The sequence below is a fragment of the Thamnophis sirtalis genome, unplaced genomic scaffold (genome assembly GCF_051295495.1).
Source record: "Thamnophis sirtalis isolate CommonGarterSnake01/CBP01778 unplaced genomic scaffold, rThaSir2_p1.2 scaffold_1, whole genome shotgun sequence".
In the NCBI taxonomy this organism is placed as follows: Eukaryota; Metazoa; Chordata; class Lepidosauria; order Squamata; family Natricidae; genus Thamnophis; species Thamnophis sirtalis.
The window spans coordinates 155,298,685-155,442,863 of record NW_028261381.1 but is presented as its reverse complement, the minus strand read 5'-3'; the positions used below and the strand labels follow the sequence as shown (position 1 = coordinate 155,442,863).

At 42.0% G+C, this 144,179-nt stretch overlaps 3 protein-coding genes across 12 annotated transcripts in view; 1 reads left to right on the top strand and 2 right to left on the bottom strand.

Moving 5' to 3' along the window:
- Positions 1 to 15,007, top strand: part of ABHD12B (abhydrolase domain containing 12B) — a 33,451-nt gene extending 18,444 nt beyond the window's left edge. Inside the window, exons 8-13 of one of the 2 annotated variants that reach the window (XM_087728657.1) lie at positions 254 to 291; positions 3,548 to 3,627; positions 5,581 to 5,663; positions 9,417 to 9,495; positions 13,159 to 13,283; positions 14,716 to 15,007. In XM_087728657.1, coding sequence (XP_087584783.1) covers positions 254 to 291; positions 3,548 to 3,627; positions 5,581 to 5,663; positions 9,417 to 9,495; positions 13,159 to 13,283; positions 14,716 to 14,764 — 454 coding nt within the window. In that variant the 3' untranslated portion in view covers positions 14,765 to 15,007. Of the gene's footprint in view, positions 1 to 253; positions 292 to 3,544; positions 3,628 to 5,580; positions 5,664 to 9,416; positions 9,496 to 13,158; positions 13,284 to 14,715 lie in introns of both variants that reach the window. The other variant, XM_087728652.1, reaches the window with a different exon arrangement.
- On the bottom strand, positions 14,824 to 56,366 carry PYGL (glycogen phosphorylase L). 2 transcript variants are annotated; one of them, XM_087728632.1, is made up of 21 exons: positions 56,157 to 56,366; positions 51,871 to 52,131; positions 48,483 to 48,584; positions 44,933 to 45,011; positions 43,862 to 43,965; positions 41,727 to 41,858; positions 40,075 to 40,186; positions 37,740 to 37,822; positions 33,674 to 33,817; positions 31,949 to 32,041; positions 30,759 to 30,905; positions 30,275 to 30,438; positions 29,163 to 29,277; positions 26,843 to 26,944; positions 25,580 to 25,727; positions 24,756 to 24,814; positions 22,973 to 23,114; positions 22,111 to 22,318; positions 20,297 to 20,431; positions 19,452 to 19,518; positions 14,824 to 16,010 (listed from the first exon to the last, which is right to left on the bottom strand). In XM_087728632.1, the coding sequence occupies exons 2-21, from the start codon at positions 52,111 to 52,113 to the stop codon at positions 15,810 to 15,812; spliced, it is 2,580 nt and encodes an 859-aa protein (XP_087584758.1). In that variant the 5' UTR covers positions 52,114 to 52,131; positions 56,157 to 56,366; the 3' UTR covers positions 14,824 to 15,809. The 2 variants fall into 2 exon arrangements, with proteins under 2 accessions (XP_087584758.1, XP_087584764.1); XM_087728638.1 differs by lacking the exon at positions 56,157 to 56,366 and adding an exon at positions 55,792 to 55,814.
- A 6,435-nt stretch (positions 56,367 to 62,801) lies between these two features.
- TRIM9 (tripartite motif containing 9) lies at positions 62,802 to 135,022 on the bottom strand. 8 transcript variants are annotated; one of them, XM_087728574.1, is made up of 13 exons: positions 134,143 to 135,022; positions 112,952 to 113,047; positions 105,266 to 105,388; positions 93,517 to 93,627; positions 89,174 to 89,327; positions 86,527 to 86,684; positions 86,027 to 86,165; positions 82,278 to 82,466; positions 74,905 to 74,940; positions 73,325 to 73,348; positions 71,345 to 71,648; positions 69,160 to 69,322; positions 62,802 to 66,826 (listed from the first exon to the last, which is right to left on the bottom strand). In XM_087728574.1, exons 1-13 carry the CDS (start codon positions 134,980 to 134,982, stop codon positions 66,764 to 66,766), a joined length of 2,400 nt encoding a protein of 799 aa, XP_087584700.1. In that variant the 5' UTR covers positions 134,983 to 135,022; the 3' UTR covers positions 62,802 to 66,763. The 8 variants fall into 8 exon arrangements, with proteins under 8 accessions (XP_087584700.1, XP_087584707.1, XP_087584714.1 ...); XM_087728581.1 differs by having other exon boundaries at positions 86,527 to 86,672; XM_087728588.1 differs by lacking the exon at positions 74,905 to 74,940.
- Between the last annotated feature and the right edge of the window lie 9,157 nt (positions 135,023 to 144,179).

Sequence of the window (144,179 nt, the reverse complement as noted above, 5' to 3'; positions counted from 1 at the left end):
TGGGAGGTGGCAAATTGCTCATTTCTGCCCTCCCCAGCCCCCAGGAGCTCTCTGAAAGCCTCCTACAAGCAATGCATGGCCATTTTGGTGAAGGGGAGGGGTTTGGGGAGGCAAAAATGCTATATTTAGTGTATAAAACACACCCAGATTTTCAGCCTCTTTTTTGAGGGAAAAGGTGCGACTTATACTCTGAAAAATATGGTAGATCATCTTAAGACATTTCCTATCTTCACTATTTCTTCTTTCCTTGTAGAATTGCTACCAATACTGCCAGAAAGCTGAAAGAACAAGGTAATTATTATATGAATGGACAAAGTAACATTTCTCACTAAATTGTTGTGGAAGATTCTGTCTCTTTTTTGCATTGTCTGTATGACCTAGAACATGGGTGTCAAACTTGCAGCGTCACATTGCTGTCACGTGATGTATTGTGATGTTTTTCCCCTTTGGGGAGCTGGGATGGACATGGCCTATGTGTGACGTATCCGGCCGGACATGGCCTGCGCGTAATGTATCCAGTTTGACACCCCTAGAACTTGACAATTTTCAAATATATGGATTTCCAACGCCCTTCAACTTCTGGTGTCCACAAGTGTTTGAAAGCCACTGGTTTACACAATGTGGCAATGTGATAAAAGCTGGTAATAAAAGTAGATGCAGAGGGAAGGATGAACACATTTAGTATTAAATATCTGGAACATTGGTCCTAACAGGCATGCACTCACCGTCTGGAGAATTCTGAGAATTGTAGCCCACACATCTTAAAATTGACAAGTCCCATAGGTGCTTTTTCAAGAGGTAGTTGGGCTTTCTGGTTTTCGGTTGAAGATGTTCGACTTCTCATCCAAGAAGTTTCTTCAGCTCTGTTATGATTGAGTTACCAACAATCTGTTATGACTCTGTAAAACATAATATTCCTTCCTACTTTAATGTTCACTTTCCAGGTCCTTGTAGCTTCTTCTTCAATCTGTTTTAGCCAAGTGAAAATGGTACAATTATGTAAGTTATCTATATAATTGTAGATAACATATACCTCTCCTCCAGTTTTAACAGATTTAACAGATTAACAGAGTTGGAAGGGACCTTATAGGTCATCTAATCCAACCCCTCTGCTCAAGCAGGAGACCCTATATCATTTCTGACAAATGGCAGTCCAATCTCTTCTTGAAAGTGATGAAGCCTCCACAACTTCCGAAGGCAAATTCTGTTCCATTGGTTGATTGTTCTCACAGAAAGTTCCTCCTTATTTCTAGGTTGAATCTCTCCTTGTTCTGTTTCCATCCATTATTCCTTGTTGGGCCTTTAGGTGCTTTGGAAAATAGCTTGACCCCCTCCTCTCTATGGCAGCCCCTCAAATATTGGAACACTGCTATCATGTCTCCCCTGGTTCTTCACTAGATTAGCCATGCCCAGTTCCTGTAACTGTTCTTCATACAGTATAAGATGCACCTTAGTTTTGAGGGAGGAAAATAAGAAAAAAAATCTGCCTCTGCCTACCAGCATCCATGGTATTCAGCTGACACATGGTAACAAGGTCAGCCAATGAATAGGCATAGCAACTAAGTCAGCCAATGAGGGCTATTGGGATTCTGAAATTTGCCTTGTGAGCAACAAGGAGACAGGAAGGAGCCTGGCTTAGCCAAGAATGAAAGTGAAACTGCTTGTGTTTTGCTTGTATTTACTGCTACTTTGAAAAACCTGCTTTTGGTAATATATTGTATATTATTATTATTTTGAATCCTGCTGAATCGTTACTCTTGTGTGCTTTCTAAATGTGATTACTGCTGCAAACTCTGACCAGCCAGGTCAGCTTTAGCATTTATTGCAGCCTGATTCAGCACAGCTGATTGGCGGGTGGATTGGACTGCTGGAATATTCCCAGTCAGCTCTTCCAGTCTGCAGGGATTGCCACATACAATCGCTGCCTCCATGCCTTGCGTTTTTGGCCTCTGGTGGGGGGGGGTACATTCTGTGTATAAGACGCACCCAAATTTTCACCCTCTTTTTTGAGAGGGGGAAAGGTGTGTCTTATACTCCAAAAAATACGGTAATCCAAATATCCACAAAGAGCAAAAAAGAAAAATCTGAAAAATTAATGCATCATCAGCTTCACTCATTTTGCATTGTTGCCCATTCCTGCAAACGGCCCTCCCCAACACCATTACCATACACCGAAAGATTGTCCACTTGTGTGTGTGTCTTTGTATGTGTGTTGCCCTAGCGGCCGATGTACCTTTTTGTTATCTGCATTATAGTTTGGGTCATTCACTTCAGCAATTTGTAAGTGCTTAGGGGGCAAGGTTTTTATTGTGTGATAATGGCTGCCTTCTTGACTTTTTTGACACTCCCAGCAGTCACCTTTGCCTGTGAGGAATGGGGACAACCAGTTCTTACCTGTATCACTTACTTCTGCTTTTTGAGCATATAAACACTGTTGCGATGCATTTTTCTCACTGGCTTTAACAATGTTGAATGGAAAAAAATGGGAAAGGGTACCAGGCATGTTTTCCATCGCCAAATTGTTTGCAAATTGCCCCAATGTTTCAAGCAAAAGTGTACAATATGTTTCTTTTGGGTAAACCCAATCCTCCTCTTGTTCTAGCATCTTGTAGCAATTTGAGTTTTATTCTTGCTTTTTTCCCTTGCCAAATAAACTTCAAAACTATTTTGTTTAGATCTTCAAAAAAGTCCTTGCCCAATCTAATTGAGAGTGTCTGGAACAGGTATAAGAGTCTGGGTAAAATGTTCATTTTAATTGTAGAGATTCTTCCTATCATTGATAGTTGTAGATTTTCCCATTTCATCAAGTCAGTCGCAATTTGTTGTTTTAATCTAGTATAATTGTTCTCCTTAAGAATGCTGCATCTAGCTGATATATCCCCAAGTATTTAACCATGTTTGTGGCTTGAATCTGCAAAGCTTCTGCCAACTCTTCCTTTTGTCTTAATGGTATGTTCTTTGTCAAAATATTTCTTTTGTCTTTGTTTATTTTCAAGCCTGCTACTTTTCCGTACTCCTCTATTCTTTCTAACAATTTGAGTGCTGTCTCTAGTGGATCTTCAAGGATAAAATCCAAATCATCTGTAAATGCTTGTAGCTTGTATTCTTCTTTTTTAATTTTCATTCCTTTTATTTCTTCTACTTCTCTAATCTTTCTGTTTAAAACTTCTAATGTTAAGACAAAAAGTAACGGTGATAGTGGGCAACCTTGTCTCGTACCTCTCTTTATTTCAATAGAGTCTGTCATGAACTGTCTGATTGACAAGCTCAGTGTCTTATCCCTGTGAGAATAGCTTGCAATAAAACTCAGTGCCTGATGGATTGTTTTGGATGGCTAATTGAGCCTTCTCCCTGAATCCTGTTAATTTAATCTGATGTTGGGAATTGTGGATTATATATTCAGCCTTGTCTCTGCTAGACCAGTGTATCTTGTTTCTCTGGTTTTTCAGGATGAGGGCCTTAGTCGCAGAAAACAACCTGCCTCTTTTTTGTTCCTTTCCATTGATTTTTGTTTTCATAATATAATCCTCTTTTTTTCCTCTAGAAGGTATCATAGTGGATGCAGTCATCCTGGAGGCTCCTTATACTACCATCCGGGATGCAGCTGCCACCATCCCAATAACACTAGTAAGTCTTGGCACTCTTAGTTTTAGTTCCACATGTACTTTTGCCATTCTTTATGTAGCATCCTGCCAAGCTGTTGTGAAAATATGTGCCTGGCTCATATGAAATCCTAGAACAACTGCAGTTGGATCCACCTAGGGGACAACCTGGACTTACGTGTTTATGTAGAAGAGAAAATAGATAGCAGAACACAACTAGAAGGAAAAAACATCGAGTCCTTCCAGATGTTGCTGAACAAAAAGTCTGTCTTGCCATAGACTCGTATAGCAATGAAGAATGCTGGGAATTGTAGTTCAGCTGCAATTAGAAGGTCACATTTATATTCCAAGGATCTTCCATGTTGTATGAAACACAGTTAGCAAAAGAAAAAAAGATTCTGATAGGAAGAATAATGTACATTTCTCCGTTAATATTCTTACCTTTATTATTAAGAACAAAATAAGTACTAGGTTTTCAGCATATGTGATAACAACGTATCTTTGAATGAGGGAGAATTGCATCTTGTCCTGAAGAAACCATTGCTCAATTGAGCCATTGCTTAACCAATGGCTCAATCCAGATTTTTATCAATTAATATCCTAACTTTTATTGCTTTGGGGGAAATTGTTGAGAAAACACTGGAAGTTGCAACCACAGAGAGCCCTGGAAGAAACAGGTTATACAGACCTATTTCAGTCAGGTTTCAAATCTGGGTATATGGCACGGAGACCACATTGATCACACTTGGTAGTTGATTTCTGGAAAAACTGGCATGGGGGAAATCAGACTATTCCATGTTATTTCAGCTGGGTGAGGTCATCTACTGATATGATATCAACCTTATTTCTTTACTTCTCAAGTTGGCCAAGTGATGCTGTTGATGTGGCAGAGGTTATTAGGGTCTGGTTGAGGAAGAACAGGTGGAGGCTTAAATTTATCAAAATAGAATGATCCTGCATTCATAAACCAGTTCAATCTGTAGAGATTCCATCTTTAGTTGTGAATGAGACTGCGTTCCCTACGTAAACCTGGACCATAATTTGAAGATCCTCTTATACTCACAGCTGCTGATTGAGGAGGTAGCAGCACTGGCCAAGAAGCTGTTTACATAGCTCCACCTTCTGTTCCACTTATAGTGCCCCTTGGAGTGGTAGACTTTACAATATCCCTTGGGAGATTAAAACTTATGTCTTAATAACCTCTTGTTGAAATGCACTTTACATGGTCTTGCAATTGAAGGACATTGGGAAGATATAGCTACTCCAGAACACAGCAATTCAAGTAATTACGTGAATGCTTTGATATGCCCATATATGACAAAGCATCCTAGGGGTGGAAAGGACATCAGAGGTCTTCTAGCCCAAAACCCTGCCTAAGGCAGTAAATCTTATACCATCCTGCTCAAAAGGTTGTCCAGTCAGTGGTGGGATTCAGCAGCTTGGTGAACTGGTTGTTGGAAGAAATCAATAGGGCAGAGAACTGGTTGGTAAATTATTTGAATCCTACCAATGGCCCCCATCCGTCCTGATATATATATATATATATATATATATATATATATATATATATATATATATATATATATATATATATATATATATATATATATATATATATATATATATATATATATATATATATTTCATTAAAATAGTCATTAGAGATTCTCAGTCATCCACGTCCATTAAAACAAGCTTTTGATGAGGAATGATGGTTTAGTTGCTACTCCATTCAGCATGGTGCTTCCAAGTTTTACATTCCTTTTTTTTTGTTCAATGATATTATGTTTAATTTTGCTTTTCATTTGAATCTATGAAGATGGGAATTGCATGCTGCTCAGAGTTAGTTTGACTGAAGTAGTACATACAGTAAGTAGCAATAATTGTAAATGAACAACTAAATTAAGATATTTCTTATAGCAGTTGACAAAGGAGTTTTCGGGAATGGAAAATATATTTTCTTTTTTTCTTTAACCAGATCTACCGCAAGTTTCCTGGCTTTGAATCTTTAATTTTGGACACCATGGCCCGAGCTGACATGTTCTTTCTGAATGATGAAAAGTAAGTTCAGAGTTACACAATCCCAAATTATATGGAAGATACCAGGTTCTGGTATAAGTTGTCCTTTACTGTTCTGAGAATTAACTTTATATTGCAATCAAATGATAGGCTTGGTTTACTTCTTTCAAAATGGTAGATTCAATGGCATTTGCATAGAGGGAGAGATTGACAAATGTTATTATGCAGTATGCCAGCCCTGCCCCTTTTCTATTTGTGCAGAGATATTACACACTTGTCAGAAAGAGGAAGACGTTGTGATAGGATGCCATCTCAGTGCTTTCATCAGTGTGACAAAAGCAACAAGGCTCTGCAGACATTCTTGGTTCAATATGGCAGCATCTGAAGCCTTGGATTCCACCATTTGTCTGCTGGCCCTGTTAATTCGATGTACGACATTTGTGATGTTCTGGCGAGGAGGAATAGAAAAGAATCAGATTTTGATGAACTCAGAGGAGAGATAGGTGACTATTGATTTCAAATCCACTGTCTGGAGAAGGAAAAGTATTCAGGAAAGATGGGAAATTCAGGGTAATGGGATACTGAAGGCACAACTGCAAATAAGTTACACTGTTGTTGAAAGAAAAACGAGTGACTTTTTAAACATTTCTGAAGTGTTTTCTTAAGATCTCCTCTTCCAAGGGTGAGCGAGGAATCCTTGGTACTCTCTGAGCTTGTTTTCTTCTTTCTTTATTGTATTTTTTTTCTGAGTAATATTTTTTATTTTTTCATTTTCATTTTCATACACTCACATGTATACTGTGCATATCCAACACCATACAGTATTAAACAATAATTGCATCAATTCCTCTTGTCAACAATACCCCAGAAAATAGAAACCCAATATACTTCTTCCACTCTCCATATACCTCTTTCTTCCACCACCCTCCAACTTTCTATCTCCTTCCATCATCCCCCTCTACCCTACTTCCCCTCCCCCTCTACCACTCCTCTCTCCAAATCCACTCCCCCCTTCCTTCTCCCCTTCCCTCCCATCCTCTCTCCCATCCCTCTCTGCCCATCTTTCTTCTTTCCCACTCCTCCTCCCCTTGGTGTATTTCCACTATATGTTAATGTACTTGGCTTATCCTATTTTTAAAGAGAGATTAAAGAAAAACAGTATACATATGAAGTCACATTACATTGAGATCTAACAAATCGTGTCTAACCTAATATATATCCCTCCCCCCCTCCCCCCACCTCCTCCGCCCGACTTCCCAGAGCCCGTACACGGTATAGATTTTTAACAAACACAGTCTAAAATCTATTGCGAAAAAAAAGAACTAAAAAAAGGGTTATTGACACTGTTCCCTCTAAGGTGCGCGGCCGCGCACGTGGAAAGAAACCCCCGCGCAGCAGTTTCTAACTGCCGCGCAGAGATTTCTGTAAAGTAAATGTGGGGAAGTCCTTTGCAGGCGGCTACAACTGGCTGCCTGCAAAGGACCTCCCCAGACTTGTTTTGAAGAGCACGGCTCTTCAAAGGGGGATTCCTTCCTGCGAGACCCCGTCCAGAAAATGCGGGGAGCGGCAGCAGAGCCCCGGGGCTGCTTCTGCTGCGTCCACTGGACTGTGGGGCTGGGAAGGGGGCGGGAAGAGCGGCGGGGCTGGCGGTGGCCGGTGGTGGCAGGCTGGTTTGCCTCCTCCTCCTCCAACAGCACTGCCGGATTTCCGCCCAGTGCTGCGGGGGCGCCAGCGGGAGCTTTGGCGGCTTCACCTCAGCCGCAGCGCTGGGCAGCAAATGTGTTGGTGCTGTTGGAGGAGGAGGAGGAGGAGGCGGCAGCAATAGCACCATAGGACAAGAAGCAATGGAAACTTGTCAGAAGGAGACTCAAGCTGGAAATAAGGAGAAATCTGACAGAAAGAACAATTAAAATCAATGGAATCTTAATTCATTTGCTACAGGTTTTCAAAAGACTTGACAGCGATTTGTCTCAGATGATATAAAGACTCCTGCCTTGGACAAGGGGCTGGACTAGAAGACCTCCAGTATCCCTTCTGATTCTATGATTTTAAAAACCACAAGCTTTTTACAGCTCGCTTGCAACTTTACCAAATTTAATTCAGCCATTTCCTTTTGTTATTAAATGGGTATTGCTAGTTCAATGCACATGCGCTTCACTTTTAAGATGCTGAAAAAATCCCCATGACCTGCAACAAAATTCATTTTTCCACTCTTATCTTGCCCTAACTTCTGATAGGTTCCTGAAATATAGATCTATAAAATTTAGTGAAAATGTTTCTATCTATTTTAATACACACTCGTAAAACAGATTGGGACAAATGACATTAGTGCTCTGGGATAATAGCAGGTTTACTCTATTTGGATTTTCAGATAAAAGGTATCTTTTGTGCTAAGTTCTAACAATGTAGTTCTCTAATGTAACTATGAAACAGTCCAAATATATAATTCCCCTCAGGGAGGAATTCCACAAGTTGAAGTCCACAAGTCTTAAAGCTGTCACGTTTGAAGACCCCTGGGGTTTTTTCCCCCTAAAGGGTTAGGGGTGCAAGGGTCTTGTAACAACAGCTTTAAGACTTGCGTGCTTCAAATGCCAGACTTTCTGAGCCAACATTTTGGTTGCTAAGCAGGAGCGTTGTTAAGTGATACTGATATTAGATAACACTTTTAATTAAGCGGGTACCTTGAATAAACATAACTTTGAGTTTCAAATAATACTGATTTTGTTGTTGTCTTAGGTGACATCTGTGAAAAAAATTCAGGTGCTCAGGCATGAAAATATGCTGCTCAAACACTATACTTTTCTGCTCACACTGAAAAAAAATTAGAGGGAACATTGGTTATTGATCTTAGCTTCTTCTTGCTAAGCTAACTTTGAACAATTTAAATCATTCCTGATCTTAAGCATAAGAAAACAAGCATGAGCTTGTTTTCTTGAAGATGTTTCATTACGCAAACTAGGTAACTAGTAGCACTGATGATGCTACTTAGTTTGGATGACGAAATGTCAGCAAGAAAACAACCAAACTCAGAGAGCACCAAGGATCCCTCATTTCAACCCCGAGCTACAAATATTCTCCTTTATTGCTCCTAAAAAGGTGGATCTCTCCCCATCTTTGGAGTGGGAGAGCTACATATGTAGGTGTATGACTTATTTATTTATTTTATTTATTTGTACAATTTATTTTATTTTATTTTACATGTACTAGATAACAGGTATAAGCATAAACATGGACAAGAACAAGAAATGAATGCAAGTAAATGGGGACAGTAGGACAGGGACGGTAGGCACGATGGTGCACTTATGCATGCCCCCTTTTATGGACCTCTTATGAATGGGGTGAGGTCCCTGGTAGACAGTTTAAGGTTGAAGCTGTGAGGGTTTGAGGATGTTACAACAGAGACAGGTAGAGCATCCCAGCCGTTGACCACTCTGTTGCTAAGTCGTATTTTCTGCAATCCAGTTTGGAGCAGTTTGCCTTGAGTTTGTATCTATTGTTTGCCCGTGTATTATTGAGATTGAAGCTCAAGAAGTCATTGACAGGAACGACATTGTAGCAGACAATTTTGTGTACTACACTTAGGTTAGATCGTAGGCGGCGTAGTTCTAGGTTGTCCAAACGTCATGGGATATTTTGCCAGGAATCAAAGGATGACAGCGCACAATGACTTAAGGTTTCATTAATGGTTAGAAATGTTACTCAACTACTTGAAAGACAATTTTTGTTTGAAAAGCAGGGGTAAAGATATGAAAAATCAGTTAAATTGAACTAAAACATTGTGCTTCTTGTCCGTAGTGTCAAAGTGTTATCTAGTCCTATTTTGATCTTGCATTCAGAAGATGACGGGATGATACCTGTACAACATGGAAAAACGGTAACTAAACAGTAACTGTAGTCCATTACTCTTTTAAAAGGGTTCTTTGTACATATAAACAGATAATATGCAAAAGCGCAGAGATCACTCTTTCTATAGATATAAGCTATAGAAGTGGAAAGTCACTCCATATATTAACAGGTTTTGTTTTTCTGCTAATTGTGAATTGTACTTTTTACAACATACATCACCAATATAGTTTTATGTTTCCATAGCAGACCAAAAAACCAAAACAAAAGAAAAAGCAATGCCGCCACACAAAAAGCCGCGCTGCCACCAGCGCAGACGCCGGCCTTTCAATCAATAACCTCGTCGCTCCTTGCCTGGGCATGTGATGGATGAGCACTGGGATGGCTTAGTAAGGTCTGGCTGGCGGTCTGGAGGAGGAAGGCGCTGAGCTCAAACTATGAAAGCCCTGCAGCGCAGAAGCTTTCGAACCGGCTTGTGGGTGCCTGAAAGTAGGGGTCATCTTATACGCCCAATCGCCTTATACAGCGGATTATACGGTATATACTGCCCCATAGTGCTTTCCAGCATTCTCTGGGTAGTTTACAGCATCAGCATATTGCCCCCCGCAATTAAGGTCCTCATTTTACTCACTTCGGAAGGATGGAAGGCTGAATCAATCTTGAGCCGGTCAGGATCGAACTCTTGGCTATGGGCAGAGTCAGTCTGCAATACTGTATTCTAACCAAGGTGCCGCCATGGCTTATCAGGGTTTTCTCTTAATATCTCCCTTTAAACCATTTTTCCTAAATCCTTGATAACATAGCCACATCCTGAACAAACAGCAACCCATCTTTTATTTCAAGAGACAATCCAGCTTCCAATGGGAGGGACTCCTGCAAACATTATTTATTTGGTCATTAAACGTATTGGCCATCCATCTCACCACAAGGTTACTCAGGGTGACTTACATTGTTATAATTATAAATTAGCCAGGAATAAGCAGTAGGATTTCAACAGTAGAAATGAGTCTATGGCCTCTGGTTATTTAAGTACTGTTGCCCCATAAGCCTTCAGGGGAATTGCCTAGAGAAAAAATGCCTTCACTTAGTAATCTGTTCAGATTTGGGAGGTTCTGAGCTGGATAGCAGTTTGAGTTACACCCAGGTGTGAGCTTCAAAAATGTTAGCAAGAGGTTCTCTGCCTGGTTGCTGAGTGGGTGTGACCTAGTCAGCTTGTTGCACCACAGTGCGGGGGCATTTTTGCCTTCCCTGGGGTTTCCTTGAGCCTCCAGGAGGATGAAAACATCCTCCTCATGTTCTGGAGGCCTTCTGGAGGATGGAAATAAGTCCATTTCCAGCCTTCCCAAACAGGTAGGCCTGTTTTTCACCCTCCCTGAGCCTCCATGCATGCCCTGCACTTATCTGCATCCAAAATGGGCCATGTGGGGACTCCTGGGAGGGGTGGGTGGGGCCAGCCAGGAGTGGGATTTGGGGGTTCTCCGAACTGCACAGAATCTTAGCTAGAGGTTCTCCTGAACCCCTGGGAATCCCCAGCAGCCCAGCCCTGGTTTCACCATTGAACTACGTCTACAGGTACTCTTTGACCTTCAGTCATGTGTTTAGTGACTGTTCAAAGTTACATGGGCACTGAAAAAAGTGGCAACTGGTCCTCAGACTTAAAATTGTCATAGCATCCTCCGTGTGATCAAAATTTGTCCACTTGGCCATCGGCATGTAGTTACAATGGTTGGAGCATCCTGGGGGATCATGTGATTGCTATTTGTGACCGTCCCAGCTGGCTTTCAACAAGCAAACCTAAGGGGGGGGGGGAAAGTCAGATTCACTTAATGACTGTGATTCATTTAACAACTGCAGTGATTCACTTAACACCCATGGCAAAAAAAGCCCATAAAAATCAGCCACAATGTAATTACGAAGCGCCTTGTTAGCACTGGAAATTTTGGTCCCAGTTGTCCTTTGAAGACTACTTGTACATAGAGTCTAGATTTCTGAATGATGTTGGCAAATCGCTCTCTCAAAGCTACCTCACTAAATAGGATTAGGTCACAATTTCAGGTAGCAAGACCTCCACCAAGGAGAACTAAGATTTTGTGAGATTTCTGCCATTTATGATTTAAAATAAATACTTTTGCTAGCCCATAACAGTGGTGGGTTGCAGGTGGTCCGTCCCGGTATGGGCGTACTGGAGCCTGCCCGGAGCACCGGATACCGTTCTGGTACGGTGCTCTGGAAGGCCCAGCTCCTTCCGGTCTTTAAGTCTTTGGCACTTCCCCGCATGGGCACAGCGCGTATAGCGACTGTGCGATGCTCCACTGAGCAGCTGGAATGTCATGGAGGCTCACGGAAGAGGTAAGATGAATGCATGCGCTGCGCACGTCCATGTGGACGCCGCCGGGCCCGTTCCAACCTGTTTTGCTCAGGAAGCTTTTTGCAAAGATAAAATTTGAAGCAAGGGTGGGACAATCTTGTGAACTCTTCTCCCAGTTCATGGAACAAAAGTGGATGATGTAGTTTTAAATGTGATCATTTTCTTTGGAGGTAATTTCAGCTGTAATTTCAGCACTCAGGTTTTTTCTCTGAGTGATGCTGTGTACTTGCCATTGATGGTGTGAGACAGTAGAGTTATTATGTTGGGGGCTTATTGAGCCTACTAAACCACCATAATTAGTAGGTCCCAGAAACTTGGCTAAGGGTAAGAAAAGCTCAGAGTTTAGTAAGCAATGGAGCCCAATCATCATACAGGTCGTCTTTGATTTACAACTATTCATTTAGTGACTGTTCAATGTTACAATGCACGGAAAAAAGTGACTTATGACTGTTTTTCATGCTTGTGATTGTTGACCACGATCAAGTGATCAAAATTTGGACACTTGGCAACTGGCATCCCTTTATGACAGTTGCAATGTCCCAGGTCATGTAATCACATTTTTCAACCTTCTGACACACAAAGTAATGGGGATAAGTAAGATTCACTTAACAATCGTCTTACTAAGTTAACTGCAGTGATTCACTTAACAACTGTGTCAAATAAGGTGGTAAAGTGAATCAAAACTCACCAACTGTCTTGCTTAGCAGCAGAAATTTCAATCTCAATTGTGGTCATAAATCAAGGATTACCTGTATTTAATTCCCATATTTTTCGGACTATAAGATACATCGGCGTATAAGACGCAACAAGATTTCGAAGAGGTAAGTAACAAAAAGTTTTTGCCTTCCCTCAGTCCCCAGCAGCACTCTGGAGGCTTCAGCAGGGCTGGGGGAAGGCAAAAACGGGGGCATTTTTGCCTTGCCCCAGCCCTGCTGAAGCCTGCAGAGGCCTACTGGGGGCTGAGGGAAGGCAAAAAAGCATCCATTTTTCACCTGTTTTTTTATGAAAACGGGGCATTTTTGCCTTGCCCCAGCCCTGCTGAAGCCTGCAGAGACCTACTGGGGGCTGAGAGAAGGCAAAAAAGTCTCTGTGTGAAAAATGGCCCATTTTTCACAAAAATGCGATGCGGGGGCAGGGCTTCCAGAGGCCAAAAATGGCTGTATTCGGTGTATAAGATGCACCAACATTTCCACACTCTTTTATGGGGGGGGAAGGAAGGTGTGTCTCATGTCGAAAAATATGCTACATTCTTGAGGGGGAAAAAATAAGTTGTGTAGCAATACTTAACAGTCCACTTGGAGATTCACACTCACTCTTTTTCTACAGCTTTTTGAGATCACATACGGTGCCTCTGAGAAGAAAGACAACATCAGGTTTCTTTCCTTCCCCTCTTCCATGGGTTTGGGGCACGATCACATCTCCTCTCATCCTGAGCTCGCTTCCATTGTCAGGTAAGCACACTGAGCCAAGTTTATGCTACTGCTAAGACTTCTATGAAAATAGTTTTCTCTTTTGATGCTTCAGTGGCTTTAGATCGGGAAGGACACAGAATACACACTAGAAGTTTGATTGTATTTATATTACGCCATGATTTGCTTTACTGAATAAGCCCAAAGGAGAGAATTCATGGAATACATTAAGTGAAAAATCCAAGCAACCACATTTAGGATTTCATTATATGTTATATTTCAGGTTTATATTATATAAACTAGGCCATAGTACAGAAAATCCATTTTTACTGGCAAAATGTAGATTTCTTCTTACTTAAGAATAGCTTAATCAAGAAGGTGAGATAGTGCTTCTGAGATTTCAAAAGAGAGCTCACTTTGGAGCAGTAGTGGCTGAATATCTATAATGCAACAGTTCTGTTCCATGCATTCTCAAATTGGCTGGTTGTTATTGCTACATATTGTATTGATGTGATGGGGTTGGGGATGAACCTCAATGAATGGGAAAGTCCAGATGACCATCACTGAGTGGTCAGTGGGCTATTTATTTTTCTAGCTCTCGTTTAAAAAGCAAGAGTGATAGCACCTATGTACTGTCCCATAATGCTTTACAGCACTCTCTATGCAAAGTGGAAGCATTATTGGCATATTGCCCCCAACAATCTGGGTCATTTTACTGACCTCGGAAGTCAACCTTGAGCCCCCTGTCAGGATCAAACTCCAGGATGTGGTCAGAGTTTGACTGCAGTGCTGCATTTTAACCACTGCTGTCCCAGGGCTTAAAATAGTACATTCAGATGTATCAGAGGTAACAAACTCGTGGCCCTCTGGCCCGATGTATCACACGCTGGCCATGCCCACCCTGATATAGCAAAGGGGTGGGAAAGTCACAATACATCATTTGATGACATGATATCGTGAGTTTGATACCCCTGAGATCAGTGGTGAAATTCATTTTTTTTACTACCGGTGCTGTGGGTGAGGCTTGGTGGGTGTGGCAGGGGAAAGATACTGCAAAATCCCCATTCCCTCCTCACTCCTGGGGTAAGGACATTGCAAAATTTCCGTTCCCACCCCAATTTGGGACCAGCCAGAGGTGGTATTTGCCGATTCTCCAAACTACTCAAAATTTCTGCTACCGGTTCTCCAGAACCTGTCAGAACCAGCTGAATTTCACCCATGCCTGAGATATATTGTTGTTTTTATAGGTTCTAATTACTTAATATTTCATTCTTAACTTTTAGGCAGGATATTATGTTGAAGGATGTGTGTGTAAAGTTTCTTCTGCTACACTTTGTAGATAGTTTCATACTTTTTCTGTATAAAATAGCCTGCACAACCCTGGCCAAATGAACTAGACAATTTGAACAGGATGTTGATTTTATATGGCACCAAATCCAAGGAACATAATTTTTTTCTGTGTATCCTGTAACAGAGACTTCCTCAAGAGCCTTACATGGGATGAGCAATCAAGTGGACAGTGACTTAACAGGAACCTCAAGGAGACATTGGTTCTTGCCATGGATATTAAAACAACAAACAGTTGGAAGATAAAAAAGTGGATTTTACTTTATTTTATCATGTGAATTTGCAGGTGTACATTACAGGACATTACAGGACAACATTACAGGGCAAAAATACAGGAGTTTTTGAGCCTACCAAAGGTTTCTTCTTTTCAATGCACCTCATCTTGGCTACTATAAGCCTTATTTCAGCAAAACATCCTTTCTGTGACAGCGTGTCTTCTGGCTCACAGCTGAATCAATTTGATTTATAGTGCACTACAAAGGGCAACTTCCTCAAAGGCTCAGTGCTGTATTTAATACTTGCTGAAAAGTATAAGATATTTCTTCAGAACACTTTAAACAATTATCATTATTTGAATTATCATTGCGAAGTAGGTGAGCACATGATCACCCCTTGAAGGAAGAACAGATACTCCAGATTCTATATAAAACTACGAATTCTGCGTCGACACCTTCCTCTCTTTAAAATGTATTCTTTCTGCTAATAGTTCACTTTATGAATACACATCATGGACAAGCCCTTTCATTTTAATTAAAAGACAACAATCGAGTGAACAGATTATTTGGTTTGCTAATGGTATTTTTTATAACACCCACTATAAATTAGTAAAAAATGGGCCCTTTGAACCGTTTGGGTGGCCTTCCTCAAGCTGGTACTCTCTAGTGGTGCTGGGACTGGTACCTAGCATGTCCAGTGAGAATATCAGCTAGCATGAGAAATAAATGGTCTGGCACAACTTAGGATCCATTAGATGAAATAGAATGTACTAGAGCAAAAGCTTTGGGAACAATTCCCAGAGTTCCCTAAGAAGGGAAGGGAGAGCGCAGATAAATGTAGACAATGCCTAAGATTCCCCAACTGCTCCCAGTGCTTGTAAGCAAAAGAGAGAAGAAGAGGCCACTTGATTACCGTTATTTTCTAAAGAAATCTACGCATGCTTTCCCCAGTGTAGGGTACTGTGCGTTATCCATGCGGAGTTAAGCCTTGCAGGACTTCTCAGATTCACACGCGCAACTTTTCAGCTGAATCATTGGCCAGCATCTCATCAGCAACATCGCGAGGTACATTGGGTGGTGGGATCTTGAGATCAGAAGGTTCCACATTCCAGATATCACGAGCATATTCTTTGATGGTCCTGTCACTGGAAAACTTCCCAGACGCTGCGATGTTCCTGATGACCATTTTGGTCCATTCTTTGGAGTTCTGTAACAAAGAGCTTGTGTGAACTTGGCTCTTGATGACAATCAGATTCAGGATTACTACTGAACATGGTACAGTCCCGTGTAACACTATAATTCATCTCAAATTCCTAACAAGCAATACATGTTACGGTTCACCGACAAATGCGCGATAGACATAGGCGTGATGACAAAACCGCGACGTCAAAATCGCTAATTGGTTTTTGACAATAGCGTGATGACAAATGCGCGATGACAAATACGTATGTTCTAACCCTAACCCTAAAATATTTTCGATTTTATTGTCCTTGTCATCGCGTTTTTGTCCGCGCGATTTTGACGTCCCAAATTTGTGGGCGCGATTTTGACGTGGCGGTTTTGTCAGCGCGCATATGTCTATCGCGCAATTGTCGGGTCACACATGTTACATTAGGAGTAGGCAAATAGGCAAGTAACAGCCTGTATGTAGGTAATGCTATCCCATTTTTGCAGTCCTTCAAGAGGGGGCTGGGGTGGCTCATGTGGTAAGACTCTGACCCTGCGCTCTGCCGAGGTCGGCAGTTCAGCAGCTCGATTCCCGCAAGCAAATAAACCACGCATGGACAGGAAAGGAGCCTCCCCGATTGCCTACTGGCTTTCAGGCATCCTAAGGTAATGCCGCCTGAAAAATTCCTTTCACAGATGCAGCCAGCCACCTCGGTGATGCCTGGCTAACACATGCCATATGCTTAAAAAAGAAGAAAGTCCTTCAAGAATGCATTAAAAATATGGCCAGTTATTAGTTTTGGATGGAAAAAGAAGGTAAAATCAGTTTTCCCCAAGGCTCAATGGTGTCTATTCTGCATTACCAAAAATAACAGATAACTTATTTTTAACTTCCTCTGATGACACAGGTCATGATCCCAAGTCCCCTGCATCCTATAGTGGGGACAAGAAAGCAATTGTCCCTTTCTTCTTGCTGGTAAATGCATGAATAGCCTTGGGGGGCTTGCAGAGTGCTTCTCAGGGGAGGGGGGAAAACGAGCAAAAAACGGCCTGTTTTTCGCAAAAATGGTCTCTGTTTTTGCCCCCAAAATTGCATGCATAGCCTTATGGAGACATAGAGTGCTGTGGGCGCGGGGGGGGGGGAAATGGCCCATTTTTACTCATTTCTGCCCTCTTCAGCCTCCAGAAGCACTCTGGAAGCCTCCATAAAGGTACGCGTGGCCATTTTGGTGAAGGGGGTGTGGCTTCAGGAGGCAAAAAAACGCTGTATTTGATGTATAAGACACACCCAGATTTTCAGCCTCTTTTTTGAGGAAAAAAGGTGCGTTTTATACTCTGAAAAATACGGTACTTGCAGTTAAACAACTTGCTAGATAGCTACAGGTTTGGAATTCCAGCTGCCCTATTTATATTCCTGAATAGCCATGGTCCTTTTATAGCTTAGCTAGATATTTAAATCACATAACTTTGAAAAGCCCAATTATTAGCATATTCCAATGTCCGTTCAAAAACCTGGGAGCTAAATACAAACCATCCCAGATCATACTCTCATGGAGAAGAAACTACCAAAACTATCAAATCCATAGCTCACGTCCTGCCAGGCCAAAGGAACCAAGAACAATAGGAGTACTTTATTGTTTGCTTATAGACAGACAACTTGCCAAACAGCGAAACACTTATCTGTATAACTACCTATGTATAATATACCCTGTGCACTGCTGGTGAGGGGAGCAGTGTCCCACCAGACTAAAGATTTCAAGCTATGTTGTCTCTTTGCTTCCCGAGAAACAGTCCTTTCCTCCTGCAACTCGAGGCTACATTCCACGTATGTCTTGCTACACTGTACCTTCCTAAAAAGACTTAAAGGCCCATTTTGTAATTCCTATCTAGTGATAGGAATTATATTAAGGGATGCAGTGGCTCAATGGCTAAGACGCTGAGCTTGTCGATCAGAAAGGTCAGCAGTTCAGTGGTTCGAATCCCTAGTGCCGCATAATGGAGTGAGCTCCCATTGCGTGTCCCAGCTTCTGCCAACCTAGCAGTTCGAAAGCATGTAAAAATGCAAGTAGAAAAATAGGAACCACCTTTGGTGGGAAGGTTAACAGCGTTCTGTGCGCCTTCGGCGATTAGTCATGCTGGCCACATGACCACGGAGACGTCTTCGGACAGTGCTGGCTCTTCGGCTTCAAAATGAAGATGACCAGCACCTCCTAGAGTTGGGAATGACTAGCACATATGTGCGGGGGAACCTTTACCTTTAGTGAGAGGAATTATAAAACGTCTTCAAAGAAAAAACTATGTCTTCAAAGAAAAAGTGAGCAAGTCCTGTTGCCTCCTGAAAAAAAGCACCTTTGGGACAACCATGACCCGGATGACTGAGAATCTCTACAGACTTTTAACTATACAATTTGGGATGAACACCCTTTGAATGGTGTGGGAGTAGGAATGGATTTCCAGAGAGAAAAGACTGCAGACTACAGGAACCAGGAGCACCACTCAGGTGACCCTGAGGACACAGATAAACCTCCAAGTGCTTCAATGACCCTCTAAAAGGATGCAAATGACCAGATGTATGCAAGGAATATAAATCCTTCCATTCCCCACTATCCTGTCAGTGTTGAAGAAGCTTCTTGGATGAGAAGCAAAATGTCTTCAAAGAAAAAAAACAAGAAAGTCCTCTTGCCTCCTGAAAAAGCTCCTTTGGGACAACCATGACCTGGATGACTGGGAATCTCTACAGACTCCTATCTAGTGAAGTACCCAAACAATTCATTTATTTTATGCATGGTTGCTTTTATCAGATCAGTAATGCTTTCATTTTCTTGAATATGCTATGCTACTGTCCATAAAATTAGACATACTCTGATCATCTTAATGCCCTAGCTAAAATTCAAAGCTGCCTTATTTTAAGTAAAATAGCATTAGCATTTTAGGCTTATATATTCTTCTATAGCACTTCACAGCACTCTGTGTGCTGTAAAAAGCTGCTTAATTATTTTACTTATTTGTTTGCTTGTAGAATCCGGGTCACTAATTATAGAGTAATAGAATTTGAGTTATAGAAAGACTTAAAAGCACACTAATTTAGTCACTGTAATGAATAAAATTGGTCAGCCAACTTCATGGCAACAAAGTGAATTATTTTCAAATCACGGATACTAAGCCGATGCATTGCATAAAGCATTCAAAAAAATTAAGTTTGAATAGTTTGGCATGATTCATGAATCATTTCTACTCTAGTTTTTGTTAATCCATTAAATTTAGTTAGTGGTTAATCCAGTAAATCATGAAAACTCAAAAGATTTAGTCCAGTAAACATGGGTTAATTTAACTGAGTATATGTGTTGTACAAATTCATTGTAGAACAGATAGTTAATTTGTGTGGTCAGGGATACACAGGACAGAACACATGATGGATTAGCACTTTGACTATTCGTTTGAATACAATAAACATTGTAAATATTCTCCACACCCAGCTTACCATATAGAGTTGACTGACACTGTCTTGGCACTTGACGTAAGCTTCGTAGTCTGCAAAAACTTTAAATCTATCCAAAAGAAAAAAACCAAAAAGTGTGAAATGCTTTGAAGGCAATTTGGGTTTTAGATTGCTAGACCTAGGCCACTGGTTAGTCTTGAAATTCATTATTCCAGAACACTATCTCTTTGGAACATCACAAAATAATTTTTGTTCCGAGGATTGGCTTTTGGGAAACTGCCAGACCACGTAAGATCAGAATGGTTCAGAATAAAAACAAATACTGTGTTCCAGAAGTGTCCAGAACAATAAATTTTAACATCTTGTAAGAAGCATCCATGAAAGCAAGAGAGAATGGTGGGGAACAACTATGCCAGTCTGTTTCTGATAATTGGGCACTCTATGATAACAAATCACTCCCCCATATCATCTAATTTGTGAGTAAAGCAAAAGAATGTCCCCAAAATTTAGAATTAGTCCACTGGCCCATAAGAGCATTTCATTTTAATGCAGTCCAAAACCTTATCTAAGAATAGAGGATACTGCAAAACTCTCTTGACAAGTCACCACTTGGGTGGGGAGTAACACATTTTCTTTAACAAGTGGTGATCCTAAGCATTAAAACTATGATTTTGTGCATATACCACTACCCTGCAAGTCTATCCTGAATTTCATTGGCATGACAAAACGAGTTAAGAGAAGAACTTCATACTGGATCTCTGTTTCTTGGTGCTTTTTAATTACACGGACCAAAGAAAACTGACCTTATTTGGACTCAAATGTCTCTCTGACAAATGATAAGGACACAAATGGCCATTAAAAAAAATACGTAAGGCATCTTTACTTACCGGTCATGGTAGAACAACATGTTGACCAAATCTTTGAACAGGTCAGGTTGTTGTGGTGAAAAGAAACCACTCTTGATCTGATCCATAGCTTGCTTCAATTCAGGAAGCTTGTCATAATATTCCTGAGCATTGTACCTGGTGGAAGAAGGCGGAGCCATCAGAATATTCGTCTTGAGAGCAGTGCAGGAAAGGTGCATACAGAGAACAGAGGAGAGACCCAGAATGGCATCATAGAAAAGGGTTTATTTTGGAGGCACTGAATCCAAAAGATGCTTTATGTTACAGATCGATCAAATTTGCATGGTTGCCCATCTCACAAAAAAACAAAAAAACAAAAAAAAAAACCCAGGCAACATTGGATGGCATGCAACATTTAATTAAAAATGATACACATATAAAAACATTCATTTCTAAAATATATTAAAAGCACAAGAATAAGAGAAGATAATGTTAACTGCAGTAAGGGAGCCACCACAAGCTCTCACAAGTCCCCTGTGTTAGGGTTCTGAAGGATGCCCTAATTAAATCATGAGCCTCGAGCCAAGCTTCAAAAGAAATCCAGTCATTTATTAAGACCTTCATGTCGGCACATACCAAAGTGAAGCCAACTCTGACCCCACAAAATTTACGGCCCCAAGCATAACCCTGTTTCCCCCCTCCCCCCCAGGTGTGTCATCAATCACATTTGCCAATGGGGAAACTTTGCGGGTTGTAGAGAGCACTCCCCTCCGGTCACTGTAAGTAACCCTGGGATACAGTCTTGAGAGAGGCGAGTCTGGAATGTACATCTGTCTTGTGCTGCAGTGCGGTTTCATCGGTTTCCCATCCCCCCCTTTCCTATGACAACTCAAGAGCAGGCCAGGAATGCTTTGTGAATTGACACCCTGGCACTCAAGCAGATGAGAACCAGTTCTTGTGGGACTAGTGGGATGTTAACAGGAATGGAGCTAACTTCGCTCCCAGGGAGAGAAGATTCCAGAAGTTGGCCACTCGGGCAGAAAAGACCCGCCTCTTGAAACCCCGCCAAGTATAGTACCCTAACAGCTGGGATCCACAGCATGAGGTTTTATTATCTGAAATGCTCAAATGTTTTTTTTTCATTCAAAGCAATTAATCCATGAAAACATAACCCAATAACTATTTCAGCATTTTGACTGATTCCACCCATTCCCTCTTTTTAATGTAGCATTGACACCTGAACAAAAAAATACGACTGTAGGAAGACGGACGTTCAAGAGAACATTCTATCTCCAGGCCTGTCTTATTAAGGCATAGAATAGAACCCCATGGGACGTGGTGGTTCAGTGGCTAAGATGCTGAGCTTTGTCGATCTGAAGGTTCGACTCCCTAGCGCCACCTAATGGAGTGAGTGTCCGTTACTTGTCCCAGCTTCTGCCAACCTAGCAATTTGAATGTAAAAATGCAAGTAGAAAAATAGGAACCACTTTAGTGGGAAGGTAACAGAGTTCCATGCACCTTGGGTATTTAGTCATGACCTTGGAGATGTTTTCGGACAGCGCTCTTCGGCTTTGAAACGGAGATGAGCACTGCCCCCTAGAGTCAGGAAAGACTAGTGCATACATGCGAGGGGAACCTTTACCTTTACCTTAGAACCCCATACATGTTTCATTCCAATAATATAAATTCCTAGTGCTAAATCTTTATGCCATTAAAATGTGAGGTCACATAAACACCATTAGTCTACTCTGTGTCTCCCTCCTCCATTCAAGTTTTGGAAGTCCATTTCACTCCAGACAATTGAGAATTTTTCCTACAACCACTTGCGCCCCAGTTGAGCTGTTAACCAGACTTACCCTCTCTGGTCCAACTCTTCCACATCTGGCACTCTCATGCCAAATATGAAGAGATTCTCTTCTCCAGCTTCTTCTGCCATTTCTACATTGGCACCATCCATGGTCCCGATGGTCAGAGCCCCATTGAGCATGAATTTCATGTTGCCAGTGCCTGAGGCTTCGGTGCCAGCTGTTGAAATCTGCTCCGATAAATCTGTAGCAGGGATCACTGCCAAGAAAATATTATTTTAGCATCTGGGCATTTCTTTTTCTCTCATTTGCATTTTAATCTTCTTATTTTTTAAAGCATGGAGATAGGCAAGAAACTCACACGCTCCTAAATAGTCCCCAGCAGAATAAATCATGCACTGACAAGAGCAGAATTTGCAACAAAAATGTAACACAGCAGAATACTTGAGATAACCAGCCAGCATTTATTTATTCATTTATTTAAAACACTAGTCGGTTGGATATCCGTGCTTCACTACTCAACTATATGATCGGGCTTGATAAATTGAGAGTTAAAGCTTGAACATTAATGAGTAGTTGTGATCAGCCTCTCTTCTCCCCTTCTCTCCATCAGGCTTGCCCCACAGAGGTCTCTCCTATTATCCCCTTCTCTCCCTTTCAGGTGGTGAGGGGGAGTAGAATGTCTAACTCCTTAGCATCAGAGCGTGTTAATAATAATATAAGAAATACTAATGATCATTTCGAAAAATCTTTTCTTAGCAAGCACCTAGAAGCCAAGAGGAACATACATGCCAAATCAAATCTGAAATTCTGGTCAGCCCTATTCATTAGTTTCTTAGGCAAAACATGACTATTGTTCATTAAAGGGCTCTCTTTCCTATATATTCCAATCTGGTACCTCAAGATGTATTACCTTTTTCAGCCAGTGAGACTCTGTAATTCTCCAAAAAAATGACCCTCAGCTTGTTTCCAACCCCAGGATCATTGTTTACCACATGGCCCACAGCAGTGATCAGCTTTATTATCATTTTAGCCATATGATACCCAGGAGCAGCCTGGAAGGAAGGAAGCAATGCGGCAGTTAGGAGTTGAGATTACGATAATAATCATGACTACCAATTCTACTTCCAAGCTGAATAAAACCTGCAGAAGCTGCAGAACACCAACATAATCAAGGAAGCATCTTCTGACTAGCATCGAAGAAATTGTTAGAGCAGCCTTAGGCCAACCTGCTATGCTTTCAAATGAAATGGGACTACAACTCCCAGAACTGTTTAGAATTCAATTGAAGAATTGAAGCTGACTTCTTCAGCTTCAACCTCAATAATACACGGGCAAACAGTTGATACAAACTCAAGGTAAACCGCTCCAAACTCGATTGCAGAAAATACACTTCAACAACAGAGTGGTCAATACGTGACTCCATTGTTACATCCTCAAACCCCCACAGCTTTAAATTGTCTACCATGGACCTCACTCCATTCCTAAGAGGTCCGTAAAGGGGGTGTGCATAAGACCACCAGCGTGCCTACCGTCCCTGTCCTACTGTTCCCATTCATTTGTATTCATTTATTTCGTTCATATCCATGTTTATAATTATACCTGCTTTCTTGTACATGATTTGACAAACTAATAAATACAAACACAAAGAGAATTTCCAAAGAGGCCCGAAAGAATTTGGAGAGTTGCATAACTGTATCCACCATTTGGAAAAAAGTGAGCTAGAATGCATGGGATTTTTCATGGGGGGGGGGAGTGGTGGCAGGGGAAAATGAGATATAAAAACTGCATATATTTAAGGAATAACTTTCACTGAATTAAAGACATGGAGAGAAAGAGTGTGTGAGAGCAGACAGATGACAGACAGGTAGACATAGAGATAGCTAGATAACTGAATATTCTTCACAGCTCTTTAAATATTAAATGGATGTGAATCTAATTAGTAGTTCAAGGAAAAAAATCAGGAAAATTTCAAGGCTGTAGGCTCAACGGGGATTTTTTTTTAATCCTAGAAGACAATGGCAGACATTTCCATAAGAAGCAAGCTAAAGAAGGAAACAGAAGAGAGCGAAAGAGTAGAAGAGAGAGAAGGAGTGGAAAGAGGAGAGAGGAGAAGGAGAGAGGAAGGGGAAGTAGAGAAGAGAGGGATGATAGAGGGAAGAAAGGATGTAGGGAAGAGGAGAGAGGGAGAGGAGATAGGGCGGAGGTGAAATAGGATATAATATGGTGTATGGAAAGCAGAAGAGCAAACAACAGTTGTTGTGGTTTGATGGTAAGAGGAATTGATATAATATTGGATAATATGAAATAGTGATTGTTAAGATGCAATGGTATACTTGTGGTTACATGTATGAAAATAAAAAAAAGGGCCATAATTCTGAAGGCGCCTGGATATTCTACTTTTTATGATACATCCATATCTACTCAAGACTATTTATATATACATACATACATACATACATACATACATACATACATACACACACACACAAATGTGCACACATGTGGGTGCGTGCGCACACACAATTTAACCTGGTGAGAAAACAAGAAAGACTCTCTTAATGCTACCTATATGAGTAATTAGAAATGGATTAGTAATGAGAGTTCAGGATAGAAAATGGCATTTCCAGGAATGTTGCAATTTGCTTTGCAGAACACCCAAAAGATGAATCTTGACCCTCAAATCCATCACTCACTTTTCCTCCAATTATCACAGTCCGGGGCACAAATGGCTTTGTTGGATCTCGTTTAATGCCTGCAATGGAGAAAGAGCAGAGAACCTAAGCTTGACTTCTGTCCAGGCATAAAGTAGTCATATTTGCCTCTTCCAGCCCCCATCTCTCTTTGCTTCCCTTGAGTTGCTTTCTTTGAGGCCCATCATGTCAGCTCAGCTCTTTCTTGAACAACTGCAGCCAATTTGGCTTCCTTTGCCCTTTCTTGCCATGACGTTCCCAACTTTGAAGGTGCTGATGGATACCTCTGGAATTCTCAGACAATCTTATGAACATTTTCTTCAAGTATCGTGGCTGCCATTCTGCTAACCACGTATCACAAGCTGATAGCCTGACATTACTAATGAGGGAGGGGAGATTGGAATATAGGGCGGAATCAGGGTGGGGGGAATGGGAACCAAGCTGTGCCAGCCCGTGGTGTGTCAACCCAAGGTCAACCATCAGAAGACAGAGCTGGAAAACCATAAATGTAGGGTCCATTACCCAAACAATATGAAGTCACCCAACTGGACATTGACTGATGGTGTTTTGTTCAGCAGATGCATTCTCAGTGTGCCGAGAGAGAGAAATACCTGCCTCTACCTAGGATCGAACTCACAGGCTCCTGATTGGGAGACTAGGCCACCGCACCACTGTTTTGTTTCAGATTGTAATTCTTTAAACATTATTAGGCATTTTTGTTTACCATTTGATTCTATTTTAAAGCAGTGTTGTTGCATTTATGCAAGCAGAGAAACCTAAAAAACAGACAACTCTGTTTGCTGTGTGCCAGGCTCAACTTTACTCACGGTTGTACATGGTGATCACATGCAGGCAATTCATGAGCTGCCGCTTGTATTCATGAATTCTCTTGACTTGCACGTCAAACATGGAAGCTGGGTTGATCTTCACTTTATATTCCTGCTCCAGTTGCTGGGCAAATTTGACTTTGTTTTCCTGTGAAGAGAAAGGGAGGTATGACCACTTGTTTGGTTTCGTAACCAAGTGAAAAGAAGACAGAACCAGCCAAAAATCTTTTTTGCTCGAGGTGTTACTTTCAATTCTATTTGCAAAGATTGACTAGGTTGGCAATGGAACAAGTTCTTCTAGTCAGCTTTCTTGCATCCCCAATAAAAATTGACTTATTTTCTTTTAGCTAAGGACATGTCTTTGAAACACTACTTCCATTTTGTAGTAGCCCACCATTGAGGGAAGATGAAGTAGTCCAAGGTACTACAGCTTGAGCATAACATTTTCTCCAGGAAAATGGAGGAAAACCTCCTATATGGACATTCTAGGTTGCATGCAGGAAACATTTTTGGAGTTTGAGTTGGCTTTCAATTTGGTCTATTGCAGGCTACTTCCTCCCATCTAGTCACTGGGCTGTGAGCCCCATAGCCACTTGTACTTCACCTATAGAGAATGTAGAAACTTACCCAACAATTATTTTCCTGTTTGCATATATGCATGTTGTTGTAACCTGCTCACACCAACATACTTTGGTAAAAAGTGTATTGTACTTTGTGAAAGACCAAATTTGAGTCTTCCCTGAGGTTTGTATTCCCTCTGGTAAGCAGAAATATGACAAGATTTGCTCAAAAGTGCCTCTTACGATGGCCCTTATCAGTTCACTCCAAAGCTTTTCTGAAAGTCTTATTGTATTGCAGTCTTCCAAAACCTGGTACTCTCCAGATTGACTGCCAAGGAACTGTCAACGTATTGTATTTTTTGGAGTATAAGATGCGCCTGAGTATAAGACGCACCAATGCAAATTTTAAAAAAAGTTTTTGCACTCTGCAGACCTCCCCAAAACAGCCCATTTTCCGCGAAAATGGGCCATTTTTTTGTCAAAAAAAGGGCATGCATACATCACAAATTATCTGTTTTAGCCTAATGCTAAAACAGCCTCATGCTAAAGCATGATAAAAATGCTGTTCTATATTTGTCACTTGAATGTTCTTGAATTTGCCATATATAAACAAAATGCAATGAAAGATGATCTGTAAAGCACTTTGGAGATAGAAAATTCTTTGAAAAGGGGAAATTCCCACTCTCCCTTTCATTCCCCTTACCTGCTTGACTTTGGCCACCTCTCTGATGAAAACATCATCATTCACAAACCGATGCAGCTTTGTTAGCTGACTCAAATCTTTCACGTATTCCTCCCCTATTTTCTGTAGAAAGAAGAAAGAGATTTCACACATTCATCATCTCAAAAGATGGAAATCTTGAAGAATCCAGAGCCATCCCATTGTCATCGCCCACGGATACTCATTGTGGCACCTACTGCTTCTGAGTCTATTGATCTCTCAAAGATACTTTAGGCTCAATATATGTGGCTCAGGGTTGAACTGGGAAGTCCTTCATTCTCTCTGAGGTTACTTTCATTACCCAACAGCAGAGGTGGGTTCCTACCGGTTCGGACCGGTTTGGCTGAATAGGTAGTAACTCGGCCGAACACAAGACCATACCGGTTCTATCCTGGGTGCCGCCATCTTTATTTTCTGTTCTGCGCATGCACAGGACAATATTCAGTGAAAAAATGTAATTTACCCCCTTTTTAAATGGTGTGTGCATGCCAGTCCCAAAGATGGGCCGTTTTTCATAAAAACGGAGGTGATTTTGCCTTTCTCCAGCCTCCAGAAGCACTCTTAGAGCCAAGGTGGCGCAGTGGTTAAATGCAGCACTGCAGGCTACTTCAGCTGACTGTAGTTCTACAGTTCAGCTGTTCAAATCTCACCGGCTCAGGGTTGACTCAGCCTTCCATCCTTCCGAGGTGGGTAAAATGAGGACCCGGATTGTTGGGGGCGATATGCTGACTCTGTAAACCGCTTAGAGAGGGCTGAAAGCCCTATGAAGCGGTATATAAGTCTAACTGCTATTGCTATTGCTACTCTGCAGGCTTCAGCAATGCTGGGGTAAGGCAAAAATGCCTCCGTTTTTGTGAAAAACTGCCCATTTTCCACCCCTTCCCAACAAGTAACGTTATCAATGCCTGGATGATGGAGGATGATGTTACCTAATTGGGTAATGAAATGTCTGCAAAAAAGCAACCAAACTCGGAGAGTGCTAACCATCTTTCCTTTTATTATTCAACAGGTTCTGCAGGTTGCGAAATCGTATCAAGACCTACATAGGCTGTCCCAAAGGTGCTTCTTCGCTCAAAGATAAAAGACAGAGATAATTCTTTCGAAGACAGCAAAGTCCACATTCTGGACAGATAGGACCACTGGTTTGAAAGAGGGATCAAAGAGGCCATCTACATTAAGATTGAACAGCCCTCTCTCAACAGAGGGGGAGGGATAGGACTACCTATCTCCTGCTTATAACCACAGTCCCTTCAGCAGTTCCAAGAAGGTTCCACACCCATTTGCACCATTCAGGGGACCCTGAGGGCACAGATAAACCTCCAAGTGGCTTCAACGGCTCTCAGAGTGCGAACAATCAGATCACTGCAATCCTTCCATCCTCCACCATTGAGTCAAAATTGAAGAAGCTTCTTGGATGAGAAACGAAACTTCTTCAAGGAAAAATAAAGTCCAGTTGCCTTTTGAAAAAGCACCTTTGGGACAACCATGACTTGTATGACTGAGAATCTCCATAGACGCCTGTTGTGGCCCAGCAGGAGCCATTGGAGCTGTCACCAGACTCCGGCAGCGAGGGGCCCTATGAGTCGGCTCTGGAGGATGTGGAGGACCCTGGACAGGGTTCCGACTCCGAGCAGGGCACAGAGAGGCTGGTTGGCCACCAGGAGGCGCCTGAGCCTTGGACCAGTGTGGAGGAGACAAGGGAGTGTGATCCGGACGCCAGTAGTGAATTGTTCCTGGATGCCCGGCACCGAAGAGCTAATAGGTGTCAGGAACAGTTGTGCAAGTACAGGAAGTAATTGTACTCAGCTGGTGGTCATTAGGCTCCTCTCCAGACTATAAAAAGACTGCTTGTGCACACGCCCCTCTTGCAGAAGTCAACGCAGGAACTAATGTCAGAGAACATTATTGTGAGCTTGGTAGACTGGATTGCTGCCACGGCTTATCTGTATTGGATTGCTGCCAAGGCTTATCTGTACCGGTTTGCTGCCAAGGACCTGTCTGTCTGTTAATTAAATGCCATAACTTATCTTTGGCTCGGAGTGTGTGTTGGTATGGGACGAGGGGGGTCAGAACAGACGCCTACAAAGACTATTTAACCAGAATGAGAGCAGATGAGTAGAAGAAGCAGAAGCCAATATCCTGCTTACAAAGTGTTTTCAGAGCTTTGAAAGGAGATGGAAACTGCCTGATTATACATCAGGAATTTTTTTTAAAAAAAACCCAATGATTTAAAAAGCACATACAAATTATTACAATAATTATTTTCGCTACACAGAAAACTGAATGTTTTTGGTTTTTTTACCTCCGCAATTAATTCTGCCAGTCCTGGGTTGCAAAGCAGGAGCCAACGCCGAGGGGTGATCCCATTTGTTTTATTCTGAAATTTTTCTGGCTCCACCTCTGCAAAGTCCTTGAACCTGAAAGAAAAACAAGGAAGTTGTTCATGGAAAACCCTCAAGATAGAGTAGTTAAACATATTGTTGACAAAAAACATGGGCCATCCAATCTTTTAAATTTTCAATTAATACCAGTTGCATAATTACTCTGCACTTTTATTTATAAACTTATTTTTTGCATAAATAAATTGAAAGGTGACAGCAAGGCTGGAAGCAATATCATCAGGTTTTTTAAAATGTATTTATGTTATACGTAGTACAAAATTATTTCACAAACCATTACTGTATTGATGATTTATTTGCTCCCATAAGATTTACATTCACATGATCTGCTTGATTAGGTCATTTAAAACAGTGGTCTCCAACCTTGGCAACTTTAAGACCTGTGAACAAAGCTGGCTGAGGAACTCTGGGAGTTGAAGTCCACAAGTCTTAAAGTTGCCAAGGTTGGAGACCACCGATTTAAAGAACTGGCAGATTTAATGGAAGTACTTGCACAGAGTCTTAGTTTTTAACCTTGAATAGAATACGATTCAGCATGTTGTAGTTACTCTGAAAATGGGTTAATTCAGTAACTATGTAAAATATGTTGAATATCCTGTTCATTACAGAAGAACAAAAGAGGCCCACATCTGAATCATAATATTTAGCATAAATGCTTAAAATTAAAATTATTCATGCGGGCGTTTAATTGTGGCACTCCCTGCAAGCTTGAAAATGAAGGTGTCAAAACACTAGAGATGAGGTAACTTTGGGGAAATTTGTCCTGCAATCTGTCACCAAAGAATGCATATGGCAACACGAAGTTTGGGAGGGCAGAAAATTATCGAAGCAACAGACAAAATTATATATTAGCACAAACTCAGGGGCACCCAGAGTTCAGCTCTAAACCTCAAAATTGATCCCAAAGTAGAAACATTCAGAAGTCTAAATCAAATCAAAAACTTTTCTGTTGGCAAAAGTAAAAGGAAATTGTCCCAGGTTGCTGTACACAAACAAAATACACACCACTACTCACACTTGAGATTTGACGATATCGGAATGAATCTTTGCGACTCCATTCACAGCGTGAGAGCCAACAATGCAAAGGTGGGCCATGTTAATACGCTTGACCCCTTCCTCTTCAATCAAGGACATCCTCCTGAGGCGGTCAACATCCGTTGGAAACAGGGCTCTGATTTTCTGAGTATGTGTGAAGGTGAAAAGCAACATCAATTAATCCCATTCAAGTGCATTCCCAACTATCCAGTTCAGTCTGGATTTTAGCAAGAGAGCATGCTTGGACTAACCACATTTTAAAAGCAAATGCTGTACAATTGGCATAACTTTTTTTCCCAGTTCAATATGGCTACCTGAACAGAGACTTCTTGACTGAATCAAAAGCTCAACAGCTTTTCCAACTTGAAACGGATCAGTTTTCACAAAACCGTTCCTTTATATTTTCTTAAATTCATCCAGAAAATTAAGAGCCATCAGAGAAGGTTTAATGAAACCCTACTTACATCCAAATGTCTTTGATTGATTTCATAGATAATCTGCAAGTGCCTTGGAAGCAGCTTCTCCACCAGCTCGACTGGCCAACGTTCAAGAGCTTCAGGGAGAACGGTGTGGTTTGTATAAGCAAAGGTCTTTGTAGTGATATCCCAGGCCTTGTATTTTTGAAGAGAAAGACAATAAGGCAAACTGAGAAAAACAATTTGTGTGATCATTCTTGTGCATCCTCTCCCAACTCCTCCTCCTAAGCCATGTACTTTGTATCTGAGGATATAGTTTTCTTACCAGAATGCAGAAATCTTACATTACATTTGTTACTATTGAGAATTGTGCATATTATTAGTTATCAAGATTCTTCTCAACCCACAGCCTATTTTCTGGAGTGTCAGCCCCACCCTCCCAGCTTTTTGTTCTTTGCAAATGTGATAAGCATCACTTCTATCTTCTTGTTTAAATCATATTGATAATGTTGAACATAACTAAATCCAGGGCAGAATCTTGGAATACCTTACTACACACTTCCTTGAATATAGACATATAGATCCATATAGTTCGATCAACTAAATCTATATTGGAACAAGACCATCCATTCCACATTATTCCATTTTATCATGAAGGTGGCTTTATCAATTGCCTTATTTATTTATTCATTCTATTTCTATAGCCGCCCATCTCAGCCAAGTGACTCTGGATGACTTACAATTCTGAAACTATAAAACAGTCCAAACTATTGAAAACAACCACAATGAAAACACCCAAACAGTACATCCACGGCATTCCCCATTTCAGGTGAGAGTAATGCTGGAAGCTGGGAGTTAACTAGAACAGGTATCTGAGGGTATTAGTACAGCGAATTAGTACCCCTATTCCCCAAATTTTGAGATCTAAGACAATGACTGCATGATTCAGTTTACACAATATGCTAGACTAGGTCAAAATGAGGTTTAACCTGTTGCATGAACCATGCCATCAAATTAAGCATTTTATTTGTTTGGGCATTGCACAGCACCTTATTTTTTTAGATTTAGGGTTCAGCATATTTTGTAAACCAACTTGTGTTTGTCTGAAAACTGGAAATAGGAAGCAAAAGAAGACTTGGAGCCATGGCACAGAAACTACAGAATCAGGGGCCTGGAAAACAGAGTGAAGGTCTTGCAAACCCTAGAAGCACAGCTGACAACAGAAAAGTGGTCCCAACCTTGGACCAGGGCAGCTTCTCTATATCCAAGAAGACGCGCATCAACTCAGGAATAGCCATGGAAGGATGTGTATCATTCAGCTGGATTGCAACCTATTGAAAACCAAGAAATGAAATATGTTTAAAAAACGCAGAGAGAAAAGTTTAAGCAGGAACATGGAATCGAATCTATCAGCTAAAAGTTAAGTCAAGCTAGAGAAAGCAATGCATTTTACCTGGTTACATGCCACCATTATTACTATCCCACATCTCCCAGAGCAGGGTTGTCAAACTCAAGGCCTGGGGGCCAAATCCGGCCCATGAAGTGCTTCGATCTGGCCTGTGGGGATATCTTGGAAACAGCAAAGGATTGACCCGCAGTTCCTGCCAGCAAAACGGGGCTTGGGTGGCTGTGATAGCCTCCTGCAATCCTCTGCCAGCGCTTGGGCCACCACAGGCCAATGTTCCCTCTATTTTTTGTGTGTGTATGTGTGTGTGCGGAAAAGTATAGTGTTTGAGCGGCACATTTTCATGCCTGAGCACCTGAATTTTTTTTAGCCATAATTTCCATCAGAGCAGATGTTGGGGAGGGGGGCAAGGAGGAAAAGGGAGGGGGAGGGAAAGAAAAGGAAATGGGAAAGAAGAAAAGGAAAGGAAAAAGGAAAGGAAAAGAGAAAGGAAAGGAAAAAGGAAAGGAAATGGAAAAGAAGGAAAGGAAAAAGGAAAGGAAATGGGAAAGAAGAAAGGAAAGGATGAAGAAGGGAGGGAAAGGGAAGGGAAAAGAAAAAGGGGAAAAGGAAATAAGGAACGGAAAAGAGAAAGGAAAGGAAAAGAGAAAGGAAAGGAGAAAGGAAAGGAAATGGAAAAGAAGGAAAGGACAAAGGAAAGGAAATTGGAAAGAAGAAAGGAAAGGATGAAGAAGGGAGGGAAAGGGAAGGGAAAAGAAAAAGGGGAAAAGGAAATAAGGAACGGAAAAGAGAAAGGAAAGGAAAAGAGAAAGGAAAGGAGAAAGGAAAGGAAATGGAAAAGAAGGAAAGGAAAAAGGAAAGGAAAAGGAAAGGAAGATAGAATAAAGACAGAAAGGGAAAGGAAAGAGTGGAAAGGATTGGTACTGCTCAAAAATCAAGTCTCAAGATCCCATGGACCCCTTTGACTCAGGCAGTCCAATTCCACGCTGGTTCCTGCTCTGCGCAAAGCGAAGGGATCACAGAAAGAATGCCCAGTCCAGAACGGGACTTCAGACAACGCAATGCCTGAGAAACTCCAGATGTGCAGAGAAATGGCCCTCTATGAAATCGAGTTTGATACCCCTGTCCCAGAGGAACATCTTAATAAAAAGGTTATTGGGCAAAAGCCCCGATTAAACTTCATAAGTAATCAAACTATTCTCAGTTTACTTTTGTTTTATTTGTTAGATTCAAAATTCCCTTTCCTCTAGGACTTAAGGTGGCCCACTTAACACTCCCATCTCCAATATTATCCCCAGAACAAACCTGTGAGATTGAGTAGAGCGACAGTATCTGGTCAACATCACCCAAAGAGCTTCTAAAGCTGAGTGAGTCTAGATAGGATCATGGGTCTTCCTGGTCCTAGCTTAATACTTTCTGACTTCATCCCACTGGTTTTCTACACCCAAGATAGTATCCCACTTCACTACCAAGTTCTGCCTGCCAGATCATGACATGCCTCAACCCAATCCCCCCCCCACCCCCCCACCCCCAGATATATCACTCCAAATGCAATGACCTGGTCTGGGAAGGAATCAAAAGCAGTCCGGACACTTTCAGTAGTCCCAAACTTGGAGGCTTTGTACCGTCGGATAATGTCTTGTAAGGTGGCAGCTACCACAAAGTATTCCTGCTTCAGACGCAGCTCCTTGCCTTCAAAAAACTATCAGATGAAGAAAGAATATCAGGATGGTAAGAAAAATGCAAAGTGAGTCTGAGGAGGATCAGACCATTAACTGTATTTATGACTATCACAACAAAGAAATGCCTGACTGCATGCTACATTTTCTTAAATTGCCATTGCCCTTCTTGGTTCCTATGACATTTATCAGCAGATAAGAAAAGCAGTTTGAGCATAGTCAAAACCCTCAAATTTAGTTTTAGCTACAAGGAGAAGGAGAGGCTTGAAGAAAAGGTGACATTATCTTTTTGATTTCAGTAATTTCCCTCTCCCTTGCAGTGAGCCAGCATGAGGTTGCCTCCTTCATCCAATGATGAGCCTGTGCGCAGCTATAAGCAAATCAAATCTTTATTACAATCACAGATCGGCATACAGCTGCAGACAAAAACTGGGAGGGGTTGATTCAGAGGTGGGTTCCTACCAGTTCAGCTGAACCAGTAGTGGTTTTGCGGCCTGGGTCGCTGGAACCGGCAGCCACCCAGGCCTGCCACCCTCCCGAACCATTTCTCCTACGGGGCCGCCATCTTGATTTTTGGTTCTGCGCATGTGCAGAAAAATTGTAATTGCACAAAATTATTATTTTTTCTTTTTTAAACATTTTCTGCATGCACAGACCTATTTTGGGGCAAATGTGCACAAAATGCGAGCAAAGCGAGCATGTGTGTACAGCTTTTTTGCACGCACCGAATTGGTAGTAATGCCGGGAGCAACCCACCCCTGGATTGATTGGGGTACTTGTCCCTCTAATGTGTCCTGACCTATGGACCAGACAATAGATGCCAACTCTGATATCTCATCAGTACCATTTCATTTCTCTAAGTCTTTCAATTTTCAAAAGGAGGTACAGGTAGTCCTTAACTTACAACTGTTCATTTAACATCAATTCAAAGTTACAACAACCTCAGAAAAAAATATTTACAACCTGTCCTCGTCCTTAGGATGTTTGTGCAACCCAATAGTCACGTGATGCAGGTGCTCACATTATGACTAGTTGAGGCATCCTACAATCATTTGTAATCTTCCCAGCCAGTTTTTGATGGTCAGTTGGGGAACTGGGATTCACTTAACTGTGTGATTCATTTAATGACTGCAGTAAAAATGATCATGAAATTGGGTCTGGTCACATGATGACTTGCTTAACAATCACATCGCTTAGCAATTGAAAATCTTGTCCCAATTGTCATTGAGGACAAAGTCGAGAATAATAACTTAAGAAGAGAGTTAGATAAATTACGGTGGGAAAGGGGGTCAATCAATGGCTCTTTGTTATTACGGGAACAATAGAAATATTGTAAATCTTTAAATGCCAGGGCTAAAAGGCAACTGCCTGAGTCTGCATCTTCCTGGAGACCTTTGATTAGTCCTTAGGAAGGGATTGGAAGGTTGGCATGGACAGCCCATTGGTTGGATCCATCCATGCCGTTACAGTTGTAGTAACTTCATTTAATGTTGCAATGACTTCATTTAATGAAGAGCCATGGTGGCGCAGTGGTTAGAATGCAGTACTGCAGGCTACTTCTGCTGACTGCGGATTGCCAGAAGTTCGGCAGTTCGATTCTCACCGGCTCAAGGTTGACTTGGCCTTCCATCCTCCCGAGGTCGATAAAATGAGGACCCAGATTGTTGGGGGCAATATGCTGACTCTGTAAAACCACTTAAAGTGGGCTGTAAGGCCCCGTAAAGTGGTATATAAGTCTAAGTACAATTGCTATTAACCCTCTCAACCTGAAATACTGCACAGACTGGGAGTATGCAGCAACCCATCATACAGCATCTAGAAACCTTGTTGTTTAACCAGTTGTTTGAGTCTTGATGATTTTATAGGCAACTGCTCTCTGTTCTATCCTGTCAAGCACAGCTTCTTTCAGTTGTTGGATGTTCATCTGTGTATCAGTTTTGATGTTGTCTAGCCAGCATGTTCTTCGCTTGCCCCTTCTTGTTGAGTTATTGCTATAAAGCGTTTTGGTGGGATTATTTTTTTACAGGTCAGTTCACCATGGCTTTCTCTAACCCTCCCCATATATCCAAGCTTGAAGCCGGCATGTGGTTGATGAAGGGTCGAAACATTACTTTTGGTTACTTTTATCTGATTAGATTATTTTAATTTAAGTTCTCAGTGTTGGAAAAAGCCTGGTTAATAATCACAGAAATCAGCATATTTTCTAGTGGTTAGCAGCAGAGTCTGTGTGCAAAATAGGCTAATAAGTAGAAAAATTCACACAGTTAACATATGCCAGAGATTTCAGCTTTGCTTTGCAAGGAATTGTATGCTTTTTTAGTATAAATTGTTGTAGACGCCTTATGAATGTAACTGGTAATTTTGCATAACTCCCGCTGTGTTTCAACTTCCTCTTTATACAGTGAGATAAACTGTGGTTCTGTTGTGGGCTTGTTAGGGGAAGTGTTTCAACACTTCCTCTAACAAGTGTTCAACTTCTACATGAAAACTGTTGATCCATCAGTTTGGAGTCAGAGATCATCTATAGGCTGATGAATACCCAGTTGTACAACTTGATTCTAGGGTCACCAACGATGCTGTCAAAGTCCAGACCCAATGCCTGGAGCTGGTGGCAGGTCTGGATGGGGAGGGACAGACTCAGGCTTAATCCTAAGAAGACCAGATGTCTTCGTTTGTCCTCTGGATCTTCTATATTTCATTATCAACAGAGTAGCATTACTCCATGTGAGACTGATGCACAATCTGAGGGGTTCCCTTGGATCAAAACACAGATGGCAGCTGTGGCCAGGAGGGTCTTTTGTGCGGCTTTATCAAGTGTTTGATAGGTGACCATTCCTGGACTGGGAGGATCTTCAGACCATCACTCATGCCTTGGCTACCTCTTAATTGGGTTACCTTAAGGGCTGCCCTTGAAGACCACTCAGAAGCTACAGCTGAGCCAAAATGCAGTGGGGTGGGCTCTGATGGGTGTGTCACATGACACCATTGTTTCACAAGTACATGATTTCCTAGTTGGCTTCTGGGGTAATTCAAGGTGTGGAATATCATCTAAAACCCCCCACAAGTGTGCATTTTAACTTAGTTACTTGATGGAGCACTTGTTTCCATATGTTTCTGCTCATCGGGTCAGGGTCGGTAGAGCATGTATGCTTCCTGTCCCACCTATCAATCAATGTCATCTGGTGGGACCTAGGAAGCATTTCTTTACAGGGGTGGTTTCTGGTCTCTGAAATGATCTCCCCCTGGATATTCATACCTCTCCCAACCTTCTGACCAGGGGTGGGATTCAGCCGGTTCGGACCAGTTCGGGTGAACTGGATGCTAATTTTGCATTCAGTTTGCCTAACCGGTTGTTGCAAGAACTGGCTGGCCCTGCCCTACCGCTCCCAGGAGTCTCCACGCAGCCCATTCATGCCAGTTAAGTACAGTATCCACACAGATGCTCTGGGAGGGTGAAAAACGAGCCTACCAGAAGTTCTGAAAACGAGTCCATTTGTGGCCTCCGGAGGGTCTCTGGAGCCTGGGGGAGCCGTTTTCGCCCTCCTGGAGGCTCAAAGAAAGCCTTTGGAGTCTTCGGATGGTGAAAACTCCCCCCCTGTCGTGAGAAGGCCAGGTAGCCCCCCCCCATGGCCATGCCCCCCCAGCAACCAGGTAGAGAACTGGTTGCTAAAAATTTTCAATCCCACTTTTCCTAGACTGTTTAAGTCCTGGTTGATTTCCCAGGCCCTGTGTTAGAAGGAGGATAGACCGTGTTTAGTTGGTTATGGGCTTGATGACTTAAGACAATCAGCTCTGCAACACATGCAAAAAAGGCAACTTGCTACCATGTTTGGTTCTGAATGATTAGCACGGTGCCCACATAAAAAGTAAACGGGTCACCGCCCCCATTTCTTTCGCTCCCTCCCACCCACCAGCAGATAACACTTCACAGGGCTTGGAACTTACGTTATCGTTTGGATAGAGGACGCGGGAAATGTTCTCCGCCAAGTTTCTGTCCAACACCGCTTGAATGTAATCACCAACATTAACTGCACAGGGAAATTGAAATAAAACATGCATGGCTGTTCAGTATCAGTGGGGGTGGAGAATGGAGAGTTGAAAAAAAAAACTATTTTTCCCCTATCTACTTAGCACAGAATTATTTTAGGAATGTTCAGGGCTGCTTCTTCCCAAAATGAGGCGTATGCTTAACTTTTAAAAGTAAACTTGCTATGTGAACTATCAAGCTTCCTTTCAGCTCTTCAAAAGGAGCCCTGTATCCCAGATCTCCTCAACCTGGTGATCTTGAGTTATGTGGGGACTATGACTTCCAAAACTTTCAGGCATTAGTCATACAGATTGGAAATTTGAATGTCCAGGTTGGGAAAACCTGCTCTATTTTTTTTTCAGTCTTCCCTTACCAGAAGTGTTAATCCATCAGAGGAAGGAAATGGAAGGGACTGTCTCTTCCTCCTCTCTTCCTTTCCTCTCTTCCTGAGGCTATTAAGATTAGTGCAGTGATGGCAAACCTATGGCACATGTGCCACAGGTGGCACATGGAGCCATTTGTCAGGGCACGCAAGGCCCTGTCAGCTGGCCAGCGTGCATGCGCGCACTGGCCAGCTGAGTTCAGCCTTTTTTAAAGCCATTTTTTGCCCTTCCCAGGCTCCAGAGGCTTTATAGGAGCCTGGGAAGAATGAAAAGAGCACCCCCAGAGGCCCTCTGGAGGCTTCTGAAGCCCCCGGAGTGCAAAAAAACGGCCCTATGGGTAAACCGGAAGTTTGGGAGCGGACTTCCGGTTTGCTCGGACGTTCGTTTTGACTTCTCCGAAGGCTTCAGGGAAGCCTCCTGAAGGTCCCTGAAGCCTCCAGAGGGCTTCCAGGGGGGGGGGCAGAGGAGGCTGTTTTTGCCCTCCCCCTCTGGAGTCTGGGGAGGGTGAAAAAAAGCATGCAAAAATGGGGGGGGGAGTGCCTGTAGTGCGCACATGCGCACTGGGTGTGTGTCGTGCATTGCATTATGAGTGTGGCACGCCTGCACATGACCCCCCCTATGTTCCCCCCACTTATGGCACGCGAGCCAAAAAAAGGTTCGCCATCGCTGGACTAGTGTTTCCCAACTTCAGCCATTTTAAGATGCGTGAACTTGCACTCCCAGAATACCCTAGCCAGCATTCCTGGCTAGGGTATTCTGGGAGTTGAAGTCCACATATCTTAAAATGGCTACGATTGGGAAACACTTTATTAGACCTTCCTTTGTCTTCAGCTTTCTCATGAATCCCTAGACCTCAAGATAATGCTTTGGAGATGTTTCCTAAGGGCGCTTTGCAAGGAGCAGCTACTCTACTGCATTTCAGGCAAGGCGGAGAGAGCTGTGGCCCTCCAACTGTTATTAAAAACCAATTCCCAGCATCTTTGACACTGTGCAGTGGCTGCTGGGAACTGTAGTTCAGCTGCATGAGGACCACAGGTTTCCTATCCCTGGTTCCAGGGATGTTTTCTTCTCTCCTATGCATCCATGTATCTAATTGTTTCATAATTACTTTCTTAGCAACATTGCTAAAGGCAGAAAATAGCCACATCTTGGGAAAAGAAAAAAACACTGACAAGAGGATTAGGAGGGAGAAAAATAAACCTCTTTCCCCATTATTAGTCTTTACACTTGTTTGCAAAAGAGGAACTCAGAATTCTGTTTTTCACAACTATCAGCAGTTTAGAAAAATGTTATATCCTTCCCCAAATCCCTGACACTCTCCAATCTGTATTTGAGTTTGAGAACTGCTGATCACACTAAGATAGGGGAGTCCAAACTTGGGAACTTTAAGACTTGTGGACTTCTGGGAGTTGAAGTCCACAAATCTTAAAATTCCCAAGTTTGGACACCCCTGTACTAGGAACTGCAGCCACACACTTCAGTGACTAGGTAAAGAAAGCCCTATTTCTTTATGGTAGATTATTATGGGCTATAATAATCTTCAGTTCTATCAATGCCAAGGTTCAATCTGTAATGAAGGCCACCATGGATGGGCCCATAATGACAGCACAAAGAAAATCCCTTCAAAATATAAAGCAATCATCTAAAGTATTTGTTTTTATAAAAATGCTGTAGACATGAGCTCTTCCATTCCTCCATCATTGTTTTCCAGAGGGGAAACTACCTTCAAACTTTGGGAGTGTGATCAAAGTGGGCCTTGGTGCCTTGCAAAACTAGGTCTGCCTACGCAGAGAGAGAGAACAATTTTCCTAACAATTCCTCCAAAAGCAAAGAATGAAGAAGAAATAATCCCACCATTGACAACACTTACAGTCACGGAGATTAAAGTCATTGGGCGCTCGAGCAGACCAGAGTCTCATTGTGTTAACCGTGTTGTTCATATAACCAGGAATAGGAGTATCATAGGGCAAAGCCAAAACAACCTAAAGACAGAGATTGCCCCAATTAGGTTAAAAATGGAATGTTATTCTAGAGAAACCCATTATAGTATTCGATGGTTTCTGTCAGGTGCGAAAAATAGGATCACACGTCAGTTCAGAAGATTTATTGCTCAAGCCTATACACAAGAATCTAGTCAACTAATAGTCAACACTAAATTGGAACCAGATAAGTGTTAACAGAATTCAAGGGGTGGAAGGAACTGGGCTTAGAATGTTTGCGGACACATAATGATTCTAGGCTGAGTCCTCTCTCTTTTCCTACAGTTCCTTCCAGTTATGTGTTGTGGCCCGCCAGCATAGCTGGCAGCAGATTTGGACAGTGAGGATGTTGGGGAAGAACATGGGCCAGTCCTGGAGTCTGGGAAAAGCTCTGATGAGGGCTGTGCGTCGGAGACAGAGATGAGGCCAGGGCCATCTGACAGTTATCAGCTGCCTTTGGAGTCAGACATCAGTGAGGCAGATGAACAGCTGGAGTATGTTCCCAGTGTGTGGATGCACAGCGTTACGAGACAAAGGGAACAGCTAAGGAACAAGGGTCAATTTAGGAGTAAGGCCACAGGTGAATGGCCCCTCCCATAGGGAATAAAAAAGGAGCAAAAGGGGAGGGGTGTTTGCAGGAGACAATTAGTTTATTCCTGCATTCTTGCCAAGTATTGCAGTGTCTGAAAGATATCGGCCTGGCACTCTCCAAGCCTGATAAAGGTCAGTAATTGTGAACTATCTTGAAAGACTGTGAGCTGGGAATTTGCTGGAGAGGAACTCACTGTAAATTAAATAAAAGGGTTTATCAGGACGAGGACTTGCTTTTGTACTGCTGGGGAAGCCTAGGTCAGAACATTATGGTTGCCTTGTGACTTCTGTGGTTGTGAGAATCACTATCTTACAGGATGCTCCTATGCTACAAAATATAATTGTCATTTCAATCTATATTTACCACCACAGCAAAAAAAAGCCAAAAAACAAAACAGGCACAGTTTATTTTAAGCCAGGGATCCCCACGTCCCTATTAGGAACCGGATTGCACAGCTAGAGGTGAGCGGTGGGCAAGCAACAAAGCTTCATCTGTATTTGCAGCCACTCCCCAGCGCTGGCATTACCACCTAAACTCCACCTCAGATCATCAGGCACTAGATTTGGAGTGCAAACCCTACTGTGTAAATTGGGCACGCGAGGGATCTAGGCTGCGTGCTCTTCCTTCCCCCCACTTGTCCATGGAAAAATTGTCTTCCAAAAAATTGGTCCCCCGTGGCAAAAAGAATGGAGACCACTGTTCTAAGATATGGATTTTAAACTGAAACTTAGGTTTTGTGATGCATTTAGATATTAATCTTATTTACACAAATAATTTGGGCCACCAGGCATGATTCTCCTCTATAATCTGGCTGCACAGTAGACTTGCTTGGTAGGAATTATCTGCTTAAGCTCGCACAAGTAAGCTTGATGATTGCAGAGAACATTTGAAATTCTCCCATCCCACAATTATCATGACTGCAATGTGCTTCTCTTCTCCAAGAGAAGTTACCTGAGTATCAACCCATCTCACACCCGTCTGTGTATTCTCCACTCTTCCGTAGAAATGAATAGGGAGCATGTACTCCGGACGAGCCTTCTCCCAGGGGTTTCCATGTCTTAGCCAATCATCAGCTTCTTCCACCTGCAATGAGAAAAGGCCAAGCATTAGTAAGATACTTCAAGCTAGGCAGGACAAGAAGAAATGAGCTCATTGGTCTTTATTTGTCTTCTAGATAATTTGCAGCCACATCATTTCATTGACATGATCAGGGATGGAACTTGTATATGGAAAGCACAAATTTCCCATGTCAATCACTGGCTCTTTTTAACTCTCTTCAACAGCTCGTCATTCTCATTCTCATTGCTCATTATCATAATTGGCACTCATGAGTTGAATATCGATGTATAAAGTTTAGAAAACAGAATTCTCCTCTCCTTGCTCAAGAACAGATAATTTCATTTTTTCTTTGCACTGAGAAACTCATTACTGTACATCAATGATTCAACAGAACTTCCTGTCTGTCACCTGAAGAAAGTTGTCTCGTTGAATCAAGAATTGGCCAATGTATGCCATGTTGTAATCCTTTCATTTAAACCCCAGTGATCTACTTGTCAACTTATTGTCTATTTATTTTTTGTTAATCATTATCTTAACCCGCTCCCTCAAAACCTTTGAAAGAAGGACAGAGCACAAATCTGTTTACATTTTTCCCTCTCTTATTTGCACAATTCACAATCCAGACTTTAGTGTAAAAGTTCATTCTTTTCTATATATAGAAATAATTGAATAAATATATTCCTTAAAAGAACAAAAATAGAGCAGGAAATGAATTTGGCTGCAATATTATGGCATCTGGCATTTTTAACCCAAATATATACAACAATTTACCAATCCATCTTACAATACAAAGCTAAGATAAATTCCACCTTAAAAAGAATCTTAAAAAATCCCATACAACCAAATACAGCACCGGATAATAAAAATATTGTGCCAACAAAGGCCACGTAGATAAAAATTTCAACTTCATCCCATCATGTTGACATTTTATAACTACTTCCAGTGACAAAATGAATGTATGTTTAACATCCCTGAAAGTACTTAGATACTGGACTGGATATTCTAGGATCTTAACTATTTATTCGATAGGAGGTTTATTAACCTGCAGTTCTTAATTAGATCTTTGATCTAATTAGAACCCCTAGATCTTAATTAGAACCCCTAGATCAGGGGTTACCGACCTTTCTGATCTCAGGGACCACCAAATTAATAATTTTAAATCCCGCAGACCACTAATATGATTTTTTTAAAAAGATAAATAGTATTTAGTGCAATATAAAAAATGCAATTAACTTTTCTGCAGCCCACCAAAATTTTCTCGTGGCCCACCAGTGGTCTATGGCCCACCAATTGGTGACCACTGGTCTAGATGGCTGCAATTATATTCATTCCCCCTTGTTTCTGTTCATATAGGCATCTTGAATTCTTTGATTTCGGAAACTCCTAAATCTTAAGAATATAACATATAGAATACTTCATGCAACAGAATAAACCGAATGATTTCACTCACTTATGTGTAAAGCCCTTGCACATATTTTGAAGCTTTTAAGCCCAAATCTTGCTTAAGATTTTACCATTGTTGAGATGGCCATTTTTTATCCTTCCTTCATCTAAGATTTCCATCTTACGTTTTTATGATTAATATGGATTTTTATATTTTATATATGGTTTTACATTTGTTTTTTATCTAATAGTTATGTGCCACCCCGAGTCACTTTTGATGAGATTGGCATCTATATACATTTCATTAATAAAAAAAATATGTAAAATCATCTTGGAGACCCAGTCCTGAATTAGGCATGAAAGCTGAATGGTGACTTTGGGCCAGTCCTTCTCTCTCTCTCTCAGCCCCACCCACCTAACAGGGTTGTTGCTATGGGAAAAATAAAAGGAGGAAGGAGTATCAGGTATGTTTGCTGCCTTGAGTTCTTCATAAAAATAATAAAGGTGAGATAAAGTAAATAAACATAAAAAGACCCAGGAAAATATGCATTTCTGTAATCTTCATGTGTCATAAGATAGTCTTCTTGTCCACCAATTGGAATGATAATGTTGGATAGGAAGCACCTCCAATTGTTCGTACTTACCTGCCATCCTTCTCTGATCTTCTGATTGAAAATGCCATACTCGTAGCGTATTCCGTAACCATAGGCTGCAAGCCCAAGGGTGGCCATTGAATCAAGGAAGCAAGCTATGGAAGGGAAAAAATATTGGATTCAGCTCCTTGAGCAGCATCCACCACACCTCAACACAGTTTTAGGGGAGAAAATGGTTCTAGGCAGGGGTGGGTTCCTACCAGTTCGGACCGGTTCGGCCAAATCAGTAGTGGTTTGGCAGCCTGGGTCACTGGAACCAGCAGCGACCCAGGCCTGCCACGCTCCCAAACTGGTTCTCCAGGCAGCGCCATCTTGTTTTTCGGTTCTGTGCATGCACAGAACAATTTTAGTTGTACTGTGCATGCGTGCACGGCGCACCCAAGGGCAAACCGGCAGTAGTGCCTGCCGGAACCCACCCCTGGTTTTAGGGAGATCTAATTGGAGTGGGGAGAAGTTAAGAAGCTATATAGGGGGATGTAGAATTTTCAGCGCTGAGTTGAACCCCTGGAGAAATGTCTCCAGCATAAGCTGAAGGGCAAGAAGTTCAAATCTTCCACCATTACACACTCTTCACTGCTTTGTTAAAAACTTAAAGCCAGGGCCCAGGGAAGGCATATCTGGAGCGCAACATTTTGCCTAAGAGGCATGCTAGGTGCTACTTGAAAAGTGGGCAGGGCTAAAACAAGGAAAATGGGCAGGGCCAAGACAAATCTGAGACAGAGAGAGAGAGAGAGGGGGAGGGAGGGAGAGAGGGAGGGAAAGAGGGGGGAAGGGAAGGAGAGGGGGGGAGAGAGCGCATTACACATTTTAGCCCTTCTTTCCAAAAGCATTACAGTCACTCAAATGGAATACTATTTCCAAATTTGGATGACAAGTAGAAAAAGCCATCATAAATGCATCATGAGAGTCATGGAACCCACAAATTGCCTTGTCCATCACTTCTGCCATCTTAATTTGACTTTAAAGGAAGAGCAAAAGTAGGGACAGACTTTCAATAGGCCATTGCCACCTCCTAACACTGATGTGTATGCCATGTATGCAATTTATGCAATGACTGCTTACCTGCCAGCCTGCCAAGACCTCCATTGCCCAGACCAGCATCTTCTTCAATCTCTTCTAGCTCTTCTATGTCAAGTCCTAGCTAAAAAAGCCCACAAAGAGACAAATGAATTCCAATCAAAATTAAAGTCAGAGAGGGCTGAAAGAGGTACTATAAATATAATATATACTATACACTGTACTCAGGGGTGGGTTCCTGCCAGTTCTAACCTCTTCTACAGAAGAGGTTCCACAAATCTACCGTGCCGTTTAGAACTGGTTCCAGCTCCCTCCCCCCGCCCATCTGCCCATCATCAAGATGAAGAGCGAGAGGAGGAATTCTGGGAGTTGAAGTTGACAAGTCTTAAAGCTGTCAAGTTTGAACACCTCTGGGGTATTTTTTTCTAAAGTGTTAGGGGTGCAAGGGTCTTGTAACTTGACAGCTTTAAGACTTGCACACTTGAATGCCAGAGTTCCAGAGCCAACATTTTGGTTGCTAAGCAAGAGCGTTGTTAAGTGAGTTTCACCACATTTTACAAGTTGGCCACACCCACCCAGTCACATGGCTGGCAAGCCACTCCCACCTGGTTACATGTCCAGCAAGCCACTCCCACCTGGTTACATGGCCGGCAAGCCACTGCCACAAAGCAGGTCACACCTACAGAAGTGGTTCTAAAAAATTTGAAACCCACCACTGACTGTACTACTATAAATACAGTTTCAAAATTTGATAAATAAAAATAAAAAAATATGAGAAAGGCTTTTGCCATTAAGGTTGTCTAAGCTGGCTCAATTTTTCAGAGCATCAGATTCAGAAATCTGCACAGTGGTTCTGAAGGAATTCACCAGAGTTGGCTAGGATTAAAATGGGAAAATGCTAAGAGAAGTCCAATTGTATTGTGGATTAGTCAAATTTCTGCAAGACAATATCTCTTAAATGCATGTGTCACTTGCATATTTCCAAAGTTTCCTTTTGAACATTGCTTCACATAGTGGGTTCTTTACAAATAACGGAATCACTCCAGTGTGCATTCAAACAGAAAAAGAAAAAAAAAGGAAATATAGACTGGATTTAATTCTTCAACAGAACTACAACTTGGTACACAGATGATTTACTCTCTGGGAAAAATACTGTGGAGGTAAGACACCCCTTTGGGGTGTGTGTTCTGTTAAGATAAAGCCTGTTGTGCCTTAAAATGGCTTCCACCATACTGCCGTAAAATAGCTTCTACTGTACAGCACAGTGGAGTTGCCATGGTAATGGCTTCACAGTACTCCAAAAGGGGGGTCACTCTGGTAAGGGGGAAAATCCAACATCAGAAATTACATTTGGTCTGGGATTATTTCTGAGACAAATGTATGGATTAGAATAAATAAATACCAGGGCAACGCCGGGTTATCAGCTGGTACTCTATAAACCACAGTATCATCTTTGGCTATTTGGTAACCAAGAGAAGTTCTCATAACTGACTTGCTGTGAATATGGGGGCATATCTTTTTCTTCTGGCTACCCTGAAGGCGGGAAGAAAAAGCCTGCAAGCCTGCATAGATTTATTTTGCATGGAATGTTAGATTCTATACAGCAAGCATTCAAACAACGCTGTTATTAAAAAACACTCACACACATAAGTTCACAGAACTTGGTGGTGTCTGAGGGCCCCAAAAAAAGAATTTAAAAGCCACATGCTGAGGAAATAGGATGCCCAACCCTGTCTTGGAGTTGTTAAGAGAGGCGCCAAGGTACATAAAGTGATACAAATGGAAAATAACATCTCCAAAATCAGAGAAACATTTGCTCTGATATAAACTTCAATGTCCACACATGATTGCATTCCTGCGACTAGCAGAAGCCAGCTTTGGTAGAAATTTTTGAAGAGGAAACAGTTCCAGCATAGGAAAGATTAGATCTTAAGTGGGGGAACTATGGAGAAGACATCATTGAATCTCAACTGAAATCAGTCCTAGCTAGCAAGCTCACTAGCAAGAGATGATGGCGGATCCATCATCAACTGAAAATGTCACATCTGAGTTGGCAAGAATCTCATAGACACTCATCACGGGTTCTTTTTTAAATCATAGCCAATTATATTAACTCAGAATCAAGAGATACATAAAAGCACTGGATCGGTGGCTTCTTTATATGTCCTTGGACTTGGTGGCTTCTTTATATCTCCTGTAAGGGCTAGGAAGATTTATTTTGCTTTATAAATATATAAAAGTGAGATGTGAAACCTAACTAATCTATTTGTGAGTACATCCTATTACTTTTATCCTATATTCTTTTCTTTGCTATCATTTCTATACCATTACTGTCTGAACTGTGATGGCGCAGTGGTTAGAATGCAGTACTGCAGGCTAATCCTGCTGTCTGCCAACTGCTGATTGTGGCAGTTCGAATCTCACCGGCTCAAGGATGACTCAGACTTCCATCCTTCCCAGGTCAGTAAAATGAGGACCCATATTTTTGAGGACAATATGCTGACTCTGTACACCACTTAGAGAGGACTGTAAACCAGAGGTTGTATTCAGCAAGTTCCGACAGGTTCTGGAGAACCGATAGCGGAAATTTGGAGTAGTTCGAAGAACCAGCAAAACCAGTTTCCCTGAACAGGAAAACAGAGCTGGAAAACAAATTAGTGGGGTGGGGAGGGAATGGGGATTTTGCAGTATCCTTCCCCTGCTACACCCACAAAGTCATGCTCACAAAGCCAAACCACACCCACAAAGCCAAGCCATGCCCACAAAACCATGCCCACAGAACCGGTAGTAAAAATGTTTGAATCCCACCACTGCTGTAAACACTATGAAGTGGCATATAAGTCTAAGTGCTATTGCCATTGCTATTACTATAACAATTTCTATACTCTGTATTCTATTCCTGCCTGGAATTAAGGGAGATTAAGATCAAATACATCTGGAGAGTGTTGATCAACAGTACTCAAGAAAACTTTACTTCACCAAGTCCTCCAGCTAGACTGTAGTCTAGTGCAACTGTAAGAGCCATGGTGGCGCAGTGGTTAGAATGCACTCTTGCAGGTTAACTCACTGCTCACTCCAGGAGTTAGATTCGGAGCGGCTCAAAGTTGACTCAGCCTTCTATCCTTCCAAGGTTGGTAAAATGAAGACCCAGATTATTGTGGGTGTTATACTGACTCTGTAAAGCCGCTTAAAGGAGGCTGTAGCAATAGCAATAGTTAGACTTATATACCGCTTCATAGGGCTTTCAGCCCTCTCTAAGCGGTTTACAGAGTCAGCATATTTCCCCCAACAACAATCCGGGTCCTCATTTTACCCACCTCGGAAGGATGGAAGGCTGAGTCAACCTTGAGCCTGGTGGGATTTGAACAGCCGAACTGCAGTCAGCTGAAGTAGCCTGCAGTGCTGCATTTAACCACTGCGCCACCTTGGCTGTAAAGCACTGTGAAGCGGTATATAAGTCTAAGTGCTGTTGCTATTGCAAACTGGAACAACCATATCACCATTTCAGCTAGACAGGTGTCAGAATAGATAGTTTATCAGAGAGAATGTAACTTGCACCTTCAGGAGGACACGACTGGCAGCTTTCTTTCTTTACCTGATAAATTGCCTCATCACAGGCATTCTGTAGTCCTAGGTTGATCATGGTATTTTGCAAAGTCCGGCCCATGTAAAATTCCAAGGAAAGGTAGTAGATTCTCTGGAACAAAAAAAGCAGAGCATATAATAAAATCTCACTCAGCCTGGGACTCCTGACTCTGTGACTGCAACCCGTCCACATTTGGAGGAACCGAAAGAGAAGCTCCTCCAACAAGCAAAACAAACAAGCAAACAAACCCACCAATGGAACAATGCCTTGGAATGGTCTCAATCAATGGAATCCCAAAGAGTTTAAGTCAAAGGAATGCAGAGCATCTCTGGGCCCATATTAGGGTGCAAAACCTCTTCAGAGACAAGTTTCTAAGGTTCATTTGGCTAATGAGTGCCATGCTGGTGGTCTTCTCTAAAAACAATAGTCTATATGGCTGAGACAATACACGTGTTTGCCCAAAAATAAGACCGGGCCTTATTTTCTTTTGATACCCCCCCCCCAATGGTTAGGGCTTCTTTTCAGTTGGGTGTAATTGTTGACTTACCTCACGGCAGTGGTACCAACTGCCCCGCCCATTGGGAGCCTGTTGCTGGCCCACTTCTTCTGTGGCCGCTGGCCGCTGCTTCCACGCCTCCATTTTGCCTTCTGGAAAGCTCTCTGCAGCTGAAAAATGGGCTCCAGATTGATACACAGGGTGCCCCATGGCTTCAGTTTTGTCTTCAGATGCCTTCCGGAAAGCCCTCTGCAGTCAGTAACAGAGCTGCAGAGCTCTTCAGAGGGCTTTCCGGAAGGCAAATGAAGGCAAAACTGAAGCCAGGGGGCATCCTACGTATCAATCCGGAGCCCGTTTCTCAACTGCAGAGGGATTTACGGAAGGCTCTAATGGTGGCAACGCATGTGAGTGGCAGCAAGCAGCCGCAGAAGAAGTGGGCCGCAGAAGCAGCAGCCGCAGAAGAAATGGGCTGTAGAAGCCGAAGCAGGTGTCGGAGTGTGCGAGACCTGGTAAGTAGGGCAGTTCCACCCCCCATCCCCACCCTAGCTTAATTTTTATCTTGCCCCACCCTCTGCACCCCGGGGTGGATGGGGTCTTAATTAGAGCTAATTTTGGGGTAGGGCTTAATTTGCGTGCATGCATTCAAGAACATGATAGGGCTTGTTTTCAGGGTGGGTCTTATTTTAGGGAAGACACGATATTTGAATTGTAATTTAATGTAATCAATATGCAATCTAGTTAATATGATTACAGCTATGATTTCCTCCTTTGTTGTATTAACTATCACATGCAATGTAATACATGTATTACATGCAATTATCTAATAAGCTCTGGAGTCTCTAAGGGTTGCAGCTTTCAAGATCTGTAAGAAATCTGGAAAGGTTCCGGTAGCAGATTAAGGGGAATAGACTTCTCATCCAGAAGCTCTGCAGAACCATTGATATTGGAGCACAGTAACTAGTCCAGTAGCTAGCTAGCAGTAGTTAGATTAGTAAGATAGTACAGGATGGCTTTTTATGCTCCTGGATGTATTTCAGAATTTTTATGGTCCACTTGTGGACTTGCTTTTTCTTTTTCTTTCTAGGATGGGTACAAAGAACGCTGAACTCGGTGGACCTTATCTAGAAAGGACACAGATTCACTTGATGGACTATTACCAGATTGTGAAATCAGATCAAACTCACTTTTGGCCCAGACGATTCTACTCACTTTCAAGGATTAGCTTAGCAAAACCGAATGCAATTCATTCATAGCCAGCCCTGTGCGTAGGACTCCAAAAGTATTTCCCCTGTTAGCTTTGCTTTTTGATTGTTTAGTAAGCAAACACTTTTTTTAAAAATCATCTCAGGAGCCAAACACCTAATAGTAATCTTGCTGTTATAGATTTGGCAGGCCTAACTGAAGTAAATAAAGGAGTCAGGCCAGGCCAGGCCCTTTAACAAACACAGGGTTTGATTAAACTTAATTTACTCAAATGTGTGCTTTTTTTCTTGATGTCCTGAAGATTCAGTTCAAAGATGACCGATGAAGGACAAGGATGAGCATCCCCCTGCATCCCTCAATATAGATTTGGAAATAAAATAAGGAAGTTTTCCCCAGAAAAGAAAAGTTGAACTCTCCTCCCAAAAATCTTACCGCAGTTCCACACAGTATGTCACATAATCTCACCCTTTATTGTCTTAACAATTGTTAACTTCAGTCCTCCCAGAACCTATTGATTGACTCCATCAGTATATTGTTCGTCTCTATATTAGGAACTAGGAGAGTACAGAATCAATTCAAAATCTGCATTTTAATTTGGAGGATGTTGGCTAAAGGTAATTTTAAATATAGACGTTCTCTGATTCACTGGGTTTGTTATTTATGCATACCTGCTATATTGTACCATATGTACATTGGCTCTCCTTGAATTCACTAATTATAGAAAAAGTGACATCGACACTTAAATCTGATGCAAAAGGAGCAGCTCTGCTGCTTGATACAGAACTATTTCCTTTTCTGGCATATTTATAAATAAATTATGGAAGGATACATTTCTGCCTTTTTTTTTTGTAATCCTTCCAGGTATGCCAGGATTTATTGTTTGATGAAATTGCATTTTTTTTTAAAATACAAGTAATAACATATTATTTGTTTAGACTAATGAATTCCTTTCATTATTTAGGTAAGAAAGGGAAAAACAATGTTAAGAATAATTGTGTTCTCTATATAGCAGTTGAACAGAGAAGGAATTTCTATCTACATGGGGATTTCATTTAATCAGATTGAGTTCATCTAATATAATTAAACAAACAAACAAACAATAAAACAGGCATTTGCACAGCCAGTATTTTTAAAAAAATTACAAGACATGGCTTGTTATTTAAAAAAAAAGCCAAACATATACTGTCTCTGAAAGTGAGTCTTTTTCTAGTTACCATCCTCTGCAGTCATCCCAGTCTCATCTCAACAATTGAGATGAGACAGCAACTCCTAGAATTCCTGGACAATAAAGCCAAAGCTGCAAGTTATTTTCAGTTGAAAACCTATTATACTGAGATCAGAGGCTACTATCTTTTTAAAAATCTTCTAATCTGGTGGATGTTTGAAACATGGCTGATATATTGATTCTGTCTTGTATGAAGAACTCTTTTTTTCTTTCCCAAAGCTTGGAAAGGATAATATTTACTCGCTTTCTCCAACTCTCTTTTAACCATCTCATTTTATTGATTTGGGTCAAGGTTCTTCTTTGTTCTAAATGTCAACCGAGAGAACACATTCACGAAACATGGTTGAGTGTGCCACCTCAGAGTCCCATAGAACCTATTCCATACTGAATGAAGACTTACATAAAATGCTTGACCATTTAAGCTAACCAATGAATTTTTAGCTTCCCAATTTCTTCCACTTTATTTGTCTCACCTTGGGGTCCTTTTCGTAGTAGTATTGCTGAGTGCGGATCCACCTGCCCACCAGGTGATCCCGTACAGTGTGAGCCAGGGCAAAGTAGTAGTCCCGAGGAGTGGCCACATTGCGGTCCTTAACAAGGGTGAAATGTAGATGTCGATTAAAGCCCTTTTTCAGCTCAGCCACATTCTCCACTCCAACAATGCCACGAATGCTGATCTGTTTACGCTTCTCCTGGTCGGTAAGGGGCCGAGACATGGCTGCTGAGGCTGTGATCTGGAGAAACAGAGCAGAAAGATTTCAATCTGATCTGCTTTCAGCACCGACAGAGCACTGACCTCTGGGTCCTGCGGCCAGCTTCTCTCCTCCTCTCTTTGGGACCAGGTTCTGCTCGAAGGGAGGAGTTTAATGCCAACAGTGTCCAGCTTTAAGCAGGGCCTCCAAAGCTGAATCATAGTCTCTCTCCAAAGAGGGTTGTGTGTATGTGTGTCAGAGATCCACGAGCCAAACTCAAATGCATCGAGCTGGGTCAAAGTCCAACGCTATGTAATTCCTTGTATTATATTAGAAATGCAAATAAAACCATGTTTAAAGCAATGCCCGCACAGAAACTTGCCACATCTGAATGCCGACCCTGTTCCAAAAGAGGCAAAAGGGAGAACACATCCACCCAAAAGGTCTTTCCTCCAAAACTGAGAGAATCCTGAATTTTGGCTACAACACTAGAGATTGTAGGACAGAATGTACACTATATCAGGGGTGAAATCCAGCAGGTTCTGACAGGTTCTGGAGAACCGGTCGTGGAAATTTTGAGTAGTTCGGAGAACCGGCAAATGCTACCTCTGGCTGGCCCCGGAGTGGGGAGGGAATGGAGAATTTTGCAGTATCCTTTCCTTGCCACGCCCACCAAGCCACGGCCACAGAACCGGTAGTAAAAAAAAAGAATTTCACCACTGCACTATATACATACAAAAGATGAACAAAAGATGGGAAAAGAATATCAGGGTCTCTTCTTTCTTTTGAGGAACAATGTTGTAGGACAGGGATGGCAAACCTATGGCACATGTGCTACAAGTGGCACGCAGAGCTCTCTCTGCAGGCATGCGAGCCTTTAACCCAGCTCAGTTCTACCGCGCATGCATACACACCTCCTGCCGGCCAGCTGATTTTCGGATCTCTGCCGCGCATGCGTGGGAAAGTGGGGCACATGCGGGAGGCCCACGCACATGCGTGGGGGGCAGGAGGGAGCACGGGGTGTGTGGCACCTCCCCTGCGGCCTATTTTTGGTCCCTGGAGGCTGCAGGGAGGCCTACTAGGCCCCAAAATGGGGGCACGGGGGGCAGGAGGGGTAATGCCACCCCACTCCAGGGGAAAGTTAGCGCAAAACCCCAATTTCCTCCCAATCAGCTGGGACTTGGGAGGCAGAGGATAGATGGAGACGGGGCCAGTCAGAGGTGGTATTTACTGGTTCTCTGAACTACTCAAATTTCAGCTACTAGTTCTTCAGAACTGGTCAGAAGCTGCTGAATACCACTCCTGCACAAGAGGCACAATTCAATTACTGAAAGGGCATCCCAGTCAAGAGAAGTATGTTATTTAATTGTAGATTTTCCTTTTTCAATGTAATACCCTCCAAATACGTAGTACTACCACACCCTTCATCCCCAATTACCATGAACAGTAATGATAAAAGTTGCTAAAAAAGTAAAAACTGGGGGGGGGGGGAGAACAACCCAACAATTTCAAAGCTGATTTGCAGAAACATGTCACACAGGGATCAAAAACCAGCAGAAGTTTTAGATTTGAAAAATTCAGATTACAACTAGTTTGACCAGTTTATGGATCAGGGCTCCCTCTGACATAAGGAACACAGTAGAAACACAGTACAGGTAGTCCTTGAGTTATGACCACAACTGAGCCCCAAATTTCTGCTGTTAAGTAAGACATTTGTTAAGTGAGTTTTGCTCAATTTAACAACCTTCTTTGCCACAGTTGTTAAGTGAACCACTACAATTCATAAGTTAGTAAACCAGTTATTAAGCGAATCTGGCTTCCCCATTGACTTTGCTTATCAGAAGGTCAGATAAGGTGATCACATGACCTTGGGACACAACAAAGGTCATAAAAATGAACCAGTTGCCAAGCATCTGAATTTTGATCACATGATCACTGAGATGCTGCAAAGGTCATAACTATGAAAAACGGTCATAAGTCACATTTTACAGTGCTGTTGTAACTTTAAACGGTCAGTAAATGAACTGTTGTAAGTCAAGGACTACCTGTATGTTCTTTCTGTGCCTTGGTGGCACAGTGGTTAAAGTGCAGTACTGCAGGATACTTCTGCTGATTGCAATTTGGCAGTTCAAATACCACTAGGCTCCAGGTTGACTCAACCTTTCATCCTTCCGAGATGGGTAAAATGAGGACCCAGATTGTTGGGGGCAATATGCTGACTCTGTAAACTGCTTAGAGAAGGCTATAAAGCACTGTAAAATGGGGAGAAAGGAGCTGATGTTGCAATGATACAACCTGTGACCTCGGAGCTCCGAGATCAGTCGACACTTTTGCCACTGGATGGTCCATTTGGACCTAAACCGTCCCAAAGAGACAGTGACAGGGAAGAGTACGTCTTGCTGATCTCAGGGAAGTAAAATACAGTATATAACTTGATATGAAGCATAGGTGATGACTGTGGAAGGGATGCACGAAAGTTCTTTGTAGCCAATTGACACACTTTCTACAATTTGTAATGGAAGATGATTTTAAGGTGTTTGTTTGTGTTTATTCAAAAAATTAAAATTTTATTTAAAAAAAGCACTGTAAAATGGTATATAAGTCTAAGTGCTATTGCTATATATTCAAAAAGAACATTTTTTTTTGCCCAATTCAATTGGGAATGCAGCCATATAGCCCATTGTTGTTGTCAGTTGTGAAGTCATGTTTGACCCATCGCGACCCCATGGACAACATTCCTCCAGGCCTTCCTATCCTCTACCATCCTCTTGAGTCCATTTAAACTACTGTTTCAGTGACTCCATCCAGCCACCTCATTCTTCTTCTTTTGCCCTCAATCTTTCCCAGCATTAGGTTATTCTCTAGTGAGTCCTTCCTTCTCATTAGGTGGCCAAAGTATTTGAATATAGCCCATATCACCAGTTATAGCTACACAAGAAGATTAAGTTGAGTACTTCAAGCTCTAGAACAGTTTTTCTCAACTTTGGTCACCTTAAGATATCTGGCCTTTTAACTCCCAGAATTCAGCCTAGTGTTCATACTTGTTAAAGTGAGTAGGGTTGAGAAACACTGTGGTAGAACATTCACATAACATACCAAGCCTGCTTAGTTTTAATTTTACTTTTATTCTTCCTAACTCTGTGGGCTGGTCATCTTAGTTGATGAATTGGGGCACTTATTCACCCAGAAAATGGGTTAGAAAAGTCACTTCCACTGGGTTTAATGAGATTTATTTCCCAGCAAGGATGTTTGTCATGACAACACCACTTTGGATTCAATCCCAGACAAAAGCTATTTGTACTTTATATGTCTCTCTTCCAGAAGCTAAAAGGGGTGCACATAATTTCTTCCTTTATATTTTATACTGCACACTTATAACCTTGGGCGCACCAAGGAACTGCCCCATAAACAGCTGGGAACTTGATCTCAGTTCTCCCCAATCCAAGAGCAATAGTATAACAGAGGTCTCAAATGCCACTAAGGCATCATTTATTTCACCACTTTGTTCTATATTAGGGCAGAAACTTGGTGGATATGCTCAAACCAAACCACCAAACCTGGCTAGAAAAGCACAACTTGCAATCAGTTCACACCTTTTGATCCAAGACAAAGGCAAACACATTAGGCACTAGTTCCTGTCGCCAAAGAGCGTTTTCACTTTCTTCCTGCAGAGGTGTGGGAGTTGCCCGGTCGTTATTTTACCTGTCACTTTTGCGCAGCGACTTTCCTACTCGCTTCCACCTGGAAGAGGAGGAGGCAGTGTAGAAAGGGGTCAGGGAGCCTCCCTTCCTCTTCCATCTACGGGACGAGATCGTGGGGTCGGGGGGGGGAAGGGATCCCTTCTTTCCTGGCTCCCCCCCCCCTTCGCAAAGAGAGATCGAGAGCGCTTTCCCCGGGGGCTCCGATGCTAGGTAACTACTCCGAAGCCCTTCCGCGTTCCTGGAGCCCCAGGGCGTGTCCCCAGATCCACCCTGCCTGCGCCTTGTCCGCGCAAGACAAAAGTCCACGCAGGGCAGACCCAGAGGCCGATCGCTGTTAACGAGCAAAGGACAAGACAACCAATCTACCTGCTCTCGATCCTAGGACGAGAGATCTTCCTGCGCCTCCTCTCTCCGAGCTCGAGTTAGCCGAAGTGGTTTTCCTGCAGGAAAGGGGCAGACCCAAGCCCTCTTTTTTATAGATTGCCATTCGTCGGGTTCCACGCCTGTCCGGAGTCTGGCACCGCCTCCTCATCGTTGGATGGGGAAGTTTTTTCTTGCCCGCGGGGTGGGGTGAGGAAGGGAACTGGACTGGAGCGGCGAGCTGGGCTGCTGGTAAGGAAAGCGAGGGGGGTTGATTCGGTTCCTTGAAGGGCGTGATCTGGCCTGCCCGATGCCCGCCCAGCCGTCTGTGTTTTTCCTGGCTCCAGAGCTGGCCTGCTCCTGGGCCCGTTTGCAAGCCTTGCGTTGGCCCGAACTGGGAAGGCTGGCAGGATCTTGCCATGTTCTCAGAGAAGAGCACCGGGAGAAAGACGTGACAGCGGAAATCAGAAGGGCTGAAGCAGAAGAAGCATTTGGAAAGGAAAAGGCAACCGAGGGAGCAAATGTAGCCTTGGGTGATAAGAGGACGAGGAGCGAGCCCTGCTGGGCAGGTGTAGTTCAGAACGTTTTTTTCCCCCCCAAGGGCAAAGGAAGGTCGTGAGAAAAGGGAGGAACCATCGAGGTAGACATCCATGGAGATTCTCAGTCATCCAGGTCGTGGTTGTCCCAAAGGTGCTTTTTTTTCCAGCCAAGACGCAACGGGACTTTCTGGTTTTTCTTTGAAGGCGTTTCGCTTCTCATCCAAGAAGCTTCTTCAAGCTCTGACTGGATCCAGTCAAAGCTGAAGAAGCTTCTTGGGCGAGAAGCGAAAAGTCAGTGAGGAAACCAGCTTCCCTTAACAACCTTGTTTACTAATTTAACAACTGCAGCAGCTTGCTTAACAAATGAAGCAAGAAAAGTCGTAAAAATGGGGCGAAACTCAACTCCATGTCTCACTTAGCAACATAAATGTTGAGCTCGATTGCGATTGTTAAGTTGAGGGCTACCTGTATACTCTACAGTAATTCACCTCCATAGGAATCCTTTAGGCAGGGGTTTTCAACATCTGTTGATTAGAGCAGTGGTCTCCAACCTTGGCAACTTTAAGACCTGTGGACTTCAACTCCCAGAGTTCCTCAGCCAGGCTGAGGAACTCTGGGAGTTGAAGTCCACAAGTCTTAAAATTGTCAAGGTTGGAGACAACTGGACTAGAGGACTGCATTAATATCTGCCTGGCATGTCCAGTAAGCCTACTGCAAAATTTGCTAGGGTTAGGGTCTTTGGGGATCCTTCGACGTCCCGTCCCCCCACAAAGTAAACATACATTCTCTGGGGACACTAAAGCAATGCAAGAAAGCATACGTGGCTTGTGGCTTATGCTTTCTGTGCCCTATCTTTTAAAGAAAGACTGTGGGACTGACACAAAAGTGGAATCCTAGATTCCTGCCTATCAGGCATCCTGACCCAAAGACCTTAAAATAAATAATTAAAACTTAACTAAACTAAAAAAAAAAAAAAAGTGGGGGGAATTGGAAAGTTGCAAAACTTTTATTTATTTACAAGATTGCCTATAGGCTTTACTAGGATGATAGCATCTCTCTGATAACTTTTTAAAAACTATAAATGTCCGGCATGAGAGTCCCTCTCGTCATAAAATTTGTGATATGCCCCCATCCTTTTTTTGTCCTTTCTCTCCGACATCAAAATGCAGAAAATGTAGAAACTGGAAAGCAAAGATTTAGGACCGTTTCATTTCATGCATTATTTCTGAGAATAAAAGCATAGCTGAGCATAGAATTGATTTGTGGGGTTTAATGAAGGGATAATGTGTATCTGTATAGGAGCCAGGAGAAGCAGAAGTAAGGGACAATGAGAATTTAGTTGCAGTTAATGGCTGATAAAATAGGTAACGAAGTTTGAAGAGTCATTAAACTGAGGACAAAAGATTTTGTAGCCACATCTGATTTTTTTTGCTGTTCCTTAAAGTATTACAAGATACTTTTGTTTATCCGTTGGAAATGTTAATAATTGTTGGTTATAAACGATCCGTTTCTGGCTTCGGGGGGGCCTGGGGGAGGCCGTTTTTGCCCTCCCCAGGCTTCAGGGAAGCCTCAGGAGCCTGGCGGGCTGCACGCTAATGTGCAGGGGAGGCGGGAAGATTGAGTGGGCACGTGTGCGTGTGCAATAACACGCACACAATTTTGGCACGCTGTAAGAAAAAGGTTCCCAGTCACTGCCATAAACCAAAGCTAAGCAAACCATGATTTTGAGTGATAGTCTGAATCCAGGCTCTATTTAGAATGCAGTAAAAAGGGTAAAAAGCTTCAAAAGAAAGCAACATTTTCTTTGCAGAATACCACCCATATAAATAATTAATAAATAAGGCATGGTTATACTGCCATCATGTGGAAAGTAACATGACGAGGGGCCAGGGTGAAATGAACAGGCCTATAGATTTCCCCTGAGCCTGCATTTATTTCCTTGTCTGGGAGAACACTGAGTTCATGTTGACCATTGAAATGTGACTGAATATTGCCAATTAATGACTCCAAATGTTATTTCCTATTCATTTTGATGTTTACCAAAAGTTCTGTTATGAAGTTTTGACGCTGGCTGTTCTCACAGGTAAAACTTAAATACATATCAACTAAAGCATTCATGTGAAAAAACAGTTTGGCATAGTGGTTAAGGCTTCAGGCTAGAAACAGGAAAGTCATAAGTTCTAGTCCCGCCTTAGGCACAAAGCCAGCTGAGTGGCCTTGGGCTGATCAGTTTCTCTCAGCCCTAGGAAACAGGTATGGACAAACCATTTCTGAAATCGTACGAAGAAAACTGCAGGGACTTGTCCACTGTCCAGGCAATCACCAGAGGTCAATACTAACTGGACACCACATATCTGCACAAAACTATAAATCTAGAATTTGCAGAAGTTGTTTTCTTTTCTTAGACCAGTGATGGCTCACCTTTTGGTTGTCGTGTGCCAAAAGTGTGCCGCACCCATAATGCAATATGCATGAGACACCCCTTTGCGCCCTGCGCATGCACACACAACCCCTGCACTCCCCCTACCTCCCCCCGCCCCATTTTGGGCCTAGTAGGCCTCCCTGCAGCCTCCTGGGAGCAAAAATGGGCCGCGGGGGGAATGCTGCACTGCCACACTCACTCCTGTCCCCCCACATTCGTGCATGACCCCCCTACCCCTCCCTGCATGTGCATCTCCCGCATGTACCCCAAAATAAGCCCAAAAATTAGCTGGCTGGTGGGAGGTGTGCGTGCATGCGCAATCGAGCTGAGCTGCGGTGATGGCTCACGTGCCCACAGAGAGGGCTCTAAGTGCCATCCGTGGCACATGTGCCATAGGTTCTCCATCACAATCTTAGACCTTGAAAATATGCCCAGTACAGCATAAGCAGGTGGGATTCAAATAATGTAACAACCAGTTCTCTGCCCTAATGGCTAGCTGGATGGGCAAGGCTCGTTGGTCATGTGACCGGGTGGGCATGGCCAACTCAAAGTCATTTAGATCGATGGGCGCTTTGCCCTAGCTGTGACAATGTAATAAGGGTTAACCGGAGAGGCAGTTTCTGTAAGCAGGGCAATAAAGATTAGGCTAGAAACAGCACCAGAATGTTTCCTTCCTGCCTTCCTTACAGGATTAATCCTGTAAAGTGGAAAAAAATAAAATGAGATTTCTTCCAACAATCGGTTCTACAAACTGAAAGTTAACAACCGGTTCTCCCGAATAGGTGCGAACTGGCTGAATCCCACCACTGAAGCAGAGATATGTTATGCAAGAGACATCTAATTTGCTCTTTGTGATATTTTTTCTGGTTGTTTAAAATGTTTAACTACATTAGCTATTGGATTTATAAAATGATGACCTCTTCTTTCAGACCCTATTGCAGGTAATTTAGACTGTTTTCTGAGATGTTATTCACGAGCGGAGAGATTCTGAGGAAGGGAAGCCATCGGCAGCTTGGTATTTCTGCTATTTTCCCCAAGTTAAAGAGGATTTCTCAGTTTGGTGGGAAAGTCCCTGGGATTGTGAAGATTTGTGCCAAATATGTACATCCACAAATACACACTCAAGCTCATATTTTGTCCCAATATTCATACACTGAGAATGACCAGGAAACTGAAGTCATCACAGCAGGTCAGGACAAAATGATGTGTGAGGGAAACAAGGAGATAGTGGTGTGGGTAGATATGGTGGGAGTTTAATAATTTCTCTATTCTAACACATTAACAGAGGTGGTATTTAGCTGGTTCAGAACAGTTCACCCAAACCGGTAGCGGAAATCGCGGGTGAGGATGGGCCCGCCCCCACCCACCCTGCCCCAGCTCTATGCCATCCTATTTAGACACATATTTAGGTTTTTGAGACTGGGCACATACGTGGAACAGGGGCGTGCGAGCAAAGCGCATGCACGGAAGACCGTGCACATATACAGACATGCGGGGCGCATGTGTGCAGCAAACTGGTGGTAACAAAATGTGAAACCCACCACTGCACATTAACATGACCATTTTGTGGTAAATTTGGAGCAGATGAGGGGGTCCACCAAGGGAACAGGCTTGGGGATGGTTATAGAGCCCTAGAGATGCAGGGCTCCTCTTGTATCCATCTGTTAATTCTGGCAAACAGTTAGACATCCTATTTTCCTTTAACCTGTTTAGAAAGTAGTATTAGCATTGATGCTATTCCAGCTAGGAACCTCAGAAATATTCAAGTAACATCTTAAGATTCAACATGTGCCCAGCAAGGTAGAGTATTGTAACTATAACCAAAATAATTAGTTCTCATAAAATATATATTTAATTTCTTTGTTGCTGTGTGTAATGTCCCAAAGCTATAGGATGTGGCTTCAAGACCTTTACATGATTTACTCCTTTTAAATCTTTAGCTCTCCATACTTAAACTTATTTTTTCCCCCATTTCTTTTTATTTGCTTTCCTGGCATGGGAGGATAGGCTCCATTTAGAGGCATCCGTGGATATGCCTGGGCTTCCAATCTAATTTTAGCAGCATGGGTGTCCATAGAGGAGATTTAAAAAAGGCAAGATGATGGCTGTAACTGCACATTCTATTCTCCGCCTCTTTCTGCTGTGTGCAAAAAAAGGGGAGGGTTTGCACAGTTGTGGCCACCATCTAGACCTGTGATGGCGAACCTATGACACAGGTGCCACACAGACCCATATTTGGTGGGATGCCAGCCGTCAGCTCCGGTGCGCATGCGTGTGCCAGCCAGCTGATTTTTCGCCTTCCCCAGGCTTCAGGAAAGCCTCCGGAGGCTGGGGAGGGCGAAAAATGGCCCCAATAGGCCAACCGGAATTCTGGTTGGTTCGTTGGGGTCGTTTTTTTGCCCTCCCCAGCCTCTGCAGGCTTTCCTGAAGCCTGGGGAGGGCAAAAACAGCCTCCACCACCACCCCGGACGGATTGTTTCTGAACTTCCGGTTGGGAAGGGAGGCTTTTCTGAAGCCTGGGAAGAGTGAAAAATCAGCTGGCTGGCATGCACATGCGCAGGCCAACCAGAAGGGCCAACCGGAAGTTCAGAAATGATCCATTTCCAGCTTCTGGAGGGCCTCTGGGGGAGGCCGTTTTTGCCCTCCCCAGACTTCAGAAAAGCCTCTGGAGCCTGGGGGGGGGGTCATGCTCACATGTGCAGGGGGCCTGGGAGGTTGAGTGGGCATGCATGCATTCCAGCGTGCGAGCGTGCAATGTTGGCACGGCGTAAGAAAAAGGTTCACCATCACTGGTGTAGACTTTTTAACTGCTGTGGATATTGCTGATATTATAGCTTCCCTGTTCAAATCTGAACACACACACATACAAACACCCTCCACCACACCACACACCACAGACACAAACACACACACACACACACTTCCTCAAATATACATCCAAAAGGCAGCAGAAATTTGTAGTTCTCCACCTATTCTTTTTATTAGAACACTACATATGACCCCGGTGGGCCTGGAGGGCAGCTGTTTAGAGCTAACAATTGCCAATGACATATTATGCATCACTAGGAATCTATTCTAAGCATCAGGAACATTGTAAGGAAGCAGAACAGATGTCTGTGGAAAACAGGGCTGTAATGGCCCAGCCACCAAGCCTCTTTAGAAACGTAAAACCGTGAGGAGATATGTGTCATCTTGGAACCCGACTCCTTTGCAGCAAAGAAAATCAACAATATGAATGCAAAATAGCACCCATTGAATAAATTAGGTAAACATAAACAAGGCAAACAAATCAAGAACACCGTCACCACAGAGAAAGATGAATTCAACAGGGAAGGAATCCTTGGTGAGAACCAGCAACCTATTTACAGACATGTCTTTTCTTGTTTTGTTTCAGCGTGTGGTTTTATTTTCGTGGCCATGTTGTTTCACATGATCTTTTTCTTCAGCTCCTCCTTGGCTTATCTCCGCTCCTCATTAAAATAATGGGAAAAATCATTAATAATTTAATGATATGATGCATTGGTAAAGGAAGAAAAAATCCTATTTCCGTTGTCACAAACACAATGGTGGGTTGTTGTTTTTTTTGCTTTGGTGTGTGTGTGTGAGAGAGGGGGGGAGGGGGGGAGGGAGGGAGGGAGGGAGGGAGGGAGGGAGGGAGGGAGGGAGGGAGAGAGAGAGAGAGAGAGAGAGAGAGAGAGAGAGAGAGAGAGAGAGAGAGAGAGAGAGAGAGAGAGAGAACGAGAACTAAATTGAAAGCAACCATTATGGAGACCAGCATGCTATCTCTGGTTGGAGAAAAAAATACAATGACAGCAACCATAATGAACAAATGTGGAGAATGTATTATGTACATAATTAGCCTAAATAATCAGTCACCTTCAAGTGGGGGAGCAAGATCCATTGGCAGAGAGTGATAAGCATAACTTTCAGAGGTGACTTCCTCTAAAATAGCACCAATCTGAACCCCCCCCTCCTCAAGTGGTCCACATGCATTGATGTAGAAGCAGTGGAAGTCCCAACCTGTGAAGGACCATCACCCACAATCTCCATGAAAGTGATGTCAAACTCTTAAACCCACAGCCTGCATGGGCAGCACAATCTCTTTTTGAGCTAGACCAAGCCATACAATTTAACTACTTCTAACTGCCATGAAACTACTAAGTTTCAAGAAGTCCCTCTCTTTTCAGGTCCTCCTCTCCAAGTTGAGGGACTTCCGGAGAACTTGGGTCTGCACCATCAAAAACTCCAGGGCTCATTTATACTTTATCTCCTGCTGGAACAGCATCTTAGATGTTTCCAAGCTCTCCCAATTTCTACTATCTGATATTCACTTACTGCTTTGCTACTTTGTTCATTGCTGGATGTAAACTTCTAACAAACTATTATCTTATGGCTTTGCTAAGCAAGACTCTAGACCTTCCAAAGAAAGTAGCAAAGTTCCATGGAATACATACAACTGCACGGGTAACTAGGCCATAACTCATTTTTCATGCTAATGATTTAAATGTGCCTCAGTCTCCGCTTGTATTAGGCACCACTCCTCCTCTCCTTTTGCACTACAGCCGAACATAATGTAGGCCTTCTGGAATGATAGGCCACTGCAAAACCGTTCATTCTAACCCAGCAGAAATGTAGGATGGTAGCATTACAATTGCAAAATGTTGACAATGCCAGGATACGGAAATAAAGCAATGATCGAGATAAAGGAGAATATTAAAAAAACCTCATGGAGCATCTTTTGATGACCCAACATGAATTGGCCTGGTTTCACAGCTAGGAATCGTGAAATGTTACCATGGCAGAGTTCATTACTTGAAAAGAAGAACACACCGAGGAGGCATCTTTGCTTGTCCATACATTAGCCACAAATATGTGCTCGGTCTGATACAGCATGCCCTCTTTTTTTTTTAAATAGATGCAACACTTTCACTATAGCTATGAAAAATGCTATTGCCTAAAATGGCTGACAAACTGCTCGCATTTATGTGTGGGAGAAAAGACGTGTGATAAGCGCCAGTGTACAATCAAGAGAAAGTCATACCCATATAATAGTTTGCCTACAGAAACAGAAAAAAAAACATCTCAAGAGATACTTCCCCCGTCCCCGTAGTTTATTTAGAAATATTGTCAAGGAATAGTGCTCTGTGTTTATGTGATCAGGGAAATTCCCTTTTAAGAACAATGACAATAGCAAAATGGTTGCCTTGTATCTTCCCAAAGTGGTAAGTGACATCTGTAGGAAGCCATAAGTCAAGTTGGTTGCTTTGCAAACCATCCAGGAATCCAAAGCACGGTTCAGCATCCAGAATCCCAGCTGCCTCTGTAGGAGCCTGAGTCTTGGTCAGGGTTCTCCAAAATGGTACTTTCCGCATGTGACCAGCATTTTTCCCAACTACCAATGGAGCCCAGCAGATTGGCAGCATTTGATCTTGGTTAGCTTGATGGCTCAATAGGGCTCTTCATATACAATCATATGCTGAACTTATCTGAATCATCTGTTTTCCCTGTTAGCTTGCCACGGAGAGGTAGAACTATCTTGGATGGTTTGGCAGAAGATAATTGCTATCTATGAATGACACTTGTTTTCTCTAGCAGGATGTTGATTCTGCAACATAGCTAGGGTTTATTGCATTTGGCTCCATTATTTTGTGATGATGATGATGATGATGATTTAGGAAAGTCTGGCTTTGGACTTGTTTCACATGACAAAACTAATACAAACTAAGAATCCTAGATTGTTAAGATCTCCCTTGCATTCAACACACTCTCAAGACTGGAAGGAAAATTTTAAAAAGCTGCACTAGATTTTTTGAACAAAAGAAAATCAAACATATCTGATGGAGTTGCCATCTCAGAAGATTGACTGGGTAAACCAATCATGGTTTCAATTTACAGCCAACTTTGCATTTATCTTCCACTTGCCCAGCTCAACCTGTCTTCTATGACTAACTAATTCATTAATTAGGAATCCAATGGCAGAATCCAATGGTGGAATGCAGTAGTGCAGGCTAACTCTGACCACAGCCTGGAGTTCGATCTTGACCAGCTCAAGCTTGTCTCAGACCTCCATCCTTTCGAGGTAGGTAAAATGAGGACCCAGATTGTTGGGGGCAATATGCTTTGTAAACCGCTTAAAGAGGGCTGTAAAAGCATTGTGAAGCTGTATACAAGTCTAGGTGCTATAGCTATTTGTGGGAAATAAAGTAAGGGAAGAATTCCTATGTAAGCTACTTTGAGATCTAAGAGAAAAATGTGATGTAACTCTAATGTTGCTATTATTGTTGCTATTATAAGAAACCACATGTAACCTAGAGATTCCTGCTGTTGTTAAAAAAAACATGTTAGTTTCCTGTTTTCTGCATTGGTGATGATCTGCAGTGGCTATTGTTCTGATTGAAAAAATGGTCTATGAATTAAAAATGAGGAATGATATCTTTTAGTAAGTGTGTGGATGTTGTGAGCTCTCTCTGTTCCAACACAAGTGCTTGCCTACCATTTCGATGGAAATAATATGATCATCTTTCTGTTTGCTTTCACTGGAAAAATAAAACACTGGATTTTTAAAATTATTAATTCTGCATGGCTTTGTATATAGATTCTCAATCTTTAATCTCAGGGTAGTCCATAAGAAGACACAAGGTACCTCTGTCACGGGTACCAATATGAACTTATTTTTAAAGGAGCCAATAAAAATTGAAAAGATTTGGCATTCCTGCTCCAAATTAGTCTCAGGGGATTTGGCAATCGTATGAGGTTTGGACCATTTTTAAAAATCATTTTTTAAATTTAATTCTGGGATTCTGTGGCCACTATGTTTGATGGCATCTGCTTATGTAATGGTCTCCAAAGGATTTTGTGATATTTGGAGACACATGTAGCCAGGATGATGCCAAACCAAGATATGTGCTGTGGTGTCACAACATAAACTCCACCCTTTCATATCTACATTGCAACAGTGCATGCAAATATGGCAAGGGTAGAGCTTCCATTGTGTTATTTATTATTATTACCATTTGTCCCTACAAACACCAACTGCATGGCAACCCAAGTCCAATACTTTTTGACGATATTCTTCATGGGGAAAAACTGCAAAGAAAGAGGAGAAGGTGGAGATGAAGTTAGATGGACTCAGAGAAAGCAATTCTTGCAAGCCATCAGGGCGTAGAAATGTTTGGCGTGCCATTTTTGAACTTAATCCACAGCAATATGACTATAAACCATCTCTTCTCTGGGAGTCAACCACATCTGCTATGTCATGACTTCTGGTTTGCACTCAAGGAAAAGGAAAAACCCTTTAGCAAGGAATAAAACCAAAACTGGAAACAAGAGTTACACCTCGGTTTGTCCAGGAATTCTGTGATCAACCAAAAAGCAAAAATAGCAAAGCTAACTCACGCACAGCATGTGGGGTTAGAGAAACTAGGGGATGGGGGTGGGGGTCAATTGCTGCAGCTTGTAGAGGTGCCAAGTCTGTTTTGTCCTTGTTTTTCTTTAGTTTCTGCCACTCTGCTTTTTTTTAAAAAAAAGATTTTTGCTGCTTTGGAGTTGCCAGATGACCAGATATTCTCCTTCTTGCTCCTGTGAGGTCAATTCTTGAAGAAGGTCAGTGCAGCTCTCTTGATGTGTCCTGAGAAAAAGGCATGAGGGCGTCTCTACTGCAGGGATCCCCGTGCATTGTAGAAGTCCGGGACCGGCAGGCCAGTGTGAAGTGTTACCTGAAACCAAGGACAGATTGTATGGTGTGCAACGTGGAGAGCATTTTGAATCAAATTTTAATCAGCTAGATTTTGCTTTTCCATGATCACAGAACCAACTCTCAGTGAACAAATCCATAAAAACACACCTGTACTCCCAAATATACAACAAATTGATAATGATTTGGTACAAGAATAATAGTTAAATGGGAAGATATTCAATGGTACACCAAAATGTAAACAACTAAGACACTTTAACTCCCCTAGGGTTTTGAAGAAGCCAGCTAAACAAGTGCTTATATTTTTCTTACCCTGCCCAACTTTGGCTAGACCAAGATCATATTTTTTAATGCATAGTTACAACTGTAAAGAGGTGTGTTTTTTTAATCCTACAGAAAAGCAAAAAGTAGTCTTGAGATGAATGGTGCCCTAGGGAATAAAATGGAGAAAGAGATGGAATTTTTAGGAGTGGAGACTATTTTGGTCCAGAGTAAATTTATCCTTTGTGGCATGGAGCTCCTTGCTTTCCTACACCTCACTCCTCCAAGCTTCCTGACCTACATTATCATGGAACACTGTTTTGAGTTGAATTTGGGTGGGAGAGGTGCAAAAGCTCTGTTCTGAGAAGAATTTATAACAATATTAATAAATGATCATAACTTAATCTATTGGGAGATTCATCTCCTCATTCTTCCTTCCCATCCCCAGAATGCTTCATTGAAGTTTCATAATCTACAAGATTTAATGGCTACCGAGAGCAGTGTGGGATAAATCAATGGCTTCCTTTTCATTAAGGCAGTGTTTTGGTGTAATGGTATGTGGGAATGACCTTGGGAGACAGAAAGAACAGCTGCAGGCAAGACAATAGTTTGATCAAATTTAGTCCAGAGGAGGAGAAGTGGTGAAAGTGTCTCAGAAGGGACCCCCTCTGGCTTTCAGGAGAGTAAAAGTGAGGGACGACAGAGGTATTTTTGGACTTGCAAGATTAATGTTATCCTTATGAAGTAGTCCAGACAAGAAACACAACCAGGAGTACTAGCTCTAACGTTATTGTAAGGTTACATTAACAGAACCTTGCAAGCCTGAACATATATCTCTGCACACTTCACATTTACTTCCATGAGAAAGAGGAAGGATCCTTTCTGAGTCTCTTTCGCCACCCATCCTTCTTTGGACTCAGATTTCATTTATGAGACTCTTTGTCTAGGCCTGTGGCTCTTCTTCCTGTCTCTTGAGGACATTCCCACATACAATTACCCTTTGCTGCAAAACAAATGATGACTGTCAAACAGCAAACTTAAGGTGATTCCACCCCCTCTTTACTAATGTTATTTTTGTAATGTACAACATTTTTGCCACAACCCAAAAATATAGAGAAATTGATTCGGAGTATCAGATTGCACAGACAGAGAGTACAGCTTTGCTTCAATAAGTCCCACAATTGAAATTTGTCTTCAAATTTCCAATATTTAGATTGCTTGGTGTTTTCTGAACTTGGTTATTTTTTTGCCAACATTTCACCTAGTTAGGTAATGAAATGTTGACAAACAAATGACAGCAAGCTCAAGGAGCACCAAGAACCCAAGATTCAACCCTGAGCCACACGTGCTCATTTCTAGTTTCCTATATTTAACTTTTTCAGTTTAACTCTTTGGCCATAAGGCAGACAAATGTTATGTCCATTTAGTTTTCTAAATTACCCCTGACATGGTGCCTCTCAGATAATTATTTATTTATTTAAATGCTCAATCAATGTACATAGCCTCCCACCTCACTTTTACCTGATATTAGGTGGCTTGTAATAAATAGATAATGTGGGAGAGTATTGGCTAGATGCAGCTTTGTAGCACTGTTCATAATCAACTCATTCTTGCTTATCTTGACACCCATGGAAGAGGGAACCAGGGAATACAGTCTCCTTTAAATCTGGAGCTGTCTTGGCATATCATAGGCTGGGATGGAAGACTGATTGTTGAGCTCTACTTCCCTCACTCTCAGCCAGTGTGGCCAAAAGGAAGTGGCAATGATAAACAACACTGTTGGACCTATGGTCTAGGCCAGCCTTCCCCCCACCCACCAAACTGTGTGTTCTAGTAATATGGAGTTACTCTCGAAAATTTCAGCTAACGTAGCTCTTGCTAATTTCTGGGAATCGAAGTTTACACCTGTTGAAGTGGTCACTTCGAGGAAGATTATTCCAAGTCTTTTGTTTCACTCCAGTTTTTGCCACCTTAGCCCTGAATTTTATTCCTGCCGTCCTTATAGCTGCTGTACACCTCCATGGCCACGGCACATACCAAGAAACAACTTCCAACTGGCATTTCTCAACCAGCCAGGTCTCAGCCCATCCTTACTTGCACATTCCGATTGAGACTGACAGCAGGAAAGAATATTCCCTCCATATTCTCAAAGGCCACTGGTCCTTGCTGGTCTTCATTGATGGAGAAAGTCAAGGTCCTCCTGGTCAAATCAAGCAAGATGCCTACAGTGGCACCTTTCGTGATACCTCCTTCAGTCCTGTTGAAAAGAAATGCCACTTAGCACCTATTTAATTTACACTTCTCCTCTTCCAACTTAAAGGGGGGGATAGATGGGTACCCATACATTTAGTTTTCACAACAGTTCTGAGAGGAAACGCCAACTTAGAGATAATTATTGCCTATAGTTTTTCAATGAGATTTATGGTTCAATTAAGATTTAAAACCTACTTTCCACATCCTAGTTCAATGTTCTTGATCACTGCTGCATGTTGACATTTGAGGAATGATCCTGCAAGCATATCCAAGTTGATATTTTAGATGGCATGGCTCTTTGTGGAGAATGTATGCTGTCCACTAACAGAGGAACACATACATTCTCCAACAAAAGCCATACCAACTACTTACCGTATTTTTGGTGTATAAGACACACCCTTTTCCCTCAAAAAAGAGGCTGAAAATCTGGGTGTATCTTATTCACTGAATACAGCATTTTTGGCCTCCCGAACCCCCACTCCCTTTGCAAAAAATGGCTGTGCATGGCCTATAGAAGGCTTCCAGAGTGCTCCTGGCGGTGGCGGGGGGAATGAGCAAAAAACTGTTTTCACTCATTTTTGCCATCCCCAGCCCCCAGGAGCACTCTGGAGCACTCCTCAAGGTTATGCATGCCCTTTTTTTGACAAAAAAGGGCCTGTTTTCACGAAAAAGGGGCCGTTTTTGAGAGGTCTGCAGAGTGTAAAAACTATTTTTTTTAAATTTGCCTCTTCAAAATCTTGGTGCGTCTTATACTCCAGTGCGTCTTATACTCCGAAAAATAGGGTACATGCTGAATAGACAACCCAATGTTTCTGGTCTAGTGATTGCACTGTAGGTAGGCTGAAGAATCGGGGATGGGATTCAGCACTGACTTCTAAACAGTGGCTACTTGAGCAAGTTAGCATTCATTGTGGTAATATATGCCTTAATTACTTCAAAATTGCATCTCTACAATGGCCTCCACTTTAGCTTGTTTTTGAAGTCTTTAGGTTCCTTTTTGGTCCAGATTCTTGGTCCAGAATATAAAATGTTAGTTGAGATTTATTATATATTGCTCTGGGCTGAATTCAGAATTTTACTGATTATATTTAAAGCTCTAAATCAGCTGAAGATCATTCTGGCTGGAAATTATATTTAAGATCTATATACCCACTTACAAAATCACCTGGCACAATCACCAAGGCAGAAATATGGACGAGGATGGGGGTGGGGGGGAGATAAAACATTCTTAGTTGTTGAAGAATATTTATGTCATAGAGTTTAGATCAGTGTTTCTCAACCTTGTCAACTTGAAGATGTCTGGACTTCAACTCCCAGAATTCCCCAGCCAGCGAATGCGAATGCTGGCTGGGGAATTCTGGGAGTTGAAGTCCAGTAATCTTCAAGTTGATAAGGTTGAGAAACACTGGTTTAGATTGTCCCCAGTCTAGCTATCTTTCATCAGAGGAGAAAAGACAATTTTATTCCAGCAAACGTTTGCTCCGCTAAGTGCCTAACTTTTTATTTAAAGATTACCTGATGGTTCTGCTTTGTTGCATTTTTATTGCAAGTGGAGTTTGGGCTCAAGAAAATAAAAACAGGCTGAGCATATCTTCACTGCCAAGGTGGAAGACAGATTAAGGTACTTTCACATGGGATGGATTCTAGTTCTACCAGACTGACTACCTTTTAAAAAGCCTTGAACTGGAAATTATTTCCCTTTCTGTCTTCTACCTCAGGAAGGGAAACTTCTGGCATGCTCCGATGCCAGAAGGAAATGCCGATGTTATAAATGCCAATTTGACTGTCCCAATTCAGGAGGGAACAAGCAGACTGGAGAACAGAGTTCCTTCTGATTTACTAAAGCTGTTGACTTTCAGCCCAGTTAGAACAATTTTGTCTAGCATAGGATGGACTTTCCTTTTCAATAATACAATACTGCATGCTTTTTATGAAGACAATTTAGTCCCTCGTCCCCAGATATTTTAATTAAAAAGATTCCAAGTTCACAAAGCAAAAACAACAGAACCAATTTGGAGACAGGTACCTGTTGGTATGTGAGTTGTTATGCATGAACCAGCTTCGGTTATTATCCACGTACATGGCCCAAGCCTTGTCATCTTTTCCTAGCATGACATCCTTGAGAACATCCATTCGGGCAACCCCAAAAGCTGGATCAGGGTGGTTGTCATAGCGATCGATGGATAACTCCCAGTAGTGGAGCCCTTTGGAGAAGCCAGTTTTGCCCAATACAACCCGGTCGTCATAGCTGTTGCAGGTAACCGTCAGGTTGTCATTCGAGAAGATGATGTCGGAGTGAGCAGTGCTGGGGTCAAACGAAAACCAAGCCACTGCAATGCACACAAGCGTGGAAGAGTTATCAGTGTGACCATGGTGATAGACAGAGACACACAGTTGCTGCAGAAAGCCTTGCATGCTGCCATGCAGGGGAAGAATTTGGGTCTGCATTCAGTAAAGACCCTCAAAAGGTTTTTGTTGAGTGTTTCTGCAGCAAATCCAAAATGTGGGACAGAGAGGCAAACTGGGTTGGCTTAAAAAGCAAGAGGGTTAGAAAATGTCTATTCTGGTGTTTTTCAACCGTCAAAACTTTTAAGATGTGCAGACTTCAACTCCCAGAATTCCCCAGCCAGCTCCTTTGCTATGCTGGCTGGGGAATTCTGGGAGTTGAAGTCCGCACATCTTAAAATGATCGAGGTTGAGAAACTGTGGTCTGTTCAGAGAAAGCTCTGCTAAAAAGCCTAAAGGGTTTAGTGAATGGGAGTGCTGAAATGAAATGAAAGACCAAGAATGTGGCCACATATTGTACGACATCCACCATGTAAACAATATCACATAGCATCAGAAAGCTAGCATGCCTGGAGCTAATATGTGTAATAATCAATGTGGATTATTCTACCTGTGGATTTTAGAATTGGAAGAGGCCATTCAGGCCTCTGAGTTCAACTGCTTGCTCAGTGCAGGAATCTGGATTAAAATGCACCCCAAATACTTCTTCTCTAACATGGGTCCCACTGTTAAATTGGGACACATCCGCCTAATATTCAGCTAATGGTTTTAGAAGGGGTCACAAACATATGGGTAGACGGTATTACAGATATCCAAGTTAAATCAGCTTTGTAAATTCATAAATCAGCCTTTCATGCACTTTGTGAGAAAATGAACAAAAGCACAGAAACAATACCATTTCACTCAGGGTTGAGACTTTGCAAAAGTATTGACTGTTATTCTATTCTGATATTTTAAATGCCTTTTTTAAAGTGGCGCCAGGAAAGACAATAAATATTTTAGATACCTGGCAAGACTTCAGATGGTGATGAACCAAGCAAATGTCAGAAATGAAAAAGTCATGTCCTAAGGCAATTTCTATATCACCTCAAACAATATAGAACCATTCCATCAAACCTCCTTATTTGCAGCTACTGTATACTGTATTTACTTCATGGATGTCAGCCAGTGGACCAGAACTTGGTACTGCAAGCAATTGTAATGCTGCGGCTACATTAAATAGCAATAGCATTTAGACTTGTATACCGCTTCACAGTTCTTTTACAGCCCTCTCTCTTCGGAAGGATGGAAGGCTGAGTCAACCTTGAGCCTTGTGGGATTCAAACTGCCAAACTGCTAGCAATCGGCAGTAAGCAGAAGTAGCCTGCAGTACTGCATTCCAACCACTTGTGCCACTGCAGCTCTTGTTTAGTTTCAGAGCTGGAATGGAGTTATATGTTGCAAAATGAGAGGGCAGAGAAAGGCAGTCTGCAGTGTGAAATACAAAGGAGAAATGGTAGCTCTTAAGAGAGGTTTTAACACACCTGACCACCTTCCTTCTTTAATTGCCTTCTTTCCACCTGCTTAGTTGAAAAGACACCACAACACAAGAGGAACATAATTCTTGGTGTCATGCCACAAAGATGTAAAATAAACACACATATCCAGTCAATGCCAATCAGTGCAGTTTGCCTATGGACACATGTACACACACATGTTCCTCATGCAAGAGAGCTCATACCTGCTACCATTTTTTTAATATCAACTGTTGTCATTCCAAGTGGAATGCATGAAGGAAAATAAACAAGTAAAATTGGCAATTATTCACAAAGCAAAACTTCAAATTATGATCTTGGTAATATTCACACATGAAGGTTAACTGCATCATTTCTCTCTTACTTAGCTCTGCTTCCAGAGCTATTCCATCAGTTGGGTGATAACAAAAACCCAATGTAATTATACAAAAGGAACAATGAAGACCACATAGCTGTACAGATGGGAAGGGAAAGGTATGAGCAAATCAACTTAAACCAGGATGGAAATATATTTTTTTTTTGGATCACCTGCCTTTCCAAAAACTCTTTCAGAACCAAGTGAAAATTGAATGTTTCTCAGTTTCCATATGATTTCATACAAAAGAATATCCAGGCCTCAATTTCTGTATTGCAATAGCGGAATCCACACGTTCATTGAATTTGGTTTAATAACTCAGTCACTCCTTCTGGACTGCTTCTGAATCAGTGGTGGGATTCAAATTTTTTTACTACTAGGTTCTGTGGATGTGGCTTGGTGGGTATGGCAGGGGAAGGTTACTGCAAATTCCCCATTTCCTCCCGATCAGCTGGGACTTGAGAGGCAGGGAGTAGATGGGGGCGGGGCCAGTCAGAGGTGGTATTTACCGGTTCTCCGAACTACTCATTCTGCTACCGGTTCTCCTGAACTGGTCAGAACCTGCTGAATACCACCTCTGTTCTGAGTCAATAGTGGGTGAAAGCCCACCATTTGTAGCCATGTTCATTGGCTAAAAATGGAGCCAGGTGTTGAAAAGGAACCTTGAGTTATTGAATGTTGGTGGCACAAGCCACTGATTTCTTGAGGCTTGAGATTTGATTTTTTTTTTTGACTTGTTATAGCTGATCACAACTTTTGCCCAGCCCTATATGAACTTCCAGTCTGCAAACTAAATACGAAATAGATGCATTTCACAAGATGCATCTCATAGACTTAGAATACCTTTGCCTATGCTTGCTTTGGAAGCCCGTTTTGCTTCCTAGTGGTGTAGGATTTTCACTGTAGAATTTCCACAGCCCTTGTGTCATACCTTTCCCTCTACCTGTGTCCTTGGATTGGTGCTTTCCACTCTCGGCTACTATTTTGAAAATCCCAGTTAGATGACCTAATGAGTAGAAAAGCCTTGAATCTGGGAGGCCCTTACACCAAAAGATAATTCAGGAACCTCTTAGTATATATATTATAGGAGAGTGTTTGGGAATAAATGTAAAATGTATGTAGAAAGCATGCATGATGTTTTGACCACTGAAATGAATGAGGGAGAGTATTGATTAAGTTGTGTATCCATTGGAGCCTGTTGCCTGTTCTCTCTTCAACGAACTAACCCGTGTGATCTTCCAAGTCTCTCTCACTTTGAAATCCCCTCCCTGGAATATTCTGCAGTATCACCCTTGTCTCAGAATGGCCACACACCATAGCAGAACAGACATTGTCTTAGACTGAATGTAGATATTTGCACAAACAAGAAAGTTGGAGAAACAAGAGACCAGAATAAAGGGCACAGCACTGAAGTGGAACAGATATACTTGCCTAATTGGGAGAAAGGTCCTGACTGAGCCTCAAAACCTATAAAGAGATACTACATTTCACACACTGACACCAAGAAATTGCAACCAGACGCAAGCAACAGTGGGTTAAACTTGCGTTTATCAGGTATACAGGTAGCCCCAGTTTAAGAACAGGTTCTATTCCCAAGGCCTGTCCTTATGTCAAATATGTATATAAGCCAGGACAGTATTATGTTTTAATAGTGTGTAAATAATATTGTGTAATGAACCACTGTGTATTTAACTTGAATCACTGAATATTTAACTCTAATTTTGCTACAATGGGCTCCATTCTTAACTATGGGTCATCCTTAACATGGGGCATTCTTAACCCTGGGACTTGTTGTACAAGCAAACTGCCAGGTTTACTCCAAAGCCTGAAAACCTGATGTAAAAACAGTGCTGTCTCTGTTTTCCATAGGAGTTGGCCTCTAGATGATCCACATGAACCAGGACATCCAGAATTCCCACTTGGCCTTTGGAGCTAAGTGGCAGCAGAATCACAGCAAATTGAAACAATTGTTCTTCACATTGTGCTTCATTAGTTCAATGAAGATGGAGTGGATCAGTGTAAAGTCTCAGCCATGTAAAATGAAATTTCCGCATTCAATGGCAGTGTACCCCAAAGTATCAATTGCTGGAGAACGAGAAGGACAAATGGCTGAAGCTTTGCTTGTAAGACTTGACCAAAGCATCTGGCATGTCCCTAGGATGGAATGAGGTGCTGAATTGATGGAATGAGCTGCAGAGGTAGATGTTCTTAATACATTGTGGAGTTTAATATACCTGTATTGGAAAGTTCTGCTTTTATTTCCTCCTTTTCCTCCCCTTCCCCCATTACTTTTCTTTTCCAATGAAAGCAGAATTAGAAAGAGTTCCACCCTTTTTCTCTATCATCCTTATGTACCTTTCCCCTCTGAGCATTTAGACTTGAAAACAATAATGTACTCAGAAGTAAGCAATTGTATGCATAATTTAGTTTGCATAAATGTGTGCTCAGAAATGTGGCGGTAGAACTTTGCACATGAATATGGAAAATGCAACACAGCCCTGTTTATAAGGATCCCATAAGGCCTTTTAAACGATTATGAATCTTTACCAGCTTGGAAAATTGTGAACTCATATATTATACAGTACATTTTCTCCATAAATAGCACAAAGAGAAGCACACATTTTCAATTTGGGAATGAGGCCCTCCAACCACCATTCCCTTCCAAACATTCTGCCCACGTTACTATTAGACTCCTGCAAAATAAATAAATTCCACATACAGGAAAACAGAAAGCGTCATTAACACTTAGTAGACCAGACGAGAGATCGAAACATTCAAGTATGAAAATGTTGAAAGCCAAGGCAATGGGATGCAGAACCCATAAAAGCACAATGGGGAAACAGTATAACAAAGATAACGAAGGCCAGGGGGTGGGCCCCTGGGTAGCCCAGCAACTGAAATGCTGCATTGCTCCTCCTTTGAAAGCACAGAGGTGTCAGAACTAAGTTCCTTCATTTATGACAATATCTGGATGGAGCCAATAGTGGGGTAAGCTAGTAATCCAAAATGGAAAGGAAAAGCAAAGACACTGGCTGTTGCGTAGAGCTAATCATAACTGCAGAGGGTCCTCAACTTTGCTGAAGTCTCAGGGCATACATTAAGGGCTGATGGCTTCATATACACTTGGGAACCTCGATAGTCTGACTCTGGATCCAATTTGTCCACACACTCCTCGCTTAGGGCCCATCAGATTTCCAGTCCTACCTGCCTTTTTTGTTTTATGACTGATCGCACTCACTGTGGCAGTCATTTAATGTTGAAAGCACCCTCCCCCACCTCCCCAGAGCTTCTGTAGTCCCTACCATATATTCTGGACACTCCAAATGTACCTGCTGGCTTAAAAGGTTAAAGACCTCTAGGAAAATCCAATAACTCTGCATATCTCGGAAAAAAGCAGGAGGTTATGACTTCAGACAAAAGCAGAGAGCCAATATCTAGAATTGCTTTCCTTCTCTGGGGCATCCACTTGCTAAAGATTGAAAAATGACAGGATTTGGCATTACAGAATGATTTCTATTATATTTTTAAAGAACATATTCTGATTAGGCTGCCTTCATCTCATTTCCAGTTTAAAATCATGTTTTCCCTCTTTTCCAGACACATTTTTTTTTTGCTGTGGACATGATACATACAGCAATTCCTCAAGAAAATTGTTGATAACCCAGACATAGAGTGGGATGTGCCCAGTTCTCATTGGCCATTTTAGGTTTCTCTAGATGCTGGGCATTGCCTTTCATGGCCAACTTTGATTTGGACTGGAGAGGGTCCTGGACATCTGGCTTCCACAGAGGTGTCTTTCTAAAACAGGGGTGTCAAACTCAAGGCCCGGGGGCCAGCTCCACCTGGAAACAGTGAAGGACTGGCCCGGGGTGCCTCTGCCACTGAAAACGGAGCTCAGGAGTGATGCATCCATTTTCATTGGCAGAAGGTTGCAGGACGCCATTGCAGCAAAAAATGGAGCCCACGAGGGCCGTATGTGGCCCTCCCGAGCTCTGTTTTCACTGGCAGAGGGCTGCAATAGTCACAGCCAAAAAAGGAGCTCGGGAGCCTGTTTTCACCGGCAGAGCGCTCAAGCCGCCACAGTGTCCACTGATACAAGTGACATCAAGCTGGCTACACTCACCCTGGCCCCCTGAAGTCAAACACAACCCTTATGCAGTTCTCAATGAAATTGAGTTTGACACCCCTGTTCTAACAAATATCCAACCAAAACTTCAGAATACATGGGTTTGTGCTCTTTTCAAAGAGCAATAAGTCTGTATTTAAACCCAGGTTATTTTGAAAGAGTGCTAGATCTGCATTTTTTTTAAACAGGTTGTTAGTACTGTATGGCATAGTATGTCTGGAGGGCCGGCTTCTGCTGGTTTGGGCCCAATGAGTGCATTGTAGGTTTTCTTCTAGCTCTGCTGAGAAGTTTTTGCATCACTATACTTTTATCTCTTTTTATTACAGTCCTTTGCCTAGTTCTATGACAAACTACTTACTCTTTCCCAGTTCAGCCAACAATGACCATTCACTGTCAGCCTTTATATCTCTTGAAGTATTTACCAATTTGGGATAAGTATATGACAACAACCTCAGCTTTATCAATATCTTGCAATTGATATCTGGTATGTAGTTTAATGTAAAGGAGGACTAGGGATGACATGATAGCAATGTTCCGATATCTCAGGGATTGCCACAAAGAAGAGGGAGTCAAGCTATTCTCAAAACCACCTGAAGGTAGAATAAGAAGCAATGTGAAGAAACTAATCAAAGAGAGAAGCAACTTAGAACTAAGGAGAAATTTCCTGACAGTTAGAACAATTAATCAATAAACAGTAACAGAGTTGGAAGGGACCTTGGAGGTCATCTCGTCCAACCCCCTGCTCATGCAGGAGAGCTGTACTAGGGATTCCAACCGCTGAACTCCGGACCTTTCCGATCAACTAGCTCAGTGGAACAACTTGTCTCCAGAAGTTGTGGATGCTCCAACATTAGAAGTTTTTAAGAAGAGATTGGAGAACCATTTGTCTGAAATGGTATAGGGTTTCCTGCCTAAGCAGGGGGTTGGACTTGAAGACCTCCAAGGTCACTTCCAATTCTGTTATTCTATATTCTGTACAAAGGGGTCCAGAACTGGGGTGAACTTGACAAGAACAATATGGCAGAGAGTAATTGGATGAAGTGGAAGAAGGTGTCTCAAATGTCCTTCATACTTTCTGACCAGCCAATTAATTTATTTCACAACCGAAATCTAATGGTCTTCCTAAAGGACACTAAAATCATGTTCAAAAATAGACTGACTGAAAGTTCACTCCTCCAGTTTATCACATGGAACATTTAAAAGGTTTTCCCAGTTGCAATATATGGCTGTGAAAGTTGGACCATAAGAAAGGCTGAGCGCCAAAGAATTGAGGCCTTTGAACTATGATGCTGGAGAAGACTCCTGTGAGTCCCTTGGGCTGCAAGGTGATCAAACCGGTCAGTCCTAGAGGAGATCAAACCTGACTGTTCTTTAAATGTCCAGATCCTGCAGATGAAACTCAAATACTTTGGCCACCTAATGAGAAGGAAGGACTCACCGGAGAAGAGCCTAATTCTGGGAAAGATTGAGGGCAAAAGAAGAAGGGGATGGAAGGGAATGAGGTGGCTGGATGGAGTCACCAAAGCAGTAAGCATGAGCTTAAATGGACTCCAGAGGATGGTAGAGGACAGGAAAGCCTGGTGGAATGTTGTCCATGGGGTCGCAATGGGTCGGACACGACTTCGCAAGTAACAACAACCAAGCTCTCCATCCCGGGCAATCACCTATATTTATCATACCTTAATCAGAGCATTTACGACTTGTTTTCCTGAATGTTCTCCAAGGCCAGTGGAACATTTCTTGGAGAAACTTCTGTTCCAGCATTTTGTGGTTGTTTTTGCCATGAATTGCAAAGTCGTAAGTAATTGGAAAAAATCACAATGGACTAATTTCATACAACACATTAAATGTAAACCATAATTTCCAATTACTAGTACTATACTATTGCTTAGCATAGTTATTATTACATGTTTATTACTACACCTGTGAGTCACTTAGGTGAGATGGGTGATGTAGAAATGTGATAAATAAATAAAAATAAAGTAAATAAATGTTTCTGTAATAATAATCCATCATTGCCTTGTGACATGGCACTAAATCAGAGTCTGGCTTATTCCTGAACATGGTGGGTGTTTTGATCAATGTAAATCATTGTAAAATGATCATATGTAAAATGGGGATATGGATGAGCAAATCACTGTATTTTTGGAGTATAAGACACACCTTCCCCCCCAAAAAAGAGGGTGAAAATCTGGGTACGTCTTATACACTGAATAGAGCCATTTTTGGCCTTTCCAAACCCCACTCCACACATCCTGTTTTTTGAAAAAATAGACACGCAGATAGTTTGGGAGGCCTGCAACATGCTCCTGAGGCCTGGGGAGGGCAAAAACTGCCTTGTTTTTCGCAAAAACTGGCTTGTTTTTTGCAAAAAACAAGGCATGCATAGGGTTTGGGAGGTCTGCAGATTGCTCCTGGGGGCCTGTGGAGGGCAAAAACTTTCTTTAAAAAAATTACCTCTTCAAAATCTTGGTGCGTCTTATACTCCGGTGCATCTTATAGTCTGAAAAATATGGTATGCTTTCAATTTAATTCATGTTTATATTTAACATGCATCTTTTAAAAAGTGCTAGTAATATCCTTCAGGGAAGTACTTATGGGGAACCATTGCAATAGAGAAAGCAAGTTTTTCCCTGTTAAGAACATAATGTGATTTTTTTTCCTTCCAAGCTTACATTATGTTCGGCTCTAAGATCCTTTTATAGATTTAAAGTAGGTTTGAATGAATTTCAGAATAACTGAACACTTAATAATTGTATGAGTAATAAACACATCCCTCCAAAAGTACTGTATTAGCAACCCCAACAATTTATAGAAGAGAGAAAAAGCATTCTCCAAGCATTTAGCCAAAATAGTTCTTTAAAAAAAAATTGTACATTTAGTTTGGGAAATGTATCAAGATAGGTTATCTGGACACTCAGCAGATGCAGTTCTACAAAAAAACTATTCTTCAATGAAACCTTCCACTCCTAAAAATAATTGAGAATCAGGCCTGTGCAGATAAATAATCTAATCCCACCACTACACTGCATATCAGCTGTAACAAATGGTTCTCACTGACCTCTTTAAAGGGTGTGTGTGTGTTTGTGGGGAAACTGTGGAGACATAGAAGTCACATCTTTCTTCTACTCCAGATTCTTATGGTGGTTGAAGCAGCAAGGCTAAATTAACAAGTCTTACCCTTCTTCTAACGTTTTCCCTAAGGCAGCCTTCTCAAACACGTTTTGTAGATAGGGCAGGGATGAAATGCTACCAGTTTGGACCGGTTCGCTTGAAGTAGTAGTAAAAATGCTACTGGTTCGCCCGAACCGGTAGTAAAAAAAATGCTACTGGTTCGCCCGAACCGGTAGTAAAAAAATGCTACTGGTTCGCCCGAATTGGTATTTCCAATGATCAGCTGTGACACATGATTTATATTAGCTAGAATCATCAAATTTCCTGCTTTCTACCTAATTTAAATTGCGCATCACAGCTGATTGTCAGAAATCGAACATCTTGCGCATGCACAGAGGTGGCGCGTGCACTCACATCGCCCAAACCGGTAGTGAAGGTAAGTTGATTTCACCCCTGAGATAGGGTCTATCAGTATCTACAGAAAGAAGGAGAATGGAACAAATCGGTCTCTATGTTCATGTGCCTTGCAATAAATGTCTTAATAATGAATAATCATTGTATCAATAATGATAAATCTGGTATCATCTTATCTCGAATGCTATCTTAAAATCCATTAGTATATCTAAGCCACACACTAAGAAAAGGGAAGGTTATAGCAATAGCAATAGCAGTAGACTTATATACCGCTTCATAGGGCTTTCAGCCCTCTCTAAGCAGTTTACAGAGTCAGCATATTGCCCCCACAATCCGGGTCCTCATTTTACCCACCTCGGAAGGATGGAAGGCTGAGTCAACCCTGAGCCGGTGAGATTTGAACCGCTGAGCTGCAGAACTAGCAGTCAGCTGAAGTGACTGCAGTACTGCACCCTAACTACTGTGCCACCTCGACTCTTATCTATATCTGTAATAGGAAAAATACCAAAATTCCTAATTAGCTTAAAATATTTATTAAGCTAACTCTGGGGTGGCAAAATAAAACATGGAACATTTCTGGTAACCTTCAAAGTTGCCTAATACAGTCACCTAATTTACATTTTGAAATCAATATGTATATATTCTAAATGTAATTTGCACCTGGCCAATTTGCATATCTATGTGTGTGTGTGTATGGATATGCTAAAGGGGGTGGCAAAATGGAGCTTCTTTATTCTACGGAAGGCAAATGGTGAATTAGGATCTATGCCTATTGCAGCCAGCCTGACAGAAGCAGATACTTCACTAGTTCTGCGAGGTTTTCTTGCTTGCTCACTAGTGCATTTCAATGTACCACACAACCTTGTCACAGAGAGACAAACATGTCACACATCTACACCATCAGTCTTCTCCACAGGTGGAAAAAACAGCAGGCCACCGACAACATAGAACACTTGGTCCCATTTCATATGGATGTCATGGGCAGGATGGGGGCAGGAAGAGGGGACCCCCTCCAAAAAAAAAATCCAAAAAGGAAAGCGAAAGCAAAACAGCAACAAAACAAGAACCACACCCTGAAACAAAAACAAAAAAAATATATGCCCAGAAGCGCAGCTCAAGAGGCAATGCTAAGCGTGCTCGGTTCACCCACCGGCCGAATTCAGAGATTGTAAAGAGGAGTGCAAACTCATTTGGTGGGACGAGGATCTTAGCTCAAAGTAGGATCTCCCCGGAAAGCTGTTTTGCAGGTTAAGGGTGGAAGAGAAAGGACTTGATCTACGCAGCGGCAGCCTTTCCAAAGGCACTGGGAATGTCAGGGCCTGCTCCTCAGGTTCGGAGTCTAAATGTAAGATCAAGGCAAACTCAAGGTCAGAACTCTGTTGAAAAACTGTATGCCATTACAAAGACATACTTCCAACAAGGTACCACAACCACCATTGGCGTCAATGCAGTGGGAGAGGAGGGATTGCTGTTCGAAATAATAAGATTACAATTCTAGGACCAAAAAAAATGAAATATCAACTCCCCAGTGGGTACTTACAGAGCGACTACAGAGAGGAGGAGGAGGAGGAGAACTCTCCCCCTGCCCATTAACCTGGATGTACAGGTCGTCCACGACTTATGATTGCAATTGGAACAAGAACTTCCATTGGTTAAGTGAATCATGACTTATTTTATGGCCTGTTTTGCCCTTCTTGAGCGTGTCCCTGCAGTTGTTAAGTAAATCATGCAGGCATTAAGCAGATCCAGCTTTCTCTGTTGATTTGTCGGAAGGTCAGGAATGGTGATCACATGACCAGGGGCACTACTACCATCATCAATAAATGCCAATTGCCAAGCACCCAAAATTTGATCACATGACCATGGGGATGCTGTGATGGTCCTAAGTGCCCTGTGGCCATAAGTCACTTTTTCCAGTGTTGGTGAATTTCAAAAATAATCGGATAGTTGTAAATCCAGGACTGTCAATATTAAAATGTTGCAGAAGAGATAGCAAAGTTAACTAGCAGTGGGAGTTTTCCCCACTACTTTGCACACAAATCTCTAGTGTGTTTTACAGTCCCTGTTATTTCTATGGGTTTTTTTTAAAGCCTAGTTGGGGAATTTCCATTTCTTTTCTCCAAAAGTTGTTCAACATTCATTTTCCACTTTTCTTCCGAAAGGACTATAAGAAGCTTTTGTTATTGCAACTAACATATTAAAGATAGGGAAGATTTCTGCACAATTACTGAATGTCTGTATTCACAGGAAGCCATGGTTTGCTTTAAGCATAGTATATTCAATAAACTAAAATGGTTGGATTCACATAACACACCATACCAAAAAAATCAAGGCTTGGTGCTATGTCCTAATTAAGCCAATACATCTCATAATAGCAGCTCTAGCAGTATGAAGAATGATTCTTTAGATGTACAGGGTGGGATCAGGTCAGTCCAACAAAGTAGATCAATTTTCTGTGCATAATTTCTGTGCGGCATAGATATACCTGAAATAGGTATCTCAGAATCTTTACACAAGGGCTGAGGATGGTAGAGTGAAGGCCTGTAATACAGGCACCAATCACTTAATATGCAATGCCCAGTCAGTGCCCACAACATGCATTTTAAACATGAGTTTACATTGTGGGTACAACAGCAATGGATTTGTTATTCAGGAGGAGAACATTGTATTTATGTGGACTGATGGGCAAACCTAGATGTTTAAAGATCTAAATTTCAACTAGATGAAATTTTAGTTTGAATTTCACTCTACTGAGTCTTTGCTCCATGACAATTTCATAAACTACAATTCAGGAAAAGATGCTCTTTACTTGATTGGCCTTCTCTAGTTACATCCAAATGACCTCCCTAAGCTCTGATGGTAGATGTTGCTTGAATGCTTGAATGTCTTGTCCAGTTAGCCCATTTTCCTTGATCAAAATGAGCACATTTCTTAGAGTCCACATAAAGTTTCCCAGAGTTACAATTTCCAGGAGAAACCAGTTTGGTGTAATGGTTAAGGCATCAGGCTAGAACCTGGAAGACGGTAAGCTCATCTCACAATGAGCATCCATCCAGCTGGGTGATCTTGGACTAGTCACTTTCTCTCAGCCCTAGGAAGGAAACAGTGAGAATTGTCCAAGAACTTGGCACAATTGAATAGAAAAAAAAATCCAGATTTGTGATAGATACTCTCTATTCTTATGCTCAACTTTCATTATCAGGAATTTCCACATGTTCAGTTTATTCATAGCTGCAAGTTAACATTTCTAGTCTGATACCCTTCTCAATCTCCCAGGTCAGATAGGGGGGAAAATCAAGTTATCAGGAAGTCACAAACATTTCTGTAAGAAGGTTGAATAACTACAAAAGCCGAGACCTAAAGATAAGTGGCCACATTGGCAATCATTTATTGTTCATGCCTACATGTCATAACCCTCCCCCGTGTGAATTAGTCACCACTTTACTTGAAGAATTGTAGAAGTTATAGTATTGGTTCAATCTCCAGCACCACTGGAGCAATGTCTGCAATCCATGGAGCTGTCTGAGGTCCTGAAATAGCTGATATTACCAGGTTCATCTTACCTCTTTTTAAACCACTAACTATGTTTATTTCAAAATAGATTTCCCCACCTATCAATTTATAATCAAGCTAGAACAGCATAGGGGAGCAAAAACCACAGATCAGTGCTATCAACAACTAGGGAAATGGGGCAATAATGGAGCATATGATAGACATATTACTGAGATATAATTGATGCATCATGCCCTCCATCTTTAGAAAAGCAACTACCACAATGCATGAGAAATGAATCTTATAATGTGGAAAGGCTGTACATGGTTTACAGAATAAGGCTTAATCCTATTCTGGAAGATAATGGGAAAATACCATTTCAAAGTTGTAAAAATTATTTAGAACAGTTTTAATGAAGAGTAACCCTTAAATTATTTTATGTCTTAACAATTCACATTTGGGAATGTCTCCTTAGTAATTAAATAGGAAAGATTGTATGGCTAAACAATAGAAGGCAAAGATTATAATTTGCTTCACACAATACTGAAATACTTCAGCTGATGCATTCTTAAAAGAGAATATATTTAACATATTTAATTTATTACATTTGTTATAGTCACTGAAGAGAACTCTGGGTAGCTTACACAATACATTTTCTCTTTTCTTTTAAATTAGCAATAAGAAACTCATATTGCTTTTTTTATAAAAGCTCTAGGTTTGACACACTTGATCACATTTTGAAATAAGTATAAACCTTTTTGTAACAGGTTTTTCTACAAATATTATCCTAATTTGACACATATGGAGGACACCAGTTTAGGAAACACTGCTCTGAATTTTCTTTTGTACATTCCGATGTGGTTTTATGATTCAAATACCAAGCAATTAACTGAATTATTATTATATTAGTGAAAGCTAAGGCACAAGAGATTGCTAAGGGAGAAGTTAAAGAAGTCCAAGAATTAAAACAACATAACAGGCACAAACCCTCTATGAATTTCTGTATATCCAATTCACGCACTCCCTTCCCCAAGTGCTTTTGCAATTTAAGATTGAACAAAAAAGTATCCCTTGACCAACTTTCAGTTTTTTTCTCTGTTACTTTTGGGGTTGGATGAAATAGGATTCCAACTTGGCAAATAGAATAAAAAAAACATGGTTCAAACAAGCAGTGCTGAGATGGGCAACTTCTTGTTTCCTCATGTGCAGATAGAGAAAAGTTATGTTCCATGAGATTTTTTTTCAAACCCCCCCACACACACATTTGCACTGATGATACCTAATTGGGTAAAGAAACGTCTGCAAGCAAACAGCCAAGCTCAGAGAGCACCAAAGATTCAATCATTCAACCCTGAGCTACATACAGTATATTCTCTTTTGTTGAAAAGCCTTCCAATCAGAACTCACCCTCTGAAGTCTGCAGGACCAATGTCTTGCTGTAGGGGCTGACTCCTGTCTTGTTGAAGGCCTTTACCCGAGCACTGTAGGTGCTGTTGAAGTGCAGACCATCCACAGTGCACATTGTCTCCTTCCCAACGTAAACCTCCTAAACACAAAACACATAAATTTGCCTTGTAGTGGGTCAGATTACTTCTCTTCCAATTTGTCAAGTTCTGATTACTCTGTGTGGTAGTAATTCTCCCAAATAGCAGCAGACGTCATATTTCCCAACACGGCATTCTCAAGTTAGGGAAGGCAAAACTAGCCTTCCCTAACTTGCTGTCTCTCTGGAGTACAATTGCGAGCAGAGGGGCTGGATTAGATTTTTGCATTAGAGGTGAGCTAATTTTCCCAGGTCAAGGGTGACACTTGGAGCTCCAACTCAAACATAGTTTAATTGGGTTTTGTTCATCAGGTAGCCAAATTACTTTCCAGATTCACATCACATTTCTTTATGAATTGCTTACCCTGAACTGGCCACCATTCCCATCATCCAGTTCCAAGATGTATCCTTCCACCTGCACTGTGGACAGAGGTGGCTGCTTCCACGACAATGTGGCACTATTGTTATGGGTACAACATTCTTCCAGTTGAAGGATTGGTGGTGCTGGCACTGGGGAGGAAGCTAAACAGAAATTAGTGTAACCCCGACTTCTACCTCCAGCCAAGATGCAAATTGCGGCTTCTGGATTCTGCAAGAGTGAGCTTGGTCTTGGAGGAGAGATCCAAGAATATTTCACTTAATAGCAAAGATATGCAAGGAGAATATTTCATCTGGAGAACATCAACAAATGCTCTGTGTTGCTGCAAAACTCTGTCTATATATCATATTTTGATATGCCTTTATTAAACAAGGCTATAACATGAAATAATCTCATTCTGAAGCCTCTCTTGGAAGTTTAGAAAGAGGCTAACTTCCATGAGCCAGCAAGTTGTGAGCGAAAGAATTTGGGCACATACACCAACTCAGCTAAAAATGTTTTAATCTGAGAGCAAGTCTAGAAATTAACAGCTTCAGAAAGTTCATGAAACATGTTTGTTAATTCTGAGAAAACAAGCTAAAGCCTACTTTCATTTTCTAATTTTTAGAGTGTTAGATTGTTGATTCAAACCATGTTTGAAGATAGTTTTCAATTTTTTCTTTACTTGGCAGCCCCGCCTGTTGTGGTTCATTGTGTGCTGGTACAAAGGCAGCACAAGATCAAAGAAAGAATGTGATTGAAGATATGGATGCAGAAACATAAAAGGGCAAATAAAGAAGTCCCAGTGATATATTTCCTTTCTCCCCATCAGAGAAAAAAACAATGGAATTCAGAGTGGTAAAACCTTTGTATGCCCAACGCTATAGCAAAAAAGCTTGGAAGAAAAATATACGCATTTAGTATTCTGAGAAACTGATTTTTTTTAAATGACTGTGACACTTCCTAGGTTACTGAGCTGTTGACTACAATTAAGCCATCCAACAGTATAAAATTTATAGTAGCAAGCACATCCTGTTAAAATCTCCAAACTCGGAGCTTTCAGAATTGTTCTTAACGGTTTCTTAATAGATGAAAAAGCTTGAGGTATTTCAGTTAATATTTGGGAAGGAGGCTGCCAGGGGAAACCTGAGGTTAGGTGAGACTGGGATGGCTTTCTTTTAATGATGTTGCCACCCCCTTGCAATCTTATTTGGAGATCAATTACAAAAGGGAAATAAGTTTCAGAAGTAATCAATTTTACTTCCGATGAAAGTTCCCAACCTCTCCAAAGATTCTACCATTGAAATTCAGTAGCAAATCCCAAATTATTTACGTGTTTTTTTTAATTAATTATCTGTGGAAACAAGATAGCAAATCCCAAAAAATGATGAAAATTTTTATTGGTTTCAAAAATAAGATGTGTAAGCCACTAGTTTGACTTAACTCATCTCAAGTGAGTAAAAACCAAAATCCCGCACAGGATGGACTTTGTCCCTTTACACAATAGGATATCTCAGCTCCGGATGGTTAGATTCAGTTATGTTATTCTGACCATCCACAGCTGAGACATCCTAGAAGGAGAAACATCCAGCTGTTGATACGTATATCTATTACATAAACCCTGTTAATACATTACAAGATTTGTATGGTCCAGTGGTTAAGCCATTGGATTAGAATTAAGAAGACCTGAGTTCTAGTCCAGCCTCAAGCATGGAAGCTAAATAGGAGAACTTCAGGCAGTCATTTTCACCTTAAGAAAAATGCAGTGGTAAATAATTTCCAAAACTTCTTTCTAGGTAGTCTTGCCCATGTAATTGCCAGGAATTAGGAATAGTGTTTCCCCAAAAATAACCCAGGGTCTTTTGACCCCTGAAATAAGTACTTGGCCTTATTTTCGGGGAGGTCTTATTATTTTTGAGGTGCAGGAAGGGCAAGCCTGGTCACATCATGGTTGCTGCTTTGTTGCACTGCTGCAACAGCCAGGTAGGTCACTGGGCCTGCCATTCTTTTTGAGCTGGCCATTAACATGACAGAAAGGGCATGGTGGCTAGAGTTGCGGGAATGGCTGTTAAGTAAGGGCATGTGAGGTGCGTGGGGTGTTCCCCCTCCCTTTCCCCCCCAACAGCCTCACCTTGTGTTGTTGTTTGCGCAGCAAGCAACCAGATGAAATGGGGACCGGTTGCGCATGCACTTAAATATTTTTGAGGAGGGCTTATTTTGGGGGGAGGGCTAATTTTAGTGCATGCGCTCAAAAGCCTGATTGGTCTTATTATCCGGAGAGGTCTTATTTTCAGGGAAACGGTAGTTTATGTAATTATAATTATGTGAGGCAGAAAAAAAAATCACATCTATTGCCCATATGTCCTCCATTGTGTTCCTGGTGGCCCAAGACCAGCCTAATTTCTTTCTGAGAACGGAATGAAGGCTATTGATAGGCAAACATTGGATTTGGAATCCAGATTAGACAGAGGGGATGAGGCCAAGAATGTGGGAGAGTAGGACACACATAATTCTTTCTCCCTTTCACTCTATTTAAATCTGTAGAACCTTTATTATTTTAATATACATTTAATTATATGGATATTTAGGATAGCTTTGGGTAGTACTTTAAGTCAATTGCCACTTTGAAAGCACAGAGATAAAATACATTTACATTTCATTTGCATGAAGTCGAGTTGGTGGATGGACTGCAACAAAGGGGCACTATCCAGGTTGAGGTCGAAGTCTGTGGTCATCCTTGGGGAGAGTGTCCCTTTCCCCCACTGATCCTCAGTCAGGTGCACCCTTCGTATCAGTGCATCAGAAATCTATTGAGAAGGAAAAGCCAAGAATCAATGTGTCAGATTTATGCATAGATCTCTGTGAGAATCCTCTGGGAGGATAATAGCAATAGCACTTAGACTTATATACTGCTTCATAGTGCTTTACAGCCCTCTCTAAGCAGTTTACAGAGCCAGCACATTGCCCCCAACAATCTGGGTAGTCATTTTATTCACCTCGGAAGCATGGAAGGCTGAGTCAACCTTGAGCCAGTCAGAATCGAACTCCTGGCAGTGAGCAATGAGTTAGCCTGCAATACTGCATTCTAACCACTGTGCCACCATGGCTTATAAACCTCAATTGATAATGCAAAATTCATGTTCAATCTCAGTATGTTCCTGGTTGCACCTAAGCCTACATGAGAACTTGAGAATTTGCCCCTATTAATCAGAGGTGGGTTCCTACCAGTTCGCACCTATTCGGTAGAACCAGTTCGTCAAATCTACGGAACCGGTTAGAAGAGGTTCCACCAGTGGACCCAGAAAGCAGGCCACACCTACAGAAGAGGTTCCAAAAATTTTTGAAACCCACCACTGGTCCTTGGATATGATTATTCTACACTATCATGCTCATATTTATAAAATTCAGTGCCTCTGTGAAAGGTAAGGATGACTACTGTGTTTGTGGTGCAATCAGAACATTGTGTGTGTTGAAGTTGTTTTAACGCAAACCAAAGATGCCTTTTAAAAAACAAGTTTACATCATATTCTTATGCATGCCAGTGCTGTGTGTGAGGTAATTTAAGGTGGTTCTGACAAGTGTCATTGCCATCTTCATATCTGGTCACATGAGCAGCAAGCCACTCCCATCTGGTCACATGGGCAGCAAGCCACTCCCACAAAGGAGGCCACAACCACAGAGTAGGTTCGAACAATTTTTGAAACCCACCACTGCTATTAATGGAATAAATAAATATGAGTGTTGCTTATCTCCCAAAGGGGAAACAATGCATTACAATTCCCATTATCCCCTGACAACCGACCTATGGTAGGTCAGACGTTATTGAAGCTGATGACATTCCACATCATGTGTGGTTTTATGCATTGGAGAGAAACAATGATGAAAAAGGCATACACTATAAGTGGTGTTGTTCATATATGAGATTAATGTAAAGCCTAACAATTCCAACATGTTTTGATCTCATGTTAACTCACTAGGGGAAATGTTAATTTCACAAAAAGGGATCAAACTTTAAGAATCTGTTGCTTCAAAAAAGCTCATGAAGGACGTAGCTTGAAATCAGTCAGTCAATCAGTACAGTTGCGCTCTACATGGGGCTGCCCTTGAAGAGTGTTCGAAGACTTCAGTTAGTCCAGAACGCAGCTGCGCGAGCGATTGTGGGTGCACCCAGGTACACCCACGTCACACCTATCCTCCGCGAGCTGCACTGGCTACCCATTAGTCTCCGAATCTGCTTCAAGGTGCTGGTCGCTACCTATAAAGCCCTACATAGCATCGGACCTGGGTACCTGAGAGACCGCCTCCTGCCGATTACCTCCCATAGACCGATTAGATCTCACAGGTTAGGTCTCCTCCGGATTCCATCCGCCAGCCAATGTCGGCTGGCGACCCCCCCGGGGGAGAGCCTTCTCTGTTGCAGCTCCAGCCCTCTGGAATGATCTCCCTGTCGAGATCCGGACCCTCACTACCCTCCCGGCCTTCCGCAAAGCCACCAAGTCCTGGCTGCTCCAGCAGGCCGGGGGGCCTGTGAAATATCCAGCCCCACGGAAATTGTGAATGTTGCGGTTTTTGTTTTTAAAGTGTTGTCTTTGTCTAGTTTTCCCCCTTCCCTTGTCTATTATGAGCCGCCCAGAGTCCTTTGGGAGTGGGCGGCATACAAGACAAATAAATACAATACAATACACATACAATACAGTAGCTACCACGTATAGATGTGCAAGGTAATGATGCAGTGAGATCTTCATTTAACTAATTAAACTTGAGTATCTTGGGGATACTCTATGGAGATTTTCAATCATCATAGACTTTGGTCATGGTTATCCCGAAGATGCTTTTCAAAAGGCAAGTGGACTTGCTGTCATGCCTTTTCTTTTGGACTTTAGGCCACACTTTCTACTGTTTACTTTCTATTATGGGGAAATGGGAGGGGGGATTATATGGAGTTGGGGATGATATGTAGACATAATAACATTCTTCTTAGAAAGCCAAGGCCATCCTTGTCTCTGCACCTGGCCGGAACTGGATGGGTGGAAGCTGCCAGAATGGCAGTGGAAGATTGGACCATTTGATGGACTTGTGGGTGTGGGGGCAGGATCTTGAAGTTTCAACTGGGTGGGAAAACCTGGAAGTTAAATACGATTTAATTTGGGATGTTATTTGGAACCCTGACAATTGCCTTTTCAAAAGCACCTTTGGGACGACTTGAGGGTTTTTGTTTAGCCATATATAGAACCAGACTTTTGAGGGGAGAAGGGAAGGCAGGGGTGGGCTTCAATAATTTTAGCATGGGATTCTCTGCCTGGTTGCTGGGTGGGTGTGGTTATGGTGGGCATGGCCTAGTCGGCCTCCTGCACCACGGCAGGGAGGAGGGTGTTTTTGACCTCCCTGGGTTCCAGGGGCCTTCCAGTCCATTTCCAGCCTTCCGAAACTTCTGGTAGGCCCATTTTTTGCCCTCCCTGAGCCTCCATGCATGCCCTGCACTTACCTACATCCAAAATGGGCCACGTGGGAACTCCTGGGATGAGATGGGAGGAGTGGGCTGAGCCAGCCAGGAGTGGGATTTGGGGGTTCTTTGAACTGCACAGAATCTTAGCTAGAGGTTCTCCCGAACCCCTGTGAATCCCCATCAGCCCACCCCTGAGGGGAGGTACAAATGAACTCCCTATAGCCAACCACTTTTTCCTATTTAGTTCATTCTATCCATATTTGAGATTAAGATCTATATGGCCATTTTGTTTTTCACCCTTACCACCAGTCACATTGGGGGGGGGGGTGGAGAACCTAAAAATGATTCATATAGACCCTCATGATATCACCATGGCTTTAATTTGTGGGGCTTTTATTCTCATGAATGGGACTGGAAATATCAGCCTCTCAGTATCTTTTGTGGTTTCTAGGAGGTCAGAAAAATTGATTAGGGGTTTACTGATCAAATCATCCAAAGATTATCTACTGATCTGCCACACTTCCCAAGAAGATGAAGAAGCTTCTTGGATGAGAAGTGAAATGTCTTCAAAGGAAAAGCAGAATGTCCAGTTGATTTTTTGGAGAAAAAAAGCACCTTTTGGACAATCATGACCTGGATGACTGAGAATCTCCATAGCAACCTTCCATAAAATACTCACAGAGAGGGATTTTATTCATTTTCCTAAACTGCAAGGAGGAAAGAACAGGGTGATCCCCCCCCCAAAAGGAGTCAAAATGGTGATCCTAATTATGCAATTGAAGCTCTGCTCCTTTTCTATCATGACCCAGTTAGCAATAGCACTTAGACTTATATACCACTTCATAGGGCTTTACATCCCTCTCTAAGCGATTTACAGAGTCAGCGTATTGCCCCCAACAATCTGGGTCCTCATTTTACCAACCTTGGAAGGATGGAAGGCTGAGTCAACCTTGAGCCTGGTGAGATTCGAACTGCCAAATTGCAGGCAACCGGCAGGCACCAGAAGTAGCCTGCAATACTGGACTCTAACCACTTTGCCACTGTGGCTCAGGTAAAAAGGGACATGGTTTTAATTCTAATTCTTGACAGAATGTCTTAAATACTTAAAAAGACTAAGTAGTTTATTTTCTCAAGCCAACACCATTGTTATTTCTCTTCTCAAGGTATTATCCCTTTAAATAATTTCTGTTCCTGAGTGCAACTTCTTGTAAGATAGAAAATTAATCCAAGCAGGGTGCAAATAAGGAGCGAATTGTAATGACTTCCAACTGAATTCAATGGGAAATAGATTTAGGTGTTTGGGGAGATGCATTAAAGCTATCTTGTCAAAGTACCCTGAGTAGCATAGCCTTCCCCCCATTTTCATATATTCCTGCCTCAACAAATGGGCCGATAAGTTTCCATTCTATTCCATAGGAAATTGTTGCGTCATCATGGAATGGGCCCTTTTGAAACCTCAGAACCTGTTACTCAGCTCACAGTGGGCGCGAAGCCATGAGAAGAGCCAATCCATACTTCCCTAACTGGAAAGAAAAAGAAAAAACAGTCACCTGCAAGAATCCACTGGGGTCATTCTCTTTGATGACCTCCAGACAGTATTCCATCAGCCCCGTTGTCTGGCGCAGCTTCACTGTGCAGTGAGAGATCTGATCACGTACCACCTGCAATAAAATACAGAAATGATAAAGACCTGCTTAGACCAGGTAGAGATGCTTTGGCAGATAAGAACCATGCCTGGAGAATTTGGGAAAGTATTCTGGCCAGAAACGCAATGGATCACTTATTCCTCACTGCCCCTCAGCTGATTTTGCTGGCTGCCTCAAAGTCTAAGAAACCTTAAGGGCTTGGAATAGTAATTCTGCCAAACACCACACAGTCTGCTTAATTCTAGACCTACACAAAACCACAACCTCTTCCTCAAGCCACAGTATTTGTTAATGTGCTTGGAGGCAACAATGTGCAACCCTGATGGAATTTGACAGCAGCCCTGATAGGCATTCGGAGTATATGGGGGTTAACCATCCTGTTGCCAGTGATTCTGTTTTAACAATTGCTTCTCCCATAAACAGAGGAACAAATAAATTGGCTGCATTCTTATTAAGGCATCAAAGGATTTTTATGGCTTTGGTTCAGCATGTGGGGTGATTCTAGCCAATGATAATTTCATCAAAAATGATTAAATAAATCATAGCTTGGCAGTGTGTAAATCACTCTTAGGAGTGGAAAAGGGTGCTGGCATTTCTTCAACCACACTTTCTAGTTTTAGCATTGTCAAAACAAATTTCCAAAGTTGAGATCATCCAGAGGCCCAGTCAAGTGCTCAGCCCTTCCTCTATTCCACTGGGCACCACTAACAGAACTGGCATCAGTTATATTTCCTCGTAGGCAAGAATATTCAGGGACCTGTGCATTGGAGCAAAAGAAAGAGAGAGGCCATCCCAACGCCATCTCTCAAACTATCAGAATCTTGCGTTCCAAACCTTCTGAGATGACTCTTCATTTTCCAGTTTCTACCTTCAGGGGCTGGAGAACTGTGGTGCATCTTTGCTCTTGAAGGGCAAATCTATCAACAGTGGCATCAAAAGCTTCTGGTTCATTATGCACAATGGAAACTTGGAGCAGGATTTAAATAAGCATTTTCAGGCTCTGACACTATAGAGCATTCGTGGTTGGAAAGAAAAAGAGAGGTGTTGAAATCGGACCCTGAATCCGCTCCAGTTCTTCCACCTTCAATATTATAATCCTAGTGTGGTTTTCTCCAAACATTCCAGAGGGCAAGAAACAGCTGATGATTCAGGATTAGGTTTGCAGTTCTCATTATATATGGGTGTGGCTAGCTCAATGTAACTTGTATTGGGGGGGGCGCCTGTGGTGGTCTGAGCGTTCTGCCAGCAAAAATGGGCTTGCGAGCTCTGTTTTCGGCTGTGATGGCCTCCTGCAACCCTCTGCCAGCAAAAACGGAGCTCGGGAGGGCTGCCTGCAGCCCTCCGGAGCTCCGTTTTCACTGGCAGAGGCACTGTGGGCCGGTCCTTTCCTTTCCAGGGTGACCCGGAGCCAGATCTAAGCAGCCCGCGAGCCGGATCCAGCCCCCAGGCCCTGAGTGTCACAACCCTGCTCTAGAATTTTACCAGATTCTCTCCTAAGATGTTTACCAAGCAAATGCTTTCACCAGATTAAATGAAAATAGGTAGAGAAGATGCAGGAGAAGTTCTCTCCCCAACACTAGATGTGCTGTTGAACAGCTAAATAAATAATGCCAATAGGAAGCCATAGGAACTACTCCAAATATTACATGGGTCCAGTCAGGGATGGGTTCCGGCAGGATATTACTGCTGATTCGCTCATGGACGTGCTTTCCATGTGCATGCGCAGTGCAATAAAAATTGTTCTGCACATGTGCAGAAGCAAAAAACAAGATGGCGGTGCCTATGGCGCCACACGGAGAACCGGTTCGGGGGTGTGGCAGGCCTGGGTCGGTGCCGGTTCCAGTGACCCAGGCTGCCAAACCACTATTGGTTCGGCCGAACTGGTCAGAACCGGTAGGAACCCACTACTGGGCCCAGTGGCTTAGTGGAAGAGAAGGTTGGACTAGAAGACCTCCAAGGTCCCGCCAACTCTATTATTCTGGAAGGGTACTGGCCAAACCCAACTTAAGAAAGGAAGCCAGCCACCCCATCAATTCCTTCCCCTTTCCTGTGCTGCTGAGTGGGGGTTTGCTGGCAGCATGGTTCCTAGCCTTGAAACCAGAAAAGGGAAGGGAGCTACATCTCACACTGGCTTCTCTTAGGGATTTCACAGGAAGGTAGAAATGCTTCAGCGAGGGATGGCACTCTGCATTGTAATTTAATTCCACAGTTGGCCACTAGAGGGACTCATACGACATCTTCAATTCTGACACTCAGGAACATGTGGAATCCACATGTTTAAGTCTTTCAGGATTAGGGACAGCTTTTCCCTGACCTCATTCTCACAAGGTGAATAACCCACTTGGCTGCTAGCCCAATCAAATCTCCCAATTGGCTATTGTAATAGCATGCAACCATTTTAATGAGTAAAAAAAATAAAAGCCAGTGATGAATCTTACAAGGTTCTCATTGAGTATTTCAACTGGGGGGGGGGGGGGAAGGAAAATACAGTGACTTTTTGGCTTAGTCTCCATTCTATTTCATATCTGATCTGAAAAGCATGCTGTTGGGTAAGTTCTGTCCTGATCAGGTTTTGATCCTGATTGCCACACTGGTTGCCGAAGCAAAATAGAAAATACAAGGTTTTCACTGCATTTTCTTTTTACTCTGATCTCTTAGAAACAGACAAGAAAGAAATGTTCTTTTTTTTAACCATCACACTTCTTAAAATGCTGCTCTAGAAAGAAAAGGCAGCCTGCAGTGTAAGATCATAGCTATGTTTTAGGAAAGAAATATTCTATTATCTCCTTATGTTCTTTAAAGCTTTAAGCTGAGCTTCCTTGTTCTCCCCAGATAATGTCATCATTATTCCCTTGTTTACTCACAGTTCACATTTTCAGAATGCCATTGGAGGAATCACCATCTGCTATACATTGCCCCAAATGTATGCATCTCAGGGAGATCGTTAACTAATTAAAGGTGCATCTCTATGCTTTTTTAAATTGTATCTCATGATGATAAAGGTAAAGGTTCCCCTTGCACATATGTGCTAGTCGTTCCCAACTGTAGGGGGCAGTGCTCATCTCCATTTCAAAGCCGAAGAACCAGTGCTGTCGGAAGAGGTTTCTGCGGTCATGTGGCCAGCATAACTAACTGCCGAAGACGCACAGAACGCTGTTACCTTCCCACCAAAGGTGGTCCCTATTTTTCTACTTTACATGCTTTCAAACTGCTAGGTTGGCAGAAGCTGGGACAAGTAACAGGAGCTCACTCCATTATGTGGCATTGGGATTCAAACCGCTGAACTGCTGACCTTCTGATCGACAAGCTCAGCATCTTAGCCACTGAGCCACCGGGCCCCTTTATCTCATGATGATAGAAACCCCAAATTCAGTATATCATGTGAAGACATCCAGGCAACATAGTGAGGGAAGCCACCCCTCCTGGAAGAATGAAATATTTTGAGAAATATTTAAAAAGGCAGAATCTTATATTTCCCTAAAGGAGAAACATGTTTTTAAAGACAGAAAGCAGCCCCCAAGTCTTTCTTAATAGCCCCAGCAGGACTGGGCCAATCTTATCTACAAGACAAAAGACCTTCAGCTCCAGGATGATGGGATTAAGACATGACCCTCCAGGACATAATAGGATTAACCCACTGCCATCCAGCAACAGAGCTCACTGCATTGTACAAACTCCTAAGGACATTGCCTCCAAACCTAATTCAGACGACCAATGTTGTAGGGCTATGAAAGCTACAACAGCCAATCGAATAACATGTTTTTGCACAGGAACAGGAAGCTCTAGTGCAAGCTCAAGAGAAGGTATAAAAACCCCTCACTCTCAACTCCATGGGGTCAGCTGCACCAGAGAACCATGTGCTGCTTCATCACTAAACCATTTTTCCAATCAGCCTTCATGTTTCCAATGTCTTTCTCCCAGCTTGGAACTGAACCGGATGGATATTTCTTCCAACAAGAGCATGGTTAAGCAACCCCTGCCTTAGCATGATGGCTGAACCAATTTTCAAAGTCATTTGCTATTAGTCTAGCTGGGCCAGATGAGCCAGCATTAGGGAATTCTTCCATTAGTAACAGGCACTTAACAATCATTGGAGAAATGCCAAATATGGAAAACCTAGCTTTTCAAAAAATCTCTCATCATCCTTTTTTTTTAATGTTTATTGATGCAAGCAGTATTCTATGAAGCAAAGCAAATGCCAAAGCTGTGGCTATCATCCATCTTCATTTTTTCAGTATGACTCCTAAATCAAAGCCCAGAGGCATTCTGGGAGCAATAAGGAATTAGGCAATCATAGCTTTGGGTTATGAGTGACACTCTGCTGACTTTCTGAATAAGAAACAAAGCTACCCATCTACCAGAGGTTCAGCAGGTTCTGACCAGTTCTGGAGAACCGGTAGCAGAAATTTTGAACAAGCAGAAGTTTGGAGAACTGGTAAATACCACCTCTGGCTGGCCCCGCCCCCATCTATTCTCTGTCTCCCAAGTCCCAGCTGATCAGGAGAGAATGGGGATTTTGTAGTATCCTTCCCCTGCCACGCCCACCAAGCCACGCCCGTAGAACCGGTAGTAAAAAAAATTAATCCCTCCACTGAACCAATTCCTAGTAATAATAATGGACACTTTATCACTGCATTGGGCCAGGCTAAACATAGCAAGTTGACCTTTGGATGGTTTTCCTGTTACCAAAGTGTTGTCCTGTGAGTGTTAATCTGCATGGAAATTGTTCAGCTGGATTAAGTGCATCCAATCAAGGGTAACGTGAAAAGCAGCACCACATTTTAAAACTCTTTGACCCAAGTCACATAACCCACTCAATTAGCGCATCCTCAAGTACACACATTGTGCAAACATCATCATTGAATCAGCGGCAGCGCAGGACAAACCGTCTCCCCAAACCGTCCTGAATTCATTTTGGATTAAACTCCTCCCCTTGTCAACTGTGTCATTCAAACACCGTGACTCAACTTAATAAAAGTGGCCTAATTTCAAACCTCCACTCTAACCACTTTTCCAAGAAAAGGCAGGAAAAAATAAACACACCAAGGCTTAGGATTACAATACCACTGGGATCCCAGAACCCACCTCTCATAAATATTAATTAGCTGCAGCAATCTGGCCATGCCCACTGCTGCCTGTCCAGCCAATGCAGAAGGAAGGAACTAGTTGGGAATCTCTTGACAGGTAGATTTTGGAAGTGCTCTGGGTTTGGAACCAGGTGACTTTTAGTTTTTGATATGTACTGGCAGAACTACCAATAAGGAAAACTGACCAAGTTAGTGGCAACAAGGTTAAGTCTAGTTTAATGAAAAGAAGGGCTAGGGGAGATATAGCAGTGTTCCAATATCTCAGGGGCTGCCACAAAGAAGAGGGCATCAAACTATTCTCCAAAGCACCTGAGGGTAGGACAAGAAGCAATGGGTGGAAACTAATCAAGGAGAGAAGCAACTTAGAACTAAGGAGAAATTTCCTGACAATTAGAACAATTAATCATTGGAACAACTTGCCTCCAGAAGTTGTGAATTCTCCAACACTGGAAGTTTTTAAAGAAGATGTTGGCTAACCATTTGTCTGAAGTGGTGTAGGGTTTCCTGCCTAAGCAGGGGGTTGGACTAGAAGACCTTCACAGTCCCTTCCAACTCTGTTATTCTATTCTATTCTATTCTATTCTATTCTATTCTATGTCTGCCGTTGATATGGCTTGCCTGTATGTAAGTTCTTTGGAAGCTTTGTCCAGATGCCATCTGAAGGGAAGTGAGCCACCACCACCGCCAAGAAGAGATTCTCAGTGATGGCACCTGAACTTTGAAATCCACCCCCCCCCCAGAGAAGAGGGTTGCCCTTGTTTTTGCACTATTACAGAAAATACCCTTTTTTCCATTATCTATTAAATAATGTTACTTTCTGTAAATTGGTTTTTATGCCACTTTTATGTCTTTTTATTTGATACTGGCTTGCATCTTGCCAAGTTTTTATTGATTGGCTTTTGTTTTTAAAATTATAAAACTACTCAGGAAGCAAGTGATAAATCTTGTAATAATAAATAAATGCCAAACATGTTATCCACAGCCAAAACATTTGAATACATCAACAGAAGGATACCAGCAATTTTATTTTACCAACCACAGGCTAATCCACATGTCTGTATGTACTCTTGAGTTGAATTTAAGTCCTGGGAACCATAGGGACATAACTGCAATTTTCTTGGCAACAGTATTGAAGTAATTGATTAATTAGTCTACAGCCCTCCAGTTCCTTTTAGCCCTCACTCCTACCACACTCCAATCACTAACCAAGTCAAGTCCTGTTTAACATGGGAACTCAAACAAGGTTAGTTAAATGTTACCACTTCCTGAGACCAATAAATCTGCATATGAAAGCAATTTACTGTTGTGTACATTTTTGCAAAATCTCCAGATTACTTTGGAGAAATAATCTCTTAGCTCTAAATGTCTTGATGACATTCTATGTTGCTTAAAGAGTTGTACTTATCCTACCTGGCATCTCATTACTTTAATAGTGTCTCTGACAATAGAGAATTAATAATTTGGGTATATTGTGCACAGATCCTCTATTCTAGGGGAACAACAACAACAAAAAAAACAACACGCAAGTCCCAAGCCATCCAAAACTGTACTCTAACTAAATGATGCTTATAAACCACAGCACATATGTTTGTATAATTGGTGCCAAACTATGCATGATGCTTTTTATCGTTCTAGTTTATTACGCAAGGCACTGAAGGGTTGTTTGGCAAAGCTCAGTGGCTGAGATGCTGAGCTTGTCAATCAGAAAGGTCGGCAGTTTGGCGGTTCGAATCCCTAGTACCATGTAATGGAGTGAGCTCCCGTTACTTCTCTCAGCTTCTGCCAACCTAGCAGTTCGAAAGCACATAAAAAATGCAAGTAGAAAAATAGGGACCACCTTTGGTGGGAAGGTAACAGCGTTCCGTGCACCTTCGGTGTTTAGTCATGCCGGCCACATGGCCACAGAGACGTCTTCGGACAGCACTGGCTCTTCGGCCTTGAAATGGAGTTGAGCACCGCCCCCTAGAGTTGGGAACGACTAGCACATATGTGCGAGGGGAACTTTTATCTTTAATACCAGATTCTCCGACCTGAGAATTCTGAGAACATGGATGGGAATGGGGAGAGAGATGATGAAACACCCATGGCGGCAACATCATGCCAATGCAACAAATTATGTACTTGTGCAGGAGAAAAGGAAATACTGTAATTGCCACATTTATACAAGATTCCACTGCATGCATATCATTTTGGCCTCATTGCAGTTTGCTATGGATGCCATTGTATAGGAGTTGCAGTCTTAACATATTGGGACACACACACAACATGTTTAATGTAGTTCATTTATTTGTATCTTAGTATACTGGTGAACCCAGGCATCATGATTTGTAAAATATGTTATGATTGCCTGTTGAGTAAATCCATCCAAATGTCCTTTATTTAATTAAAGAAACCCCATAATTTGTCATTATGGGAGAACAAAGATATCAGTGACACAGACAAATGTCCTTCTGCACAGCTGCCAAACTCAGATTGCTAAGTTTTAAATGCCCCCCCCCCTCTCTCTTTCTCTCCCTCCCTCCTCCCCCGACAATCTCCCTCAATCCCGCCCCTTCTACTTCATTTCTCTCCACTCCCTTGCAATTCATCTCAGCACTTAACAAGCAAGTGGACCTAAGGTGATCTTCAAAATGTCCATCTTGGGCATGAAGTTGCAAGGGAGATGATTAATGACTGAATCCCCTGCTAGCTAATTTTACTGAACAAGAGTCTGCCTGACAGTGGAAGGAGGAAGCTGTGGCATAAGCCCAGCTCCCCACAGAAGGACCAAAAAACAGCTCTGTATGCAAGCAAGAAAAACGAGTTGATAAATGATCGGAGATTGTCTTGTTCCTTTTAATTTCTACCCAGAGTCATTTTCTTTCCGTCTGAAAGGATAGCTGCACCTGGACATCAAGTCAGTGCTTGGTGCAAGAGCAGGAAAATTAAGACAATATATAAATGGTATGATGTGGTGGCCTAGAGGTGAAGACACTTGCCTCCCACTCGGAAGGTTGAGAGTTCAATCCTAGGCAGCGGCATATGTTTTCTATCAGGGCGCAAAGAAAAAAATGTCTGCTGTGAACTCCACGTAGGCATCAGGAAGGGCATCTGGCCAGCAAACATTCAGCTCCATTCAGTCATCCTGACTCCACCCCAAATAAAGGGATAAAAGGGCCATAAAAATAAAATAAATAAATAAATGGTAAGACCTACCTGCATGCAAAAGAAGCAGAAATATAGAGAATGTTGTTTAGAGGCTCAGAACCGATAAGGGTTCCCAAAAAAGCTTGGGGAAAAAAACCTTGATCTGGTACTGAAGCTGTGTCATGTCCTTAGTAATATTAATGGGAACATCACTGACCTCTTGAGTTTTAAAGATTTAATTGCCCAAATAAGGCTTTGTTTTTCAAGTTGGAAATGATCAAGATTGATTCTCGAAGGGCTAAAATATGTGTGTCAGTATTGTCTTGTCTAACTGGGACCTCTTCAGGTGGGTTGGGCTGCAGCACCTTCATCCATATTGATGAATGTTTCTGCAAGATGTTATATGTGGAAGATTGGTCCATAGGGTTGAATGTTTTCTTTACACAACTGAATTCTTTCCAGCAGTAAAATATCTGAATTTTAATTTTATAGCTAATAAGTAACAAACAAAGGGGATTTTAATAAACCAAAGAGGGAGACTTGATTTTTGTTGACTATGTGTGATTGTTGAGTTAATAAATGCTGAAGGAAAAGCCATTTATTTCCAAGGCATTTAAGAGACTACAAAGCTTATTAGCGGCTTTGCAGAATTAAATGTTTCTTTCTCCTATTCTCCTGTTGCAGTAGAATCAGGAAATACTCCACCCCATCTATTTCCCTGATCTGAGTAAGATGTACTAAACCATAGAATATCATAATTTATGCACTGGCAATATTCACACAAGACATTTTCCAATAATTAATTAAACTTATTTAATTTAAATAAGTTTTAATTTAAATAATAATTTAATTGACCTAATTTTCTGAATTCACACAAAAGACTGAACCACAAATTAACCACATAGTGTTTGCCAAACACACTGAATTACTATTGTGGTTGGCTAATAGGTGAAGAGAAGAGCCATAAAGGCAGCAAAAATGGTCTGCCTTCACATGTTGTGATGATAACACAGATTATTGAATAAACCACAATTGGTTGGGTTGGTACAACATGTTAAACATATATTAAAATTATTAAAACACTGGCTGGATTCCTACATTAAACCACAAACTAACAGTTCACATCAGTGGTGGGTTTCAAAAATTGTTTGAACCTACTCTGTGGGTGTGGCCTCCTTTGTGGGAGTGGCTTGCCGCCCATGTGACCGGATGGGAGTGGCTTGCCGCCCATGTGACCCGATATGAAGATGCCGACGACACTTGTCAGAACCACCTTAAATTACCTCACACACAGCACTGGCATGCATAAGAATATGATGTAAACTTGTTTTTTAAAAGGCATCTTTGATTTGCGTTAAAACAACTTCAACACACGCAATGTTCTGATTGCACCACAAATGCAGTAGTCATCCTTACTTTTCACAGAGGCACTGAGTTTTATAAATATGAGCATGATAGTGTAGAATACTCATATCCAAGCCATGTTGGCTTAGCATGTTGTGGGAACTCAGAATCTATAGCCTATAAACCATGATTTAATGCTTTCTATGAATCCAGACAACCCTAACCTTAACCCTTCCCATATATACTACTTAAGAACATGGGCAACTCATTTGGACAGTCATTTGTCTGAAATGGTATAGGATCTCCTCCTTGATCAGGGGGTTGGACTAGAAGACCTCCAAGGTCCCTTCCAACTCTATTATTCTGTACTTCTGCTCTATAAAAGCCAATAGTGTTCAAATAACTAAAAATTACTGGAATCCATTTAAGGAATCCTAAATACTGTGAGTGAAATGTCTCTGCATGCAAAGCAAGGAGACCTAGAAATCTCTTGGTTAATTTTTTCTCCTGTTCAACAAAAGACATCTGGGCCAACTGGCTGGAAAAGACCCCCATGCTTTTTTGAATGCCAGGGTGAAAACCTATAATACCACTGACTCAATGCAGAGAAACTCTCTAGGATTGTCCTATTTGTCTTCCAATCTGCCATTAAACATCTCACAAATCCTTGTTTCTCCACAAGCAATCCTTTTTCCATCAGTTCCCTCAGTCAGCCACAAACCTTTTCCTCAAAGAGGGTCATCATAACGTTTTCACAGCAAATGTACATTGTGGCCAACCTGTTGTCTTCCCCTTTCAGATTTTCTCCTCTGGGTTTATCTGTTGCTGGTCCTTAGTGGCCACAGTGTCATCCCTCCCTCCCTTCATCCTAGGAGGTCTCTATGGCAACAGCTGCCATGGCAAATATTCAGGCCCTCCCTCACACGGACTCCTGCTAATTCATTTCGGCTCCTGCATTAGTCTGAGTGCTGCATAGCTATAAGGATCCTGATTTTTTTTCCCTGGTGGATTCAGAGGTACTTGGGAGGCAGAAAGGAGCTGGACCAAAGCACTCTAACTAAAGCATTAAACCAAGGAATAAGGGGAAATCAATACAGCCTTGCACGCTTCAGAGAAGATTTGGAAAAAGCCTTTGGACTGCACAAGATGAACGCAGCATCTTTCTGCTGTTCATTAAACAAGCCTCAAAAAAGGTGCATTTCTTTAAAAAAATGTAGTAACATTACATAGATTCCTGATGCAGAAGGCACTTTACTTTTAATGGATTTGGAGTTGTTCCAAATATATACACTGCATATGAACTTAGGAGAGTCCTAGGTGTTCAAATTGGAATGATGAAGAATACTGAATGATGAAGTGTACATACACACACAGAGAGACACACACAAGGAGTATTCTTCATCTAACAGCAAATATTCCTATTTGAACACTTAGGATACAATGTGCTTGCTAATAATTAATTGAACCAACATTTGTTCAATAACACAATGTTCTGGCTATGGAAGATAACTATAAATCCAGCCCATGAGCTATGATTGACTAGTTTGAACTACAGTGAACTCTGAACTTAGTCTGTGGCTGCTCTAAGACATCACAGATATTTAGTTGGCTTTGATTTAGTGTATTGTGCAAACCATCTAATTGGGTTTTGTTACCAATAAATATAGCATGGCTTAGCATTATGTATGAGTTCCAAAATGCTGTCTGAATGATTGATTGATCGATTGATTTTGTGCCTTCAAGTCAGTGTAGACTCTTAGCAATCAGTAGATAGATTTTTCTTCATGAGGATAAAATGTCTGCAGAAAAGGAAATGTTTATGCAAGGAACAGGAAATGAAGAAAGCAATCCTATTGGAAAAGAGGGGGTTTTTGGTCAGGTTTCCTACTGAGCCAGTACATATAGCAGCATATTTTGGCCATTTTCAATAGGGCTAGCTGATTTATTCACCCACAAACTGCAACAGTATCTCACGGTGCCTGGCTTGACATACCTGGCACCTTACATGGACACAGAGGCATTTTTCTAGCCATGTTCACCAACCTCTTCCACCCGAGAACAGTTTGTTGCTTAAATTTCATTACCGCCAGACTTACCTTCAGTTTGTGCTCATGTTCTTTGTTGACCCGTGACAACAGCTGGGCTTTCCGTCTGTTGAGAGCATCAATAAGGGCATCACACTGGGCGACCAGGCAAGCTTCAAACTCCACGCTGTTCTCCTGCAATCAAAATAAAACACTCATCAGTCAAAGCAACAGGGAGGACTAAAAGCAGCTGACTTGTTGGGTTTGCCATCACAAGCGACTGATTTCACTCTTTCCTACAACAACCTCTTGAGATCTTCAGCCTCCTCTGGATTTTTTTGAACTCTGGTCTCTTTGTTCTCTTCAGACTGCTTCTAGGAGCCATTCCTGCTGGGTTCGCAAATCGTGTCAGGCTAAGATAGATAGTTTCTGGCTCAAGGTGTTGCATGGAACCAGACAGTAGATTGAATTCATGATGATTCTGTGTGTTGTGTAAATACAGGGGCTCTTCTTGCACTACACAGCAAGCTCCGTCTAGCTCAATCTACAGGTAATTAATTGGTGCTGGACAGTCCTGGAGTAAGATGGCTGCCCTGATCATATTACAAACAGCCATCTTTGTTGTGATGGAACCATTGTCATTTCCTTCATGCATGCATGCTTGTGTATGTTGGTATGCAATCACCATGGGCTGATGGTATATGGAGTCAGTCTTATCTCTTTTCTATCTTCTGTTCATTCCAATAGATATTTTGGGAGTTAGTGGTAAGGAGAGTTATGGGAAGGAAAAAGAAATGCTTACAGCAAGTTATGTTCTTGTCTCTTTCTCTCCACCTGCCTATCTTCAAAAATGCAGTGAGGAAGTTGGAGCTTAATGGACATTGAATTATTGACTCCTCAATAATGGAGTAAAACAACAGGATGGAATATAAATAACCCTACAACGAATCCTGCTCACGTGGGAGAGACATAGAACTTAGTCCTTGGCTCAGAAAGGACCACGTTTTTCAATTCATCATCTTTTAAATTATGTATTTAAATATATCATGCAAATGGAACCAGCCAGTGGCTGCCCTAGACACATCCTAATCACAAAGACAGTTTCCATTATCTTTGCAGGCACTAATTATTCAAAGTATGCACGCTCAACACAACCCCTCCATTTTTTTTAACTTGGAAAGTAATTTCCAGATCAAAAACATTTTTGAGTAAAATATTAATATAAATAAACATTCACATAAGGTTTTAAAGATATTGAAAGCTTGTTTGAAGCATGAGACAAGATAGGGAAGACGGATAAACTGATATTGAATCGCACATGCGGTAGTCCTTGACCTATGACCATAATTGAGCCCAAAATTTCTATTCCTACGTGAGACACTTGTTAAGTGAATTTTGCCTCATCTAATGACTTTTTAACAGTTGTTAAGTGAATCACGGCAGTTGTCACATTAGCGACACAGTTGTTAAATGAATCAGGCTTCCTCATTGACTTTGCTTGTCAGAAGGTTGCAAAAGGTGATCACATGACTCCAGGACACTGTAATCATCATAAATATGTGTCAGTTGCCAAGGGTCTGAATTTTGATCACATGAGCAAGGGGATACTGTATGCAGCCATAAGTGTGAAAAATGGTCATAAGTCACTTTTTTTCAGTGCAATTGTAACTTTGAATGGTCACAAAACAAACTGTCATAGATCGAGGACTACCTGAACATATTTATCATTTCTATTTTACAGTGTTTTAAAAGCTGCTATTCCAAACAGGTGTTTCCCCCCCGCACTTTAAAAATATCCTTTCCCAAAGCACCTTCCACAATCAGTTGTGAGCAGGGTTGGGCTGCTGGGGGGTTCACACGGGTTTGGGTGATTGTCTAGCTAGGATTCTGCCCAGTTTGGCGAACCCCAAAATGCCACCCCTGGCTGGCAACACCCACCCCACCCCTCCCACCCTGCCCCTCCCCTCCCAGGAGTCTCCACATGGCCTGTTCATCATGACAGATAAGTGCAAGGCCCATGCGGAGGCTCGGGGGGTGGGGGAAACGGATCTACTGGAAGTTCTGGAAGTCCAGAAACAGGCCTGTTTCCAGCCTCTGGAGGGCCTCCAGAGCCCGGAGGATGTAGTTTTCGCCCTCCCAGAGGCTCAAAGAAAGCCTCCAGAGCCTGGAGAAGGGGAAGCACCACCCCCCCACCACGGTGAACGAGGCTGACTAGGTCACGCCCATCATGGTCATGCCCACCCAGGATGGGGCAGTGAACCCGTTGCTGCAAATTTTGAAGCCCCTGATTGTAAGGTTACAAGTTGCCCAAAGAGCCTCTGAGAACGTTTGCAGAAGGAAAATTTAGAATATTGCTCTCCTGAGTCCAAATGCGCAGTGACGTGCGGTGAGGTTTATGGCTGGTGAGGCACTGACACAGTGGTGGGTTTCAATTTTTTTTAGACTTGTGGACTTCAACTCCCAGAATTCCACAGCCAGGCATGCTCAGTTCCGATTTAAAGCTGGTCACCTTACTTTTAACGCTTGCTTAACTCTGCTCGTGTGATCATAAAACACCTAAAGTCAGACTAGATGAGGCAGGTCATTCTCCTGCCTCCTCCTGTAGAGGGCGCTTTTTATAGGCTTTTTTAAACAGTTAAGCACTAAGCAGAGTCATCCACGGTGACTCTAGCAGCAACTAGCTCAGCCTGACCTCGGCTTTTGCTTTTTTCCTTTTACATTTTTTTTAATCTTTTCATGATGACAGTGGTGAGCTCTGCCTCCCCTGCCTCCCCTGACTGCACGTCCCTGCAAATGCGTATTCATATTCTCAGACTGAAACTTCTGATTTGGGCAGAATTTGGTTCTTCCGAGCCTACAGTCGTCCTATTATTCTAATTTGGCTTAAATATAATTTTTTTCTGAAACCGGAGACATTCCTGGATATTGAAAGCCCTGATTGAAACTTTCCGGTCTCTCTCTAGCAATGATTACTCTCTGAGGGGAAAACCACAAGTCACAGAACGGATGAGTCGCATGGCGCATGGACGAAGGGGAGGACAGGAGAAGCAGCTCACGGAGGAATGTGTCTCCCCTGAACTGAATAAAGAAGCCGTGTGCTCCTGGGGGAGGCAGCCGCAAGGAAAGCGGGAATGATTTGGCCACAGAGTTGACAGGGCTTGATGGATGAGACTCCTGCTCACTCAGAATGATGGAGGGCAGAGGCAGCACTCAAGAGAACCAACAATCCCTAAAGAGCCAAGACAAATGATCTGTGCCACCGAAATTTAAATTGATTCTGACTGAAGGCCTGGTTCCACCTGAGAGAATGCAAAGCATTAATGCAACAAGCGTATTTCTTTGGGGTTTATCAGGTTGGGTGGCAGAGAGGCAATGAGGGAAGTTATATTGTGCTGGATCTTACTGTCCCTCCTTTCCAGCATTCCTCTCTCCCTGAACCTTTTGTTCTAGCAAGCAACTTCTTCCCACTCTCTTCATGTTGCCCACTGCCACTGGTTATTCCCAACCAGCATCCGCTAATGGCAGGGATAGTCCAATACTTTGGTAGATATCAAGTTGGAGAAGATTGCAAGTTATTATCCCAACTTTAGTCCACAATTAGGATTCTCTGAAGAAGTAGGGCAGGGGTGTCACACTCAAGGCACTGGGACTGGATCCGGCCCACAAGGTGCTTAGATCTTGCCCACAGGGGCAACCCTGGAAACAGCAAAGGACTGGCCTGCAATGCCTCTGCCAGCAGAAATGGACCTTCCAATGAAACCCAAGCTTCGTTTTCACTGGCAGAGAGTTGCAGGAGGCCATCACAGCCGAAAATAGAGCTCAGGAGCTGGTTTTCTCTGGCAGAGCACTCAGGCCACCACAGGTGCCCCCAATACAAGTGACATCAAGCTGGCCACGCCCACCCTGACCATGTGCACTCTAGCCCCGCTCCAGAGGTGGGTTCCTACCAGTTCGCACCTATTCGGTAGAACCGGTTCGTCAAATCTACCGAACCAGTTAGAAGAGGTTCCACCAGTGGACCCGGAAAGCAGGCCACACCTACAGAAGAGGTTCCAAAATTTTTTGAAACCCACCACTGGTCCTTGGATATGATTATTCTACACTATCATGCTCATATTTATAAAACTCAGTGCCTCTGTGAAAGGTAAGGATGACGACTGTGTTTGTGGTGCAATCAGAACATTGCGTGTGTTGAAGTTGTTTTAACGCAAACCAAAGATGCCTTTTAAAAAACAAGTTTACATCATATTCTTCTGCATGCCAGTGCTGTGTGTGAGGTAATTTAAGGTGGTTCTGACAAGTGTCGTCGGCATCTTCATATCCGGTCACATGGGCAGCAAGCCACTCCCATCTGGTCACATGGGCAGCAAGCCACTCTCACAAAGGGGGCCACACACAGAGAGTAGGTTCGAACAATTTTTGAAACCCACCACTGCCCCCCTCTCCCCCCGATCAAACACAACCCTGATGTGGCTCTCAATGAAATTGAGTTAGACACCCGTGAAGTAGGGAATGGGAAGGAGAGTATAGAAGGTGTCACAGGGAAGTGGGGGGGGTGTGTATCAATAATTTCAAAATTCTCGGCACCACTAGGCAATTGAAGCCCCACCCTTTTTGCTATGTGTTAGATACATCCCACACTTCTAAAAAGGGGTTCTACTTACCATTTGGAGATCATTGACCCCTCTGGAGATACCCCTGGGAATCCCAAAGGTGCTTTTCCAAAACGCAACTAGATTTTCTTGGGGTTTTTTTCCCCTTGAAAGCATTTCGCTTCTCATCCAAGAAGCTTCTTCAGTTCTGACTCTGAAGCTTCTTGGATGAGAAGTGAAATGTTTTCAAGGATAAAAACAAGGAAGTCCAGTTGCCTTTTGAAAAAGTATCCTTGGGGCAACCGTGAGCTGGATGATTGAGAATCTCTTTAGACATACACTTGGGAAAACATACAAGTAGTCCTCAATTTACAACCATTCATTCAGTCACCATTTGAAATTACAACTGCACTGAAAAAAATGACTTACAATTGATCACTTACAACTATTGCAGCAGCCTTAACCAAATCAATTATTACAAGAAGAAATTTTCCAGAAGAAAAAAAAAAATTCCTCTGCTACCTCTTGCAAATTAGCATCACATTGCACATTGGCATTTCCTTGTGGCCAGACATGTTTTCCAATACCTTCATCTTGGTTATTTGCTGCTATGACAGCCAGAGTGGGTGGAAGGTGGGAAAGAGGCTATGTTTAGAATGCTTTACCAATGGGCACTAAGAAGATTTGCTAAAGGGATAAGACACAGGGAGGGAGATAATGGTTGCAACAGAGCAGGACCCTAAAGGAAATGGTCCACTCATACTCTGTGTCTGTGGTGGGTTGCAATTTATTTTACTACTGGTTTGTTAAAGCGGGCATGCACACTTGCATAAGACTTCTGCGCATGCGCAAAATGGAAATGATCACTTTTAGTGTGATTTCTGATACTGTGCATGTAAGCTGGTGGGGGGGGGGAAATCAGTTGACAAACACAGACTTTTATCAGATTGTTGAGATATGGAAGTACTTTTGGAGAGAATGAGAATTCTCAGTATACTGAGAATTCAGTATACTGAAAATTCAGTATACTGAGAATTCAGTATACTGAGCTTATATCAGTGATTTCAGTGTGTTAAATATGACTCCATTTTATAGATGGTCGTCAGTTATTCCAATAGAGCAGCCTTTCTCAACCTGGGCATAGTGGCTGAGGAATTCTTGGAATTGAAGTCCATATGTCTTAAAACTGCAGAAGTTGAGTAACACTGCAGTAGAGTATTATTCCAAGGAGCAAAAATTGACTTCGGAGCCTGATAAATATGTTCCTTGAAATTCCCAGCCACTTTAAGATGTCTGAACTTCAACACAATACCGTGGTGGCACAGTGGTTAGAATGCAGCACAGGAGGCTAATTCTGCCAACTGCCAAGAGGTCGATTCTGACCAGTTCAAGGTTGACTCAGTCTTCCATCCTTCTGAGGTGGGTAAAATAAGGATCCAGATTGTTGGGGACAATAGGCTGACTCTGTAAACTGCTTAGAGAGGGCTGTAAAGCACTGGGAAACAATATGTAAGTCTAAATGCTATTTGCTATTGCTAACTCCCAGAATACTGCAGTCAGTAATGCTGGTTAGGTATTCTGGGACTTGAAGTTCACACATCCTAAAGTTAAGTAGGATAGAGCCGAGGTGGTGCAATGGTTAAATGCAGCATTGCATGCTACTTCAGCTGACTGCAGTTCTGCAGTTCGGCTGTTCAAATCTCACCGGCTCAGGGTTGACTCAGCCTTCCATCTTTCTGAGGTGGGTAAAATGAGGACCCGGATTGTTGTTGGGGGCAATATGCTGACTCTTTAAACCACTTAGAGAGGGCTGAAAGCCCTATGAAGCGGTATATAAGTCTAACTGCTATTGCTATTGCTATTGCTATTGCTATTGCTATTATTGAGGTTGGGAAACATTATTCTAAAGGGAGAACACATCCATGCACAATCACATACAATCAATAAAATGATGGTTTGTTCATACGGTAGTAACATCACCATCACCCTTATTCTCATTATTACTAATATTATGGAATGGACAATTTAATATAAAAGACCTTGATCTTTATTACTGACTAGGAGTCAGTGAAAACTGTTCATGTTTGCATCCCACATTATGTAATATTGTAATTTGCCTTATCCTGTAATCCAAATTTAGAATGGGATCTGTCAAGATGATTACAATAGAATGCCTTGATCACAATCTGTAATTACAGCCTGGCTGTTATTAGCTTATTTTATCCACAGTCTAGTGTTATCACCCAAAATAGAGATTTAACCAAGAGTCAGCTTTAGTCTCCATAGTCTGGATTTAGAACAAAGTCAGTACTGCAAGAGACTGTCCACTTCTCCATCTTTGTTTAGACTCTCCACCATGGTTGCATGGAAAATAAAGCTATTTTTATTTGTGCAATTTACCAATCAAGTGGATGGAGAGGTGGATGAGAGGTGGATAAGAACAGCCCATTTCCACTCTAAATGCAAGAAGTCATCTCTCAAATACACCCCAACCCATTATTGTGTTTTGTTAAAGAATTGGTCATCCTAAAGGTGATTGGGACATTGCTGGGGGAAAAAGGAGGCCTGGCAATTTGTTGTCAACTGTGGTTTGCTCTGCTGTTTGATTGTGTGTATTCTAAGCTCATGGAATTGAATGTCACATAGTGACTCTGCTCACATTCTACTTCTGTTCAGGATTATTATGAACCTAATTTTGTGGGGCTGCCACAAAGAAGAGGGAGTCAAACTATTCTCCAAAGCATCTGAGGGTAGGACAAGAAGCAATGGGTGGAAACTAATCAAGGAGAGAAGCAACCTAGAACTAAGGAGAAATTTCCTGACAGCTAGAACAATGAACCAGTGGAAAAACTTGGCTCCAGAAGTTGTGAATGCTCCAACACTGGAAGTTTTTAAGAAGATGTTGGATAACCATTTGTCTGAAGTGGTGTAGGGCAGTGGTCTCCAAACTTGGCAACTTTAAGACTTGTGGACTTCAACTCACAGAGTTCCTCAGCCAGCTTTGCTGGCTGAGGAATTCTGGGAGTTGAAGTCCACAGGTCTTAAAGTTGCCAAGGTTGGATATCACTGGTGTAGGGATTCCTGCCTAATCAGGAGGTTGAATTAGAAGACCTCCAAGGTCCCTTCCAACTCTGTTATTCTATTTCTATTAGAATCAACACAATACCTGGATTTGTTGAACCATGTTTCGTAGCTGTACCAAGAATTCTTTGGCTTCTTTTGCTCTGTCTGAAAGTCCATTCAGGGCCTGGGACAGCTGGCTCTGCAGAAAATACGGAAGGAAGAGGAAATGGGAATCAAAATAGCATTTATTTTCATCTACGCTTCCTAGATGTACTGATTTATATCCCAGCAGATGATCAGAATTCCTTCTTTCCCATCCCAGTCCCAAACATAGGCTTGGGAACCAAGCCATCAATTGAAGCCCAGAGCAGGAAATTAATCAGAATTGATTTCCACCAACATGTTAAATGATTCAGTTTATTATATTCCATTGCACTCCTTCCCTAAAAACAGTTGCTTCCTACCCAGCTGGAAATGTTATTCTTGTTCTATTAGCTACTTTTTACAGACTAGCAAGGCGGAAAGCCCAAAATAAATTGAGTGATCCCATGACTACAAGGAGGAAAAGAAAGTGCAGGAAGCATAAAATAATTACTTCTGCATGCACTCAGTCCAAAGTCCTAACAGTGGAGGGAATTAATCAATTGAGTTCTCAATATAATTCAGTCCATTGAAGTAAATGAAGACAGGATGAAATAAATAATGAATAAAACAAAAGAAAGCAGAATTTGAGGATCATCGTCATTTAATGACCCCATAATCCCTTGTGGAGGGATTATGGGGTCTGGGCAACTGAATGGAGCTAGCAGGGTGTTTAATGGCTGGATGCCCTTCCAGAAGTGGGTTCCTCCCTAAACAGTCCAGTATACCAGAAGAATGTTGACTAGATTCTTAGTATTGACTAGATTCTTATGTATAGGCTTGAGTAATAAATCTTTCTGAACTGCAGGATCTATGGTCCTGACCCTTTGTGCCTGACAATAGCAATAGCACTTAGACTTATATACCGCTTCACAGCCCTCTCTAAGCAGTTTACAGAGTCAGCCTATTTGCCCCAAACAATCTGGGTCCTCATTTTACCGACCTCGGAAGGATGGAAGACTGAGTCAACCATGAGCCAGTGAAAATCAAACTGCTGACAATCGACAGTCAGCAGAATTAGCCTGCAATCCTGCATTCTAACCACTGCGCCACTACGGCTCTTATATACAGTCCCCAATAAATGGCCATCCAGACTGCTGAATATCTCTGGTGAAGGTAAGTCCACCTCCTCTTGAGATAGCTGTTTTGTTAGTGAATAGCTCTGTGATGGCGAACCTATGGCACACGTGCCAGAGGTGGCACACTGCGCCTTCTCTGTGGGCATGTGAGTCGTCATCCTAGTTCAGTTCTCCCGCACATGTGCGCACGCCTCCCACTGGCCAGCTGGTCTTTGGGTCTCTGCTGCACATGTGCAGGAGGCGGGGCACATGCAGGGGCAGGGCTGCATACACATGTGTGGGGGTGGGGCCTGTGGGCAAGGCTGCATGCGCATGGGGATGTGCATGTGCATGGGGGCATGCGCAGGGCATGCACGCATTGCATTTCAGGTTTTGAGTGTGCACACATACAGGCTTTGGGGACTTGGCCCGGAAAAGGTTAGTTATCACTGGAATAGCTCTTATTGTTGGAGCGTTTCGCCTGATGTCCAAGCAAAAACACTTCTTTGTTATTTAAACCCATTGTCTCTTGTTCTGATTTCTGGAACAACAAATAAATATGTCTGCTCCACCTTCTGCAACACAGCTTCCTGTTATGTCAGCCCAGCTATCATGTCTCCCTACAGTCTTGTCTTCTCCAGGCTAAACATACGCAGCTCATCCAACTGTTCCTCAACTGTTTCTCATAATTTTTTCATAATGATCAAGCTGCAAAGCAAAGGCTTAACCGCAAATGTAATATGCATTTCCAGTCATGCCTCTAGGTTTCAATGAAACCTAGAGGTGTGTTTAGGAAACTAAAATGATGAGTGGCTTCAGCATAATGTTTCCTTTGGAATAAAATACATAAATAGATTACTGGAATGTTAGTGCAGTGCATTTTGCACTTTTAAAAAAAAAAGACGCAGTTTGGTGGGGTGATTAAGGCACTAGGGAGCCAAGGTGGCGCAGTGGTTAAATGCAGCACTGCAGGCTACTGCTAGATCAGCAGGTCAGCGGTTCAAATCTCACCGGCTCAGGGTTGACTCAGCCTTCCATCCTTCCGAGGTGGGTAAAATGAGGACCCAGATTGTTGGGGGCAATATGCTGACTCTCTGTAAACCGCTTAGAGAGGCCTGAAAGGCCTATGAAGCGGTATATAAGTCTACTGCTATTGCTATTGCTATATCGGGGGCTGTGAGTTTGAGTCCTGCTTGACACATGAAAGATGTGTGGGAAACTCTCTCCCAGGGGCCAGTCCAGAGGTGGTATTCAGCAGGTTCTGAAGAACCAGTAACGGAAATTTGGATTAGTTTGGAGAACTGGTAAATACCATCTCTGATTGGCCCCGCCCCCATCTATTCTCTGCCTCCCAAGTCCCAGCTGATCGGGAGGGAATGGGAATTTCACAGTCTCCTTCCCCTGCCACGCCCACCAAGCCACGCCCACAGAACCAGTTGTAAAAAATATTGAATCCCACCACTGAGCCAGTCATTTTCTCTCAATCCATCTCACCTCACAGGATTGCTGTTGTGGGAAAAATAGGAGGAGGAAGGAGTATTAGGTATGTTTGCCACCTTGAGTTATTTATAAAAACAATAAAAGCAGTTTTTTTTTTAAAAAAAAGTTTCAAAAAATTACCAGTTTGCCTACTGGTGATTGTTTTATGTGGACTCTTCCACACAAGGTTAACCATTAAAAGGCCACATGCAGTGGAAATGCCATGTCTCAAAGCTAACATGGCACATCTAACTTGACATCTAACCCACATTAGGAAGGCAGCCCCAATACAGCTAGATTAACTACTTCACTGCAGGCAACAATGAACACACTCAGGTGCTGCTTTTTGTAGCACTTAGAAATCATAGCCTGTGTTTATGTCTCTCCCCCAGGGTTTAAATTCTAGGTCTTTTCGTCCCACCTTTTAAATTAATAATATGAGAGGTTGTGGAATGGGAAGATTGAGATAGTAATGTAGACTTACATAACCAAGTGACAGAAGGGATGTATGTTGGTAAGGTAAATGTAAAGGTTCCCCTGCAAATGCGTGCTAGTTGTTCCTGACTCTAGGGGGCAGTCCTAATCTTCATTTCAAAACTAAAGAGCCAGCGCTGTCCGAAGCCGTCTCTGTGGTCATGTGGCCGGCATGGCTAAATGCCGAAGGTGCACGGAACGCTGTTACCTTCCCATCAAAGTGGTCCCTATTTTTCTACTTGCATTTTTTTCATGCTTTCGAACTGCTAGATTGGCAGAAGCTGGGACAAGTAATTGGAGCTCACCCCGTTACGTGGCGATAGGGATTCGAACTGCCGACTTTTCTGATTGACAAGCTCAGCATCTTAGCCACTCAGCCACCACATCCCTTTTATTAAAGGCATAATTTTATTTTTAACCCCATACCAAATGGGATAAAGGGGAAGGAGTGTTTTTGCCTGTGGGTCTCTCTTGAATGGTCCTTGGAGCAATTCTGAGAAGAGAGCAGTTGCTTCAGAACTGACATTTCTTTATTTCTTTATTTATTTTTATAATCTATACACTTTTAGCAGTCAAGCTCTTTCAGTCAAGATGGTGCTTTGATTGCTAGAGGGGAAAATGACAAGAAACCACTAAATGGAGCTGAGGGTGGCAAATTACCTTCACTTCAGTTATCTGCTCCTTGCAATCAATTGCTTCCACATTATGTAAATTGGGCATTAAGAAGGTGATTCAATGTAACCTTTCCCAACCTGGTGCCCTCTTCATACATTGGACAGCTCCCAGAATCCTCAGCTAGCATGGCCTGAAGAGATATAGTGCAATCTATCTGGATGGCTTGAGTCCAAAATGTGCATCAAAAAACAGCTGAGCTCGTCGATCAGAAAGGTCAGCAGTTCAGCAGTTTGAATCCCTAGCGCGCGTAACGGTGTGAGCTCCCGTTACTTATCCCGGCTTCTGCCAGTCTAGCAGTTCGAAAGCACATGAACAATGCAAGTAGAAAAATAGGGACCACCTTTGGTGGGAAGGTAACAGCGTTCTGTGTGCCTTCGGCATTTAGTCATGCCGGCCACATGACCACAGAGACGTCTTCGGACAGCGCTGGCTCTTCAGCTTTGAAATGGAGATGAGCACTGCCCCCTAGAGTCGGGAATGACTAGCACATATGTGTGAGGGGAAACTTTACCTTTAAGATTAATCAGCAGGACTCAAAGGCAAACAAGTATCAGGAACCATTAAACTGGCAATCTCCATGTTTACCAAGAAGTACAGCTGCTATTTCCTTTCTGAGTTAGCCAACCCTTTGCTTAGCTTTCCTCAGCCTGCTGCCTTCTGGATGTTTTGATATTGCAACTCCCAGCATTTCAAGATATCAACCACACTGTCTGGGAATGCTGGGAGCTGCAATCCCTCTGGAAGGTCTCATGTTCAGGAAGTTTTCTGGTTCCCAATGTTTAGTTCCTGGGCCCAAAATGGTTTGGAAAGGAAATAAATAAAATAAAAATAAAACAATCCCTCCAAAATTTCCATAATACATCTTCTGGGAAGTTGCCTTAGGAATATTTTTCTAAGTATAAATAGATATAGAGGGAGACTCAAGAGAGGAATGGGGGAGACAGGTTAAAAAAAAAGCATAGCAACTGAGGCTTTGAAGCGGACAAGAGATGATGGGTAGTTGAGTTCTTTTTTTCCTTCCTTATTGTTGTTTTGACTTGTTTTTCCTTTCCCTCCTCTTTCTTTTAAAGCATAGCAATTAAAGTATAAATCAGGCAAGTGATGATGGAAGGTTGATTCCTTTTCTTGGGTTGCTGTTTTGAATTGTTTTTTCCCCTCTCTCCCTCTCTATGCTTTTTTCTTTCTCTTCTTGTAAGCAGGTGACCTGATTAGAAGTTAGACAGGAAAGAAGAGGAAATCTTTTTATAGGGTGATATGATTAAAAGCTAGACTAAATGATAGAAATATATGGAATATTAATGTACTATATTTTTATTTGATAAAATGAAAGTAATAGTGAGAAATAGGTGGCATAACTGAATAATGAAAGATTGTAACCTAATATAGATGTATATTGTTATGGAAATTATATAAGTTGATTGAATGAAATAATAATATCTAATCTGATCAGTTTTGTTTGTATTGGAATGTATGCTGCCCATGTGCCACACTATAGACGCATTGATTTAACATTTTTATAACAAATAAATAAAAATATTTTTTTTAAAAAGGAATATTTTTTACAACTTGACTGTCCTCTTTTGGAAAATGCTCAGAAGGCTCCATTCTCTTCAGTGCAACATAAAGGTAACAATCATGGGAACTTTTGTATTGCAAGGAAAAGACAATTGAAAGTTAAACTTTGGAAAAGATGTTTGTATATAATATGGAGATACTTTTTTTTAATCCTCTCCCATTTTCCTATTTTAAGATTGTGATTCCTGCCCTAAAGAACGTGATCTGGTACAAAAATAGTGTTTGCTTAGGTTTAAGTTTTGATTTGAAGAAAAGATTTCAAATATTGATGCAGGGCAATATCGGGTAGCTCCCTTATGATAGTTAAATAGGGTTCAATGGGAAGAAGCAGGGAATGCTAAACACTAAATGCTGAGAATGAGTCAAGGATGGGAAAAGCCCATCATCTTCATGTTTCTCTTGTTTGTGGGCTCTCAGAAGGAAAAGGTATACTGTACTTCTGATTTACTATGTTCATGTGGCATGTAGGGTCAGCTAGTGATCTTGGTTGCATTATTTAGTTTGCATGGGAATCATTGGGAAGGCTACTAAATTCTGGGATGATTGAAAGGTGCAAACAATGAATAGCCATCTTAGAACTAACAGGTCTGGGATGAGTAATCATCAATAGAATAGAACCTTTATGGTGAACCTATGGCACACATGCCCAAAGTGGTACATGGAGCCATGTCCCCTGGGCAATGCAATGTCACCTGTTCCTCTTCCAGGTTTCTGGCATACATGCGCATGCGATGATCAGCTGGCCTTCATGCATGTGGCAATGCCGGAAACCGGAAGAGTTGGTCTTCCAGTTTCTGGTGCACACATGCGCACCAAAAACCAGAAGACCAGCTGGCTGGTGTGCATGCGCACACCAGAAACCAGAGGTTCATTTCCCGGCAACTCCTCTTTCCAGTGCCAAAAAGGTTCACCATCACTGGAATAGAACATTTATAGCTCAGCTCAGTGCCTGATCATGCTACCTAAGTGGGTAATGAAACAACTGCAAGAAAACAACCAAACTTTGAGTGCATCAAGGACCCCACATTGAGTAATCAAATTTTGAAAACAGTAATTGTAAGAGAAAGATGATGTTGGTCACATAGACTTTATATTTTTAGCTTATAAAATGCTACTTAAATGTCTGGGGCATTAAGACTCATACTGGGCACCAAAATTAAGCACCAAATAGCCAAGTAATTTTTGGCAAGTAAATGAGTCTGCCTTGCTGGACAAAAAGAGCAGGGATTTTAATGTGTTGCAAAATATAAATCTTCTCTTCTTCTTTAGGCATGTTAATAGTCTTGGAATCATCCAGACTAGCTAGGGGAAAAATCCTCTCTCTGGCTTGTTACAGCCAGAGATAGCATGTTAATTCTTTTAATAATGAGAAACAAAAGCAAAGAGAAAAAGTTTCAGAATGAGGGTGTAGGTGAAGATAGGAGATTGGCAATATTGATATGTTCACCTTGGAATCACACAGTCTAGGGGTAAAAAGACTTTTTCTCTCCAGAGGGTAGTAAGTCTATTCATAGAGAACATGCTGGTAATGGGCATGGTTAAAGCCACTGTTGGGATGTCCTTTGACTTTCTTTCAGAGGGTTTTTGAAATTAGGCCATGATCAATCTCAAGTTCAGGCCCAATGGGAAGGTCAATGGAAAAGCGTAGCGGTATTTCTCCAACCTGATGTTTGAAACATTCACTGAGCTGAGGGAAGATCCACCACATTTTTAGAAAATCTTGTCTGAGTATATTCATAGACTGGAATAGGCAACAAGGTCAGCCAATGAATAGACATGGCAACTGGGTCAGCCAATGAGGGCTGTTTGGAAACTGTTGGTATTTGCTAGGAGTCTGGACATGTCTTAGGTTAACTTCAGTGGTGGGATTCAAAATATTTTATTACCGGTTCTGTGGGAATGGAATGGCTTGGTGGACATGGCAGGGGAAGGATACTGTAAAATCTCCATTCCCTGCCCACTCCAGGGGAAGGTTACTGCACAATCCGCATTTCCTCCCGATCAGTTGGGACTCGGGAGGCAGAGAGTAGATGGGGGTGGGGCCAGTCAGATACGGTATTTACTGGTTCTCCGAACTACTCAAAATTTCCACTACTGGTTCTCCAGAACTGGTCAGAACCTGCTGAATACCACCTCTGGTTAACTTCTGTGCTAAAGCAAAACACTAGTTTGCTGTTGGAACTGAAACCAATAGCTCCTCTCTACCACGTTGGAAGAACCACTCTTGATATTGTATGTATGTCTCATGTGTTATATTATATATAGAGAAGTTCATGAATCCTGCTGAATCAGTTACCTGTGTGTGCTTTCTGGATTTGATTTCTGCAACAAGAACCTCATTCCCTCTTGTAAAATTTATCCTCGTTTTAGAGTTTCATTTTTTCCATTTCATTCTCTTTTTAATTTGTGCAAACAGAAAAAAAAATATGAGTCAGGAATGGCCGTTGGAATTGGAAAGATCATCTTGTGTTCAGTGACTGGAAACATTGCTAGGTTAAAACCCTGTTCTTGCTTCCTCCCATTCCATTATCCCCTTCCCACCTGCTCAGGAAAAAAAAAGAGTTTCGAGATGAGAAGGCAAATGGATGAAGCAGAAAATTAATGACCATGGAATGACAGGAAAATGACCATGACCTTAGCTTGGCAGGAACATTCAATGCAATGCTTCTTTTGTGGACAATTTACAGCAATGTCATCATTAAGAACAAGCTTGCCAGTGGCTGGGTTTTTTAATTATAATGACACCATTCATCAGCCTTGCCCCATTTAACTCCCCACAAAGAAATGTAAAAAAAACAACCCACCTCTGGGGGGAGGAAGCTTTCTAGGGGCTAAGCAATTCCAAGGAGTGAGGGAATTAGATCTATAATCACTCATAAACTAAAGGATAAGGGAGGTGGGTGAGTGGGTACATAGTCCCTTTGTTTTCAGGGGAGGAGGAATTCTTGGAAATGTACAGTCATTTTCTCACAATGTTTAGAACTGGAGCTGCAATCCTATATGCGTTTATTTGGCAGTCACTTCTATTTCATTTAATAATACTTACTTCCAAGTAGTCAGGCATAGGCTATGCACACTATCTGGTCACGAATGCTTCTGACCACAATCAAATCAGATTCCGACCAAAAAAATCACATTTTTTTTCACCACCAATTTCCCCTTCTTAATCATTTTTTTGTAAGCATCAAATTTCCAAAATTAGGTTCAGGTCATGACCAAATCGGTTTGCAACCAAAGTTATGGAACAAATTATGTTTGTAACCAGAGGTTCTACTGTAATTATAATTTTGAAATTTCTAAATGAGGTTTAGATCTGACTATCTGTCAGGTTTCCAAAAGATGCCCTAATTAATTCATAAGCCTCAAACCAAGTTTCAAAAGAAATCCAGTTATTTATTAGGAGCACTATTTTGGCAATACTGCTTTGCAGTCAGATCTAAACCTCTTTGGAATTATGGCTGAACTTTACTCCTGTTCCTTCCGTTCCCTCAGTCTGTGTCAAAAATCACATTCACCAACGAGGTGCACACTTCACAAGCCTGCTGTGGTAATCTGAGATCCAACTCTAGCCGAAGGTATGCATGGAATGCGCTCTCCCCACCACCTTTCCTCAGCATGGCAACTTTATGAGTTGACATTAAACCCAAAGTTTTGCACCCCCTGAAATATTGCCTTGCACCCCCAGGGGGTGCAAGCAACCCTGGTTGGGAACCCCTGATCTATGCCATGTAGGGCTTTATAGTAACAAACAACTTCTTGAATCATATCTGGAAGCAAACTGGCAACCAGTACAGGTCATGAAGCCAGAGGTGTTTACATGGACATACTGAAGAATGCCCATCATTGCCCATGGAAGCTTCTGGGCAACCTCATGTATAGTGTATTGTAGTGCTTGATATATGATCACAATTGAGCCCAAAATTGCTGTTGCTAAGTGAGACATTTGTTATGTGGTCTTTGCTCCAGTTTATGACCTTACTTGTTACAGTTGTTATGTGAACCACTGCAGTTGTTAAGTTAGTAACACTACTATTAAGTGAATCTGGCTTCCCCGTTGAGTCTCTGTGCCAGAAGGTCCCAGAAGGTGACCATATGGAGACAATGCAACTGTCATAAATTCATGCCAGGTGTCAAATGTCCAAATTTGGATCACATGACCATGGGGATACTGCAATGATCCTAAATGGGAAAAATGGTCATAATAAGTCACTTTTTTCAATCCCATTGTAACTTCGAATGGTCAGTCGGGGACTCTCTGGGATGAAGTCACAAGGTGACCAGGGTGTGTATGAATAGTTTTTTTTTAATTGCTGCTATTGATGAAACTTTTTGGATTATGGCTTCTTAACCCTTTCCCACAAATATTCCTTATTCTCAGTTCTTGGATTTCCTAGGAAGCTTCTTCAGGTGATTCTGGTCTACTGCGAAGACTCACCCAAAGCTTCTTCAGAACTGGCATCACAAGATTTCTGATGGAAAAGGATCAAGGAGCTTAGTGGTTAAGGCACCAGGCTAGAAATCAGGAGACTGTGAGTTCTAATCCTGCCTTAGTCATGAAAGCCAGTTGACCTGACTTTGGGCTAGTCACTCTCTCTCTCAGTCCAACTACCTTACAGGGTTGCTGTGGTGGGGAAAATAGGAGATGGAAGAAATATTAAGTATACTCACTGCCTTATTGATAAAAATAATAAAAGTGGGTTATGAACAAATAAACAATACATTTAACCAATTACGGTAAATGTGTACCACAATGGCCTGTTTATCAATTTTGAGCCGCAGTGGTGCAGTGGTTAGAGTGCAGTATTGCTGGCTACTTCTGCTGACTGCCGGAAGCCTGTAATTTGGCAGTTCAAATCTCACCAGGTTCAAGGTTGACTCAGCCTTCCATCCTTCCGGGGTGGGTAAAATGAGGATCCAGATTGTTGGGGGAAATATGCTGACTCTATAAACCACTTAGAGTGGGCTGTAAAGCACTGTAAAGCGGTACATAAGTCTAAATGCTGTTGCTGTTTGAAATCATTGACACAATCGCATCTAAGCTCTGGCAACTGCAGCTTTCAATTCCAAGATTTAATAAAAGGCACGAAACTTAGCATTACAAAAGCCCAGTGTTTTTTTAAAGCACTTTGATTGGCCTGTTTACATAGAATTGTGTGCAAGCAAAGCACTTTAAAATTTTAGATGTCAGAGAAATTAATTTGTTTAATTATTTGTATCACTCTTGTGGGCTAACAGCAGTACTAATACAATAAAAGGTCAGTGATAAACCCCCAAATTAAACTTAATTAAACTAAAATTAAAATCAAAACATCCATGGCAAGTGAAAATTAAAGCCCACTGAAACTGGAGCATCATTTCGACAAGCAATAGAACTAACAATGCCAATGAGTATACTGTATGCATATTTGTTTTATAGGTATAATTTAAGATGGTTATAAAATCTGACCTCCCTTAGCAGGCGCCTGGGATTTTACTAGGCCAAAATATATCCAGGGTATAGCTAAGGATGCTAACCTTTTAAAGTGGTATATAGAAAGCCACGGTACTCATGACAGAAAGTGTTACCTTTATAAAATGTAGAAGGAAGTGTACATGATTGTTTCTGGCCAGTGTTACTGAAGTTGGTTCTTATTATGCCCAGTTTCTGAATAATGGCATGGGGCCATTTGCATAACTTCCAGGAAAAAAAGCCATTCACTGAATGAAGTTCTGAACATAGCTTTGAAACCACATATTGCATATCACCATGCTCTTCCCTTTCAGGGTAAACTGAGGGAATAAGACTGGTAAACCAAATCAAACAAAGGCCTGTTGTAAGAGAAAGAACAGAAACATAGATCAAAACATGTGAAAGCGACTGCCTGCGAAGACTCCTGGATTGGGGCTGAAAGGCAAAAGGGAAGCAGTATGATCCGTCCCATATTTGTGTAGACCAGGCTGCCCTGATAGAAAAAAAAATTAATCTCTCCTCTGGTACAGCTGACAAAGCGAAGAGAACCTGTGGCTTAGATGTTAATACATCTACCTAATATGCAAGCAGCCCAGGTTCAAATCCCAGAAGGGTATGGCTAGCTGATGAGAGCTAAATAGCTTGAAATAGATCTATACTGGTCTCCCTTTATTTCTTTGTCAGTAAATATAAATTTAACTCAATATTAGTTCATAGTCTTACCACTCACTACATCCCTCCATATATTTCTACCCTTGCAAACCATCCTCATTTCATCTCTGTAAATAATCCATATGGTATGGACAGATTTGAACCCAGCAGGTTAGAAACCAGGAGATTGTGAGTTCTAATCCTGTCTTAGGTGCAAAGCCACCTGAGTGATCATGAGCCTGTCATTCTCTCTCAGCCCTAGGAAGCAAGCTTGAAAAACCTTGCCAAAAAAACCTGGAGGGGCTAGTCCAGGCAGGCACCTGAAGCCAAAAAATCGATCTGAAGGCACGGTCACCCCACACCCACACCCACACCCACAAGGCCTTTAAAATAGAGGTAGTCCTTTATTTACAACAGCTGATTTAATGACAGTTCGAAGTTACAATGGCACTGAAAAAAGCAGTTGCAGTGTCCCAGGGACCTGTGATCTCCATTTGCGACCTTCTGACAAGCAAAGTCAATCAGGAAACCCGATTGACTTAACCACCGTGTTACTAATTTAAGAGCTACAGTGATTCCCTTAACAAATGTGGCCAGAAAAATCGTAAAATAGGGCAAAAGCAGGGGTGAAATTCAGCCGGTTCTGACAGGTTCTGGAGAACCGGTAGCATAAATTTTGAGTAGTTCAGAGAACCAGCAAATACAACCTCTGGCTGGCCCCAGGAGTGGGGAGGGAATGGAGATTTTGCAAGATCCTTCCCCTGCCACACCCACCAAGCCACACCCACAGAACCAGTAGTAAAAAAAAAATTGAATTTCACCACTGGGCAAAAGACATTTAACAAAATTTTCACTTAACAGCATAAATTTTGGGCTCAAATGTGGTCATAAATTGAGGACTACATGTAATCAGAAGCTATTTTTGTTAGGTATAATTACTGATTGTACAGCTGTAGAGATTAATTTCATTTTGCACTTAATAACTGCAGCTAGATTGTTGGTGGCGCAATACTGGAAGAAGGAAGATTTGCCTACAATTCAAGAATGGACATTGAAAGTCACAAATTTAGCCGAGATGGCTAAAATATCTGCATATCTTAAGGACCACTCAAACGAGAGATATAAACAGGACTGGAAAAAATGGATTGATTATGTACAAAATAAATATGGGACTAAGAAATTCCAGATAGCTTATGATTAAGATCAGGAATGATATAAATTGTTTAAAGTTAGCCTAGCAAGGAGGAGCTAAATTCAATGTAAAGATGTTATCAATTTTCTATTCTTTTTTCCAATATATTTTAGACTGTTTTTGTTAAAGATTTATACCGTGTATGGGTTCTGGGAAGTTGGGGAGGGAAGGCTGGTGGGGGGTTGGGGGGAGGGGGGGAGGGAGGATGTATATTAGGCTTGACGGGGGGTGTTAGATTTTAATGTAATATGATTGCACATGTATACTGTCTTCTCTTATTTATTTATTTTAAACTAAGATATGTTAAGTATATTGATATGGAAGCAAAAATACCATCAACATAGAATGGAGTTTGCTCAGAAGCGGAAATACACCAATGAGAGGAAGAGTGGGAAACAGAGGAGAGAAGAAAGATGGGGAGAGAGGGATGGGAGAGAGGGTAAGGGGGGAAGATGAAGAGGATAAGGAGGAGTGGAATGTAGAGAGAGGAGAAGGAGAAAGGAAGGGGAAGTAGAGTAGGAAAGGATGTTGGAGGGAAGAAAGGAGGTAGGAGAGAGGTAGAAGAAAGAGGTGTATGGAGAGCAGAAGAGCCAATAATGGGTTTTTATCTTTCTGGGCGTTGATGACAAGAGGAACTGATGTAATTACTACTTAATACAATAGGATATTGGCTATGTAATAGTATACATGTGATTGTATGTTATGAAAATGGAAAATAAAAAAGTATATTAAAAAAGAAGAAGCTAAGAGACCATTCATAGGATTTAAATGGGAAGAATGAGGGCCAGTCTGGCCTTACAATCCAGGCAGAAACAAATAAGTTCATTATTTTTCCTCAAGAATGCCTGTTAGGTATGAGGACAATTTAGTAATATTCTCCCCCACCCCCTTCTCATTCATTCCTGGCATCTTTCATTCAACGGCTCTGAGAGATTATTTTTAGAAGGATGGATTATTTTTTTTCAGCTTTTGAGAGAGATGAAATTGTTTGCCTTTCTGTTTCTTCTTGAAAAATATTCCAACACAATCTGACTAAATCATCTGCAGCTCCCTTTGGCGTTTCCCAACCGTCGGATTCCTGTACTGTCCACTTCGCCTCTCACATCCAAGGGATTCCTGAGCTCAGATGACCTTGAAGAAAATCCCGCCACCCCCAGATTGTAATTAGCGAGCCCTCTTTTGTGCCTCAGTGCCCACTGTTGCTTCGGGGAGAAATGAGATTACTGGAGCAGAGTGGAAAAAGCCTCCAGGGAAGGAGAGAAGCTAAAAGGAAAGCAGGAGGAGCTGGATGGAGGAAGGGAAAGGGCAAGAGAACAGAGAGAGGATTAGTTAAAAGCACCAGCCATTCAGCCAAGGGCTCCCAGCTTCAAATGTAAAAGGAAAATAGAATGCAGAATGAAGTACTATAGCTAGATGTGTGTTCCAGAAAGGAATGTATTACCTTTTCTTCGGCTTACAATATTTTTCTGGCATTTAGTTGCCCGAGGAGGTTAAATGTGCATATCTCTTTTACAGATCCATTTGGCTGTACTGGAGCATGGAGAAGAGAGGTATGCCCAATTGTACCCAGTGGTGGGATTCAGCCAGTTCGCACCTATTCAGGAGGACCAGATGTTAACTTTCTAAGCAGTTCGAGGTACCAGTTGTTGGAAGAAATCTCCTTTTGTTTTTTTCCACTTTACAGGGCTAATCCTGTAAGGAAGGCAGGAAGGAAACATTCTGGTGTTGTTTCTAGCCTAATCTTTGTTTCATTGCATACAGAAACTGCCTCTCCGGTTAACCCTTATTACCATTGTAACAGCTAAGGGGAAGCGCCCATTGACGTGAGTGACATTGAGTTGGCCACGCCCGCCCAGTCACGTGACCACCGAGCCCTGCCTACCCAGCTGGTCATTCGAGCAGAGAACTGGTTGTTAAATTTGAATCCCACCACTGATTGTACCTTAATATTTTCCTCTTGCACGTATAACTATGTGCCCCTCACATGTGCTGTTCAGTTATGGATCACAGAGTATGTTAAGCCGTAGCATGGATGAAGGGTCTGTGGGGGCGTGATTATATTCCTGTGCACTAACCTCCACAACATTTGCACAGTGTTGTGCCTAATGCTAATTGGTTTGGCATCCAGGCATCCTCACTCCCCCAACCAAACTGATTCCACATTTAGCTTTAATTATACTTTGCTTGATGAGCAAATTGTACTCTCTCTGGTCCCACTGGGTCTGTGACTGGCTGAGGGTGGGCTCTTAGAAAAGCAAGTTGGAAGGAAATGCAGCCATGTGTTTGCATATGTGGGAGAGAAAGAGAGTGCATGTAACAATAATTAGGAAACATGCTGTCTTTATACACCGAGCAGAAAACCCAAGCAAGTTTGGAAGCCTATTGAAATCTTAGCTGCTGTGTATTGTCACCAAACCTTTGATATCTCTTAGGTTCTTGATAGACCTACAGTTGATCATTCAGGGAAAACAGAAATAGTATGACTTTAATTCACTTTAAAGGGATGATTATGATTTTTAAGCTGTGCTGGTATGGGTTAAATGTGAGCAATTATACCTTGGTTGCATTTCATTCAATCAATCAGAATAGAGCTGGAAGGGACTTTGGAGGTCTCCCAGTCCAACCCTCTGCTCAAGCATTATACCATTTCAGAGAAATAGCTGTCCAGTCTCTTCTTAAAGACCTCTAGTGATGAAGCACCCACAATGCCTGAAGGCAAGCTGTTCCACTGGTTGATTGTTTTCACCATTAGGAAGTTCCCTTAATCCCAAATTTCTTCTCTCCTTGGTCAGTTTCAATCCATTGTTTCATGTTTTGCCCTCTGGAGTTTTAGAAAATAAATTGACCCACTCTTGTTTGTGGCAGCCTTTCAAATATTGGAACACTGCTGTCATGTCATCCCTAGTCTTTCTTTTCTCTAGACTAGCCATACCCAATCCCTGCAACAATATACAGTGTATAGTATGTATATAATTTAGTATACAATACGTCTGTGTGGGACAGGGACGTTGCTAAGGGCTGCAAAGAGCAGAACAATCATGCCAAATGGATAGAACTGCATCAAGAATTTCACCAAAACGGGTTGTGGGTTTTGAGAAGGTACTTGAGAAGAACAATAAATAAGAAGAGTGGCCTGCATATTAGTTTTCAAAGCAGGCAACTACCATCACCATCTCTTGCATATCCATAATGCAGGGTTTAACCACCTTTATATTTACCCAAATATCAGGTGCCAGTGTAGAGGGTTAGTCCTCATGTCCCACTAAGCACAGAATAGCAAGACTTCGCTAACCATTTTTAAAGAACATGATTATAAATATATGAATAGGTTTTGCAAAAGGATGGCACTGATGGTTGCAATTAACAGCACCTGCCACTAAACCTTGGAGTACTCAAAATTGCAAAGTAATATTTCCCAAACAGAAAGTATGGCTACCCAAATCCCTTTATTGGCAGAAACAGTCATCTGGGACAGAATGAGCAAGCAACGGTGGACAGAACCTGGCTCTTGTTCCTGGCTTAAATTGACCAGAGTGCCAGTGGGCCGTTGTTTTTTGTTTTTAATTAAAGTGTTTGTTTATAATGTTCAGTCTGGCATTAGCAGCCAAAGGCACCTGTAGGAGCCAAGTGCTCAGATTTTCGAGAAACCTCGGCCAAAATGGACTTGGAAGGCATTCCACAGTGAGGAAGGGAGGGAAAGAGAATGTGTACAGAGGCATACAGCAACTCATGTTTTCATCAACAGCATTGATGAAGTATTATCCATGAAATGTCACAACATGCAATGGATTGCGAGGATAACATTGAAGAAGAGGAGTAGGAGAAGGATTTCTCCTAGCTGACCAGGGCAATGGTCAGATAAATCTGAGGCCAAAGCTAGAATGAGGATGGAGAAAGCATTTCAGATTTGATCCTCCCTAGTACTCCAGTAGAGTAGCAAAAGTCTGATATGGCAGTCTTACAGTAAATGTAGTTTTACTATTCATGGTATTGATGTTCAAGCCCAGCCTAACTCAAAGGGTTGACATAATTCCATAGACACACCCATGTAGTTGTTCAAGTAGCTTGTACTGCCTTCATTTGAGAAGGCTTCATTTGGAACCTCCAGCCTTGAGTTCTCCACCTTCAAATCTACTAATTGTTTCTAGGATCAGCCAAGGAATAGATTTTGCCAGCTATTAATATTGAAACCAGTCTGCATTATGGACTAATATTTGTGTGTGTGTGATAAAGTGCAGCTTCATTTTTTGTGTGACTAATATTTATTACCTGACTTTACAATTACGCTATGGGAATAAAAAAATGAGAAGGAATAATTAATTTTGACCTCATGTAACAGACATTTGTGGGCTTCATTCAGATATGGTTGGTGTGCCAATTATAGCATTATCTGGATCAGGATGCTTTGGGATCCATAACCCATGCCTTTATTTATGGACTTGCTGATCTACTTCAATGCAGTCTTGGGGGGGGGGCTCCCTTTGTAGATAACCCAAAACTATAGCTGGGACAAAGCACAATAACCAGAATCCTGGTCAGACAATTTCACCAGAGCAGAATAACATCTATTTTATACTCATAACACTGACTCACAGTAGACTTTGAACCCAATTTGAAGTTCTGGTTATTAAAGCCTTACATAACAGAGCACCAAGATATAACAAGTAGCACCTTGCCAGAATAGAATCTGTAGGCCCAGTTTAGTCATCACAAGAGAGACTGTTTAAAGTCTTCTCCACTTCCAGGTTATATGGGGAGTGGGAGGTTAACCAAATGGCAGATCTTGTCATAGTAGCCCACACATTTTCATAAGCAGGCTAAAACCTATTTCGTTGTGTTGTAACTCCAATTGATTGGGGCACCACAATGGATTTTTTTAAAATATGAATGAGAAGTCTATGGTATCAGCTGATATCTGTTAAAAATGTGTGTGTTTTTATTCCATTGTTTACTGCCCTGAAGCCTTTGGAGGTGAGATGGCTTAGAAATATGAAATAAAATTAATACATGAATAAAATAAAAGGCTATTGAATTTGCACTGATGCTCTAGGTATAGTTTAAACTATTGCTCCTTGTGTAAGCCATTGACAGATATAAATTATGAGGAATTCCTTCCTTCTGCTTGCCTGAGCAGTAAACATTGTCCTTTGCTAAGACAAACAGAGCTTTGTTCCTGTGCTGGTTGTGAAGCAATTTCCCATGGTTAAAGTATGTTAACAGGCCCCTGACACTATAGCCAGCTCTGAAACGATGTCAATATATCTACAAAGGTCAGTCCTAGGCTGCTATTTTGACAGGAAAAGATTATTGGCCAGAGGCCACAAAGGGCTTCTTGCATTATATATCCTAATGGGCAGAACCAAGTGGAAGCAAAGAAAAGTAGTTAAAAAGTTCATTTTTGCTCTCTGGTAGCAATTTCCAATTTTGTAGGGCCCCAGTGAGATGCTCTCAGACCCTGCTTCTGCATATGCTTTTTCTTTTTTCTCCTCTCTGTCTCTACCCACATATTTACCCCCTCCTTTCAGTCTTAATTTAAAGCAACATTTCTCAACCTCAGCAACTTTAAAATCTGTGAACTTCAACTCCCAGAAGTCCTCAGTCAGCAGCAATAGCTGGGGAATTCTGGGAGTTGAAGTCCACACATCTTAAAGTTGTTGAGTCTGAGAAATACTAGTCTAAATTGCTTACTGGGAAACAGAGTATGAGACCATTGGAAGACTCTACTTGACTCTTCACAGTATTTGCTTACAGAGTAAAAAAAATGAGACCAGTAGCTGAACTAGGAGACCAAAAGTCAGTAGGTGATACTTTGGCAAGTGACAAGTTAATCCATGGTTTCAATCCTGCAACCTTGGCTATACCCAGGGCCAAGGGTACTTAAACAAGTTATCCTAACTATGTAACACTCCAAATACCAATCCTATCTCTGTACCCAGATAGCACAGCAAGGAGTAGTAAAAACTCCTGTATGTTCCATGGGTATATATGGGATGAGGTGGGATTCAAATAATGTAACAGCTGGTTCTCTGCCCTAATGATGTCTTCCAACAACCAGTTCACCAAACTGCTCAGAAAGTTAACAACAGAAGTTGTTCGGAACTCCCGAAGAGGTGCAAACTGGCTGAATCCCACCACTGGATGAGAAGATATTCATCCTCTTGTAATCAAGATCCTCTAGTTACTTCAGAAATGAGGTTGCTACCATGTAGCCAGATCCTATGTGAAAAATAAGTCATGGGTGACAAGCATGTGGAAAGGAGAAATGGACATATAAATGGGAGATAAAAATTACATTCTTTTCACTCTCCTCACTTATGTTTTGAAGGATAACTCAATTCAAAACAAACCAACACCCTTTACAAAAGCTCGGGTTGGAGGAATTGAGAAAAAAGTAAAATACAATATGTGGGGTAGCATCCTTTAATTAGAATTCTACCTGGTGTAGTCATAAGAATTGTACAGTGTCCCAACAGTCTTAGTTTTTAAAGCTTAAAACTGCGCTGACTTTGGGGATATCTTGTACTGTACTGTTATCCATAACACATTATCAACGCTAATGTGTTGCTACCCTATGAACTGAAAATCTCCACTTCAGCTTTGCACATATTGGTCCTGCTCCTAATACGTCATGAATATGTAGCCCACTTTGTGAAGAAAATGCATTACCAAGTAGCAGGGTAGCGATAGGGAGAAATCAGAGGCAAACAGGTCTAATTCCACATTTTCAAAGCAACACGCAAACTGGAATTTAGTTGTCATTCAAAATTTAAAATTATGCATGCAACACCCCCATAATAAAAAGAAAAATCTGCACAAAACCCCATATACTGTATATTTGTGAGAATTATGTACAAATTTCTATTAGGGAAATTGTAAAAAGTAGATTCACTAGGACAATAGACATATGTCAGTAGAACAGTGCACCTAAAGTAGTTTTTTTTCCCCTGTGTAAATGTTCTTTTGGAAGATGAGGAATCTTTAAATTCAACACATCAGACTTGACATACAGTACATGAAAAAATTAAAAATGGAGAAACTGAAATAGGCAAATACACCTTCCTCATGGCAGAGGAAGCAATTCACATTCAGAAAAGAAATCTATTCTTATACAGCTTCTTTCTTCCACATCGCATCCAGACATTCTGCTACCTTTAAAGTCTCCCCCAACAGGTTTCATTTTAGTTGTATGCCTCTTTCGCCAAGGACCTTTCCTTATCAGCTAGCCAACTAAGGTATTAATTTGAGACAGACTAAACCCTGGGATCTATGTCAGTGCTCAGTGTAATACTGGTGAAGGGACTTTTTTGAACACAACCTTCCTTTAATTGTGTCCAAAAATATCTTCTCCATTTATAGAATAAACAACACACTTCATTGCGTATTTGGAATTAGGAAGAGCCATTTTCTATATTCAGACAATTTTTTTCACTAGTGACTTACAATGTTTTCTAGCATCACCCAGCCATCATTGAAGCAATAAAAAGTCTGTCTTCATTACCATTATATTAGCACAAAGAGAGTTAGATGATGGTAGAAGCCCTGCTCTTCTCATTTCAGGGATTAGAATCTGCCTGGCAACCTCTAGCTGCACAAAGATTCTGTAGGGAAGTCCATGATAACATTGCCTAAATGAGGACAAAGGGACATTTAAAAGGAAACAGAAGGCCAGTTAATTTTAGGAATAATATGAGCATAGGATACTGGGGAAAATGCAGCAATCTCATCCCTGATTTTTTTTCCCCTCTTCCTCCCCCCGCTGCATTCATCTGTCAATGTAAAACTCACCCCACCAAGCCCCCCAGTATCTTGTTGCTTGCTACTGCAGGCATCTTGGTGCAAACACTTGAATGGCAGCCAACAAAGAAGATGAGCAGGCCGGGCAAAATATGTGACACCAGCGCAGGTGTTTCTTGGATACAAAATCTAGATGCATTCTCAGAACACATACATCAGTTGACAGGATAGCTAGCTAGCAGTCCAGCAAAGAGAAGCAAAGACTGGGAAGTGAAATCTGTTTACAGATAGGGAGACTGACTCATTAGAGGTAGGAGGAAGAATAAGATGGAGGAAATCAAGGGAGGAAAAAATGATGAAAAGGTAGGGAAGGAGCTCTTTGATGAGAATAAAAACTGCACATTGCATAAATGCTTAAAATACAGAAGGGGGGGAGAGAGGTGGAAAAGAAATATAGGCTAATAGATTGATGAATGAATCATCTAGCCATGAAGGATTATGATGTTAGTATTGGTGAAGAAAACAGGAGCTGAGGGAAGACCAAAATTGTTGCTATGTTTCACAGCATGCCTTCAGGCATTGTTGGGCTACAGCTCCATCATTGGCTGAGTATGATGGGAGTTGTACTCCAGTAAACATTTATGGAGAACCAATACAAAAAAAGGCACACAAGGACAGGAGGATTGGAACAAAATTGTTTTAGAGAAAAAGTAAGAGAATGAAACACATCTGTAACAAAAATTAGGAAGTAGGAGAAAGACCACAGGGACCCAGTGCAAAGGCTGAAATGAGGATTTTCATCCCTTGCCAGGGTATTTTATCATACTTGCTCTGTTCATTACTCGGTGCCCCAACCCAGAACTGACCTTATGTAGTTTCCACATGGCGCCCAGCGCCTTCACCTCATGACTGGAATGCTTGCCTTCCTCCAGACACTGGTAACAGACAGGCATCTTGCATTGCACGCAGTACATGCTGTGATTCTCTAGCTCATGGTCAGTGCAAGTGGAGATCTTGCGTGGACTGAGCCTCCGGCTGACCCGGCCCTGAGCTGGAGGCACCAAACGGTGCTTAGCCAGGGGGCCCCGTGGTGGATGGCAGCGCAGCCGGCATGGGTCACAATAGAAGACGTCGCACTGTTCACACATGACTGTGGCCTCCTTGGGTATCTTTTCACACAGTTGACAGCGCAGAGCAGCTGCTTTGCTTTGCTGGTAACGGTCAATGACACCTTCCAAGACACGATTCTTGGGGAAACCACGAAGGCCCCGCTCATCCAGAATCAGGCTGCGATGGCACTGCGGGCAGGTGAGGCAGGAATTGCGTGGCACTGGTGCCAGTGAGGCAGTGGCTGAAGCCGGTGGGAGATGTGCAGCTGGCGGGACAGTTGGAGGGAAGACACGCACACCATTGGGTGACTTCTGACATGGTGTAGTGGGTGCACTGGCAAAGCCCCCATACGAGCCATAGCCGCTGTCTGCCTCACTGTACAGGCTCATCTTGTCCAGGTCCAGGTAGTCATAGTCGGATGAGGAGCCAGCTGACCCTGAGGCACGTCGGCTCTGAGGCGACTCCGTCTCTGGCGTCTGCACCAGGATGTTCCGGGCACATGCCTGGCACAAGTTATGTGAACAGGGTAGAATTAGAGGTTCCCGGTAGAAGGAGCCGCATACCGGACACTTGAGCTCCTCTTCCATCTCTTCCATGGGGGTCTGTCGACCCTTCGAGCCGCGGGTTCAGCGGCCGCCAGTAGGACAGGAGCTCGGACAGTGGGCGCGCTTTCAGTACCACGGACAGCGAACCCGCCAAGCGAGCCGCGCGTGTCTCCAGCCTGGCTCACCTCGAGCCAAGCTAGATAAGCAATGCCAGCTCCGAACTCCTGCAGCCTTCCCACCGCTTCGTGAGCTCCGCCTTCTTGGCTCATCATTGGCCGTTTGCGCCGAGTGCTGAGACGCCATTGGACCAAGGCAGTCTCCTAGACCCCCGCCTGCCTGGGGATACTTCGCTTCGCCGCCTTGCTTTTCACCCCCGCCTGCTCCTCTGCATGAATATGAGACAGGCGGAGGTAACTGCTGGGGAAGGCGGAGATCGCCTCTGAGCCTGATAGACATCCTCGGACTTGCAATTGATGGTCATGGGAGCGAGGGGGGGAGAGGGAGTGTATGTGTGTGAGAGACAGTGTTTGGGGTGCACAACACAGAGACATTCCTTGCAAATGCCCCGTTCCATTAAAGAGTTAGTTATTAATCTCGTTAATAAACGCCTCCCTTTTTCTCCTGCCGGAAATAGAGGATTTAATGGCAACAGCCGTCCTTTTCTGTTTTCTTTCCTCGCACCAGTTGGCATTCAGAAGTACCCCGCCTCTCAAGTAGTTTATCAGAATTCTCGAATTGATAGGCTGGGTTGGTCAGAAACTTGCAATTCCCAGGCAGAGATTGCTAGCAGCGAATTTCGAGGTATTTATTCTAACATATCTGAAGAGCATCCGGTTGGGGAGATTATATTTCATTTAGAGTTATATTGGATGCTCATTCTTGCTGCCCTTTCCTTTGACACTGTCTAATTTTAAGTATTCAGAATATCCATTACACATCATAGCATTCTAACAAATTATGCCACTGGGTGATGATTTGATCTATTTGCTGGAAGTCCAATTGGGATTAAAAGAAGGAAACAAAGACAATGCTTGGGTCTTATTTATTCTGCCATTTATTATGTTGTAAACCTCTTATCATGCTCTCCCCATACATTTGTCTAAGAGGGCACTCATAGTTCAATAGTAGAGGGTACATTCTGTACATTCAGTCATCCATTCATTTTTCTTTCTCTTGATTGTAATGAACAGAACTGTGCTGAATGCTAAAATACGGGATTTAAATACAGCGCATATGCTCAATACAACATTCCTTATTTCGTGTTCACATGTCTGCTTGATCATTGCTTCCATTTTTTTCCAAAGGGAGGGATAAGGATGTGACATTATTCAGAAAAATGCACTTTTCTGTTTACCATGCTTCCAATCCAGTGATGGGTTGCAAATATTTTACTACCAGTTTAGGCATGCTCCCCCGCACGTGCAATGCTTCTGCACATGCGCAGAAGCATCCAGGCGGGTGGGCTGGGCCTCCCGCCACTGCTACTACCAGTTCAGCCAAACCGGGCCAAACCAGGAGCAACCCACCACTGTTCCAATCCCTATATCTTAGAAAGGAGTTTGAAACCAACCTGCAATTATCTTCTGTGGGAAGTTATCATCCAGCCCTCTCCCAGAAAAATGAAATATCCTAGGAAATATTGAAAAGGCAGAATATTTCTCTGGATGTGAAAAGAAAGAAACATGTTTTAAAAGACAGAATAGTTGCCTGTAGCTTTCTGCCCACCCCCACTTTGTCAATGGGCCATTAAGATGACCAGGCTAGCCCACTTTACATAATAAAGACTTCACCAGAAGCTACAGAAAGGCATGGTAATATACTCAACTGACCACAAGGGATCTGAGAACTCATCACAGCCTAGAGAGTAGCCCCCTGCATGGCACCATGGGAGTCTGACAACCAATCAGAATACATTTCTTACACAGGAACAGGAAACAGGTGGGACTAAACAGGGTATAAAAAGCCTAGCAAGCCCCTTCCTCACCCCTTCTCTCTTCTTCTCCCCTACATCAAAGCATGTGATCACCTTTTCTGGTCAGGGCTCAAGCCATGTGGCCCTGTCCAACAATAAATCTTTCCAAGCAGCCTCCATGTCTCCAGTGTCTTCTTCCCCACTTGGAGCTGAACCCAGAAGGACATTTCTTTCAACACTTCATAAACTCAAAATGCAGAGAAACACACTAAAGCTCAAAAGCAATATGATTACTAAGGATAATATATTCCATTACCAGCACAAACCTCAGTTTTTCCCCAGCATATATTTCCAACATAACTATGCTAGAGGAAATAGCATAATTTCAGCGAATGTAATTCTAACCCACTAGTAAGAAATGTAATATAGGAATGATGCAAAGATTTCTAAAAAGTATTTGATGATGTTACTTGTTAGAGGCTCTCAATGCAGCATTGGGAATAACAATAAGAAAAATATTCTCATGAACTAGTAAGTGATTTGAGAATAAAAGAGAGAATAAAAGATAGTTTTCATTATGGAAGCATATGTAAAGTGAGGTCAGCCAAGAATTTAGTTTTGAACTAGGTAGTTGCCTTCACAAATAATCTGGAATTAGATGATCAGTGAGACCAGTCATAATGTTTATTATTGAAGGAGGTAAGAGCAAAAAGAATATTACGAAACTTTCCAAGTTTCTAAAAATAGCAGTATACAAGTTTGAGGATTTTTTTAAAATCAGGAAACTCAAAGTTTGTGTGTGTTTTTTTTCTAGAAAAGACATTATTCTAGGCAGCATGTAGGTTCAATAGGTGTTGTTTCTTTTTTTTAAAAAAAATATGAGTTTAGGCTGGTAGATTAGAAAAATTCCAATATGATGGCATTTGGATATCTGAAACTAAAATCCCCAGTAAAATCCACTGCAGCAGCTGTAACCAAACAATGACTATATCATTGGCAATTTGGACTCTTACATTCAGATCCCAGATCCCATGATTCATACCTCAGTTGTAAAGGACAGCTTTAGTTAGTCAAATTGTTGCTTTCCTGCTAGCAGGAAATTCCAATTTCTTCACTCTGTCCTTTCATTTTATTTATTATTACCCCACCATTATTATTTTTATAAATAACTTTAAGCAGTGAGCTGTGTTGATGCTTTAATGAAGGGAGAAACACATGGTCATTTTGGGCTGGAATCAGCTACAAGATCCTGTGTATGTATTATTGAAATCTCTTGAAAACAGTTTCCAGATGCTCATTTTTAATCAGGATTGTTTTGTTTTATTACACACACACACACACACACACAACCATGAAATTTGCTCCAAGACACAGCATCTCAGCAACTTTATTACTTCGCTAAAATAAGGCTTTGGGTCATACAAAATGTTGATTGTTCTTGTTTTGACTATGAAAGCAACAACATTTTTAAATGTGACTGTAATCATTTCTTTGTTGGTGGCTAACTTTTTGGAGAGATTCAGGAATGAATGGAAGCTGGAAAGATTTCCTGATTCCTTATGTGTGCAGTTTCTGTTTTGTTTTTTTGTTTTCTTATATGTCTTGGTCTAAAAGCAAGATCTTGCTGTTGTGACAAGGCTACTGTATGTTCCCTTTGGTTTTTTTGAAGACTTAAAGGCACAGCTTAACATCCTGAGACTCTTTCCATTTTCAAAAGCAACTTTTTAAGCTTTGTGATAAAAAAAAAAGAATGAAAATTGGTAAATGCTGTCTGTGGGCATCTCAACCTTAAGTTGACAAAGAAGATAATTTATAGAAATCAGAATTGAGGTATCTCTTTGCTTTTGCTCAGAAGCCTGCACAATTACTGAAGTACAGTGGTTTAATTTATCTTGGCAATACCCAGTTGGAAAACATTTGAATTGAAGTATCTGGAAGAAAATTTGGAAACACTCATGTAGGTTTGCTGCACAAAGGATAACAGGATTCTTCTCATTAATCAAACGTGGCAGTAAAAAGGATTAAAAAATACCAACTCAAGGGAACAACCAGTTGGCATACAGCATTTTCGAAGGAAATTATGGATCATACAAATGTTCTGAGAGCAGTTTGAGGAGGAAGTGGGTTGAGAACACTTTTGTTGGCAATGAAACGCCAGAAGCAAAAACTCTTTGCACTTTTCCTCCTGTTGGTCTCTAGAAGAAAAGTGCAAAGATAAGTGACTCCTTTGTTTTTGCTCTGCTTCCCTCTGATTGGAAGTCTGAGACTCTGGGGTTCTTCCCCCATCCTTCTTTCTTCTTCTATCCTCTGCCACAAAGAGAACATATTGAAGAGTCTATCTATCTATCTATCTATCTATCTATCTATCTATATCTATCTCTATCTCTATCTCTATCTCTATCTCTATCTCTATCTCTATCTCTATCTCTATCTCTATCTCTATCTCTATCTCTATCTCTATCGCTATCATCTCTATCTCTATCTCTATCTCTATCTCTATCTCTATCTCTATCTCTATCATCTCTATCTCTATCTCTATCTCTATCTCTATCTCTATCTCTATCTCTATCTCTATCTCTATCTCTATCTATCTATCTATCTATCTATCTATCTATCTATCTATCTATCTATCTCTATCTCTATCTCTATCTCTATCTATCTATCTATCTATCTATCTATCTATCTATCTCTATCTCTGTCTATCTCTATCTCTATCTCTATCTCTATCTCTATCTCTATCTCTATCTCTATCTATCTATCTATCTATCTATCTATCTATCTATCTATCTCTATCTCTATCTCTATCTCTATCTCTATCTCTATCTCTATCTCTATCTCTATCTATCTATCTATCTATCTATCTATCTATCTATCTATCATCTATCTATCTCTATCTCTATCTCTATCTCTATCTCTATCTCTATCTCTATCTCTATCTCTATCTCTATCTCTATCTCTATCTATCTCTATCTCTATCTCTATCTCTATCTCTATCTCTATCTCTATCTCTATCTCTATCTATATCTATATCTATATCTATATCTATATCTATCTATCTATCCCTCCATTCATCATTATCTATCTGTCTTTTTAGCTAGTTTTCTAGCTTTCTGCAGTTTCTGTGCTTTCTAATTTCTGCGGTTTTCTAGCTTTGTGCCCAAGGCAGGACTAGAAATCACTGTCTCCTGGTTTCTAGCCAGGTGCCTTAACCATTATATCAAAGTGGCTCAGATTTCTATTACAAAACATATTTTTCTAAATTAATTTTTCTTACTCTTTGGGTCTTTAAATAGTTTTCTCTAGATACTCTTAAGGGTTGGTATTTCTCAAATATTTATGCTCTGTAAATACAAACCTTAGTGAATTAGTAGAGGGTTCCAATCAAGGTTTCTTCAAAAGTAATTTCTCTACAATGTTAAATGCATGGAAATTGTTTATATAGTAATATGTCACTAGGCTTTGCTGCTTGAGTTGGCCTTTCTTTTGGTTCAGAATAGGATTTTCAGTCTATTTTTCCTGTACTGCTTTTGTACCACTGCCCTGTCTTGAATTCTGAAATTGGACCACTAAAGGCATTTTTATATATGCTAAAATGAAAATCCACAATAATTATATAAAGAGAGTGTGGTGTATCATAATCAGTAAGCTGATGCAGAAGTCAAATTAGTCGTTGTCCCAATTAGGATTACAGAAGATGAAAACAAGTGAGCAAAGGTTAGATTCCAGAAAATAAACAGCCAAGACTCTAGAGAGGTCCTTAGACATGAATCAAAATAAAAGAATAGCACAGAATTACAGGTTTTAGATACTGCTTCAAGCAGAGGCTTTATATAAGAAGCTATAGCCATCCTATCATTATCCTACTCTTAACTAGTACTCTTAAAACGATAGCAAAGCTACCAAGATATACTGTGCTCCTTGCAAGTATATCTTTCTACCCAAGATGCTCCTCTCTTTCGTATTCAATCTTTGGGTACTCAATCTGATGATGGTTCCATTTATATTGATTGGGTAGTGATGAGGTTAGATTAAAACTGGAGCAGAGGGCTCTGATCTAGAGCCTATGCTGGGATTAAATTGGATCAACTGATCCATCTTCAAAGCAATCTTCTTCATGTGGGCCATGACAACCATCATCTCTTCTTTCCTCCTCTTACTCCACTTTTAATAATAAAATAGTGGATTGGTCATAATACTGGCTATGGAAATAAGCAGGACATGAACTGTGTGATTATGCCAGGAGGCAGGATCAGGAGGCACCAGTGTAAACTCCAACTAGACATCAGCAGTTATATAACCATTCTATTCCTCTAGTGCAGTGGGTCTCAACCTTCCTAATGCCACGACCCTTTAATACAGTTTCTCATGTTTTGGTGACCCCATAAATTATTTTATGCTTTCCATTTTTTAAAAAAAATATGTGTTTTCCGATGGTCTTAGGCGACCCCTTTGAAAGGGTCATTTGACCCAAGAAGGGGTCCCAACCCACAGGTTGAGAACCACTGCTCTAGTGGAATAAATGGATTTGGGATCCAGCAGTGTTTTGTTTGTTTTGTTTTGTCTTTATTTGTATGCCGCCCTTTTCCCTGGGGGGAGGGCGGCTCACAATTCAAGAGAGGGAGGGGGAGAAGACAAACAATAGACAATACATCATGTTAAAAAGAAAACACAACAATCGTACAATTCGAGTGGGGCTACAATCTTAACCCCAGGCCAGCCGGGACAGCCAGATCTTTAAAGCGGCGCGGAAGGACTGGAGGGTGGTGAGGGTCCGAATCTCCACGGGGAGTTCGTTCCAAAGGGACAGAGCAGCTACTGAGAAGGCTCTCCTCCGGGTAGTTGCCAGTTTGCACTGGCTAGAAGATGGGATTCGGAGGGGGCCTAATCGATGCGATCGAATCGGTCTAGTGGAGGTAATTGGCAGTAGGCGGTCTCTCAAGTACCCAGGCCCACTACCATGAAGGGCTTTATAGGTGATAAGTAACACCTTGAAGTGCACCCGGAGATCAACAGGTAGCCAGTGCAGCTCACGGAGGATAGGTGTAACATGGGTGAACCGAGGTGCACCCACAATCGCTCGCGCGGCAGCATTCTGGACTAGCTGGAGTCGCTGAATGCTCTTCAAGGGCAGCCCCATGTAGAGCACATTGCAATATTCCAGCCTAGAGGTCACAAGGGCACGAGTGACTGTTGTGAGGGCCTCCCGGTTCAGGTAGGGACGCAACCGGTGTACCAGGTGAACCTGGGCAAATGCCCCCCTGTGCAGAAGTAAAGAGCCAGTTTACTTCCCCCAGTGCAGAAGTAAAGAGCCAGTTTGGTGTAATGGTTTAAGGGATCAGGCTAGACACTGGGAGTCTAAAATTTTTATCCTGCCTTTAGTACAAGTACAGTTAGATGACCTTGAGGCAGTCACTTCTGTAATTTTAAAATCTTGTCAAAGCTGCAAGGACATATCCAGAGTCAACACTGACTTGAAGAACCAACAACAACAACAATGCAGTGTACCCATGTTAGCATACCATCCTGAGCAGTGGTCAGATTCGAATTTTTTTACTACCGGTTCTGTGGCCATGGTTTTGTGGGTTTAGCATGGCTTTGTGGGCATGGCAGAGGAAAGTTACTGCAAAATCCTCATTCCCTTTCCACTCCACTAACCTGCTTTCCAGCTCCATTCCTCTGTTCAGGAAAACAAAAGCTGGGAGGCTGGGAGGCAGTGGGGGTGGGGCCAGCCTATTTGCCAGTTCTCTGAACTACTCAAAATTTCCGCTACCGGTTCTCCAGAACCTGTCAGAACTGGCTGAATACCGCCTCTGATCATGATGTTGCAAAAGGACCATTTAATGCAGAATCATCACTAAATAACAACAAAGGAAGATACACAGCTCTCTCTTTGCTTCCTCCTGATGGTCATCCAAATTTTTGCAGTCTGGGAATGCAGTCTACCCATGTTTAGCATTCCCTTATAGATGCAGGACCAAAGATCCGTTTCCTTAGTGTAGGCTAGTGTTATGATTAATGTTGACTTTTAACAAGAACAGGGCATCTGTTAAAACACTCTGAGCTCATTAATGAGTGCCCTCTCCATTCTCTGGGAAAGCTGCTTTCCTTGCCAAGACGTATGACTCAGCCATTTCAAGTGAATCATGCCTCCTTCCCAGTTCTAAGAGCATTGTGCCCAAAGTATTTCTTGTCCAAACATTCTCTATAAAGTTTAGATTAGTTATATTATAAAATCACAGAAATTGTTTCTTTTGTTCCAAGATTCCAGAATTATGTTTTTCATCCAGCCAAACAGATAAGCAGAGTGTAACAGAAATAAGTTGTGCCCCCCCCCCCCCGCCTTCCCAGCATCTGATCATTAGACGTGAACTGCCCCAGGCAATGAAAATGCCTTCACTATTACAGCTCCAAATCATCCATGGAGTCCATTAAACAATTTTGGGCAAGTCACTATCTTTCAGTCTAACTGATTTCACAGGATTGTTACAAGGATAATGGAAAGAGGTTCGTGTGGGCATGTGGTCTTAAGTGTTGGCAAGAATACAGTAAGTGAATAACCATTGGATTCGTCTTCTTTGCTATAAATTCATCAAATTTGCTATTAAAACCAGTTGTTAATCATCAATTACATTGTAAGACAATTAACTCTACTAATAATGAATGCATGTTTTATACAGTTATATCTGGAATCTACCCAAGTTCCATTCATTGGATCATCCTATCAGAGAGGAAAAAAATCCCTTTCATCATTGTCATTAATTTATTAAATGTGTAAGAAATCTCCAGTGCAACGTCTCCTCCTTCTTTCCTAAATGAAAAAGGAAAGGTCTGAGACAGAGGTTCCCCAGCTCAAACTGTGATACAGATAAAAGGTCAGTTGTGACACTACAGCCCATTAATCTTAGAAGCCCTATCACTTTCTTGGAAATAGTCAGACACCTTTTTAATTATTCCTAATTTGAATGAAGTAGTAATTAAAAACTGGCCTGCTGGTTTGCTAATGATGTTAAGTAAGTACTTATCTCACTCCAGCAATTATGCTTTCAACACTCTCCCTCTCTCCCTCTATCCTCCTCCTCCTCTTCCTTCCTCCCTCCCTCCCTCCCTCACCCCCTCTCTCTCATCATCATCATCATCATCATTGGATAAAAGGAAACATTGCTCAATCCAGATTGCTTCATTTTTCTAACTGGGATAGTATAGAGCAGTCAAGAGCAGTCTGGGGTGGGATCAGGAGACAGAAACAAAGAGCTGCCAGACTATCCAGGAACTAGATGCTAAAATGAGGCAGAAGCAAAGAGAAAACTAGTGGCTGAACTAGAGCAAGTGGGTATCA

What these genes read in the sequence shown, in the direction of transcription:
- PYGL (XM_087728632.1), bottom strand. Translation starts at nt 52,113, where the DNA reads ATGTCTCGGCCCCTTACCGACCAGGAGAAGCGTAAACAGATCAGCATT. An exon ending in ACTACGAAAAGGACCCCAAG is followed by an intron (nt 48,585 to 51,870) that starts GTGAGACAAATA and finishes TTTTTGTTCCAG; the next exon opens with AGAATCTACTACCTTTCCTT. An exon ending in AGGTCTTGGCAGGCTGGCAG is followed by an intron (nt 43,966 to 44,932) that starts GTAAGCAGTCAT and finishes TCCCTTCCATAG; the next exon opens with CTTGCTTCCTTGATTCAATG.
- TRIM9 (XM_087728574.1), bottom strand. Translation starts at nt 134,982, where the DNA reads ATGGAAGAGATGGAAGAGGAGCTCAAGTGTCCGGTATGCGGCTCCTTC. An exon ending in AACATGAGCACAAACTGAAG is followed by an intron (nt 93,628 to 105,265) that starts GTAAGTCTGGCG and finishes ATTTTATTGCAG; the next exon opens with GTGGTACGTGATCAGATCTC. An exon ending in ACAATCTCTGAATTCGGCCG is followed by an intron (nt 74,941 to 82,277) that starts GTGGGTGAACCG and finishes ATCTCTTTATAG; the next exon opens with GTTTTGAGGCTCAGTCAGGA.